Raw genomic sequence first — 140,815 nt, 5'->3', positions numbered from 1 at the left:
TGGAGATGCTGCCAGACACCAAGCGAAGATTGGTGTTGTCCCGGGAGTTACCAGCTTCACCACACAGCAGCAGAAACATGCCTAGATCTTGGTGGTTGCTCAACAGACATTTGTGGGGAGTCTCCAGGTCCCCCTCCAACGCTCATGCTGTCCTGCTGCTCTCTGCCCTGCAAGAGCAGCTTTGGGGGCCCTGCAGTAACAACAGAGCCTAAAGCATAACTGGCAGCTTCTTTGGCTTTTCTTGCAGCACCTGGAACCAGTCTGAGGGATAAGAGATCAAGCTTCAGGAGGTTAATTGCTGGGTTGTCTGCACCTACAAGTGCGCAGCAGCCCTTAGGCAGTCCTCAGGGTTGTAGCAATAATTTCTGCTTAGGTAGGTATTTATTATATTTGAATTATTCTCTGAAACCACCTGACTAGAAATTCTCCTTCCGTGACTGAGGAGTTGCATGTGACTGTAGGACTCCAGGCCCAGCAGATTTAAAAATCACGTGTGCCTGGAAAGCACGAAGGTGTGGGTTCCTCTGCAGGTTCCTCTGCACTCCCTGCAACACTGGGCAGGGTCCGTGGATCTTTGGGAGCCTTTGGAGGGTGCACAGACACCCTTGGCTTTAGGCAACAGCCCTGCATAGCTTCAGCCTTGGAGCCCTCTCCTGGGAGGCAGCTGCTGCCACAGCTCTTGGGAACGTCCCCCTGCCCCTGGGATGGCTCCAAAAGCCTGTGGGGCTGTAGAGGGCAGCTCCTGCGCTGCGCTCTGTGCCTGGGCTGGGACAAACTGAGCAAGTGCCCTGGCAAGGGAGTGGGGCCAGGAGCTCACCGCTGGCTGCGGGGCAGGGAAAGCGAGGGCCAGCAGGAGGAGGAGATGAAGCAAAGCCTCTGCCAGCCCTGGCCCGGGAGCAGCACGGTCCACGGGAACACGCAGCTCCTGTGCCCCTGACTGGGACACCCTCACTGATCCCCATTCCTTCCACTTTGTCACAGGTCCCAGTGAGGTTTCTCCCCCCAGACCTGGACTGAAATCAGGTAAGAGCCAGGCAGCAGGAAGAGCCGTCTGCCCCAGCTGCCCTGGCTGCCCTCTGCAGCCTGACCTGTAGCCTCCTCCTCGCCAGTGGCCTGGCTGCAGGTACAAGAGGCATTTGCGCCCCATTTTCCTCATAACCTGGTGGTGCAGGGCCCTGCACCCCTTTCCCCTGCAAGTTCAACAAGAGTTGCAGCCCCGCTCCTGGCTCCATCCTGCAGGGACTGGCACTGCCAGGGAGCAGAGTGACAGGGACGCTCCGGTGGTTGCTCCTGGGGAAGCCGGGGGATGGTTGTTGGCGGGGCTGTGGAGGTCACGAGTGACTCGAGCCTTACTGTCCCCAGAGAGCTGCCCTGGAGACGCGTTCACTTGCCGCAACACCCAGTGCGTGTGGAAAGAAAACCCCGAATGCGACGGCCAGAAGGACTGTGCCGATGCCTCCGACGAAAGGGGCTGTGGTGAGTCTCCCACAGCCGGTCTCCTAGGCGTGGGGTCAGGCCACAACCCACTGCTGCAGACCTTGACTGTTTTAACACCACTGGGCTTCTGGGCACTGAGGAGAGCCATGGACATGGCACAACTTGTCAGGCCAGTAGTAGAGGTCTGCATCAGGATGAGGGGAATTGTACCCTGGAAGCACCTTAGTCCCAACAACAACTGCAAAGGGTCATGATAAGACCCACCTTCCTGGTGGGCTGGGATGCTGGGCAAGGACAACATGCCTGCAGGCTGCTGGGAGCAGATCACGAGGCAGTGGCTGAGCTTGTGAAACTAGCCAAGGTATTTGTCTCTGGAATTTCTTGCTTTAGAAGAGTTTCAGGGAAGATGCTGTGAGTGGCCAGTGCTTTGCCGTGCTCTTTTCCAAGCCTGCCGGTTGAATTCTGTGCTGTGACGTCCCTGGCAGTGTCCTGCTGCTTGAGCATGTGCTGGCAGCACGCACGAAGCTGAAGCAGCTTTTCCCACTTGCCCCTGAGAGCACTTTGCTGGTGCGCAGCGGTGGGATCCTGAGGCGCTGGCTCTCTCCTCCCTTTCAGACTGCGGGAGCCGCCCTGCCATGCAGACTGCCAGCAGGATAGTCGGAGGCTCAGAAGCATCCAGAGGGGAGTTCCCGTGGCAAGTCAGCCTGCGAGAGAACAACGAGCACTTCTGTGGTGCTGCAATCCTCACAGAGAAGTGGCTGGTGTCTGCTGCTCACTGCTTTACTGAGTAAGCTCTAGCCACGCTACCTTGCCCCCCTGCCCAGTTGCCAAAAGCTGCTGTATCTTCCAGCTCAAGCTCCTGCTGTACCACAGCCCCATCACACTGGGTTTCCTTCCCCTACCAGGCGAAGCCACGGGGAGCTCTTGCCCCAGCACAGATGGCAGGATGGGCAGGAGGCAGCAGCACCTGCAGCGGGCGGCTCTGGTTTGGGGGGTGATGCTGTGGCTGCAGGCTCACACGGTCCCGGCTCTCTCTTGCAGGTTTCAGGACCCAGCCATGTGGGCAGCTTACACGGGGACCACCTCCCTGAGAGGCTCAGACAGCGGCGCAGTGAAAATGGGCATCGCCCGGATCATCCCGCACCCCTCCTACAACACTGACACAGCTGACTACGACGTGGCCGTGCTGGAGCTAAAGAGACCTGTGACCTTCACTAAGTACATCCAGCCCGTGTGCCTGCCAGACGCTGGGCATCGCTTCCCCGCCAGCAAGAAGTGCCTTATCTCTGGCTGGGGCTACCTCAAGGAGGATTTCTGTAAGCAGAGCGTGGCGGGTGGCAGAGGTGGGGTGTGAGCGGTGCAGGAGGCACCAGGGAAGGGAACTCGGGCCGTGCTCTGGTCAGCCGGGGTGGGCTGTAACATGGGCAGCTGGTCCCACGCAAGGTGCCCTGCGGTTTGCTCACGGTTGCATCTTCCTCATTTAGTTTGAGGAAGAGAAGGCTGAGGGGAGACCTCATCACTCTCTACAGCTCCCTGAAAGGACGTTGTAGAGGTTGGTGCTGGTCTCTTCTCCCAGGGAATTAGTGACAGAACAAGAGGGAACGGCTTTAAACTGCAACAGGGGAGGTTCAGACTGGACATGAGGAAAAAATGTTTCCCAGAAAGAGTGGTCAGAGAGTGGAATAGGCTGCCCAGGGAGGGGGTGGAGTCCCCATCCCTGGGTGTGTTTAAGGGTTCTTTAGATGAGATGTTGGGGGATGTGGGGTAGGGGGGAACTTTGTAGAGTCAGGCTGATGGTTGGACTCGATGATCCCGAGGGGCTTTTCCAACCTGAATGATTCTATCATTCTAGTGGTGAAACCCGAGTTCCTGCAGAAAGCAACAGTGGAGCTGCTGGACCAGACGCTGTGCTCCAGCCTCTACAGCCACGCTCTCACAGACAGGATGATGTGTGCTGGCTACCTGGAGGGGAAAGTCGACTCCTGCCAGGTAAGCTTTGCTCAGGAAGCCAGCACACCTCCCCGCGTGAGTCTCTTCCCTCCCAGTATGCCCCAAGCAGCATTTCAAGATGCAGGATCTGACACCGTGGTCACAGTTCCCCCACCAAGGTTTGTGGCCGTGCCTTGGACCCAGGCATGGATCAGGGACTGCAGAAGACAAAAGTGAGGATGTGTTCTCTAGTGCTTAGAGCAGGGCACTGGTGTTTAAGGGGCTCTTTTGGCTAGTTAACTACTTTTCTCTACATTCTGAGCTGTAATCAGGACTGATGCTACCAATGTACCTGGCAGGTCCTCAGATCAAACTCCAGATGGCAAAGGGCAGCAGTGGAAACTAAGACATACACAACAGTTTTTGGTGAACAGCTTGGTGTTCTTCCTAGTTAGCTTTTATCCAGCCTGGAATTGCAAGTGGTCAGCTGGAGAAGATCCTGCTTCTCACAATGTGTGGGGAGAGGAGGACTGTGTTGTGAGAGGAGGACTCTGATCTCCATGACTCTCCCAGTGGTTTGGCAGGGCCCTTCATACCTGAACCCACCAGCTGAGCAAAACTGTACTTCTCTGGTGGTAGCAGTTCATATTTCTGCACCAAACGCAGCACAAGCACCAGAGAAGGGGCCAGGAATGGAAGATTCGAGGCTGGATGATGAACGTAACCCATCCAGTTAGTCGTTACTCACCTAGAGCAATCCAACCCCCAGAAGACACTGCCAGCTTCACAGACACGTGTCTTACATCAGTGACATTCAGTAGCTTGACCCCACAGAATTGACCAGGGACCCATAGGCCAAATCAAGAAAACATGATGCAAAGATTAGCATGGTCTCCCGGGGTTGTGTATCATGCAATGAACGCCCATCATGTGGCTGTTGAGGGGCTACTGGGCTTAACCTGTAAGAGCAGCAGTTTAACAAATGATTAAACCAGTAGAAATGCTTACCCTAGATTTTTATGGAGGATGTCCTTGTGCTCTTCTGGCATATCAAGGGCACAAGGCTACTGCTTAATAGCAGGATAGTGTGCCCACAGAGGAGCACTCAAAGGCCAGCATGGGAGATGCTTCATTCACCACTAGGCTGGAGCAAATAAGCAGAGGTGAGCTGGGATACACGGGGACAGAGAGACCCAGTCTAGCAGAGTGGCCAGGGAGAGCTGGGAGCATCCCCAGGGAGAGCTCACTGTCTGCCTTCTCTTGCAGGGTGACTCTGGTGGGCCCCTGGTTTGCCAAGAACCATCTGGCAAGTTTTTCCTGGCGGGAATCGTGAGTTGGGGAATTGGATGTGCTGAAGCCAGGCGGCCCGGGGTTTACACCCGTATTACCAAACTCAGAGACTGGATCTTGGATGCTATTTCTGCCTTCCCCACCTCCATAGCCAACACTGTCCCTCTAATACACTCCAGCACTAATAGTAATGTGGTCAGCTCTGAAGAGCTCAACACCACCACCGGCGCAGTCCCCACCACTTCACCAGCCCCAGCTGCCAGCAAGCCAGTGACTGCATCGAGACCACAAGGTATGAGCACCTCCAGGGTGGGCACCGTGGCAGGAAGAGTGGCTGGTACAGGTCCAAATGTCAGGTTGGTTCTTTTGTTGAGCTGAAATGTCCTTGAGTAGGGTGAGCCACACAACTCTTGCCTAAGTGCTAATGGCCAAGGCACAAGTGAGACTATCTGGCTGCCCTGGCTCAGCCCAGAGCAGCCTGGCAAAGTCACTGAGTACCTGTGCAGATGAGTTCCATGGGCTCCTTTGCTTGTGCGATTGAATGTGTAATTTTGTCTGCTGGCTGTGTAATGGTCTGCTCCAGCAGGCCCAGGACAGGGTATTAAGACACAACAACATCTGACACCCGTTGACCACTCACTCCTAAGGATCTTCCAGCAGTTCAGAGTTTTCACAGCAGCCATACATCTCCCTGAAGGTAAGGGGGCAGGGGTTGATAGGATGACCTGTCAGCTCCAAGGAGCCCTCCCAGCAGCTCTGCAGGGAGATACAGGTGTAGGGTATTTTTCTAAATTTAGGATGAACTTTTTCTCTGGAATGGCAAGGCTAAGAGATACAGAGTTGCTGGTTACTCTGCCTTCCAGAAAGGCACAGGACTAAGGACTTGCCAAGAGCAAGGTGCAGAAAAGCAGTCAGGGTGAAAGCCCATGTGTGGATGTGCACGGCCGCCGTTAGGGACCACGAGCAGAAGGCAGAGCTTGGGCAGATGCCTCACACTTCAGCCCCGACCTGTCCCTGCTCAGACTTACTGGTTAGAGAGAGCAAAAGTCTCTCCTCACTTTCCTGCTAGGAGTACTCACAAGTCATGCTTTGACTCTTGTTCAGAGTGTGGAGGACGACCCGGGTTCTCTAAACCCAGCAAGATCGTGGGAGGAACAGATGCTTCCAGAGGAGAGATCCCCTGGCAAGTCAGCCTGAAAGAAGACTCAATGCATTTCTGTGGAGCCACCATAATCGGGGACCGCTGGCTGCTGTCGGCAGCTCACTGCTTCAATGAGTGAGTCCATCCCTGCCAGCACTGCTGTCCCAGCTCGCCTGCCCACTGGCACGTGGCCGTGTAGCCAGACTCACAGCTGTGGCACTGGAGTCACTGGGGAAAAACAAGAACACACATTGGACGTGAATTTTTGTTACAGCCAGAGATTCATAGTAAAAGGGGGCTTGTGGGGAGGCTGGAATGAGGCAGGGAAAGGTTAAAGTAGCCTGGGCAGGGAGCAAGGACAACACATCTAATGGGTGGAAAAGGACAGGTGCCACAAGAGACTTTCTTCAAGAAATTTAATTTTAAAAATTGGCTGTAATACAGGAAATAGTGACACGTGGTCAGCTGCTAAAGGGAAGATGGTCAGTTCAGTCCTGCACAGTTCTGTTAAACAGCAAGAGCCCAAGCCTAGATTTATTAGTAACCTAGATAAAGAAATGAGTAGCAAGAGGATAGTGTTTGTCAAAAATAAAAATTCCTGAAGGCGGAAAAGGTGGGGGACTAACTATGAAGAATTTCAAGGCAACCTTACACATTAAATAGCTGGGCAATAAAGCAGCAAGTGAAATGCAAGGTACGCAGGTGTGAAGTGAGGCGTGTGGCCGAAGAGCAACGTGATCTGTCTGGAGGTGATAGTGGGGCTCCATCAGCTTTTGCCATTCAGAAAAAGAGGTCAGAAATACCGTGGATATTGCCATGAGAACAGCAGTTCTGTGGGCAGTGGCAATTCAAGAGCAAGTGGGACAGGGAAGGGATCTTGCCCCTGTGCTCAGCACTGGTGAGGCCGCTCCTCGATGAGTGGGTTCAGTTTTGGGCCCCTCACTCCAAAAAGGCCATTGAATGACTCGAGCGTGTCCAGAGAAGGGCAACGGAGCTGGTGCAGGGTCTGGAGCACAGGTCTGATGGGGAGCGGCTGAGGGAACTGGGGGGGTTTAGTCTGGAGAAGAGGAGGCTGAGGGGAGACCTCCTGGCCCTCTCCAACTCCCTGACAGGAGGGTGCAGAGAGGGGGGATGAGTCTCTTTAATCAAGTAATAAGTGATAGGACAAGAGGGAATGGCCTCAAGTTGCACCAGGGACGGTTTAGACTGGCTCTTAGGAAGGATTTCTTTCCAGAAGGGGTTGTTGGGCGTTGGAATGGGCTGCCCAGGGCAGGGGAGGAGTCCCCATCCCTGGACGGGTTGAAGAGGCGGGTCGACATAGCACTGAGGGATCTGGTGTAGTTGGGATCTGTCAGTGCTGGGTTAACGGTTGGACTAGATGATCTTCAAGGTCTTTTCCAACCTGGATGATTCTGTGATTCTGTGATTCTATGTATTTGCAGGACAAATCCAGAAGAGATCGAAGCCTACTTGGGAACAACATCACTGAACGGAACAGATGGGAATGCAGTGAAAGTCAATATAACAAGAGTGATCCAGCATCCCCTCTTCAACCCTGTTATTCTGGATTTTGATGTGGCTGTACTTGAGCTGGCGAGACCTCTTGTCTTCAACAAGTACATCCAGCCCATCTGTCTCCCACTCGCTGTGCAGAAGTTTCCTGTTGGCAAGAAATGCATAATTTCTGGGTGGGGTGACCTCCAAGAAGGGAACGGTAAGCAGTGGTGTGTTACCAGTTGATTTGCTCCGGAGCAGTGACAGACTCAGCAGCAAAGCCTGTGCCACCACAGTTATTTAGGAGCCACCAGCAAACAAGAAAATGGAGAGAGCAGCTTGGCAGGAACCAGGAGAAACCTGCTGGGGTCCCCTCAGTAGGTTCTCCTGTGTTAAGCAAGAGCAGAGCACTGTGTCAGTGACCTGCTGTAGCTCTGGCAGGACAGCACGTCAGCCTCAGCAGCCATGCTCAGTTGTAGAGATGTTCCAAGCAATTAGAAAAGGCAAAGGTCCCACTGTAGGAAGAAGCCTGCAGGTGGCACATGTGCTACCAAAGAAGCCCTACTGTCCCTCTAACAGTTGACCAGGAGCCCACAAGCTCTCAAAAGAGAAACTTGCTGCCTGTGTGCAGCATCCTGTGTGCAGAGTTATGAAACTGCAGCCTGGGGTGAGACAGGAGCTTCAGGGCTGCTGAGAGAGTGGCTCATATAGGACACAATCCCTGTGTGGAAGTAGAGCCTGTTTTCCTGAAGTATGTGTTGGGTCACTCTAAAAGCCATTAGTTCCCACATCTCTCTGCTGCACTCACTAATCCCGTGGTTTTCATGCAGTTACCAAGCCTGAAATCTTGCAGAAAGCTTCTGTGGGCATCATAGACCAGGAGACCTGCAACTTCCTCTACAACTTCTCCCTCACTGACCGAATGATCTGTGCTGGCTTCCTGGAGGGGAAGGTTGACTCATGCCAGGTACAAGTCTGGGATTTCTCTGTTCCTCTTGTGGATTGTCCCAGAAAGCTGGGCTAATTCACAGCCTCAGCCACATCCTTGGGAAATATTTGCTGAGCTGCTGTGGCCAGGCTGTAATCCACATGTACCTTACCTCAGAAAACCCAGCCTTGGAGCCTTGGAGCTTTAGAAAAGTAAATAAAACTTTATCAAGTTGAGCATGATTTAAAGCAACATCCCACTGCTCTGTCTGGCCAGACTGGAGTCCTGGATGAAGCAGGTCTCCTCCTGTGGCAGTGAGACAGTGGTAGTCGGTGGTGGCTGTCCCTCACTCGTGGAGAGGTGCTGTCAGGAGCTATTAACTTCCATGACAAATGCCACGTGCAGCCAGGTCGAGCCATTCACCCTCATTTCAGCCTTTGCACACTCATGTCTTGCACACACTGCAAGGCAGCAGACAGCTCTGTGGGGCTGGAGAAAGAACCATTTGGGGGTTCTGAGTCCTCCCAGTGTGGCTGAGGGGCAGCTCCATGTAGGTACTCTTGGGAGTAGCCCTCTCTTGGGAGACTGGGCTGAGCAGCCATTGTTCTGCTTCTTCCTCAGGGAGATTCAGGTGGACCTTTGGCCTGTGAGGTGACCCCAGGAGTGTTTTATCTGGCTGGCATCGTGAGCTGGGGAATTGGCTGTGCCCAGGCTATGAACCCAGGTGTGTACGCCAGAATTACCAGACTCAAAGACTGGATCCTGGATACCATCTCACAGTTGCCCAGTGCTGGTGCAGGCACCCCTGCCAGTTCAGCCATCACTAGAACTACTGCAGCCATCCTCACCCTCCAGCCCAGCACAACAGCTGCGAGTCCAATCAGCAGAACCACCCTGGGGATGAAGACGACCACAGACATGAAAGAAACCTCTACAGCTCTGAAAACCACTGAGCCTGCCAAGCCCACCCAAACCCCAGGTAAAAGTGACAACAGCTTTATTGACACGTTCGTAGGAGACCCTCAGCCCCAGCACAGAGGGTACTGAGCAGGCCATGGGTTATTGCCTTCCAGTGGTGCCTTGTACCAGCTTCACCTTTAAGTGTTCCAGCAAGATCTGTATTGGAAAAGAAAATCCCGAATGTGATGGCGTTGTTGACTGCAGCAACGGCTTTGATGAGCAGAACTGTGGTGAGTACTCCCTGCTTTGCAGCCTGCGCCTGCTGCCCAGCCTTATTCTGCACTACCCAGACTCCCCAGTGCCACCCACCAACTTCCCATGGGCTGTCTGGGGCCTCATGCTGTGCACTGGGAGCCTGGGCCAGCCCTTTGGTGGTCCAGGTCCTACTTGGTCTGACAGAGCCTGTACCAAGATAAACCTGGATGAGCAGGGACCAAATTTTCTGCTAGAAAATGTGGCCTCTTCTATGCTATAAACAGAATCACAGAATCATCTCAGGTGGAAAAGATCTTGAAGATCATCTAGTCCAACCATTAACCTCACACTGACTGTTCTTAACTACACGTTGAAACATTAGAACCCGTTTCCCAGCACACAGCCCTTCTGGCCAGTCAGTCTGCCAGTACACGCTCTGCACAGCATGGCAGCCCAGACGTACGAGGAGCGGCTGAGGGAACTGGGGGGGTTTAGTCTGGAGAAGAGGAGGCTGAGGGGAGACCTCATGGCCCTCTACAACTCCCTGAAAGGAGGGTGCAGAGAGGGGGATGAGTCTCTTTAACCAAGTAACAAGCAATAGGACAAGAGGGAATGGCCTCAAGTTGTGCCAGGGAAGGTTTAGACTAGATATTAGGAAGCATTTCTTTACAGAAGGGGCTGTTGGGCGTTGGAATGGGCTGCCCAGGGCAGGGGGGGAGTCCCCATCCCTGAAGGGGTTGAAGAGTCGGGTTGACTCAGCGCTGAGGGATCTGGTGTAGTTGGGATCTGTCAGTGCTGGGTTAATGGTTGGACTGGATGATCTTCAAGGTCTTTTCCAACCTAGACGATTCTGTGATTCTGTCTTGTCACCCCCGGGGCTCCTCCTTGGACTGCACCTTCCTTGCCGTGTGACAGCTCAGCCAGTCCATCCAAACTTCCCCTCCTCACAAACCCCATCCCTGGAAGGTGTGATCTGTGATAACAAGTTCCCAAACCATCCCCTGTCTGCCAAGCCTTGCCTCAGATGGGCGATGGAAATTCATCCCATCCTACTGCCCTGTGTGTGTCCGCCCAGAAGGCTGCCCCACGGCGTGGGCTATGGAAGGAGGGCAGATGATAGCCCTTTCACTTACGGTTACTTAAAACCATGGTGCCTCTTCTTCTGTCCCAGACTGTGGCTCAACGAGTGCTCTGGCGTTCAGCAAGATCGTGGGTGGCAGCACTGCAGCTCGAGGAGAATGGCCCTGGCAAGTCAGTCTCTGGCTTCGGCGGAAGGAGCACAAGTGTGGGGCTGTCCTCATTGCCGACCGGTGGCTGCTCTCTGCAGCTCACTGCTTTGATATGTAAGTCTGAGACGGGCTAGTGAAGCCAGCTGGCTCTTGGCCTCACTCCTGTCAGCCCACCTGCCCTTCCCCTTCCTCGCAGTCCAGCCCCACGGCTGGAGGCACACGCTCCCTGGCACAGATGTGCCCCTTCAGGTAAGCGTGAAGAGGAGTGAGTGGAGCAAAGCCGGGGTGTGTCCAGAGTGTGATGGGGACGGGGGTCCTGGCCTCACCAGGTGTGGCCACGGCGCATCCCAGCCCCACGAGCGGAGGAGCAGCCCTCCTTGTGAAGCCATGCTCCTAACATCCAGGTTTGCTGTCTTTCTGCAGCTACAGTGACCCCAGAATGTGGGTGGCCTTTCTAGGAACACCCTTCCTGAGCGGCATCGATGGCAAAATGGAGAAAATATTCCGTATCTACAAGCACCCTTTTTACAACGTCTACAGCCTGGACTACGACGTGGCACTACTGGAGCTGAGTATGCCCGTCAAGTTCAGCAACACCATCAAACCTATATGTCTCCCAGACAATTCACACATCTTCCACGAAGGAGCCAGATGCTTCATCACAGGCTGGGGCTCCACGAAGGAAGGAGGTACTGACTGAGAGGGCTCCCTCACACCCACGATGGCCAAGCTAAATGCCATCTACCCCGCGAGCCCAAACGTCTACAATTTCCACTCCACTGCCCCAAGTGCTCCCTGTGCCAGGCTGGACCCTGCAGGGGATACGAACCTGGGCAAGGCCTGGTGCCACCACAGTCTCCTCCCCAGCACGGTGCTCCTCCATCCGTTACACCTCTGCCCTCTTGCAGCCTTCCCAGGCTTTCTACATGCAGCCACTGTGCTCCCCATCCCTGCAGCAGCTGCTCCAGCTGTGCTCCTGCAGTACAAGGACCACCCCGATACCATTTCTGTCTGGTCAGCTGAGATGCCTGACAAACTACACACCAAAGGGACCTTCTTGTGCTTGCTCTGCTGGGGAGGACCCAGGCCCGTTCCACTTCCCAGTGCAGGTCTCTCCCTTTGGCGAGCAAGGCCGCAGAGACCCCACTCCTACCTGTGCTGCTGCTTCTCCTAAGCTCTGCACCAAGCTAACAGTGACACTTGCTTCCTCAGGTCTCATGTCAAAGCATCTGCAAAAAGCAGCAGTGAACATGATTGGAGACCAGGCCTGCAAAAAGTTCTACCCTGTCCAGATCAGCAGCAGGATGGTGTGCGCTGGTTTCCCACAGGGCACCGTCGACAGTTGTTCAGTGAGTGCGAGAGCAGCAAACGCTGCGGCTGGGACAGAGCAAACCTGTGCAAAGTCCCCGGGCTGTATTCTCTCAGGAGGGCCTTGCCCTGCCTCCCCCAGCTCAGCTCCCCGTCCCTCCATCCCCACGGGCTGTTGCCATTGTCCAAGTCCGTTGTGCATACACCCCGCTCTGCCTGCACCAACCCGTGACAGGCCAGGGGGACATGCAGAGCGGTAATGCTGAGCAAGAGACCACGGGGACACCACGGAGCCTGTTCCATGACCCTGTTGAGCCTCTGAACACGCTCTGTCATCTTCCAGAACCCCAACCTCGACTGTGCATGCAAGTACATCAATGAGCAGTTGTGGGGAACAGGACGGGAACTGCCTCTGTGTCCCAGAGAGAAAGAACATCTCACAGCTGGGGGGGCTGGGCTGCCTCTTCGGCTTGACACAGGACCCTTTTCCTCTCTCCGCAGGGCGATGCAGGTGGGCCCCTGGCATGTAAAGAACCCTCAGGGAAGTGGTTTCTAGCAGGAATCACAAGCTGGGGCTATGGCTGTGCCAGGCCATACTTCCCTGGTGTCTACACCAAAGTCACAGCTGTCCAGGGCTGGATTGCGCAGAACCTCAAGCTCTGAAGCTGCATTTCACCACTCAGGGACGGCGACAGAGGAGTAATCTCTAGAGGATGCACTAACCCCTCAGCTACTGTACTTTTTTTTTTGGATGCTGCAAAGGGGTGAAGATGGCCTGCAGGTATTAAGCAGATGCCAGTGTTGTGTGACCCACTGCAGTTGTGACACCAGGGCATTTGGTAACTGCTTTGCATAGAAAGGTACAATTCTAGACGTTTTCTATAAATAAATGAGGCCTGTCCCATCTTAAGACCTGGCCAAACATCCTATGCATTAAAACATGGCCTTTCTAGTTGGAGGGGTGCCTGAAACATCTGCCAGATTCATCTAGTCTGGCTGACCTCTGTCTGTGAGCTGTCATCCCAAAGCCAAGCCAAGAGACAAGTGAACTTTGTTCCAGCCCAGAGTTAGCCCTTGCAGAAGCCTCAGACCTCACTGCCTTGATGGAGCTGTTACATTGTGCAATGGCTTGTGGAAAAGACACGCTAGTGTTTCCACTCAATACTGGTACTAGTAAGCTCAGTGATGATCCCTTGGCTCACCATTTGACCATAAGGCAGGACTAAAACACTTGGACTTAAGACTGCACAGGCCCTCATCTGTATTAGAGAATGAGGATAGGCTTCTCACACCCCCCCACACTCCCAGCTCCCTTTGCATAAGGGAACAGGTGATTAAATCGACAAAGACTGAGGTATAGCCACACAGATCACTGTTCCAGGATAAATTCAGAGTGCTGAGATAGTGGCCCAAGGGTACAACTCCTTCAGTGGGCAGTCAGCCAGCGTAAGGCACAGAAACACCTTCGTTCACAAGACAAAACTGCTGCAGAGCTCACGTGTCAAGTCTTAGACACGTCCTCATAGATTCAACCACCAAAACCGAACAGCAGTCAGTACCCCAAACCCCTTCCTAGTCTTTCGCACTGAAGCTCTGCATTTGGGTACAGCAGGAGGTTTCTTCTTTCCCTCCCCAGCTGGTGGTGAGATCCACCACCTTCCCGGCTGGAGCACTAGCAAGGTGGCAGACCTGGCTTCCAGGCATGGCTCAGCTTAAGATGGGTTCAGAGCCATGGCTGGAACACTTGGGGGATGCTCCCATCAGTGAAATGGGATTGCTGCACAGCCAGTACCACAAAATTCATACAGCCATAAAGAAAAGTAAAAAGGCCCATAGCAAATGTGGCTGGAAAGCACTTTATTTTCAAGTAGTGATTCTGCCCAATCTGGATGGGAAACTCCAGTTTCAATTAGTCCAAATATCCAGTTATCTCCTAATAATTTACCTTGTGTGAGAACACTTTAGTCCCTTCATAGAAGCTATCACAGTGGGAGATTAAGTGAAACCAGGTTCTCCCACATCCCTTTGAATGTCCTAGCAGACATCATCTTTCCAGTCTGTCTCCCTGTCCCAGCAAACAGGGAAATATTTTATAAAATACAGAGGAGCTTCAAAAGAAAGGATTTCAAAAATCTCACTACAGGGGCATGAGCACTTTTAATTTCCACCACTCTCCTCTTCCAGCTGCTGTGCACACTGCTGACTACACAGCATAAACCGACCTTTCCAGGAGAGGTGTGTAAACCGAGAATAATACAGAGCTCAGCCCCAAAGCAGACCCAAGTCCTCTGCTGCAGAAGTGCTCCTCCCTCAAAAAAATGACGCCTAGAAGGTAGGCTCCAAGATGGAATGTCTGTGCCAGAGCCAAACCAGACTATCACAGCCACACAACACATTTTAGTCGATAAAGAAATCAACCTAAGTACTTCCCAGCCCTTTTCATCCCCAGCTGTGCTTGTACAACTATTTGCAAGGCTGCAAACCTGGTAAGAGCACCCCTGCTCCCCAACACACTGCTTGAGCTGAGTCAAAGCCTACGAGCTCAGAAATGAGCCCCACGTACACATACAAGAGCCAAGTGGGGCATGTGGGGCATCTTACAGCAGCTTTTCCACTGGGACTGGGTAACTAACTACCTGATGGCTGGGTCCATGCTTGCTTCCTGGCCAAGGGGAGTGTGTTGCTGGCTTGGCCCCCCCTTTTCCACAGAAGGCTCTTGCCTCTCGCAGCCTTTCAGCAGGGATTTATCAGCTGCTATATGCCTTGGCCAGTCTGGACCGCTGGGAAGGGCATGAGGCAAGTCAAGCAGCTCCCGGTGGCTCTCAAGGCTGATAAATTCACTCGCTCCTGGGGCTGGTGCTAATAAAAGCCAATGGATGCAAAAGGTTCAGCGAGGGTTTATTGCTCTGCCATGGCAGGGGCTGGAAAGGCGGCAGGATTTCACCCCCAGCCTCCTGGACTGGCCACTCGTCCCTTCCCCACATGGTCCCTCCCTCGTCCAGGAGCCGGGGCATTCACATGTTGGCTCTCTCCCGCTGCAGCCGAGAGTTGTAGGCTCGCGAAACCGTGTTCCAGGAGTCCATGTACCGGTCCATGCACATGGCGATGCACTTCTGCGGGACAGAGAGCCCTCAGCGGTCGCCCCGGGGGGTGGCCCGCGGGTCCCCGCGTCTCCCCGACCGCGCTCACCTGCTCCGAGTTGTCCAGCGCGCCGCCGGGCTTCCCGATGCACTTCCGAAAGCACTTGTCCGTCATGCGCTGCGGAGAGAGCCCGTGAGAGGGGCCGCGGGCCCGGCCGGGGGCAGCCGCCGGGCCGCGCCGGGAGCACCGGCCGCTGCCGCGTCCCCCTCCCCGCCGTGCTGAGGGGCAGCGGCACGGCCCGGCTGCCCCGCGCCAGAGGGCGGCCCCCGCGGCCCGGCACAGAGCGGGGCCGGGACAGAGTGGGACCGGGACGGGCACGGAGCGGGATGGGCACAGAGCGGGACCGGGACAGCCCCCGCGGCCCCTCCTGACCTGCAAGAGCTCCTGTGCGTTGGCCACGGCGATCTGCACCTTCACCTGCTCCATGATGACCCCGGGGTCCAGCTTCCCGCCCCCGCCACCCCCGGCGCCGAAGTCAGAGCCGAAGTCGGAGCCGAAGCCGCTCTCCATGCCGCAAAGTCACCGCGGGCGGCGGCCCCCACGCTGCCGGCAAAATGGCGGCCGGCCGGGACTACGGCTCCCAGCGTGCCCCGCGCCCGCACGGCACAGCCGCTCCCAGAGTGCCCCGCGCGGCCGGGACGGGGCTCGCGTCCCCTTCCCGCCGTGCCCCGCGCGGCGCCCTGAGGGCGGAGGCCACGGGGCCTGTTGCCCGGCCGAGGACCGGTTTTGGTGTCGGCACCGGCTGTGGTGCAGGTGGCCCCGAGAAAGCTCGTAAGTCCTGGGGCTGGAAAGGCGCCGGCCGCGGCGGGACCGAGGGGAGCGTGGCCCGGGCGGCGGGGCCGCACCGTCCGCCCGCCCTGGGCCCTTTCGCAGGTGAAACACCGCACAGCCCACGAGTACCGAGCTGTGAGCGCGGCCCCACACACTGACGCAATAGGAAGGGCCTTAGAGTAGCTTTACCACAGAGAAGAACGCTGCACAGCTGCATCCCAACATGAAATAAGGGCGTTACGATCTGAGCTCACTACAGAGAGCGACTCCCTGGTGAATTTTCTCTGGCATTAATTCTTCTGACCTTTGAGAATAGGACTAGGGTTCCCTCCGCCTTAGATGACTCAGGTAAGAGGCTCATACCCTTAAAGCCTGCACTAATTCCACGCAGGTAAATCCTCCATTAACTGAGAACGCTGTGGGAGGTGGTAGAAGCAGATGAGAGACACCACCACTATGGAGCTTTTTTCAGGAGTAGATGTGATGTACAGAAAGGAGATCACTGCTTATCTCTGTGTGAGGTGACAAACAGCATTACAGGAGAGCTAAAGCCAAAACCAGTCGCCTTTACTAGCTAGAGCCCACACTTAAAAGAGAGGGTATTGTAAACCATATCCTGTCTGTGTGTCTGTCCACTTAAAACGGAAACCATTCCTACACCACACAGAAATCTCAGCGCTAAAGATGGAAAATTGTACTGTAGGCATCTACCCCAAGTACAGACTAGTGAAAAGAAGTGGACTGGAAATTGAGCAGCTCAGAGCAAAGCTTCCACCCACTTCCTAGTTCCTAAGAATCAATCACTGCCAGGGCTCGGTATCTGCTCTTGTTCTCTCAAGTCAGGATCAAGTGGGCTAAATGGAAACACCCCCCTCCAGTGCAGGGGCTGCAGAGGTCAGTGGGGTGATGAGAAAGGAAAGGGGATGTTTATCTGCTCCAGCAACTCAAGTTCTTCCCTCTGCTTTTGCTGGGAGCGGTGCCGTGGATCAAAGAGGACGGCATTTTCCACGAGCACTGCGTCTGCGTACAGTTTAAAGGAAAGTTTTCATTTGCTTCTGGAGCCCACCACACAATTCAGCTCATCTCTTTTAGGAGTGCAGATAGCTCGTTGTCCCCCATCTCTACACACAGGAAGGTCCCCTGGGATGAATTATCTCAAACAGTCCATGTGGCCTCTGTGTTGGTTAAAGAAGGAAACAAACAAAATGCAAAACATTTATTTGAGTGTGTTGTACAAAAAGTTTCCAGTCATAAAATGTATATTACAAATCATTGAAAAAGACAAGACATTTGGCATGCATATTCTAAAAAGAAAAAACCACTTTGAAATGATAAAGTCTAGATCATTATGTAGTTTTCATAAGTTCCATGTGAATATTTTCATCATTTTGCCTTTGTATTTCAATTTGCAACAATTTTCACAATTCCTGATTTTAAAAACTTGAACCTTCCAAAAACTCATCTGCAGCACCTGACCAGAGGTGGTCAGTTAAATTGACCAGTGACCTAGAACCAGAGCTATCTAAAGAAAGATTGTGTTAAAAAAAAAAATACTTAAAAAAAATCACAATTCAAGTCACAAGGCATCACTGTTATGAAGATAGAGTTCAACTGTATTTTCCACCCAAATGGAAAGCATTTTGGCCTAAACTTGTTTAAAATAGCTTATTGCTTATAATTTTAGTGTAATGATGATCTGGGTAGCTGGAATACACAATAACATCTACCTTATCAACACGGAATCATCACTTCATTAAAATCTAACTAGAAAATTTGGAAGTTCAATAAAACACATTTTATCTTCCTCAACTCTAAGTCAATTCACTGCTTGTGCTATTCTGAACCGAGTCTTTCAATATTAATAATCCTTTTCACTCTCTAGACCTTAGCATTTCAAGAAAGGCATTATGTTTACAAATAATAATTGCATGTAAATATGGTCTTGTATTAAAAAAAACCACTTTGAAATTATTTTAAACTGGTTTAAAGCTAAGCATATCGAAGGGCAAATAAAAATTCTGTTTCCCAGGCCATTTTAAGTGAGAAAAGAAACTCTCCAATATAATTTGTCTTGACATTCAGCTAAAACAATGCTTTGAAAAATGCAATCACTATCTCACCTTCCACTCACTGGTTTACAACAAGGCTTTATTTCCTGCTCACACAGGGTTTGGACCCAACAGAAGCAAAAAAATCCAGTATCAAATATGGATATACCTTTGTTTACAGGTAAGACTTTCAAAGAAGATATGGAAAGAAGAGAATGGCTTCACAGTAAGGAAGTGGAGAAGTGGCTACAAGAGATACAAAACATACAGCATGCACGTTTGCATACGGCATCAACATCTTTCTGACGCACACAAAAGAGATTCTCAAATGTGCTGGGGTATCGAGAGGGATTTCTACAAGCCTCTCCTAACTAATCTCTGTTCAGGTTGCAGTTAAAGGGCCTTTATACAGGATGAGCATTAAAAGAAAAAAGGGCGTATAAAAACCAGTAAGATCCCATAAGATCCCTGAACTGAACATGAGGTGTCCCGTTGCTCAAGGATAAACACGCACATTAAGTGATCTCCTTTCACAGTACAGTCTGCTTCACACTACAATACGATTTTCACAACTAATGCAAGCTGCAGACAAGCTTGTCTGGCTCTTACATTACAGGTCATGGGAAGCATTTGTTTATTTCCTGAGACTTTTGGTTCCTGCTACAAACACAAACTACGCCAGCCAACTCCCACCTCATGGCAAAACGGTGCTGAAGACAACTGGTCAGTGTAAACTAGTTTTTGCCATGGCATATCTAGAGTCCTGAACTAGCCTAAGTAGACACACTGGGAAATAACGCTGTGCAGCAAGAAAGGACTCACAGCCACTCTATTACTTGGAATAAGTCACTGCAACACAACAGCTGAAGAAAGAAATACAGAAGTAAGCGAGAAAAAAGTGGCGTGAAATGTCAGAGGCGCTCTGTAACCACACGTCACTCTGGAGGACGCCACGTTACCGATGGTTCTGCCGAAGGATGGACTTGGTCTGACACAAGCATTTTCACATGGTACAAAATTAGTGGTAGGTAGTATGTACTATCATGTTTTCTATGATATTCTGTTACAATCTACACAATTAAAAGATCGGCTTAACTATTCTGCTGCGGTTATGCTGTTACTCCTTCCCCCTTTTAACCAGTGAGAATCAGTTAGGAATAATTTTTACTGTTTTATCCAGAATAAAGTTGTTTGCTTATTTTTCTGGAATAAGAACACCGATAGGGGTAGTTACACTTAAGTAACTACTCTGAGAAAAGCTATACTGGTTAATTTCCATAATCAGAGAGGCCTTAAAATAATTTTTCTCCTGACAAGTCAAATCTATCTCTCCTTCAAGCTCTACACCTGATATCAGACACTGGAGTAAAAATGCTGACTATCCTCCAACTTCAAGAATACAGGATCAAATAGGAAAAGAGGGTAAAGGGACACTGGATTTTATTTGAACAAAAAACTTTTAATTATCCTGAAAATGGGGGGGGGAATCCTCAAAAGACCAAAAAAAAAAGAATGCTTTTTTGGTTTGGTAAAGCCAAAAAACCTCCCAGTATGGAGCACCTTTGAAGGGATTAGTGCCATTATACTGAAGCTCAGCATCAAAAGCAAGAGGAAAGGATGGCATCTAGAGAAGCCGCACACACAAAAAAGAAAGTACGTGGAATACAGTAGTTTTTCTGTGTCTTGTAATTTACAGCTAGGAATTATTTCTCATGTTTTTAGTAGCCTCTTAGAAAGCACTGTGGTGACAGAATCACCCACATTTAGACTGCTGGCATTCAGCTTTTCCCACAGTGTCAATCACTGTTTTACACGAACACCTGTATATACCTATACATGTACTGAAGAATATGTACTGAAGAATAAAATAAACTGTTTCCAAAGTTAAAGGACACAGTTCCAAATCTAAGGACAAATTCTGCAGACTGTTACTGAAGGGCACAGTGCTCATCACTAAAGATCTGCAAGCACCAGTCCTTAAGGCTACAAGACACATTCCCCATACAGTAGCTGTTAAGAAAACTATGGCTCAGGTAGCAAGAGGTTTTTCCTCATTCAAGCTGCCTTTCCTAGCCCATTCTTTACAGAAAAAAAAAGATAAATCACAGAAAAAAATGCAAATGAACTACACACTCATTGCTTTAGTATTTAAGATCCCAGAACAATCTTAAATTTACAAGACAATCTTAAAGAAGAATAAGCAATCTGAAAACTGGCCAATGTAAAAAAAAAATAAATACAGATATTTAGGAAAAAAAAAAGCAAAAAGCCCTCAAACATTATGTAATTATAGTATAGAAAGCTGTGGGTCAGAAAGGGAAATGTTGTCCAGTGGTTGGAAGGTGCAATGCAAAAATACTTTTACGTTGATTGCATTCATTTGCATAACAACAAATTTAGAAAAGGTAATTGATAACAGTATGTCTGAGAAACATAATTTCACTAGATACATTTTACAGAGAGATAGACAGGATTTACTACATATTTAACCTTCTACTCAAGCAGAGTGGGAAAATTACATTAGAAAAACGGCCAAGTACATCAATAAAGTTACCCAATTAGCCCAAACAGCCAAATCTTCATAGTGCTTTTTTGTAATGGATCTTCTGATAATGGATTAAAACATAATTCTAAATTTCTACTAGTTTAACTTCAGTAATTCAGTCATCCCACTGAAATAAAGAAAAGTAGCATCTTTGATTTATTTTTAAATGGCAAAATAAATCCATAAGCTGAAGAAAACCCTTTTGTTCCCACCCTGCTTGCATTACAAAGTCATCATCAGTCAAAGCCACTAAACTGACTTTCTAGGTTATATCTGTCAGTCACAATACTGTTCAGAGAACATAATGTCCAAAAGCCACCGAAAACATCCAAACCTTGTAGCTTGTTTGATGAGTCTAAACTATTTGAATGACAAGAGTTCAAGAGTGCAGGTAAAAACAGGATTCTATGCTGGCATCAAATGGTATCCAAATTTTGTATCCAAACTACTAACTAGTGGAAAAAAACATCTGCTTGTACAGGAGCCAATGCATTCTTTGGAGCAGTCAAGTATTTTTCCTAGTGCTTAAAGATGCACTACTACACAAATATTAACCCTTAAGGGAGTCAGAGTTATCTCCACAGAAATGCAGCAGAAGAAACCTTAAGCTAAAGGGACACTGTCAGATACAAAATGCATCATACTGAAATAAAAAAATCACCTGCTACTCATACAAAGCATTTTTTTTTATAAAAAACATTATTCTCCCTTCACTCATTGTTAAGACTTGACTTCGAGCATTTGAACACTGCAAAGCAATGCTTATGTCCTAAACAACAGCAGTTCCTTTTAACTTTTTTTAAAAAGTCATTAAACTATTTCTGTGCTATTTTGCAAATACTGCTCCTTAAGATATCTGACAGCGCCCCTATGAATACAAGAGAAGTATGAACAAGCTGCATCTAGCTCTGATTAAAAAAGTCAACATTTACACAGGTTAACCTTTAAAATCCCCAATATTTATCATTGCCAAAAGTAAAAGTATCTTTAACATCTAAAATCCTAATCATTCTGTTTAATGCTGAATATGTCAAAAGTATTAAATCATGATGCTTAACATCATAAACACCGTACATCACAACCTGTGTCCATGATGTAACAAGGTCTCATTTGTGAGAATGTCAAAATCCCCTGAAAATGAAACAGTTAAAACTCTGGTTTGGACACTTCCATACTTTTAAGATGGTGTCTATATTCAGTAAACAGAACCCATCATTCTCCATCTTCTGAAATAATCATATGGACCTAAGGTGTTGACAGACTCAGATGTTTTTACCACGAGGCTGTCAAACCCTGGAGTAGGACAAGATGCCACAGTCCTGAGCCAAGAATGTCTAAAATGCAGCTTCCCTTTGCTACCTCCATTGGTGGAGGAGCATTTTTAATGAACCTGGGGTCTAATTTTCCTAAGCTGGGCACTGCTGAGGATACCAGGCAAGATACTACCATTTCTTACAAGGTATGGAGGAAACACTACTGTGAACCTCTCCTGGGGCCCTGCAGATGAACATGCTTTCTGAAACTTTTTTTTTTTAAACATATCCTGGTTATATACGCAGTTATAGATTTACCATACACTCAAGGAGTCTCATCCCATCTCAGCTAAAAATTTCTTTTCTGCTGCAGGTTTGTACATAAGACTTTAAACTCTGTATGGGAAAAAATACTGTATTCCAATATAGTGTTTCAACAAAGAGGGAAAAATAAAGAAATCTCTTAAAAATTCTGGCAGTTTTGTTCAGTAAAGTTTTTTTTTTTGATTTTTTTTATAAAAATGTACCAAGGAGTAAACTTCAAAGAAATCAGATGATGCATATAAAAATAGTTTTCAGTGGCTCTGGAGGGAAAAAAATAGCAAAATAAAAGGAAATAAATGAAAGAAAATAGCAAATAATAGTTTCTTTTTTCTTTCTTCACATCACTGAGCATCCTCTAGAGGTTGTTCTGGGGTCCCCCTAAAATAAAACAGACATAGTTGAACTCAATTCTTACTAGCTTTTCATATTGTAAGCCTAGACTCTGGTTATCATCTCAGTTGTTAAAAGCTTTTTTTTTTGGTAGCTTAGTTATATTCAGGGAACATCACGACTATAGAGAAAGCACAGCACACGTCACAGTCTACTGCCAGGAGTAAGACACTGCTAGTCTGGTCTTCTCTGATGGGTTGACTGGTTAATCTCCATACTTTCTACAGTGATGCAGATGGCAAATGAGAATCAGCATGTCATTAGCTCTGCAACAGGCAGTTCCTTCCTTCATTTCCAATGATGCTTCCATCTGAGAGATCTATGCTGCATAGCTGCTTCTTTGGGTAAAAAAAGTTTCAGTTGCTTTATACTACAAATACACTGCTCAATTTCCCAGAGACCAAAAAAGCTTTCAGAACTCAAGTTCAAACCTGTACAGGATGAGTTCTTTGTGAAAAGAAGTACTAATGGCCACTGATCAGGAGAACAAATCACCTGAGTTTGAAATAAATTGAAAATATTTTCTGATATCACCTGTATGAAGTATCTTTCTCCTTTTCACGCTGCCAACTGCTGGTCAGTTATTGCACAGTACTTAACTATGGGTTATGAAAACATACAGGTGGTATTATTAAGAAAAAAACAAGTTTATTTCAGATGTGTATTATCAGAAAATAAACCAATAAGCTGAAGCTTGCAGCAACAGAAGCACTATAAAACTTCCTGGTTTTTAGTGGTTATATTTCCCAATGGTTATATTCTGCTTACAGCAAGAATGCCACAGTTTGTGGTGGTTTTTTTTTTTTTTTTTATAGAGAAGCAAATACTGGAATGGGAGGAACACTGACTGCTAAAACTAATGTTACTAACCCTAGAAACAGTCGATGTCATTGCAGTGCTGCACATCTCTGATCTGCCGCATACTTCCACAGATACCCTGGCATCCTGAACCAACATTAGCCACTGCTTGAGCTGCACCAGTATCAATTCAAGCAGCAATTCCTGGAAGAATCACTCCCATTACACTCTCTGTGCACAGCAGCAATGCTGCAGGGTTACAAGCCATTCCAAGAGCACCCTCTGCGCGCATCCGTTGGAAAAACGGACTAGGAAGCTCAGAGCTTGCAAAAGTTGAAGGGACCCCCCTAAATCTTACGCCTGATTAATTCAGCCAACGAGGCACGAGTTAAACATCTGGTCTGCATCTTATTACCTGTTGGTTGAAAAGATCTTCCTCTCCAAAGTCTGCTTCATCCTCTTCTTCTTCATTCTCTCGCACGACTACAGATTTAGTAACATTTCTCACTGCAACTTCCTACACAAAACAACAGATAAGGAGATGGCCAATAGTCTATCTATATATCTTGTTTTTGCTATAGTATCAATATAATACCCCTATTAAATTTTGGAGGGTTTAAAGAAATTGCCCTAGATTTAACATTAGGTATGCAAGCAAATACTGGTAATATCCTGGAAACCACAACATTCCTGTTTCTATCCACTAAAAGGCATGGTAATGTAATTTAGCTTCTGGAATTTTCTTTCATTACCTAGGGATTTGAGAGGAAGCAGCCACGTTTCAGAAGGTCGTTAGTCAATTTTATACAAGGTCACAGCAGACCCAGCTAGGAGCTGAAGACATACCATAATGTGAGAAACGCAGTACGATTACACAGCCTTAAGAATATTCCTAATTTCTACTAAATATTCTGTATTAATTGCATATATCAACTATGAGGACAATCTTCCAAACCAGGCACTAAAAAGAATTCTAAAACCCCAAGAAGCTTTCTTTATCACTAAATCATTTTTAACAATTCTTAGTAATAAGAAATTCTTCTGTACACTCGCACCCTTGAAATCATAGGTGCAAATTTCCACTTGAGGAAAAAGTCACCCTAAACCTACACTTCTAAACAGGGATACTAAAGGTAACCACGGTGGGAACAGACATAGATTTGAAATTTTTTCAGATACTAGTTTAACCACTTTTATTTGAATACTAAGCCAGTCAGCTTTCTATTTGTACAAATGACCTTCCCTCCTACCTTGTCCTGTGCTGCCGTTCCTGCTCAAAGTGCTTCCACAGAATTGCCAGCAAGAAAGGCAGCATGAAAACTGATACAACTGTGGTCGTTTCACTTTCCTATTTCTATCAGATCACCGGGATAATGGCACATTTATGAGTAACAGCCAAAGCACAATCCTCCCTTGCAGGAGTCTTCTGCAGGGATGGTTTTAAAAAAAATCAGTTGTGGGCAGATGCAGGACAATGCAGAATACGCAGGAACGTGTGCCAAATGAAAACTTCTGGTATACTTCCAATATTGAAAGGACAGTCATCTTCCTACAGGAACATTCACATTGCACCCCACAGTGTTGTAGGTACTATATAATGTAACTCTGAATTGCCAGCAACACTGATTTTCTTTGTCTCTTTTGAAAATACATGCTCCAATTCCAAACAAATTCTCTACTAGCAGGGTGTTTTTCTAGAACAGGAAAAAGTAATCTAAGGATGTGGTCAGGATGATTATTAGCTTTCCAAAATTTCCCCAAACTCTCAAGAGATACGAACAGACATTTAACTATTTGAGTGTTATATACCATCCTGTTTTAGAAGGCAACAGGGGAGATCTTAAAATCAGGATTTCGTTGTCATCATCGTCCCCCACCCCCCAAATTAAAGAGTTTGGGAGATGACCCAGCCCCCAGCTTTTTTCTACAGACACAGCTTACCTCCCCTTCGGAGTTCACGAGGTATGTGCGGATATTTCCTCCAGTGCCCCAGCTGCCTTGGTTCTTCCACACGAGAACAGAAGGGGGGCTATGGGATACGCCTGCATCTGCACCCCAAATCTAGCAAGAAAGACATTCTGTAATTAGCTATTTATGCACATTTTATTTTTAAATATACAGAACTCCCTAATTCTCCTACTTCTCTCTACACACCAGTTTTGTTTCTGAATTCCAATGGCAGTTTTACCCTGCTTTTACCTACACCATTACTTGTACTAAGATACTATTCTCAGTCTACAACAAAAAGTGACACTATCCATTTAGAAGAAAAAAAAAAAGAGAAAAATTATCCAATACTGCAGTCAATTCTTTTCTAAATATACATATTTCTCCTACCACTGTCTCAATGACTACACTGTATGGAGCCAAGACATAAAATGCAGCTTGTCCTGTATCAATTTAATCTTTTACATGTATCTGAGCAATTGATACTGAAGTAGAAATAACTGGAACTGATTAAAAGTAATTTTCTTCTTCTGAAAGAAATCTATTGCAGACTGAAAATAAAATGCAAAATTATAGAAAAAGCAGCTGTTCTACTATAGTTAAGGCTGAGAACATCTAGTCTTAACTAGACTGAATGAATGCTCTGAAGTGCTCCTATTTCATTAAGAGGTTGAGCAGGATTAGTGTTCCAAACCTGAGCAAAGGTGTTTGAAAACAAACAGCCATTCACCTGCCCCCCAAAACACCTTTTTCTTCAACTCTGTGCCCATAACAGTCTTAAATACTGAAGTGCTAATACAGAAATTCAATTTCTGTTCTGCATTTTTGTAACTGAAATCCTGCTCCTCTAAAGTGAGATCCATGAAACCAGAAGTTTTACATCGAATCAGGCTGTACCCAACATCACATTTACAAGTGCCCCAGCATGAACAAAATAATATGTTGTTGACATACTGTAAGTACAACTTACTGTTACAGTCTGCCCAGCTCTGAGGACATATTTAGGAGTAAATTTGTAAGCAATTTCTTCTCCATCTCCAATTTGTCTTTTCAGTCTCCAGTTACCCAAAGACTGATCCTAATGGAGAGAGTCATAAGGTTATTTAGGGTGAGCAAAACAGCGCATAGAGGCATCAGAGCTTTCTCTAGGTCTCTTTGTTATTAAAATAATGCAAACGTAAATTTATTTACATGGCTGTTAGACACCTGCATTCTAATTTGACAGTATTTTTCTATACCCACTAACAGTCTGAAGTGTAAATCCCATAAGGTCATTCAGCAAAACAAAAAAAGGTACACATTTCACACAAAAAAGTTGTGCTAGAGCCAGCAAGGCTATTCACACGAGCAAGGTACCAGCACATGTTTAGATATTTGAGAGACAAACTATGTTCTCATCCTGAAATCATTACACTCGTGCTCGCACACTTAACGGTCAACATTCAAATGCCCCTGTTAATTACTGCAGGTTGCTGCACCTTGAGATGTTGCTCCAGCTCTCCAAGCGACTCCCCCTGCTAGTGCTACAAAAGGCTGTGTACCACTTCAATTTAGCTCCCTCCCCCTCCTTGTTTTCGAGGAGCTCTGCTGACGCTCACCTTCTCCGAGTTGTTCTTCAGTTGAACGTATTTGCCCTCCAGGTCTATCTCTTCTATGCTGATACTTCCTGTAGCTGAAGCTTGCTGGGACATTTGGAAGCTACTGCTACTGCTGCTCCCACTAATACTTCCAGTGCCAATTCCACTTGTTCCGCTGCCTGAAAGCTCCTCTGCTTCAATACGTTTTCTCTTGCCTCGCGAAGAGCGAACAAGTGAAGTGCTGCTACTGCTGCTGCTGGAGGTAGCCCGAGAGACTGTAACACGGGAGGAGGGACTTGGAGAGAGCTTCAACCTTAACACAATGAAGAAAGCATTTTAATTAACTCATCCAGGGAACTACAAAGCAATAAATGCTACAACATACTCAGTAACCAGACTGTAATATGCCCCAAGGCTGAAAGCAGCCTCACTATGTGAGTCAGGAGGACTGCATATAAGAGAAGGGGGAGGCTATCCATCCCTGAGAAACGTTCTGGTAATATGATTATGTGACATGGAAAGCAGTGCTAATGAGAGCAACACAGACCACTTACCCCTCCCCTCCAGTATATCTACTACTAACACACTATTCCTGGCCCACATAATTTAAAAACAGGAAAATACAGAAATATAAGCACTTAAAAAAAGAGGAGATGAATGTTTAGGCTCAAAGTTATATATTCCACTGTGCTCTGAGACCTTAATAAAAAACAAATTAAAATAAAGACACTGTTCAGATGAGAACACTTGCAAGTGTTCCATACAACACATTGTGGTGTGAAGGCAATATGACTTCAGCGAGACAAAGTCTGGGCATTCCTGCTCAAATGGTAAAAAAATAAGCATAAGGAATGAAAACAACACCTGCTAGCTGTAAGAAAAGGATGTGGAATCTGTACATACCTTTCCTCTTCTCCTTCCAGAAGTTTTCGGTAAGCAGTGATCTCCATGTCCAGTGCTAATTTAACATCAAGCAGTTCCTGGTACTCCGTAAGCTGCTGTTGCATCTGGTCCCTCATGTCTGTCATTTCCCTCTCCTTTGCATCTATCATCTTCCTAAACTTTTCCCGCTCACCAGCCATCATTTCCTCCAATTCACGAATGCGATCTTCTGCTGCACTAGCCTAGACAGACAGCACAATGGAAAACCCAGTTGGCATCTATGTGAGTACAGTAAAAAAGTTAAAAATTCATCTCCCTCCCAAATGAACACAAAGATTTCTCTCTGTAAAATTCAGAAAATATGAAGGGACAGAAATGTTAATATATCCAAACAATACAGTGCTCTGTATTAGAGATGAAGGCAAGTTTAGTCCTTTTACCTGTTTCTGAAGGGCAGAAAGCTGGTAGCTCAGAGCTTCTATTCTCATGCGAGCCTCCTTCAACTCCTCTCGAGCTGCACCAGCAGCTTTATCATTTTGGTCAGAGGACAGTTTGGCATTCTCCAGCTGGAAGGCAAATTTTATACACATCACTTGCATTGAGTTAGATATCCTGCAAATATCCGTTCGGTAAAAAGAATAGAACCCATTTAGTCTTCAAGAATTTTAAATTGAAATTTGGTAAGTTTGATTGATAAGAATTGCATAACATTAAGGAAATGCCCTAAGGACCAGGAAAATCTATTTCGGTCCTATTCCCATAGGATTTACTTATGCTATTAAAAAAAAAAATAGTCTATTAGCCCTTCCATTATACATACAGCCTTATAGTTTCCGAAAACTGAGATTCATGTCATCACAGTATCTGCCTGTTTGTCCTAAGAACAATCACACTGGGTCAGAGAAAAAGCTACCTAGTTCACATCCTGGTCTAACAGTTCCACAGCTGCCCAGAGACTAAACTCAGTAAAATATTCCACAGGTATTATGTCTCAGCTGGCCGTTTGCAAGTCAGGGACTTCCTAAGCCAGAGACAGCATTTTGATACTTACTATCTCTCAATGGATTTTTCAGGCAGGAATTTGTCTCTGCTTTCTGAATTTATGGGGCAAGGAGTTTAGCTATATATGAATGAAGAACAACCTCCTTTTGTTTCTTCCAAATCTGCCACTGGACATTCACTGTCCCCACTTCTACTAAAAAATAATCACTCCTCATTCAACTTCTCCATGCTATTTATCCTTTTACAGACATCCACTCTATCTTCCCCTTTTCTCGACTCATCTCTTTTCCCAGGTGAAGTTTTAAACTTTCCTCAGGAAGGACCTGTTTCATACTCTTAACTATCTTTGTTAGTCTTCTCTGTATTACTCTCTACTACCTTTTCAAGAAAGACTAAAACTGCCCACAGCACTTCAGATGACATCCTCCCCAGAGGCAGAACAATGCTTTTGGTTGTATTCTTTTCCCAATAGTTGCCAACATTCAATTTGTTTTCAGTTGTTGTTAACTGCACCTAGTGAACAAGCTTCATTGCTAGTGGCTAATTTTAACCAAATCTGACAGAGTAACAATGGAGCTCAAAGCTATTACACACTAAGTTTGATAGAAGTAGATAGCTAGAAAAAGCATCCTTTTTATGCCTTGCAACTTGAGTTCAATCATTCTGCTACACACCATGGAATCCACCCAGGAACTAAACTGCTCCAGTTCTAAGAACCGTTACAGGCAGAACATGTTCTTTTTGTCACACAGCACAAAGCTCTATAAAATCAATCATCAGCTCTGCTGTTCACAAGGTTCTGACTAGGAAAGAAAACACACATAGAGCCTTCTTTAGGCTAAGGGTTTTGAAGGAACTTCAAGTCAACTATATACTCCACGTGTTGTAAAGTTTAAAATTAAAAATTATTTGAATGCTGGTAACTATTCACTTCCTTACACTCATGCTGGCATAGTGCCAAATCTGCAGATTTAGAATTTCTATTGCTTATTATCAAAGATCATGGTTAGAGCAAGAAGTGAGCTTTTGCCAAGACTCCCTCATCCTGGAGAAGCTCAGTAACTAAACAATTTACTTTGACATTATATTCCTTAACAGCTCAGGCTCTCCCTGAACAGGGACACATCTTTATCCAGAAATCCACAGAACGAAGGTCACAGCTAAGCCTGTTTTTACCTTCGCATTCCAACTTCACCCATAACAACCACCATCTTTTATGTGGGGAAAAAACAGCTTAATTTACTCATTTCCCTGTTCAAATCTTGTTATTCTTTCATTCTCCAAGTCTGTATTTTGCAGACTTTGTTGTTGTTGTTCTACTAGGCATCTTCTACCCTGGATCTTCTTTGGACTGTGACAAGGCAATCCAAATATCTCGTTGTATAAAAATATTGCATGTTCCTAACTTCTGTGAATAATGCTAAGACTGCTAACTGTACTTAATTTTGCTTTTTAGTATCTATTATCTACATTGTTGCTGCTGTAAGAAATAGTTAAATATTTGTAGATGTTTCTCAAACTGTAAATAATCAAACCAAAGAATTTAAACGGAATCTCAGTGAAGGGTGGGGGAGAATAATGTTAGAAGCACCATAATTTCTCCACTGCAAGAGAATTAGAAGTGGCTGTAATTATTGGCAAGTATTTTCAATAACCAGAAAACTGGCAGCTGCCTAATTCCTTCAGGTAGGACAATGAATATTTTTAAAAAAAACAAAAACCAAGAACAATGACACAAACCTGTAACCAGCAATTGTACCAATAACAAAGCTGCCATTCCTCCCATGTCCCCAGTGCTGGATGAACTGGGATTCACACAGGTGTGAGGGACACACTTGACTCCCAGCCGTGCTTTGGTTCAGGCTGACAAAGGAGCAACGAGTCTCACATCCTTGGGGTGAACTTGCAAGCTGGAAAGCCCCTGGCTCATGTACAGGGGAGTGAAGGTGTCTTGAAAAATATTTCGAAAGCTGGTTTCGAAACCCAAAAGTACAAGATAACTAAAGCACACAGATACCAGAGCTAAACCAAAGACATCTATCTTGTCTATACTACTGACTAGCAGCCAACTCCTTCACCCTGTAAATATTACCATCAGGATGGGCCCAATTTGAGCTCTCCCAGCTGGACTGCACGCCAGGTGACCCTACTTGAGCAGGGATGCCTCTCAAGGTTGGAGATTCCCTACCTGAGACTAAGAGACCCTTCCTTACCCAAGGCAGAGAGACCCCTTATTTGCCACAGATCTTCGGTAAATGACTGATCGCATGCTGAATTAATACTGTGAAACATTACTAATCCATGTAGCTACTCAGTATTATTATAAACATTATCTGGATAATTCTATTAGACATAAACCACTGACCAAGTCTGAAACTAAAATTGGATCCACCCACACCTAGGCTCCAAAAAGAGGTTAGAAAGCAAGAAATTCCACTCTGAACCTCATGACTCAACGGGAGGGTTCTCCTTACTCTTTGCGTCTCCAGTGTCTGTGTGAATCATTCTAACTTAATTTTTCTTTGTATATTCCTTCCATACAGTAATTAATAAGGTGAACCTTGCCATCAAACTTACTGAACCTTGTCAAACCACTGTTAAACTTTGTTAAATTCCATGAAACTTATTGGAACTCTGTCAAATTATTATTTCACCTCAATAAAACATATTGCTTCTTCTCCCTTTTGAGTGAGGTGTATTTTACTCATCCACAACAACAGGCAGGTAAACCAGAAGAGTGCAAATATTTTAAAGTTTAAGAAACACTCTCCTGGAGTTTCTTAAACACTCCTATGTTCACATTTCCCCTCTACTCCGCTCTGCTGAGACCCCACCTGGAGTACTGCATCCAGCTCTGGTGCCCTCAGCACAGGAAAGACATGGACCTGTTGGAGCAGGTGCAGAGGAGGGCCACAAAAATGCAGTGACCAATAGTTCCATGTGTTTTCTCACAAACTGGCCTTTCTTGGCTAAAGCTAGTCCTAGCTACTCCCTCAGGCTATAACCTCCCTGGGAAATGCACCTGTGCGTAAGCACCGGAGGAGGCATTTGAACACTGGGACAAAGCTTCTTCACATTATAATTACTTGTCTCCATAAAGGCAGTAGGGCTGATGGAAATGGTTTCTCTCACCAACTGGACTTCCTGTCAGACAGTGCTGTGGGCAGCAGTTACCTTAGCCTGATAGGTCTGCTCAAGCTCCATTTTGTACAGCTTGACTTGTTCATCATGTTGATTTCGCAGATCCTCCAGGGCCTGAGTCATTTTGGATTCATACTCCTGTTGGCGACTAGTGTCCACCTCGACCAAACGATGTTCATGTCGTTTTCTTGTTTCCCTTATTTCCTACACAGACACACAAAAAAAGGGGAGGACAAATTCCCACATTAGGGTAAACAGTACAAGCAATTACATTCAGACAACAATTAACTATTTCAGTACTAATTATTTAGTATATAGGAGCTACAGTACTAAAGGCACTGAAGCCTAAGAACTGCTGCATGTACTAACAGATGCAAGTTACTGTTCTTTTTTGGCAGGATATAATTGTTAAAAGTGATTACACTTCAAAACAGGTTTAAAAATAGTCGTATATGGTTTAAGTAAGGAGCTGTTTTATGCTACGAAAGTCAAAAGGGGGGGAGAAGAAAACATGAGTTTTTACACAGCAGAGAGTTTCCATGTGCTGCAGTACAAATCTTTTCAACATACATCCCTACATTACGATAGCAGTCAACAAGGAGTCAGATAAAAGTGAACACCTTTTGTAACCATTACATATTGAAAAAATAATTATAGAGAGGATCTGCATCTTCAAATCTCACTTTTAAGCATATGCAGATCTTATCTCTCTCTATATATACTGGATGACCTCTACTCATTAGATTTTGATTATGTTAGTAATAAAGCAGCAACCCAAGCAATCCTGAAGACAGAAATGTAATTTTTTCTAGTCAGAGTTTGTACTAATAAATTTTCATTTTTAGAGAAGTACGAGTTCTCTGTGGCTAGAACACTGGTCCCAAACTAGTGAGGCAAGACTTACTCATGCACTCACCCACGCTGAGCCCAGCAGAGACCTGGCCAGGCTTGAATGCACGGTATGAGAAAGAAGGGATTTCTCCCTTCAGGGCAGGACCAACAACAAGGGAGTGACTCCGAGCACTGGCAGAAGGCCTGAAGGTAGCAGCAGGGCCATGAGGAGGAATAGCAGGCAAGTGAAGCCAGGCTCACTTTGCACGCCTAAACTGGAGTCATAGCAGGCTAACACAAATTCAGAGTGATTTTACTAGTTGTTTTGCAGAAATGCTCTGCATGTGAAAATAGACTCTTAGAAACGTGCCCTTCTACTCACAGCAATATGCCCTGACGTGATCTGGAAGATGCTTTCCCTTCTGTGGTGAATTTTTACGTCAACAAAACTAGCAAGCAGCAGTCTCTCAGTAACTGTAGGCAATGACCCTTCAGAGGCCATAAAAATATCCTGGGGGACTACAAAGTGTCGGGTGAAGGGCTGAGTTGATCCCGCAGTTCAACACCTCTAGAATAAGCAGGGTTCACTTGCCACACTCCCAGTCATGATGTTCTAACTCTAACAGAGCTTTGGACCCTTCACTGAACCAAATGAATTCACTAACCTAAAGGAAACCAATTTTTTTTTTTTTTCTTTGTGTGTTGAATTGGTCCATACAAGGATCAAAGAGCTCCAGGGATGGCTAAAGGAACACCCCCACTTTGCCATAGCCAAGCCTTAAGATTAGTTCTGCTGTCTCATTTAGCTTCACCTTTAGTCAGTAGGACCACAACTCTCCTCAGGAAGCAAAGTTATTTTAAGGCCCTACAACCAAGCAAGGGTCTGTCACTGCAGATGCATACAGCAATCCAACTACTCCAGGGCTTGGAAGTGAGACAATGCTCAGTACCACTCAGGGTGATCTACCTGGCTGGTTTCTCTGCCCTGCTCCAGCCCCTGCCCCTAGCCACACAGCCCTGCCCCATCCCTGCATCCCGTCTGGGCACTCATTTGATTCCGTGGGAAGACATAACTCAGCCACTAAGCTGGCAAAAATTAAACTCAACCAAAAAAACCTTAAGTATTTTACTACTTAATCAGGCTGAAATGGTTTGGTGCACGGTGAGCTAAACATCACAACTAGCGTCGGTGAGATGAAGGGCAGAAGCACGTGGCAGCTGCTCAGCAGCCACTAACTGAATGAGCTTGCAGAAGAACCAAAGGTCAGAGCTGCTTTTCACAAGATGGAATCCACTGACGTAACACTTTGCCTCTGGCACAGAGAGGAGGTTGTGCTTCCCCTTCCCAATCCCCACCTGTGCATTCCCACTATTTACTTTACGAAAGCTCTGGTCCTCACTAGAACCACTACAAGCCAACTCAACTCACTAAAGAAGCAGAAAACTACCCTTCAGAAAACCACCACTGCAAGAAGCAGGGGCATTGCATACTGTTCTCATCAACGAAAACAGGTTATAGACAGGTCCAACAATCACCAAAGCTGGCAAAAGTAAGGCACAGGGCCATGCAACCAGGTCCAGAGAGACAGAACAAGAGCTTCCCTTTCCCAGAGCAGTCAGCTGCTACATTAGCTCACGTGCCCATGGAACGGTTCCCTTGTCACCTAGCTCTCATGCCAGCTCTGCCACTGATTTACCATGTAACTCTTGCAAAACCTTGAACTATTTTATTACTCAATCCATTTATAGCAAGGATAATACTTATTTTCCCCACCTGGACTAGTTAGCAATTGCTTATAGACAATTTGAATAAAAGCTACATAAACTTCAGACTATCATAAGATACTAGGTTGATAATACCTCCTCAAACACATTCTTCCTGAAATCCAGATCCTCTTGCAAGCTCTGGCATCGATTCTCCAGGTCCACACGCATTAGTGTCTCCTTCTCCAACTGCTTCTTAGCCACAGCATGACCATCTTCAGCCTAGTAAAGAATTTTAAAGATAATGATTTAATTGTCTGGATCCCTATTTTCCATCCGTAATCCCTCTATGGTCTTCATTTAACATCTCTGGACTAATTATTCACAACAACAAATCTAATGTCAAGCCTCTGTTTTAAAAAAAAAAAAAAAAAAACACAACAAAAAAGAAAAAAAGAGTGTGTGTGTGCTTATGAATATTTAAAACAAGCTTTCGTGTTTGTATACCAGTTATTTTAAATGTAGGATTATTTCAATACAGTATGATAATGGATTTGAGGATTATTAATTCCTCAAGTACAATATGTTGCATGGTTTTCTTTTCCTTGCTAGCGTAGTCCCACTAGGTTCTCCAGTGTAAGTTTAAAATTATGCAGGACCTTACAAAGGACAACATCTAGTAACCTGATACCTCATGAATATAGAAATGCCAGAAATCTTTAAATAAAAGCTTTTGATCAGCAAAATTTTTAAAACACCATGTTGCTTTGGTTGTTTTACAGAGGTTTCTTACAATTTAGTTTTATATCCAAGAGGGGCAGGCAAAGGTTCAGCAGTAAGCAAGCTCATCAACAACGTTCAGACTATAAACTAAGTGCAAAGAAAAGTAACAAGTTTTACAATAAATAGTCTCTCCTGTGCTAAAGCAAGTAAGCATTGCTGTACCTTAGCAAGTTGGGCACGCAAATCAGCCACCTCTGCTTCCAGACTGCGTTTCTCATTCAGGACAGTGTTGAGTTCTGCTTCGCTTCTATGGAACAGCACTTCAAGATCCTTAATGCGACCCTGAGCCACAGACAAGTCTGCCTCTTTCTTCTTGTAGCTGAAAAAACAAAAGTTAATTATGTTTATGCATGGGTGCACATACATCTTGAGCACGTCTTGGTTACAACTACAGGTATTTTGTTATTATGCACATTTTAAGATTAGTGTACCACTAGGTGGCTCCTAGAGTAACCTGCAAATGCAGCCAGTAAAAGTAATCATTAACACCTCTTAAAACTCTCAGCTTGTACCAATGTGTTATAAATGCACTGCCTAATAAAGAAGGAGGTATATCATGGGCAGATAAGGGGAAAAAAGAAGGCAGCAACTCTGACAGCTAAGAGGTAACAATAAAGCTGCTTTAATACACAAGGTGTGAAGAGTAATTTTTTAATTTAATTTAATTGCTGACATCTATCACTGTGGACTACAGCCCCTGAGAAGCAGAGCACGTGCATCTCCCAAAAAGGCCCATGAGCATCCCCCATGTTTTGTACTTGATGTGGCCAAGCCCGTTCCCTAGGATGTATTCCCATACAATGTAGTAAAGTAATCCACCATAGAAATGTCCACCTTCCAGGAATAAACCAGTGTTTCTTCAGCAGCATTCATTATGAGCAAAGCAACTCTGGTCACTTTAAATATGATTATTTGAGCTGTTATATCCAACTCACAGAAATCATCAAGGACCTCTTCCTCCTGCCCACCAAGTATTTGTCTACCTTCTCCTCTACCACACTAACTTTCTGCAGCTTCTCTAGGTACATGTTATGTAATTAAAAAACTGGTTTGTTATGTGAAGTAATCCTTCCTTGCTGCAGTTTAAGCTTGCTATTATAGTCTCACACCACTAAGAATGCAGGGAATGGCTTTCTGGTCTTTTCTTTTAAACCATCTTAGAATTCATTTTGTTCCTTCCCTTTCCTCAAACTTCTCTTCTATAGATCTGTAATTTCCAGCCTGTGGTCAGTGAGCTGCTTTTAAGGGCCCACAGAAATAATTTTGAAGAGAAGTCCTACTACCTATAGGCTTTTAAAACTCTGTATTTAGTCTGCAACTCCAAACATGGAAAAAACACTGTATTTGCAAAGGGAAAAAAAAAAAAAGCTGAAAATCACTGCTCTAGATTATACAAACCTTGCTCCCCAGGCCAAATTCTGAGTCTTGGTTCCCAAACTTCTGATCACTTGTATTGTCCTCCTGAATTTCTAACTTGCCGATAACTCTAACAAAATGTAATGCCCAGAATTATTTTACAAAAATCCTGCTTTATGGGGTATTGGTGTGCCCTACAGACATTATTTCTCTAAATGCCTCAGCATGATGTGCATCTTTTTCTAACTACAGAATAAATCAACACACTCATTTTGTGATACGCTCTAGCTACGAGGCTCATGTGCTCTCTCTGCATTCCTTGGTGCAGATCTCTGAATTTGTTTTCATTTAACTGTAACCAATTTTTCTTATGGTCCAATCTGTCACCGAGAGCCCTGTTCTGCAACATATGTGCAGTGTCTTCAAGTTCAGCAGCTCGTAGAAGACATATAGACAAAACATGACTTCCACTTAAGACAGTTATTTAGCAGCAACCAGAAAGCCTTCAAAATAAAGACTCTGCAGACACGTGCCCCTGCATCACACATGTCGCACAGCAAAACAAGCCACTGCATACGTGTCACAGACAATCAGATCTGGAAACCTTCTGTCTGTGCAGTTCCTAAAGGGCAAATGCCACCTCACACCGAGTATGAACAGCAGTGCATGCTTACACAGCCCAGAGCGTCCTCCCACCTGCAGAAGCCCGGCAGCATGCAAGTATTCCCAGGGAGATGGGAATGAATAGAAGTGTTCAACATGCAGCTCGACAAAGCACCAGAAAGAATTCCTGACAGTGATAAGTAACTTCTGCTCCTTCATGAACACTGACACTGGAAGACACTCCCAAGCTGCTTTCATATGTATTTTTATTTGCATTTATAATTTCAGCCTCATTTATTGTCTTCGTGCAAAAGATCGACAGAAGGCTTTGCAAAGGTGCAACCTGCTTTTGGGGATCTCTGAGATGACTAGAAGTTACAAACGGCAGTCTCTGCATCTGTTGAGATGTGCTAACGCTCTCTGAAGGACAGCAGGTAGGTTAGGGTAACCCTCTAGAGCTCTTTTTTCCAGAAAGCAGCCAAGTTTGCTCAAGGGAAATATTTGAGTGATCACATGGGGTAGCAGGCAGAGAAAGTTGCAGCAAGACAGTCACACAACTCAGAGCTGGAGCTTGCAGCTCAAGCAGGAATACTGCTGAAAGGAGCAGACGGCTGAGGACTCATACATCTACCTCCAGGCTTTGCTTGACCTGGGGGCTTGTGACACCAGTAAAGATATGAACAGATACTCCATGAACATCAGGACAGGAGACTTTCCTTAACCAGGCCCTTCAAGTTACCTCTGCTATACTGAATGCATCCTGATCACTACACCAGGTCTGGTTCAGCAGCCTTGTAGGAGGGTGCAGTTCCACCAATGCAAAAATGTGCATCTCACTAGTAAATTAAGTGTTCCCACCTATACCTCCTCCACTCATCCCCTCCCTCCCTCAAGCAGTCAAGTTTTGTCAAGCAGCTAAAGATGCACATAAAGTGCTGGAAGATGTTACATAACATAATAGGAAAGAACCATACTTGCTTCAGAATGGTATCAGAATATCTATTTTTACAACAATATATTGAACCTAGATTTAAAATATGTCCCTACTCCTAATAGAAACATATTTAAACTAAAAGGTTAAGCAGTTCCTTGTATCATATGAACAGTGTTAGAACATCCTAAAGATATCTGACTTCTATAAAGTGAAACTACCAACTGCTTTATGAACCTAGTTATGAACCTGGCTCAATAGAAAAAAATCTAAATTCATGAGTTGTGTTCAAGGTACTAATTGTACATGTTAAGAAATATACCGAATCACAGAATGGTTTGGGTTGGAAGGGACCTTAAAGACCATCTAGTTCCAACCCCCTTCCACTAGCCCAGTTGCCCAAAGTCCCATCCAACCTGGGCTTGAACCCTTCCAGGGAGGGGGCAGCCACAGCTTCTCTGGGAAACCTGTGCCAGGGCCTCCCCACCCTCACAGGGAAGAATTTCTTCCTTAGATCTAATCTAAGTCTCCCCTCTTTCAGTTTAAAACCATTACCCTTTGTCCTATCCCTACACTCCCTGATCAAGAGTCCCTCCCCCCTTTCCTGTAGCCCCTTTAAGTCCTGGGAGGCCACTCTAAGGTCTCCCCGGAGCCTTCTCTTCTCCAGCTGAACCCCCCAACTCTCTCAGCCTGTCCTCACAGGGGAGGTGCTCCAGCCCCTGAGCATCTTCGTGGCCTCCTCTGGCCCTGCTTGAGCAGGTCCGTGTCCTTCTGATGATGGTGTCCCCAGAGCTGGACCCAGCACTGCAGGGGGGTCTCACCAGAGTGGAGTAGAGTGGGAGAATCCTCCTCCTCACCCTGCTGCCCACACTGCTCTGGGTGCAGCCCAGCACACGGTTGGCTTTCTGGGCTGCCAGTGTACATTGCTGGCTCGCAGTCAGTTTTTCATCCACTGATACCCCCAAGTCCTTCTCCTTGGGGCTGCTCTCCATCCCCTCCTCGCCCAGTCTGGATTTGTGCTTGAGATTGCCCCGGCCCATGGGCAGGACCTTGCAATTGGCCTTGTTGAACTCCATGAGGTTTGCACAGGCTCCCAGCCTGTCCAGGTCCCTCCGGATGGCACATCCCTTCTCTCTAGAGTATCAACCATACTATGCATGTTTTGGTTGGTTGTTTTTTTCACATTAGAAAAAAAGTGCTTTTTTGTTTTTTTCCTGAAAAAGTCTCATGTTCATTTTCTTTTCAGGATGTTTCTTTCTTATTTTGCTGGCATCTTGCAACAAAACTAAAAGCTGTAAATAATACACACATACAATTCTATCTACTAGTTTTCACTGCAAAACAATTGTCCCAAGCAGTGTGAAGGCCCCTACCTCAAAGTGTTTTCTGTTTCTTAATTTACATTTGGAACCTGGTCATTGATTGTAACTTGACTGCTGATCAAAGAACATGGTAAGGACAATGACAAATATGTATATTGTGAGTAACACCAAAAAAAGCCCAAACCCCCACAAAAAACACCCACCACACAAAAACAATTAAAGAACACATGCAGTTTTATGACACCAATGAAGGTGACAGTTGGAAAATTAAGGTATTTTCCCAGAAGGCCTCCCTCACAGGAAACCCTTTTAAGTTTAGTTAAGATAGGATTTGGATGCTTCAACTTAATCCCTGGGATATCTGCGACATTCACAGCGTACGGCACACAAGCCACAAAAAAGGACCCGTGGGAGGTTTGTACCATAGCACAGGGTATCTGACAGTGTCTACAGCAAGTGTGGGAATACAAGGGAAGATTGGCGAGAAGGACTGTAAACATGCTTAAGTGACTTGCAGCTGGAGTGTCAAAAACACATATATCACACTAATTGTTGTTTAGCTTTGTGTGCTTTAACAGGTAGAACTTCTGCATTTAGATAACACAGGCCTGTGAGAGACTCAGAGGCACCTTATCGAACATCCTTGAGATTCTGGCCCTGCTGTGGGAAAGATCAAAGCACGGTGGAAAACCATGCCGGTGAAAATCACTGATATATACAGTCCAAAGCAGCAGGTTCAAGATCTTTTCTTTCTTCTCCTCTTTCTGACTAACAAGGACCGAGCTCCACAGTGCCTGCACCCCCACCTGTGTGCCTCTGTCATGAGGTAACAAGAATAAACTTACTCCTTGCATTTCATCCATGGTTTTGTGGTTGTTCCTGCGTCCTGCCTGTGTTGGCTCACACAGCAAGAGACTTTGATGTTCAGGCATTTGAATCCCACTTGCAATGTCAGGAAGTCATGTATGCCATTATTAATTTGCAAACTGAATTGAAATGTGTATGGATACTAACATCTTAACCAACAGCTCCTTCTGGTCTTCTGCAGATGAATCCATAACCTGGAACCAAAACTAGTTTCACTCTATGACAAAGCTCCTCTAAAGAAGTTAGAATTGAACAGGACTTAAACTAGACTTGAAGGGGGAGGGCGACAGCACCAGGCTTGCCCATGACAAGCGGTGGGATGACACACCACGGTTAGAGGGACAGGGTGCCTGCAAGGGCCCTCAGCCTATTGCTCTGAGACGTGCTGAGTACACTGGAGCACACTGGAAGTCTTAGGGAGATGAGCCCGGGGCTCCTGAGGTAATAGGAGCCAACAGGGTAACACCAGTGAAATACCTCAAAGGAATGAAGATGTGTTGCTCTAAGGTGGCGATATGGCCAACAGACCAGCTGAAATGCCTCTACACCGATGCATGCAGCACGGGCAACAAACGGGAGGAGTTGGAAGCCACAATGCTGCTAACAAAGCTACGACCCAGTTGCCATTACTGAAACTTGGTGGGACAAATTCCATGACTGGAGTGCAGCTGTTGATGGCTACACGCTGTTGAGAAGGGGCAGGCAAAGAAGGAGGGGCAGAGGAGTTGCCCTCTAACTCAAGAAATGGAGAGGTTGTAAAGAGCTGTTTCTGAAGCATAGCCACAAGCAGGTTGAAAGCTTATGGGTAAGAACTAGAGACCAAGGGAACAAAGGGAACCTTGTGGTTGGTGTTTCCAATCACAGGGAGCCTGCTGACAAAAGCTTTCTTACTTCAGCTACAGGAGGCATCGCGCTCACAGGCTCCTGTCCTGCTGGGGGACTTCAACCACCCCAACATCCGCTGGAAAAGCAGTGGAGAGCTGTGGGCAATCCAGGAGCCTCCCAGCATGAGCTGAGGATAACTTCTGAAGCCAGGTAATAGAGAGCCCTACAGAGGGGATGCAATTCTGGACCTGATGGTCACCAATGCAAATTGGTGACGTCAAGACTGGAGGCAGCCTGAGCTGCAGTGATCATGCACTGGTGGAGATCACAGTCCTGAGCGATGTGGGTCAGGCAAAGAATAAAGTTGGGATCCTGAAAGAAAAATTCCAGCTGTTCAAGGAGTTAGACAGGGACTGGGGGAGCAAAGTCCCTCCCACTACAAGAGAACATCAGGTTTCTGACCACCTGAGGAACCTGAACATACATAAGTCTATGGGACCTGACAAGATGCATACCAGAGTCCTGATGGAACTGGCTGATGTAGCTGCCAAGCCATTCTCCATCATATTTCAAAAGTCACGGCAGTCAGGTGAAGACCCCAGTGACTGGAAAAAGGGAAACACTGCACCCGTTTTAAAAAAAGGTAGAAAGGAGGACCCTGGGAACCACCGACTAGTCAGCCTCACCTCTGTGCCTGGGAAGATCACAGAACAGATCCTCCTAGAAGCTGCGCTAAGGGACATGGAGGACAGGGAGGTGATTCAAGACAGCCAGCAAGACTTCACCAAGGGCAAGTCTTGCCTGACCAGCCTTGTGGCTTTCTATGATGGAGTGACATCAGTGGACAAGGGAAGAGCTAGTGATGACATCCATCTGGACTTCTGTAGGCCTTTGACATGGTCCCCCACAACATCCTTCTCTTTAAACTGGAGAGAGATGGATTGGATGGATGGACTGTTCGGTGGATGAGGACTGGTTGGATGGTCACATCCAGAGGGTAGGGCTCTGTGAGGGCCTTACCTCTGCCCAAAGAGGCCATGGCAGATCTGGTTACCACACAACACTTCTAGCACCTGTGCAACTCATAGGGGTCTTGGGAGACATCCCAGTCTGATGTAAAAGCCTGTCTGGAACTTACCCTTCTTCACACATCAGCAGCTCAGGAGCACTCAAAATGCAACTGTATTTAAGAAATTACTAGTAAATAAAATACAGAACAAGACATTGAACACTGTTATGGTACAACCACATCTTGAAGTTCCAATTCTGCAGCCTTCCTCCCCAAGAAGGTACACTAAAATGGGAAAAATGACAGAGAGGGTAAAATGTTGAAGGCACTGAGCAGCTTCTTTAGAAACAGCAGCTAAGACATTTCCACTTGAAAAAGAAAGTCTTAGGAGGTATGGAGGAGAATGCAAAAATTAGTGGATAAATGAACAAATGGAGCTGGGCTGGCACACTCGAAAACATGTTTTTCTTCATATAAGATGTAGATAAGTTCAGAATCCCCTTGCTAAGTCTAAGAACACTACAAACAGATGGTCTCGCGATACTGGTCACACTGTGAAATGAAAACCCATGAAGGCTTTGCTACACAGAATCCAGCTGGACCTCAGGAAGTCCATTAGCTGAAGGGAATTGCTGAAGACTGAAGGAGTATTCTAGAGAAGCCTTGTTACACATGCTCCGTTCTTATACTCTTCTCTAGATGCCCAGGAGTGGCTTCTAGCAGAGACAGATTACCAGGCTAGATGGACCTTTGGTCGAATCCAATACAAACTGCCCTAGAAAATGCATTGGGATGCTTCTTGTTGACTTACTAGGCAACATGATGTCCAATTATCCCAAGGACAAAAAAAAAAAACCCACCACAAAAAACCCCAAAACAACCAACCCAGAAAATGTTAAAATATCAGTAATATAAGTGTAAAAAAAAAAAAATCTAAAATGACCAAAATACATGCCACGGCATCCAAACCCCAAGAGCTGAATTTGAACTCGCACAGAATACTGGGGTAGTATCATTTGTCAGTATCTGAACAAGATGCAGAAAGACATAACCATAAGTGCTTGCTCTGTACTCCAGTACACTGACAGACAAAACATGTTCTTTCCTAGACCACAGGCCCTGTCCCAGATCCTTGTGTACCGACCAAGGGTCTTGCTGCCAGACGCACAGCTGCTTCCCGGGTCCAGTGGAGCTGTGCAAGCAGACAGCCTCAGAACAAACTAAGAGCAGGGTAAGGCTCCTACGGACACAAACTACACCTGATGTCACCACAGCCAACCACACCCCATGGCCTCCCTGGAGCATCCTCAGTGCCTTCATGGCTTTCCATGTTCACAAACCCGGGCTTTAGTAGAAAAAACAAAGAGGAAGTCAGCTCTTGAAGCAGTAGGTTGGCTATATTCGGATCCTATAGCTAGAAAAGCCTCTGACTTGGCAATTAAAATTCAATTCATTCTAATGTTGAAGAAACATTTCCCAGATATCCGTTCAAGCTAATGTTTTCTCCACTCTGCCTACTCCAATTATCCCTTTTCTTCTCCCTCTCATATGGGAGACCAGAGGAGAAATGTCCCAAGGCAGTCTATTATCTCCTGTTCCAGCAACCTAACCTATTCCAAGCAATGAAGTGGCAATGCCTGGGATCCCTCCTGGCAGACTGTGCTGGCATCCTTAAGCTTCTCCTCTGTCTTGAGCTCGAGAGACTGAGGTAAGCGTAGTGAACATAAAATTACACACTAACCTACTCTTCCACTACACACAGCTCTCAAAGCACTGAAGCAAGCTTGGCCTGTGAGAAGCACCATCTGACTGTCAGCATGGGCAGGGAGGACACTGTGCAAACAGACTTTTAAAAGCTGCATTTGCAAGAATCATGTTTAAAATCTGGCCATGTCACAGATGTAACTTTCCACATGACCCAAGCCAGGCACCCCAAGAACACTCCAAGTACAGGTGTCTCAAGGGACTGGAAGCAATCTGGTAGAAGACACTTTCAAGTCAGGAAGAATTCAATTCTACTCCTATGAACTATAAGAACAAGAGAGAAAACCAGGTTTATCTCAGAAAACAAAACAAAACAATGTTTGAAATTAGTCTGGTAGAATTAACCAGTCATTGAAGTGTCTGGTAAGGGGTAACTCCATTGTCCAAACAAAGAGCAAGGGAGGTGACCCAAGGGAAAAATACCAGCTCCATCATTTTAAGTACACAACATTCTACAACAAAGTATTTGTAAAAATCTCTTAGTGCTATCGAAAGCCTAAAGAAACAGAATTGGCACTGATTCTCATTAGTTGGCAAGTGAAGATACTTCTGACTAGGATACCTTAATCAAAATATAGAAATAAGCATCTTGCAGAACAGGAGAGGTGAACCAAACTCCCAGTTACCGCTGCTGCTCACTTTTGGAGCTTGCTTTAAAAGTCAAGCAAGTGGAGTATTTGCTATCACCGAGACAAAAGAGACAACCTTGATGGCCATGTAACACTGACTGTCATGCAAAATATATTATCTGAAATAAATGCTAGGACCGCTGGCCTAAGGCTTTTAAGAGGGAGATCAGCCCCAATAGGAACATGACAGTAGGGCTGGGTGGTAATCATCTCACTTAACTTTAGGGGTTTATGTCTGACCTAGTTACTATAGCAGGGTTTTTTATGGTTAACAAAGGCCTAGGTAACAGTCTGTAAATTTTAGCACACAGATCATCTAACCACACGCAGGTATATCTTCTGGTATGATCTGTGCACCAAGTTCAATGGGCTTTACTGTGACTTACTCAACTAGAGATGCTTACACTACAGCTATTTCATACTTGGACAGTTATTTTAGGGGCAAAGTCCACAAAATATCTCCAATGGCTGACTTTAACAATAGGGCCCAGCACAGAAAATGAAGATCCAGTGATACAGCAAAGTTTACAGAGAAAACAAGATATACTTCATCATAAATCAACTAAGTCAGAAAAAACACAAGGAAGGGCAACACTTCATTCCTTCTATAACCACTTAGATGGAAATGAAGGGAGATGGGAGACTGTACTGGCACTGATAGATTAAAAGCAGTTTTATGGCCAGTGTTCATAGAAAGGTTATGTACATACTGACATGCTCAGGAAAAATGTATATCTGCTAAAACAGATATCAAAATTCAACCAGAAGCAAAAAATAGTTTTGCCACCACATACATTCATTTTAAAATGAAGTTTCAACTACTAAACAGTACTGAATTACAAAAACTTCCTAGTAGGAACAATGTAGCCAGTTTATTAGGCCAATTCTCTTTGGTACAGACTGAACAGCATTTTTTTTTTTTTAAAATGTAGTTGGTACAAGGTCTTTTTCTGACACACTTACATTGCAGCTTCATGTTTTTTCACGGCAATGCTGCTTCCATATTCCCAAATTGCTCAGGGCCACCCTTTTCCTTTATTTCTGCCATCAGTCAACACAGTGAACCGACAATAAAACTGATAATGTTTAAAAATTAGCTTTCCTTGGATGGGTCAATTTTAATCTAGATCAGTTTCTCAGACCCGTTTACCAAGCAGCTGCATATGTGCATGCTCACATAAGGAAAGGTACAACAGGACAGAAGCAGACAAAACAGATCATTTCAGCCTCTAGATGTCTGAATTGCTCAAATCACAGTATATTAAGCTTATATCTACAAATACCTTTGTTAGATTATCTGCTCTGACTAGCTGTACCAACAAGCTGAGGAATTTCCCTCTGACAAGCCAGTATCTTCTCACTGATCTGCAATGCTTCCAAACGACATTAAGAAGTATCAATAACATCATTCCCACTGCAAATATTGCTCATTCTAATTAAAAAAAAAATTAAAAGGAGTACTTTCCTTACCTTTTATTGAATTCCTCGAGTTCCGCTCTAAGTTTTCCAATTTCAATCTGTAATCTAGCCCTCTCCTTGGCAGTTTCATCCAGAACTCTTCGAGCATCAGCCAGTTCAGACTCATAGAGATTCTTGATTCCACTCACCTAAGGGGAAAAAAGTATTCAGATAAGAGAACATCCCAAAGACTATCGAAGAACAAAGCATGATTTCTGTTGTTTAAGAACATTCTATATCAAACACTTTCAATTAATACACACCTGCAATTAGATGTGATCTAGACCCGAAGATTTAATTTTTATTCCTAGTAGGACATAACAAAGTATATTGGGTTTGAAATGTGTGAGTCTTCCAAAGAGATAAGCTGAAGCAGATCAGTACACACTACAATCAGATCTTAAATTATTTGCATTCATTTCCAATACTGCTGCTTTGAGAGATGTTTTTTAAACACTTAAAAACTTATTTTGTGGCATACAGGTACACGGCACAATTTGACACTTCTGCTCTTGCACTATAAAGCTATAAAGAATCTGAAACTAGATGAACTACAGAAATGTGAACTATTCCGAGATGAGTTTCCACTCCTGTTCCTAACCTCAGAGGATAAGGATCTATAGAGGTCTCCCTGTCCCAACTCAATACATAACCAGCCATTCAGACCGCAGCAAGGCACCCCAAAGTCTTCCACACCTTTATTCTTTTTAGAATGCAAGATTATTTGAAAGGTATATCAGAGAGATAAAGCGTCAAGGCCATATAAGATTACTGCTATTGCTTCTATGAAAGGATACCAGAAGAACTTTTACTAATGTGAATTCAGAAACAGCAATCAGGGAGTGAGAAGAGCCAAAAGCAAAATGTACCAACTTTAGGAAGAGAAATTTCATAACAAAGCATAAAATATAGAAACAAGAAAGCAAACTGTGCTATTCCTAGGAGCGCCTATTTCAACATCAGAGTGACACCAATGACAGACTCAACCATCTGGTCTTCAAAAAGACTGATTAAAAGCAGTCAGGATATAATTAAGTTCCTGATAGACTATATTCTTATGAAAGTTCTGAAATTAACTAAAATATGACAGTATGAGGGCTGAGAAGCCTTAGTTTACAAGCATACCACATACCAGAAACAACTTGGCTGTCTATCCATGCAATCTTTCTTCTTTTCTTTAGAGAATTAATTCTTTCAAGCTTTATACAACTTAAAGCGCTGTTTTGTTTTTTTCTCTCCATACCTGATAGCCAGAGGCAGTCTGTGGCACAAGCCAACACAACTCTGTATTATCACTTACAAAATTTAGGAAGTTCTACAAACAAGTATGCCATGACTATGCTAAACTCTTTCATACAGCACTCCACAATGCCGAGAAAAAAAAACCCTGGAGATGTTAATGCTGTACAACCTTTCATTATGGAGGATCCTTGAGTGAAAATACAGTATTTGCAAATTGCAATACAAAATACAATTGCCCAAAGGCAGGCACTGATTCTGCACCATCAGGTAGTGCATCTACAACACTTCCTCTCTAGTGTAAGCCCTTCTTTAGACCATCTGCCTGTCAACTCTTAAATGTGCTGCCCTAGGACATCTACCAGGAACTTGGGGCTCTATTGCTGTAGGTTCAGAGAGACACACACCAAATCACAGTGCAGGACACAAGGACAAATCCCTTCCCAGTACTCCAGGGCATAAACTGGAATTGCATGTCAAGGTACAAAGGAAGAAAGCCTTTTTCCCTAAGTTTTTGTAAATACTGACACAAAAAGATGTTGCTGGTGTGATACTGACAACAGTCAGCAAATAATTTATGCTTTTGAAGTGTTACAGACAACACAGAACTTACCACCACTAAAACAACAATATTCTAAACAGAAAATACTTAATGCAATTCATGTGCAGAGAGAATATAGCCAGACAGAGCTAACAATAGCATGATGAAAGGTGTTTCAGAACCTGTTGGTGAAGAGAACCAGAGACTGTGCTGCTTAATTAAAAGGACTGATTCATTCACAGCAGAACCAGTTGTGGTAGCTTAGTATGTATTTTTCTCCTGCAGCATGTTAACCTCTTCTCTGCTCTTATTCCAGTAACAAACATGAGAAGGAAACACACAGGTCCAATTCACAGTCCAAAGTGTTAGTCAAAAAGCAACTTTCACTAGAATTTTAAGCTAATGCACTGAGCAGACAGAAATAACTGAGACATAAGGACACACTGCAGCTTCCAGCACAGGGAGGCAGCAGACAGCTGGGAGCAGTAGCACCTTCAATCACTGCAAAAAAAACCCCAATCCAAACGATACCCCGCGCCAGAACTCGAACAGGATGCAAAGAGAATATGGACTCGCGATAACACTGATAAAAGTTTTAGACGATCAAACTGAATTGGAGGACAGTTCAAGATGTCCTCCTCCTTTCTAGATCATAAAAAAATAACACCCTGATTATTTTCAGCACTGGTCAAGCAGAGCGCCAAATGCAGCAGCACGTGCAAAGGAAAGTAAGTAGTGCCAGCTCAGCTGAACTAGCCTGGGATTATGTGCTTTGACAACACTTCTAGCCCAAGACAGTTATTGATTGAAAGCACCCTTCTACCCCAGCACTGAGAGAAATTCTGGAAATGTTTCGGGGAACAGAAACTCTGATCTAGTGCAAGGAACTTAACGTAGAGTCTACTGACTCTCTGAAAATCTCCAGAGAAGTATGGTCCAAAGAGTGCCCCTGTTCAGTATTCACATAGGATTTTGCTTTGTTTTGACTCTACACTCTTCTGCTCACTCCCTTTTTTAACAGCTTTACATTTGCTACTTAGTTTGGTCTCTAGTACAGCGACACCTCCAGCCATTCATAAAAGATGCTGTTAAACCACAGCAGGACCTCCTAGGATAACCCTCACATGTCCCTCCTGGACAAAAACCAAAAGTCAATAGGAACAACACCCAGTATCCACAGCAACAAGAGAAGGAAGTTGAATAAATGTATCTGATACCTGTGATGCCCATTTCTGGTTCTTTGTCTCATCACACTTCTAAGCAGAGTGCCACCAGACAGTGTCTACCTGCCCTTAAACACTCACAAATACAATAAAGAACCTGTCTGATGACATCTTCCATTTTTTGTCATCTTCTATCAGTAGAACCTATCAATTCAAATTCCTTCCTTCATCTGTTGTTTCTCATAACTTTGCTTGGGTTACCACAACCCCACTGTCTCCTGCTCCCCACATCTGAGAAAGATCTCATCCTTGAAGCCTATGCCAATCGTTCCACTGTAAGCCAGTAAGAGCAGCAGCTGGTAGAAAACACCAAAGGGAAAAAGTATAGAGAACAAGGCAAAAATACAATGATTTTTCACTCACATATACTTCCATCTTATAAAAATTTAAAAAAACAAGAGCCAAAAATTGCTTCCAGGCACCAAAAACCAGTAGTTACCAAATACTACGTCATCTACCTGAACTTGTGCAAAGCTTTTGACACTGTCCCACATGACATCTTTGTCTCTAAACTGGAGACACAGGGGTTTGATGGATGGACCACTGGGTGGGTAAGAATTGGCTCAATGATCGCACTCAGAGTTGTGGTCAACAGTTTGATGTCCAAGCTGAGAGGAGTGACAAGTGGCATTCCTCAAGGATCGGTGTTGGGACCGGCGCTGTTTAATAGCTTTGTTGGAGATAGGGACAGTGGGATTGAGCGCACCCTCAGCAAGTTCATCGACGCACTGAGGTGGTGACATGCTGGAGGGAAGGGATGTGCCATCTGGAGGGACCTGGACAGGCTGGGAGCCTGTGCAAACCTCATGGAGTTCAACAAGGCCAAGTGCAAGGTCCTGCCCATGGGCCAGGGCAATCCCAAGCACAAATCCAGACTGGGCGAGGAGGGGATGGAGAGCAGCCCCAAGGAGAAGGACTTGGGGGTATCAGTGGATGAAAAACTGACTGCGAGCCAGCAATGTACACTGGCAGCCCAGAAAGCCAACCGTGTGCTGGGCTGCACCCAGAGCAGTGTGGGCAGCAGGGTGAGGAGGAGGATTCTCCCACTCTACTCCACTCTCGTGAGACCCCCCTGCAGTGCTGGGTCCAGCTCTGGGGGCACCAACAGCAGAAGGACACAGACCTGCTCAAGCAGGGCCGGAGGAGGCCACGAAGATGCTCAGGGGCTGGAGCACCTCCCCTGTGAGGACAGGCTGAGAGAGTTGGGGGGTTCAGCTGGAGAAGAGAAGGCTCCGGGGAGACCTTAGAGTGGCCTCCCAGGACTTAAAGGGGATACAGGAAAGGGGGGAGGGACTCTTGATCAGGGAGTGTAGAGATAGGATGAGGGGAAACAGTTTTAAATTGAAAGAGGCTAGATTTAGATTAGATCTAAGGAAGAAATTCTTCCCTGTGAGGGTGGGGAGGCCCTGGCACAGGTTGCCCAGAGAAGGTGTGGCTGCCCCCTCCCTGGAAGGGTTCAAGGCCAGGTTGGACGGGGCTTTGGGCAACCTGGGCTAGTGGAAGGTGTCCCAGCCCGTGGCAGGGGGGTGGAACTAGATGAGCTTTAAGGTCCCTTCCAACCCAAACCACTCTCTGATTCTATGACTCTTAATTTGTCTAATCCTTTTGTAAATCTCTTCAGCTTCTGGTTTCCACAACAGAGCACATCATACAAGCACAACTTGTATTAAGTTAACTTGGATTGTATTAACTTAACTTGCATTAAGACCTACTGCTTGATAATTTCATTTCATGCCTTTAGTTTTTGTGTTGTGAGAAATGCTGAATATTTGCTTCCTAGACAAATCTCTTTGTTTGGACTCATGACTTAAGAGACCTCAGGTTTCTTCTCATCTCTTTTGCAGATTTGCTCCTGGTTAGAAATTATTCTGCTGCTCTGCTTATCTTTGTCACCTTTCCTTACACACTTTTTCCAGGCTCTAGATGTTTTAAAATAGGGCAAGCAGCATTCAGAATACAGAAACAACATTGATTTACACAGTGATTATTGACCAACAGCTACAAAGGAAAACGGGGATGTTACAGGATATCAGAGGCAAAAAAATGGAGTAATTCTATCAGGTTTCAATTAGCCCAAACTGTAATCCAAGAGGTGATACCTGAGCTGTTATTTTCATACGCTAGTAGTGAGTGCCATAGAGTGGCTAATGCAGGAAGCCACAAGAGAGAAAGCAACTCTTCACCTGGTTCTCAGCACCACATAGGAGCAGATTCACCAAGATACTGTCAAGAACTTCAGATGACCTGGTTTCAGCTGAAAAAAAAAAAAAATCTACAACTGTTGCAATTGGCAACTAGGGAACACTGAGGTATTTGTTAAAACAAGTTAAAAAAGCAGTGAAAAATAAAATATTTCTAGAAAGAAAAATATTGTATAAAGAAATCATCATAGGCTAAAAAGACCACAAATACAAAATATTTTAAGATGACCAAAACAAGGAGTGTATGAGACATAGTAAAGCATTTTTCAAAAAGCTAAGGTCGTGTAGAGAGGAGAAAATAAAATTGATCACAATACAACATGGCAAGCCAAAAAATTAAGCTTGAAGAAGTCACGAATGGTGTACAAAGCAATTACTCTTGCTCTGCTCATGAAAAAGGCATCCATGACAGTCTATGGTCCAAGTCAATCAGTTTATGTAGAACCATCACCTAAAAAAACGCAGTGAAAACATACCTTTTGGGTTTTTACTTGTATTTGCGCTAGAGGAATCTTCAAGAGATTTCTGCACTTAAGCATCAGTTGAAGTATCATAGAACAGATCAACAAAACAAGCAGTAACAAACCATCACATTTAGAAAGTGTTAACGGCTTTCTAAAGTCCACTTTTTGAACTAAATCAATCAGTATGTTATTCAAGCTCTCATTCTAGAGTTCACTTTGTACTAGAGAATTAGAAGATGACTCATACCATATAAGTTTATAGAACAGAATCTACCTATCACTAAACTCTGAAGTCCATGGCAGTACAGTAGACATTAACCTGAAGAACACAATTACAGGGCACGTACTGAGGAAAAATCACTATGACTCGTGTAAAGTAAGTTTCATAACCTATTGGACTTGCTCAGTCAACCAGGTATTCACAACAGATCTGGTAAAAAAAGAAGTAGTGGGTACATGTATAAGCACAACAGAGTGGAGAAAAAAGTCACACTATGTTTTTTTAAAAGGGAAGCAGTGGACAAGGGAACAAGCACATGAACAAGGGTTTGAAAAGTCAACAAGCATTCAGAAAGTGGAGATTGAGATAAGTCAGTCTGCCAGGACCCCAAAAGGCTTGAACAACATCCCCTACCAAATACTCCTACAGAGGCCATGCAAAGTCCAAGCAGGTATGGAGATAAGAGACACAAAGACATCACCTTCCAGGAACTGAGGTGAGGTTGACTAGCCCGTAGTTCCCTGGATCTTCCTTCCTGCCCCTCCTGAAGATGACATTAGCTTTCTTCCAGTCTTCAGGAAGCTCTCCTAAGCATCATGATCTTCCAAGGATAACTGAGAATGGCCTTGCAATGATGTCGGTCAGTTCCCTCACACTCATGGGTGCAACCCATCAGATCCCATGGACTTATATCCAGTTTGTTTACATGGACTTATATCCAGTTTGTTTATATGTTCCCTATTCTGATCCTCCTCTACCAGGAGTAAATCTTCCTTGTGCCACCTTCCCTCTGGTCTCAGGAGCCTGGGATTCCTGAAAGCTGGTCTGACCACACAAAGGCATTGAGTACATCAGCCTGCCTTATGTCTGAGTTTAGTCAGGACCTCCTTGCTCATCCATACAGGTCTCCCACCACCTTTGCTCCATTTCCTGATTGTTCGGATGGACCACTCTTGAGCTTGGAGAAGGTTATCTTTAAGTATCAACCCAGCTCCCACAGATTTTTTTCTCTCCAGGGCTGTAACCCATGGGATTCTTCCAAGCAGAACCCTGAAGAGGCTAAAGTCTACCGTCCTGATATCCAGGGTTGTGGTCCTGCTTTTGTTCTGCTCTATCCTCTAAAGATCCCAAACTCCACAGTCTCCTGGTCACTGCCCTGACCTTAACATTCCTGACTAGTTCTTCCGTATTTATTAAGTATTAGGTCCAGCAGAGCATGAAGACTAGCGCATGTGAGGCTTCTTCCAGTTGACTGAAGGAGGCCTCGTTTACCTTTTATTCTTGATCAGGTCAGCAGCAGACATACCACAATGTCACCCATCTTGGTCTGCCCACTAATCCCGACCAACAAGCTCTCAACTAGCTCATAATCTGCCCCTAGGCAGAGCTCCAGGCATTCCCACTGCTCTCTCACATAAAGGGCAACTCCCCCTCCTCACCTTCCTGAGAAGCCTGTATCCATCCGTCATAGCACTCTACTCACACGAGCCATCCCGGATCCCAATGAGTTCTAGAACTGCCCACAGACTTCCCATTCCCCCGCCTGTCCCCCGTGCTGCACACAGCAGTGTTACGGGCATTGCCGAGAGGCACCCAAGCGTGAGGATTCCCCAGGAAGGGCAGGAGAGCTTTCCCCACAACGCTGTCCTGTAGGCACTTCCTTCTTTACACGTCTATGCTTGGGGTGTTTCCATTTCATCCTTTTTCTGTTGCTTTCTCTTCTGTTCACATAACTCCAGACCTTTTCCTTGCTTACCCCATCCACTTCCTCACCTGACCTTACCTGTGAGGAATCTCTCCCTCCCCCATCATTCCCAGTTCAAAGTTCTCCTCAGCAGGTTGACCAGCCTTGTTGGCAGATATATTTGCCCTACTTAGTCAGGTGGATCCTGTCTCTTTGAAGCAGTTGTCAATCCTGAAAGACGGTTCCATGGTCACAGAAACCAAATTCCCATTGCCAACAGCAGTTGTGCAATCCAGTATGGCTCTGCAAGATCTGCTCAGGCATCCTCAAACCCTTCCCCCTTCACACATCACCCAGGTCCCCATGCCATTAACAATCATCCAGAGCCACGTAGTCATGTTTGATCCTTTTCAGGTCACCCCACCAGTATCACTGGTGCCTACGTGGAAGAGCAGCAAAGGTAACAGTCATATGGCCAAGTGAGCCTCAGTAGCCTCTCTACAACATCCAGAATGGAAGCCCCTGGGAAGCAGATGACAGGGTAGGCCAGCAAATGGGTCCCTCTGCTCTGAAAATGTAGTACCACGCCTCCCACCCCACCTGAAGGTGATGTAAGAAATAAAGCCAAAAACCTCAAAACAGAGTTCAGCAGGAGCCAGAAGACAGGCTGCAGCCTAATCCACTACATGGCAGTATGTTCCCAAGCTGAACTCTTCCTGCACAGAGGCCAAGTTGGACACCCTACAAACTGCACTTATGCACATGCTTTCACTTTTTTCCTCTTTTGCTGGCAAAACCAAGGCAGTCTTCAAGTTTGTAATTGGGCAACACAGGGGACAAGGAACCAGAGATGTTTCCATAGCACAGTCTGAAAGGCAGGACTGCTGGATGCTCTTTAAAACCTACCAACCTGTCCTGAGAGCACTCAAAGCTCACTGTGCAGCAGTTCAAGGATAAAGACATGAAGACAGACCCTCCCACAGAAATCACTTGAGAAAAGCTGCAAGACATCACTCAGTGAAGACACAGGGAACGTGCCAAGAAGGCAACAAACCTATGTGCTAGGCAAGAAGCATGCCCCATCCCACAAGTGAGTCTAGACAAATTTGGCGATGAAACATTAATCTCATTAGCATGCATTAATGTGCAAAACATAAGCATATTCCCAGCAGGCGTGGCTCAGTATGTTCTTATTCACCCAGTTACAGATTCACAAAGGACTGCCAGTCAGCTATGGCTCAGACTCACCAAGAACATCAGTCAGGTTCTCAAAAACAGTGAAGATGTGTGTTGCGTATCACCACCATCACCTCCCAGATGATGTCTACAGTGCCAGAAGACCATCATCTTGGCAGCTACAACTCTCAAGTGACCCACCATCCACAGCAGCATCTGAACATGTATTTTTGCAGGTGGCAACTAGGCAACACCAGACCCACATATCCTGGTCACGACAGTAGCTCTGGTACTACACATGATGCACACAAAGGGCACAGTAGCTGCAGTACTGGCAGATAAGTGGAGATCAGGTGAGACTACAGTGAAAGTTCTGATGGCTCTGACATACAAGATTACAGCCACCTGCAACTACAGCCACAGATCTGGGAAGATACAGGTGAAGAGGGAACCCCTGCAGGTGTTGCTTTTACCACAAGGGCAATTGCTGTCAGTGGCTGAGGCTCCCAGGGATCTTCTCTTTTTTTCCTCCCTACTTCTCCTTTCTGTGGGTGAGAGGAGAGGGATGTCCTCAAAACAGTGTAGTAACCCCTCCCATGCCCATCAAAACACCTTTTCTGGAAGGCTGCAATCATAAGCACTGCAGGGGAGGGCAGGGAGTTAGCAGAAAGGGAACTGAGGAGAGCTCTAGGAGTCTTTCCCTCTTATCCCTTCCAGTATTTCCCCTCCCAGCCTCACAAATTAGGTTATTGTAACAGTGACCCCAACAGTGAGAACAGAATCAATCATATACTAGGGAGGTAGAAAAACAAGGGGATGAGTTAAATTTCTCTTCTGTCTTAGGCAGGGATTCAAGCAAGAGAGGGAACAGAGAAAGAATGAGGACAATTACAGGTTCCCCCAGCTACACAGGCAACATTTTTTTATGTTTGTCTGAGGGCTTTCTGTATACATTTTTATTTCTCTAGAGGCCTCCTGCATACAAGTAGACGTGGAACAGCATTGGACAGGGTTAGGAAAAGCAGGAAAAATAGTAGAGGACTAAAGATGAAGCTCAACTTCCGCAAAGTTCCTCTTCTCTACCGTTAAGGGGTGGCAGCCCTGTGTTCCTCAAAAAGAGCAACAGGAGTTACTTTGTTCCAAGGCCATGATGCAGCTGTGGTCTGCAAAACTAAGGAGATTGCCTAACAGAGGAGGAGAAAGTGGCTGCTTTCTTCTATCTTCTGCAGATTGGTGATTAAAACAACAAGGAAAAAGAACATCCTGATCTGCTGATGACTGAAGAGTCTCTGGCAGAACAGTGATTATGGTCCTTGCCTGAACAGCATCAGCAGAACTTCTCTCATCTAGAAGATATTCCCCTAAACCAGAGCTTTGAGAACAAGATCAGAAACGTGCCAACCCTTTGTTCCCACGCATGCAGGGGTGGGGGAGATGATGTCAGTAATGGTCTCACCCCAGCCCCTTTCTCAGACATGGTCACTGTGGGATACTGGAACGACAAGCAATGGATAAACATCTCTCTCGTGATACCATGCTCTCATCTACTGCTTGTCAAAGCAATCCTCAACTTCCCATTTGCCTTCGATTACGGACCCATCACCTGCTCTCAAGGCAAGTCTCAGGCATTAACATAAGGCCCACCAGTGAGCAGCCGCTCCTGTTGCCATCCCACAACACACATCATTCCATCTACCAGATGATGTTCCCTGCCACTACCAGAGATAAGCCAAAAATATTAAAATATTTAGACAGCTAAAAAACACAGAGTAAAATTTACATACAGTTGAGGACAACCAACGGGAATTTGCATCTTGGACACCCTGGGGAAAGAAAATATTTTAAGCATGTAGAGCTAAAGATAAAGGTACAATGATGTAGCCAGAACAGTATATCACGGGACTATGTTTAACTGTGCTTCTAGACAGAAGTTAGTTGCTTTGGGGTTTGTTTGGGTTTTGGGGTTTTTTGTGGGGTTTGGAGGGTTCATTTTTTATTAATATCTTATTTCATGCTAAGCTTAATCATTTTATGAACACATATTCTAACAGCGTAACAAGAAAACTGAATTGTCAGCAGAAAATCCAGTTTATTAGATTGATCCTGAAAGTGAAAGGACAGGATTCTCCAATTCCAGTAAACCCAATAATCTGACAGTCATCCTAAGTTTTACTGCTCCCACAGTCCTAAACCACTGTCTACCATCCTACATCAAAACAGTAAGACTACAAAGTCTCCTTTTCTGGACATATGTAAAGAATAAATAAGCTGTCCTAAAGGGATGAGGGAAACATTTAACAAACGTGGTCCAGAGACTAGCTGAAGCATCTTACATTGTCTCTGACATATCAAAGAGCAGCTTGAGGAATCCTCACAAAGTTTATTAGAATATGTCCAAGAATTAGGACTTTTTTTGAAGTTTGGAAGAAAAGTGAAGCAAGAAAGCTCAAGGGCAAACTAAGCAAGATATTTATATCAAAATCCTCAAGTTTTTTTTCTGATTACTGCATCAGAGCATTTTTCCAGAATTGGTAACACAGAATTGCTATTAGGAGTGAGTTTATGTTCATATTAAAAATATAATGAGATTGTATCTATGTTGCCTGCTTGTCCTGTTCTTACTCATTACATGTGTGCTGTCACTAGAATTACATTCTGCCTCCTACGTTTAAAATGCATGCTCCTTCTAGCCTCCAGCAATCTATAACTTACAAGCTCCCTGAACCAGACATGGTTATTTTGTTTATAGCATGATTTCACATAGGACAAGTGATGTGGCCATGCTTTGTCTAGAAATATCTAGTTATTTTGAAAACATGGAACTTATAATATATCATTAAGTGGCACACAGGGACTTTAAAGGTACTTCAATCCTGAATGTATGCTGACTGCAGGTAGGCCAACGACTCCCCAAAACAAGACACTATCATATCTGGTTTGCTTAAGCTAAATTAATTCAAACCCTCCTCCCACCAGCTCTAGCATCATCAAACCAGACCCTTAAATGGGAAAAAAAAAAACCAAAAAGCTACACAGCGGCATAGCAATCCATTGAATCACACACACAAGTTACAGTAAAGGCTTTCCACAGAAGTTTAACTTCATCTCAGAGGTGGGACACCATACCTTGCAGAGTGACTCCAATAAATGGAGTAGAGGGGGTTTGGGCTGGTACAGGATGGGTGGGACTGTCCCCAGCTGTGTCACTGACTACATCCTTCCTCCATATGGGAAGGAGAGTCCTGGGGGAAAGCAGATACAACAGAAGAGGGAAAAGCAAAACATGGCTTAGGAAAAGGGATTAGCCAGTTTTGCCTCCAAGACCACAGGAAGTAGATCAGAACAGTTCACACTACAAGGATTCAATTTCTAGCATTTCTGGGGACAAAGAAAGATTTCCTCTGGTGAGAAGCAAAGTTCGGCGAAACCCTTCCAAATTTTTCATCTCATCACATCAGCCGTCAGGACAGGGACCGTAAAGAAAAAGTAACACGCAGGTTGCTACAATTCACAGGACGCATGTGCTCAGCATGGGCTCCAGTACACCGAGAGGCTCAGCCTGCGCGGGGAACAGACGACAAACTACAGCAAAGAACCAGCCCGCGGCGGACGAGACCCACACGCAGCCTCAGAGGACCCCGAGAACGGCCCTTCTGTGCCCCAAGCCCGACCTGGCCGAAACGCGCCGGGCAGCCTGGCCGCCCGCCCGCCCGAGGAGCGCCCGCCCGGCCCGCTCCCGCCACCGCCGCCGCTCCGGATGCCGAATTTTCACTCGGTGACGATCCCGGCCTGAGCCGCCTTTATCATGGCACCAGCAGCCTCTTTGCACGACATCGCGGCCTCAGAATCCCCGGCAGCCCCCGGGGGGGGGTGGGGGGTGTCACACAGACGGGCAGGAGCTGGCTTTCCACACCGCCCCCCCCCCCCCGTCAGCTCTGCCCGGCCCCCCCAGTTCTCGCCCTCAGCCCCGAGCCCACCGGCCGGGCACAGCCAGAGCCCACCGCCCCGCCGCGACCCGAGGCCAGCGCTAGGCGGGAACGGCGCGGCGGGACGCGCATGGCGCCGCCACAGCGCGCCGGGCGGGCGGAGGCGCCGCGCGGGAACGGGTCGGTCGAGCCCCTGGGCCGCGGACCCCCTCCCCGGGACGGAGCGGGGAAAAAGCCTGCAACGGGCCGCCGCTGGTCGCCTTCCCGCCCCGGAGCCGCGGGCGAGGACCAGCAGGCCGCCTCGGGCCGTACCTCCCGGGTGGTGACCTCCTCCTTCTCGGAGATCTTCAGCAGCAGGCGGTCATTCTCCAGCTCCAGCGCCCGCACACGGTCGATGTAAACGGCCAGGCGGTCATTGAGCTGCCTCAGCTCCTCCTTCTCCTGCAGGCGAGAGATGCGAGTCGGCGACAGCGGGGTCCCGCCGGGGGTGCCGCGGCTCGGGGTGCCTGACATGGCGCTCAATTCGCGGGCAGGCGGGCAGCGGGCTCATTCAATCCAGCCGCACCGGGGGAGGAGGGAGCGGTAAGATGGCGGACATCGCCTCCCCCGCCGCCGCGCCGCCTGGGAAATGAAGTCTCGGCGCCAAGATGGCCGCGCCGCCCCGCAGGGCGCGCTGGGAGGCGCAGTCCTGGCCGCCCTCCATTTTGTGGGCTGCTGGACGCCCGGCGAGCCCCAGTCTGCTCGTCATCCAAAAGTGTAGCTTGTGCCGCGTATTAAAACACAAAATTAGGCAGTTGTGAGTGTGAGTAAAGCGCATCTTGAAGGCAAGATGCTTTTTGTAATAAAACCGGGAAGGACCGGGATTGTTCCTCACACGCTCCTCAGCTGTCGGCAGCTGCTCCCAGTCCTGCTCACAGCGGGAGCGGCCACTCGGGCGTTGGTGGCTGCGAGTCACCCCACGGGTCCCCAGCCCACAGCGCACCCCCCACCCTGCCAGGGGCTCCCATGGCTGCCCGGCTGTCCCCAAACCTCACTCCAAAAAGGCCCTTGAATGACTCGAGCGTGTCCAGAGAAGGGCAACGGAGCTGGTGCAGGGTCTGGAGCACAGGTCTGATGGGGAGCGGCTGAGGGAACTGGGGGGGTTTAGTCTGGAGAAGAGGAGGCTGAGGGGAGACCTCATGGCCCTCTACAACTCCCTGACAGGAGGGTGCAGAGAGGGGGGATGAGTCTCTTGAGCCAAGTAATAAGCGATAGGACAAGAGGTAATGGCCTCAAGTTGTGCCAGGGAAGGTTTAGACTGGATATTAGGAAGCATTTCTTTACAGAACGGGTAGTCAGGCGTTAGAATGGGCTGCCCAGGGAGGTGGTGGAGTCCCCATCCCTGGAGGGGTTCAAGAGGCGGGTTGACCGAGCGCTGAGGGATCTGGTGTAGTTGGGATCTGTCAGTGCTAGGTTAATGGTTGGACTGGATGATCTTCAAGGTCCCTTCCAACCGAGATGATTCTGTGAAACCCACCTGAACCGTCGGCCGCCATCACGCCGCGTAGAAGTGATGCCATGCTGCTCATCATCGCAATTGTATCGAAACCTCTGTAGTATCTCACTTACAGGATATATTTTCCCATGCGTTACTAAAACTTTGTTATATAACCCTGGTTTGAGCTGTTTATGAATTTGCTGTGCTTTGCTGTTAGTGCTGAAGTTTTATAGGCCAGGGACCTTCTGTTTGCTTAAATTGGGGGTGGAGAGTCTCAGAAAAAGTACTGATAAGCTGTTTGCAAGGGTGGAATTTTAGGAGTGCTGTTTTGTAGATTTTTAGAAATTTCTTCCAAAGTTTTACTGAGAGGTTGCAATGCCTCCCGGTCTCCAATCAGGCTGTTCAAGAAGAAAGCTCTCCTAAAATTCTTTCGCAGTCCCAGGGAATGCAGCCAAATTTTGTACAAACTATAATCCACTGTGAAGTTGTCCCTTCCTAAAGATTTTGAGTATTATTTTTCCCAAAAAATATTTTTACTGAATATACCCCAACTTCTGCCACTTCTTGCACATTAACTGGTATAAAGTGAATTACCGTTCCCATGAGCTAATTCCTCATGTCCCAAAACTTTGGAGGCTGAAAAGTTCTTACTGCCGTTGTGCCTTCTGGCTACCAGAGAAGGCTGAGAAAAGGGACATTTTCTGCCTGAGAAGCAGAAAAAATGATTCAAAGTCTGTCGTCCATACACATGGACAGCAAAGAAAAAAAGCAGCATGAGCATAATGCAAAGAAGTGCTGTGCATGAGAGGGAGGACGGATCTAGATAGAGAAATGGGAAACAGAGCAAGAAAATACTGCACACGGTATATGAAAAGAAACTTAGGGAGCCAGGCTGAACAAATAGGAGTGAATGGGTTTATCCTCAAAATAGGACCTAGATGATCCTCATGTTAGAGGAATGGTATCCTAATATTGAGCACACCTCAAACTGGAAAACCTCAGAATAAATCCATGAATTCTGGAAGCTCAGTACCCTTGTTGGCAAACAGCTCTAAGTCCTTCTTGCAGTCACTGTATATCTTTAGCAGCTGACCCATGTAGATAGTGTGTTTTCACCTGAATGCATTTGTTTCAAAATATGCATCTGATATGAAGAGAGTGGTCCTGGCTTCCTCTGTAGACACCAGAGAGCACATCCCACCTGGCTTGGGCATCCTCTCTCCTAGGACAGCACTGACTGCTCCTTCACCTCTATCTCCTGCAGAGAGCTGAAGGCGGGATTTCTACACGGAGTCTGTGAAGCCGTGGGTATCAGTGGGTTACCTGAAGGGGGTTTATGAATGATAAATAAAAGTAAGCCTATAGATCACTACACATGCCCCTTCTGTAGGCATTTACACAACCTCCCTATTGGAAAGTCACTATTACCAGATTTTTATCAGTGAGATGTGATAAGACGATATACAAGCCAGTGTGGAACTCGGCTTTCTGACTGAATTCGAGTTGGTTTTGACTTGAATTTATCTGGAAAAGGAAGCAGAAAGAAGAGACTACAAATCCCAGAGTGCTGTGTCGTCGTTGCTCAGCAGGGAGGTCAGATCCTGCCCCGTCTGCCTGCTCCGGGCACAGAGCTACACGAAGGACAGCCCAGCATCCCTGGAGCCGCCTCCTTCCTCATTGTTTTCATCCGCGTCTCTGGATTTGAAGTATAGTGCGTTTTTTGAATTTTGGCGCCTGTCTGCAAACTGTAAACCAACGCTCCTGAATCAGTTCCAGCCCCCAGCCCCGTGCCTCTGCCCGAGCTGCCTGTGTGCAATCTGTGTCATTTCAAACAGCGCTGCCTTCCCCCGAGCAAAGCAAAAAAAATGCCTGTGAGCATCAAGCCGTGCACTTAGAATGAACTTGTTCTCTCTCAACACGCAGTTTTCAACACCAGCAAATTTGTGAAAGACCAGTTACAAACTTTTGATACGTGAAGCCAGAAAAAAATATTTTAGGAATGCTGAAAGCCTCTGTACAAGCATTTTTGGGTTAGCTAATTTCTTCTCGTGATTTGACATGATACTACACCACATCTGACATATTTTGGAAATTCTTTTAAACCTTTTGCTTAATTTTGACTGATACTGTAATCCTGATGTAAATCCCCTTTGTTCATGAAGTTTAGCCCAAACTCCCCCATTATTTTGTCTGTCAGATTTTATAGATAATGGCTTAGAAACTTTGAATGTTTCAGGAGTTTGTGGGAGGTTTTTTTGTCTTCTAATGTTACCAGTTAGTGCTGATATCAACTGTGTTGAAGTAAAATCTTTTGTTGCTAAATATACTTCCTGAAATACGCCTCAATAATAATAATAATACCTAAGATTTTCAACATTTGTTAGAAGGTCCCTTTCTTTAGCACTAATCAGAACACTTGCATGCTTTCATTCTTGGCACTGGTCTCCCCTCCTTGTTAACTGAAGATATATGTTCACTTTTCCTATCTCCGCTAAAAAGAAAAGGACGGTTTGGGGGTGGGATGGGGAGAGGAAAGCATGAAGGAAGGAGGGGAAGTGCAAAGGCTGAGAGCCCGCTAGACAACTGTGTTTTACAGGGAGTACAATGCATGCTTCAGTTGTGGAATTAGCATCTGTTCAAATACGGGTCCTCTCAGATCATTCTGATGATACAGGTTAGTATTGAACCAGAGTCTGTGTTGTCATTAGTCTCTCCATATTTAGCAATTAGTTGTTCGTTAAGGACCTTGACAGTTCAGTGCTACTCAAAACAATTTTATAGTAAACTGCCTCTCTGCTTTGAGAAGGTAGAATTGATTTGTTAGCCCAGGACACAATCATTTAGTGTTTGACAAAGGGACTATCTAGGCATGTGTCAGCCTTACCTGGCTGGGGGGCAGAGGGCCATGGCAATCCCTGGGGCTGAGCTCCTTGGGCTTTTCAGATTGGAAACCTGTTTGGAGCCCCCCAAGGCTCCTGCCTCATCCCCTCCCCCAGGTTTACTCTTTGTGGAAAGCAGAGCACAGAAGGTTGGTGCATGTACAGGTTCCACCCTGATACAAAGTCAGGAACTTGGACGTGCCCTGGGCTCAGTACTGGAGCTCTAGCTCAAAGGTACTTGCAACATATCTGACTGTCTGGGTAGGATAAGAATAAATTTTTGGGATGTCAGCGAACACAGACAACAGTGATAGGCTCTGCCTAGCACTGGAGTGCTTCTGCCATCAGATAAATGAAGAGATTACTTACAGTACGTAATAAAGACAAAGGAAAACCTCTCATATCCTTTGATGCAGGGCATCTTCTCAGTCGTTGACCAGTTTCCTGTACAGTTGGGTGTAACAAGTTTTCTGATACTGTCTGGGATTTCATAATGACTCTGACATTTTCATGAATCTGGGGATGCAGGATTTCCACTGTAATTTCTTACCTCAACTGCTTTAGTTTCTCAGCAGCTGCTGCCATGCCCTCCCCTTTCTCATTCTACACTTATTTGTATGTCTTTAATAGCAGGATTATTTCTGTCTTTTCTTTAGTTGCCTAACTTCCCCTCTGCCTCGTGTTCCTTATCTCACTCTGAACAGCCTGTTAATGTTTAATTGATTGTCTCAGATATTTTCATTAATTTCAGGTAGGGGCAAGGATTGAACATGTAGCACAGAACATTTTCCTATCAGTCCAGATTCAATCCAGCATTAGTGCTTAAAAACCTGCTACAATGACTGCAAGTCTGGAAGAAGCACTCATACCTCACCACAGATTTCTGCTTCAGAATTTCAGCTTTCATTGAATAAAATTGCTTTCAGCAGTGTCAGCACAAAAAGCACCAAAGCAAGTAGAGAAAATTCACAGTATGCCGTGTGTCATGGATGAGATCTTCCTCATCTGCTTTAGAAAGTTTGCTAAGAGACATGTAAAAAAGAGCAGAGGAACACAGTGCACAGTTGTGGGATTAAAGCAAACAGACAGCAGACTGTATATAGAACGAGGATTTTTTTCAAGACAAGACACCACACTGTTAACGTGTAGAGGCTGTATTTATTTCTAATTCCTCTTTGGCAGGAGCCTTCAACAACAATATTCTTCTGCTACAGTATTTAACCTCCTTACTGAGGCAGAATTCAACCTGTATCACACCAGGGGAAGCGTTAACCAAACCTGGGGAGGAGAATTCAGATCTGTGCTTGGGATTGTTCACTCTTTTGTGGCAGGAAGGCGAGTCACTGTCATAATCAGGAAGGCCTGGGTGGCCCTTTAGACTCTAGTACTGGAACCAGACCCTGGTCTCGTGACCAGAAAGAAATGAGAATTTCATTTTAAAACCCTCTCAACAAAAAAGTGGCAAAGGAAGAAGCTGGTGGGGGGTCAGTGCTCAGGGTTCCTCCACTTTCCACAATTTCACTTCATCATTTTTCTACACAGTGATTTGCTTATAACACCACATGCTACAAAGAGCCCACGTCTGTGGCACAAGCGCAGTGGAGTGGCCTTCTACAGTTGTAACTTGTTCACAGCCTTTATCAGGCAAAGGAAGTGGTGTAGTGTGTGATACACCACAGCCTTCAGTGCAGCATTAGCTACTGAGTCTTCCACTCACTGGCTCCCCATACCTCAGGAACTCTTCCAAAGTAATAGGAAGACAGATTTCTTGGCAATAAAATACTGTGAAAAAACCACTGAAAACAGATGAGGTGGCCAGGTAGGAACAATATCACCATTTCCTTCTAGTCAGGCTGCCAGCAGCCCTGCAGTCTGTGGAGGTGGAGCCATGGGCGCTCGTGTGCATTACTAGCTGCCACTTATATAGGTAAATAGCAAAATTAATCTAAGATCAAGGAAAGGATTATTCATATCACCTTTAATGAAATATTGGGCCAATAATCTCTAACATTATGAATTTTGACTTTCACATACAGAGCTGAATTTCATTCTAGTTATACTTGCAGGGATTCAAAGATAAAAGACTCCTATGCAGCCTGCCAGGGTAGCCCCAGGTTCCCTCAGAACACAAGCAAGCCCCTAATCTTTGAGCCGTTTGGCAGTCTGGAACGTGTCGTGGAGGAGGGTGGGGACTGGCTCTGAAGTGCAGTTCTGAGTTCACAAAGCTTGCTTTATCAGCCAGAAGCAATCCCAGCTCTGCTCTGAGAATCACTTAGATCATTGCTACTCCAGCGGAGCTGTGGGAGGGGAGCGTGTAGTGCTCACACCCCTACGCTGTTATTATATAAAACCTGGCACTGATCTCCAAGCTAATGAAAACAAACCCAGTGTTTTTTTCAAAACAACCATTTGGCGCCTAATTTTCAAATCCGCAGACCAACTGCAGCTGGCTGGGTGCCCATCACCATAGAGCTATTTACATATTTTCCTCCAGCAGCTGCAGTAACCTGTTATGTAGCTCATGTCTGGCCAGGCTAGCTCAGCCTCTGTCATGGTCTCACTGGAGATGGGTTAAGATTTCAATTTTATTCTGTTAAACAAACAAACCCCCCAATGTGTTTTTAGCAAAGTTTAGCTTAGTTTTTAGCAAAGAGGGGTGAAAGCAGAAACCTTTGGCTCCCTTTTGAAAGATAATTAGCTCATCATGCACCGTAACATAAGAAATCCTGCGTACATCTGGGAGTGCTGAGATTCCTTAAGTAGAGTTTATAGAGTAAACATATGTGAGAGGGGAGAAGACAGGTGAATGGAGATGAAGAGGTATGTGCATGGGATCAATCTCTCTTGTGCATATTATACAATTAATAAAGGAGATGAAAGGAATGCTCTCTGCAGTTCCGAAGTGCGCCCCACCCAAGATCTCAAAGTATCTTACAAAGGATAATTTATCAAGCATTATAATGATCTTGCAATGAAATTAAGATGACCGTGAAGATTCCTCAATTAATGTCTGTATGTCTTGAGCTTCATGGAGTAGCTGGGTGGTGATACTGGCTGGATGACACCTCCTCACTCAGTGGTTCTGGTTCAGTGCCCACCCCACCCACTTTCTCAGTGGCAGGGGTTGGGTCTGCAGGACTGGCCTGAGGCCAGAGCGGAGAGAGAAAACCTCCACCCTGTATCTGTCAAGGAACTGGGAGTCCTTCCAGTGTAGCGACTGGGTGCCTCAGGTGACCAGAGGTGCTCAGCCAACCTCAGGACATCTTTAGGTGCATGACCAGAAAGCAGGACTCCCACAAGGAGAAAATCCTGTGTGAAGAATCTATACTTATATGGGCACTATGACTGCTTAGCCCTTTGCCTTTGCTCTGTCTTTACACAAATCTCTTGAATTCCATTTACTTTTTCATTCAGTTTTCTCCTCCCCACCCTGCACACCCTTTAGCGTCAACAAGAGGCAGCACCCTGGCCACACCAACCAGTTCATGACCAAGTTCATTCTTGTCAAAAATGTCTTCTTATGTAAAAGAAATAGCAACATTTGCTTTCTACAGGACTCTCCTGTTGGCATACGTACAAGGAAGGACCAACACCTCCTTGGAAGGTGGATACTGCTATTATTCCCTTCTTCTCAGGAAACAGTCTTGCAGGGTTGTCCCTGCAATCCTTGGCCTGTTGGTGGGTCTTCTCCCAAAATAACTCACTTGGGGAAAGACCCCCCCTTTGCAATCCCCTCATCCTTCTCAACCCTTGCATCATCCTTGCCGCTTTTCTGGCTTCCTTTGGCCTCTGTGACCAGTGGCTGCTCCCTGCTCTGCAGGAGGTCACAGGTATGTCCCCACCTCCAAGGATAAAGGTAATCCATCCATGCAAGCAAGGAGTGGAAATGTCAGAGCTCTAAGCCTTTGCTAAACATGCTGTGTCATGAGATTAGTCATGTAAAAACGCTTCATGGCTGTCTGGTACATACAGTGCAAGCAGAGAGCACAGCTGAGAGCTGGCTCACACGCAGCTGCTCCTCTGGAATGGTGTCACTGGAGAAATGAAGGGGAGCCTCTATGCTGGGGAGCCCTTCTTGCCTCCACTGGGACATGCTGGTCAAAGCCTTCTTGGGGTGGGTAAGAGACATGTCCTTGCTTAGTGGGACCAGGTCTGGGTAGGCAGTGTCCAACCACAGCCAGTGACAGCTTCTCTTACCAGAAGCACCAGGGTCTACTCAGGTAAATGCACAGGTCACCTCGGGGCTGCGGGAAGGCCTGTGCCAGAGTGGTGAAGGATCCTTCACACAGGGACTCTGCAGCCTGGGACATGCCTCCTTCCCTTGCAGCGCCTAAACGCACTCACCTGCACAGGGCACGCTGCTTCGTGACAGTCACCCCGTTACGGGCTGTGACTGCTGACCGTGGCTCTTGTCCGTGCCGCAGGCTGAGCACCTCACCCCACCTTCCCCTCTGACCTTCTCTTCAACATGGCACCCCAAGGGCCTCCCCGCAGGCTCCCGTGCTGGCAGCCCCTTCTCCTGTGCCCTGTTACTGCCCAGCCGGGAGCTGCACCCTGAGCCTGGAGCAGCGCTGCTCCCAGTCTGGAACGGCACGCCCAGGTAAAGGAGAGCCCTGGGGGGCCAAGCTAGAAATGAGAGCCAGCTCCGAACCTCCACCTGAACCTTGAGGTCCTCACAGGCTCCACTGAGACGCCAGTCTGGGCTTCTGCCTCCCTCCAGGAGGCTCCTCACGGCTGGGACAGCCCAAGACCCCACTGGCACAGAATGGCAATAGGGCTGAGCTCATCTGGCCTCCCAGTGCTGCCCAAAGGGACAATGCACCCACGCTGCCCCAACTGCACCACCCTGTGCCTGCGGGGACACTCCACGGGCCCACCAAGGGACTGGGGCATGGGCTCATCCCCACGGAAGCCACTCATACCTATATGGCATTCAGCCATTGCAAAACACTGGCCTCTTGTAAAAGGCATCTGTAACACAAATGGTGGTTGCGTTTGTCCAGAGTGGCTAATTCTGAGGGAAATCTGTAGGGCTGTAAATGGCCTTTCCCACCTGGTTGAGACCTTTCCATCCCCAGCAAGAGCAGCAAGTAGGAAAGGAAGGCAAGTCACTGTGGTCCTACTGAAAGGGGCACTGGCACAGGGGAGAAGCAGTGTGTGATACAGCAGTACAGCAGCTGCAGGGGAAACTGAGGCCCTCCTCTATGTGGTTCCCTACAAGAAGGAAGAAAATTTGCTTCTCAGTGACAGAAATAAAGGTTGTTTACCCAGGCATACCCTTTTTACTTGGAAGTGATGAGCAACTTCCAAGGAAGACCAAAGCTGAGGCACCTCTAATTGCAGAAGTGGATACAAAATTAAGGCATTCCATTGCATGGCAACAGAGGTGAAGTAGATCAGCCCAGACTGTAAAATCCCAGTGCAGCCCCAGAAGGGTTAAATCCTTTCCTTCAGCAGATGGAAGCAGCCTGCCTGAACTGGCAGCTGCAGATGGTTCCTCTGCTCAAGCAAAGCAGGCAGTTGGACTGGCCAGGTGGATGAAAACCATTGTTCAGCAGAAGCTCCAAGGAACAGGCAGGGGTTGTTTTCCAGTTTTTCCTGGAGCAGGTGGACTCAGGAACAGATGCCAGTCTGTGACAGCACGGGTGACAGTTTTAGCAGTGCGCCTATGCTATAAAAGAAGCCTTTGCACAAAACATAACATTAGAAATACACATAGTCTTCCCTGTTGGCGTTACACACAGCGATAGGGGAATTGCTGCAGGGTCGCCTGCCTTTCCTCTCTCAGGAGTGCAGTTTTCATGGCTTCTCTGCCCATGCACACGCGCTGCTTCAGAGGGGAAACCATGGCTTGAGCGGAGCAGCTGGTGCCCTTGCTTACGGAGTGATGTAGGAGAAGGATTTAGCCTCCTGTTTCCTCTCCCAGTTTTGGTGGTGGAGGCTGTTGGTTTCTGATTTTGCTGTGGAAAGTCTTGCAAGTTACCAGATAGCTCTGGGGGATGTTGTCCGGACCTCAGTTTACTTACCAAGACCAGAGTTTTCTTTAAAGTCAGGTTGAAACTACTTCTGCTGGAAGAACCAAGGACCAATGGGAAAATTGCCCTATGATGTGCAAAGCAGTGTTTTGTTTAAAAATATGGTTAAACCTAACTAATGAGCCACCACTAAAGAAAGTGGTTAGAGTCTCTGACTGTCTCAAAGCAGGGCTTTAAAACTTTGTGAGAGAGACAGTGAGCAACAGGGTAACTGTCTGGCAGAAGGCAGCCAGAGGTTAGCTGGGCTGGGCTGGGCCTGATGCACATTCCCTGTGCTGAGGCTTCCTTGGCAAACACGACATAGGAGAGAGACAAAGCGTCCGAAGGCAGCAGAGTCACTCCAGCGGGAGAGGCTGTTTTCATTAAAAGAGGTAGCAGTGGAGACTCTGCAGCGATCTTCACTTCCCTCCCAAGATGCTTCAGCAAGGAAGGACCACCTTGGTCTGGCTCTGGTCGCTCCCTGGACAGCCCCATTACACACCAGGAACTCCTCTACCTCCTGCATCCCACAGAGGCGGGATGAACCCCTTCCCTAGCTCTCTCCTGCCCTCACAAAGGAGCACAGTGGAGCATTAGTGGCAACTCCTACCAAGTGCCAAGCAGTGCCAGCACAGCATTGCACGCCTGGACGAGGGGCCTTGCTCATAATCACAAGTTTCTGTGTCTGACAGCCACAGCCACTTCTGAGCTGGCAGAGTTATCACTTCTGTTATCACTTTTGCTGTCCCCACATCCTCTTTTCAGAGCCCCATTCTATCTTGGTGCATGGGGGTATTTCCATCCTTGACTGTGAGGGCCTCAGCTGCAGAAATACTGCGTATGATGAACCCTGTGCAGGGATTTTTGCTGGTTGGTGTTGTGAGTAATTATTTCCTGGAAGACAGTGAGTCTCCATCACTTGGGGAAACATATGAAGATGAGCTAAGGAAGCACAGAGTGGACCTCAGTGCAGAACCAACCTTGCAGAAGTGAGCGGGGCTTTCAGGTGTTTGAGGCCCAGAAGCCTCCAGCAGGACAGCCAGGATGCACTGGGGAAGGGGCATTTCCAGAAGAAACCAGTGCACTGAGAGCAACAAGGTCTCAGCTCAAATAGGAGGCCTCGGGAATGGTGCTGAAGTGCTTGCACACTGGTTGTTATGCATATTTTTGTTAATTAACATAAGTCAGTAGCCTCTGAATTTAAAGTAGCTTGGATCTTTAGGCATGAGGCTGAGCCTGTCTCCTGTTTGCCTTCTCGGTGCCCGGCCCTACCGGCCTCCCTGGCTCTGCTGGCTCACAGGGTGACCTGTGCTGATGCTAGAAGACACCTGGCAGAAAACCATGGCTGGATCTTGTTAAATGCAAACATCTGCATCTTACAAGGCCTTTGCCAAGGAGCGGTAAGACAGGAAGGTGAAGTGCTGCAGGACAGCAGCAGGCTACAGCTTCCTGACTCTCCCCCTCACTTCTGGGGAGGTGATTAAGTTCACGCTTGGAATTACTGGGTAAAAGGCCTCCACGGTTGTGCCAGCTGTGGGAGCACGTCCTGGGAGAGCATCTTTAATCCAGTGTTACACACCAGCTTGTTGGTTGGTGTAGGCTCCACAGCAAGGCTCTGGGAATTCCAGCTCCACAGGCAGGAGGGAAGGGAGCTCTGCCTTTCCATGGGTGCAAGTGGTGGATCTCAGGAAGTGTGTGTGGCTTTGGCCATGAGAGCATGCAGGGGGCTGGCTGAAAGAGGGATGCAGTGAAATGAGTAGTGGAGATGAGTTTGGACCTGAGGCTGCCTGCCTCACCTCTGCAGTGAGCAGGATGAGCTTCAGGTTCAGAAGACAATGGGGTCCAAGGCATCATCATTCAGCTGTGCATCCTGTGCCTCTGTGAGGCGGACCATGGATTGTGCCAATGCTATATTTGGAAAAGAGGAGGAACACTAAGATAAACCTCACCTGTCTTGTGGCAGAGAATGGCTCTCTATAAACCTGGAGCAGATGGGAGAAGGACAAGGTGTTCACATGCTGAACTCTTCCTTCTTCCCTTGGTCTTCAGCCAAGTCCAGCTGAACTCTGGCTTTTCCAGTTCTGTCCCTGCATGTCCATGCAATGCTTGTGTATGTCTCTTGAGTAGCTTGGTGCTGCTTCCATCTTCCATGCTCTTCATTTTTGCATTTAAACTCAATCCAGAATTCCCCATTCAGTCTGGCCTCCTGCTGTACTTGCTTGACTTCTGGCACATTGGGATGGATCGTTCTTATACTCATTCTTCTCCATTAGTTAATCAGAAATTCACGTGGCTGCTTCACATCTACCTCAGCTCACTTCTGCTTCTCCTCCAGGCTGAAAAAGCCTCATTCCTTCCAGCACCCCTCACAGGACATATGCTCCAGGCCACAAACATCTTCATGGCCCTCCTCTGAACTTATTCATTTATTGATGTTTTTCTTGCACTGCAAGGCCCAAACCTAGACTGGAGTACTGACTCCAGATGTGATCTAACGAGTGCTGAGTAAAGGGAGCGATCACTTCCAGGAACCTACTAGGTGCACTTCTGTTAATACAGCCCAGTATGTTCACCATAGCCAGGACACACTGCAGACGTTCAGCCTATTGCCCACCAGGACCCCCATGTCCTTCTCAGCAGAGCCAGTCACGCCCAACCTGGGGTTTCTGATTCAGCCCCAGTCACGTGGCTTCTTTTACCTTATCTCCCTTTTTTCTTTCGCCCATGCTCACCTGACGGGGTCTTTGCTCATAAGGGCTCTGGGAAAGTAATAAGGCAAAGGGCATGGGGACTTAATGCAGAATTCAAAGAAAGGGAGAAATTGAGCTGAGATGCAAACCACCTGCAAATGCTGGGAATGTGGGAGAAGGCATTTACCACTGCTGGAATGGCAAAACCTTCTCGAAACTGAAAAACTGGATTTTCTAGTAGGGACTTGTAAAGGTGATGATGGGAGGTAAAGGGTCTGAAAGAACCTTTTCTTGGGGGAAAGGCAGTGTTTTGGGGGGCATTCAGTGAAGAATAGGAAGGTAAAATGAGGAGAAACCCAAGGAGAGTTTGGGGACTCTACGTCTACGTTTGCACATTGAGTGCAAAAGAAGGTGCCATGACTGGAACACAGCAATAGCCGGGGTGAGTGGGGGAAGAGCCCGTGTCTGCAGCGTCCTGCTGGGTGTCGGGGCTGGCAGACCAGGCAGCAGAAAGCACCAGCCTCCTCCTGCGGGCAAGTGTTTCTTTCAGAGCCACTGTGCCTGATGGGTCACAGAGACGAAGCGGGAGGATCCCCTTCTTCTGCACACCCAGAGCTGATGTCAGCACCCACCTTGAGATAGCTCCAGGCACAACGGCCGTGGCAGGAGAGGTGACACCTCCTTCTCCAACCCGGGGTGTGTGGCAGCTCCTCCTGCAAGAAAACCAGAGCTTGTGGGTGGGTGGACCTTTAGCTGCGCCATATGATAGTTCTCATTAGTAAAGATTATATCAAACTTGGGTTGATTTTAGAGGTGTAGATAGCAAGTTTGGCCTTCCTATTTTTTTTTTCTTCACTTTCAGAAATGCTGGAATGAAGCAGATTGGGCGTTCCTTTTGTCCATAGTCATATAGTCATATAGTCATATATGTCACCTTCACCCTGCAAATGTCTGTCCATATTCTGCCCTCCTGTGGAGGAAAGCGTTAGAGCTAGGCCTGTTTCACAATCTAAGATGAATATTCCTTACTGCTTGAATTTGTGCCATGAGCTGGGTGACAAAGAGTCCAACGAGACTGCGTGTGTTAGGACAGCTGCCCTGGTATGGTCCTGCAAAGACTCGTTCGATAGTGTGTCTAACAGCAAGATGTAAAATTCTGTTTAAAAATTCAAGATTTTCAATTTCTCAATTAAATTTGTATTTTCAAGAAATTAAATGGACTTGATTTTGAAAGCAGAAACAGTTCATTGGGTCGAACCACATGTTCGCCTCAGTTCTTTTTCAGAGGTAAGGATTTGTCCAGGCAGGAAAACCCAATCTCTTTCATTTCAACAAAACCGTTTAGCCCGTTTCTTTTGATTTGTCTATCAAACGTGGCCAAATCGTGGCCAAGCAATACTAAAGTTTTAATTTGTGGGAGAAAAATCTGTTTGAGCTTGGCTTAGCCACAGAGCGGGGTCTGACCTACGGCCCACGGTGGTGGTGACTCCCCTCAGCAGTTTTGGTGTCCAGCCGCGGGGTAGGTTTAACGTCTGGATTCACACGTTCTTCACGGCCATGGGCCTGCAAAAATCTAATTCTTAATTTACTTATTTTGTATTCTTGCCCTCACAAATCACCGCTGGTAAAGGATCGGGCCCTCCCGAGGATGGCGGGCTCCGAGGGCCCTGCCCGGGGGCGCGTCAAGGCCCCCCCGCTCCTGCCAGCCCTGGCTTTGGCCTGATCTGTCCCACCTGATCCTACCCCCGAGGCTCCGCCGGGCCCTCCCCGGGGGCTCTGAGGTCGCCACAGCCCGGGGACGCCGCGGCCCTTCGCCCCCTCCGCCGGCAGCGCCGAAGGCCCCGCCCGGCCCTGGGCCTCCGGTGCGCGCGGGCCGGAAGCGGCGCCGTCCCAGCGTCCCCCGCGCTGCCTCCTTCTGCTGCGGCGCCATCGGCGGGACAGGGCGGGCGCCGGCATCCGTGTCCATCGGCAGCCATGGCGATCCGCTACCCCATGGCCGTGGGCCTCAACAAGGGCTACAAGGTGACCAAGAACGTCTCCAAGCCCAGGCAGTGCCGCCGCCGCGGGGTGAGTATGGGGCGGGCGAGGGCCGGGCCCCGGGAGAGGCGCTGCCGGCAGCCGCCGTTCTGCGGCCCCTGGGGAGCCCGCCGGGGGCCTGTCGCTCCCCGCCGTTCCGCGGCCCCTCCGGAGCCCGCCGGGGGTGCCGGGCGGGGGCCTGTCGCTCCTGGGGCGCGCACCGCGTTCTGCGGTCGTGTGCCCGGCGCCGCCGCCGTCCCGCGGGGTGGAGGGAGGGCGGCTGGGAGGGATGGGCCGCGGTTGGCACCGGCTCAGGACCGTGTTAGGGGCGTGCGGTGCCGCAGCTCGGTTTCTTCCCCGGCTGCCGAGGAGAGACGGGAAGGCGCTGACTCCGCGCACCGCCTGGGGATGGCGTGGCGGGGGTGGCTTGGCGGTGGGGGGCACTTGCAGGCTGCTGCTTTGCCGCCAAACCCGAATCACTGAATCATTCAGGTTGGACAAGACCCTTGGGATCATCGAGTCCAACCATCAGCCCGACTCTACAAAGTTCTCCCCTACCCCACATCCCCCAACAGCTCATCCAAACGACCCTTAAACACACCCAGGGATGGGGACTCCACCCCCTCCCTGAGCAGCCTATTCCACTCTCTGACCACTCTTGCTGGGAAACATTTTTTCCTCCTGTCCAGTCTGAACCTCCCCTGTTGCAGTTTAAAGCCGTTCCCTCTTGTTCTGTCACTAATTCCCTGGGAGAAGAGACCAGCACCAACCTCTCTACAACGTCCTTTCAGGGAGCTGTAGAGTGATGAGTCTCCCCTCAGCCTTCTCCTCCTCACACTGAACAGTCCCAGCTCCTTCAATCTCTCCTCACAGGATTTATTCTCCATGCCCTTCCCCAGAAGGCTTAACTGGAGGTGTAAGACTGGCTAAATCCGAGATGGGTGACTGTGTGCAGCAGCAGTTGTGTAGGGGTTGAATGTTACCTTTCTGGTTTGCAGAACTGTGTCCTTCATGGGTCTCCTCCACTCCTGGTCTCAGGGGTGCAAAGTGCTGTTTGGCCCCGAACTGCACTGACTGGGACCCACAGAAAACCTGCAGGAAAGCAGTTTTAAGGGTTGAGAAAGCTGGTGATGTTACATATGGAGTGGGGGCTTAGATCATGGAAAGTTACTAAACTTGTGAAGGTGGCTGTGGAGTGAACTAGCTGGTTATAGGAGAATTGGTATCTGTAATGGAAGAATAAAATGCATTTCAACTGCAGCTTAAATTCATTTATCAGCGTGTCGTGGTTTAACTGGCAACTAAGCCCCACCCAGCTGCTTGCTCACTTCCCCTGCGTCGGGATGGGCGAGCGATTTGGAAGAGCAGAAGTGAGAAAACTCATGGGTCGAGATAAAGATGGTTTAATAGGTAAAGCAAAAGCCGTGCATGCAAGCCAAGCAAAACAGGGAATTTATTCACCACGTCCCCGGTGGGTGTTCAGCCATCTCCAGGAAAGCCAGGCTCCATCACGCGGAATGGTGACTTGGGAAGACAAATGCCATCACTCGGAATGTCCCACCCCCATTCCGCCCCCCTCCTTCCCCAGCGTGAGGTGCTGAGCACGATGTCATATGGTCTGGGACATCCCCGGGGTCAGCTGTCCTGGCTGTGTCCCCTCCCGAATTGTGCACCCCCAGCCTGCTCACTGGTGGGGCGAGAAGCAGAAAAGGCCTCGACTCTGTGTAAGCAGCGCTCAGTGGTGACAAAAACATTCCTGTATTCTCAACACTGTTTCCAGCACAAATCCAAACCAAAGACCCGTACCAGCTACTATGAAGAAAATTAACTCTATCCCAGGCAAAACCAGCACACAGTGACATAGAAGATAGGCTGGGTGACTTCTGAAGTCCCTTCTACTCTGCTTCTCTTAGTAACAGCTACAGCTGTCCCCCCCCAAACTTCCCAATAATGACAAATATTGGGAGTTACCCAGGTGCAATGAATGTGTGTGTTAACACGAGAGGTTAATGCATATTGCATCTTTTATCCCACTTTGATTAAATGCTGTGTTTCGATGTGGTGGTTGAGATGTGTAGCAATGCAAACCCGGCTATCTAATGGTCCTGCTTTTTTTAGAAAACGTTGGTGCATGCAAATGTGCAAAATAGCCAATACTGTGGCTAAAAGGAAAAGCAAGTAGCGTGTCTCCTGGAGATCACTGTGCTGCACAGCACCTCCCGGGGATCGGACTTCCTTGGGACGCGCCGATAGCATAAGCATTAGCCCAGTTTGCCACAACCCTCTGCAGTCCGTGGGTAAATCAGCACCTACATTCAATGTGATTCATATATTTTTCTTCTTCCCACCCCCCCTTCCTATAGCGCCTGACCAAACACACGAAGTTTGTGCGAGACATGATCAGGGAAGTCTGTGGCTTTGCGCCCTATGAGAGACGTGCTATGGAGTTGCTGAAAGTTTCCAAAGATAAACGTGCTCTGAAGTTCATAAAGAAACGGGTAGGTCAATCCAACATCTTGGTGAGGATGCCAAAAACTCGGCTGTAGTTAACTTTGTTTTCTGCCCTTCCCTAGAGACACTTTGGTTTTTAATTAATTCTCTTTTTGCAGTTTGGGAAGTTACTGGTCTAATCTGTGGGAGTGGAGGGAAATGCTTCTTGGGTTGGGTGGGAGAGGGATGTGAAGGAAATTTGCTAAAAGCCCTGAGCTACAGGAATCCAGGCTTGCCTTGCTATTTTTGCATTATTTGCATATCTGGTGTGGGGAGGAGGAGAGTGATACTGATGGAGGTTGGGTACCTGTAACCAGGTGACTTGAAACGGGGTTTATTGAGAGCAGCTGTGTCAGCTGAAAGCAGCTTCCACCTTGCCCCAAGTACTACTGGGATGTGATGGCAAGTAGCTCCTGGCTGGCCAGTCGAGGTGGATGGGGTTCAAGTCCATGTTTAGCAGGACTCTGCCTTCTGAGTAAAGCAGTCTCCTGCCTGAAGCAGCGGGGAAGGGATGACTGCCCTGCTCTCTCCCCTGCAGGTGGGCACTCACATCCGGGCCAAGCGAAAGCGGGAAGAACTCAGTAACGTCCTGGCAGCCATGAGGAAAGCTGCTGCAAAGAAGGATTGAGTCGTACAGTGTGTAACTCAATAAAGTCCTTTCTCACAAAAACAGTGTCGTGACTGTTGATGGAACATCTGCTTCAGCCGGTAGGAATGGGGTGCTCCTGGGGGTGCTGAGGGGGCCCTGAACTGCACTAATCCAGAAACTCCATCACTATTTTCTTTTACCTGAAGCTGGAGATGCTGATACTGGAGTTGCTGGTACTGGCCTGTGATAAATTCTAGAGGGGAATCCTCTTCCTCCTCCAGACCTCACGGAACTAGCCTTTCTCAGGATGGGGAAGCCTCTGCAGCAGCTAAGGCTGTGATACCTTCCACCTCCCAGCCTGTCTCCAGCCCTAGATGGTGGTAGAAGTCAGCGGACAAAAATTGCTGTTGAAATAGTAACAACTCTGCACTCCTTCCCCATGGCACATGTTCCTTGTGCAGCTTTTCCTGCTGGTATCCCCCTTGCACCCTCCATTCACACCCTACTTTCTGCAGTGCATTATCAAATTATGTGAGAATTGCAGTCGTTTAGAGCTCCCTGAATTTCAGCAGGATTATTTACTCTCCACTAAGGGCTGCCTTGCTGTGAGACAGGACAAGGCCTGTTCTTCCTGCAAAAGGAAAGAATTTCAACTAGACTTTATGTAACTACAATTCCCTATTTCAATCTGTTTTTTCTAGCATTTGCCACAAGATGAAGTACTCAAGTTCTCTGGCCCAAGCCTGTGTTTATTGATGTACAACAGTGATGCTAAGATACTGAATTCCGTACTCAGTGAACATAACACAGCTGCTGCGGTAGCACCGCCAGTCTCTGGTGGAATGCAGTGCTAACTGCTGATACGAGCACACTGCTCTTCTGTCCAGGCCTGCTCTCTCTTTAAGCCTGGCCTTGTTTCTGATGGTATTGACCTGTGGTTTAATATGGAGAACCGTGTCCATGGTGGCTGATAACATTCACATTCTTTAAGTAAAATTTCACGATTTTATTGTAAATACTTAACATGGATCATAATTCAGTATTAAAGAGTGAGAAATACTTTATTCTAGCCAAGCCATAATTCATTTCAGCAGCTGCGCAGCAGCAATAGCTCCGTTGTCCCCAGGTCACCCCAGTTCCGGGTGGTGGCTGGGCATTAAGGGACAGATCACCTTCCAGTCATCAGGTTGTTGAACATCATCCTCCAGCAGAATCCAGCTTTGAAAATGCTATATCAAATACCTCTTTGTAGTGCTCGACAAAATGCACTTCCAGTCCTTCTGTAATGAATCCAGCAAGGTCGTAATAATCCTTTTTATTCTCTGATGGCAGAATGATGCAGGTAACACCCGCCCTCTTCGCCTGTGGGGAAAAAAAAGTTACGCAGTCTGTTGAGTCCTAGAAATCCAATCTACTGGAAACACACTCTCCCATTTTAGAAAGGAAGAACAAGAACAGTTATTTAGGAGCATGATCTGGCTTTACTCTGGAGAGCAGCAAGGGCATTACAGAGGCCACTAAGGATGGATCATGTTCTAGACCTCCCTAAGTCCCCAAAACACGCTCTCCAGTCCCACCTTCTCAGCTGAAGTGGGAGGTATTTTAGTAGGACCCTGTCAGCATATTGGGGGATTGTTAAGAATTTGTACTATTTTACAGTTTTAAAAGTCTGTTCCAACTTGGGTGAGGATAAACCCTAAAATCAAAGGAAGAATTAGGAACAGCTTACCAGACCAACCCATCACATCAATACATGTGACCCACAGCACCACTGTACAGAACCTTCTGAGAGGACGTTGTGCCAGGAGGAGCACAGAAAGCGGGGCCCCCTCATCGAGTGGCAGGTTTGTACCCGCTCACTTCGTGGGTGATCCTGCATTTATCCCTGTGTGGCCACTCCCAGACATCTCTCTATCATACGTTAGTCCTCCTGAAGTGACTACCACAAAACAAAATGCAAAATTACCCATTTTAAAGCCACACAAAGAAAAGGAATCACACTGCACAAGACTGTAGCCCAAACAGATTTGGGGAAGAACACTGATGTGAAGCTCCAGCTCAACAGGCTGCCAAAAGAGCTTTTCTTGAAGACAGAAAAATGGGGATGATGCAGGGCTGATGTAGGCAGGAGCTGTACAGAGGAAAGTACGGAGAGATTCAAATGGTTGAAAAAAATTCTGAAAACTGCGAAGGGTTGAAACCAAAAGAGCAAGCACCACTATAAATCCAGTGCTTGCAAGAGTGCTTCAGAGAACTCAGTTTATACAGCTTACTTAAAAAAAAAATAAAAATGAAGTAGCTTGAACAGGGGAAAATGCAACACACTAGAAGTTCTTTCCATATAAAACACAAAACCATAGGGCTGTCTGAAATTTTAAGTCAGACAAATTCGAACTGGAACTGGGTGTGCTGGGTTTGTGTGGCAGGGTTTTTGGTAGCAGGGGAGGGGGCTACAGCAGTGGCCCCCTCTAAGAAGCTTCTGGAAAGTTCCTCCCCTCTCCTGGCTCCAAGCTGGACCCACCTGTGGCCAAGGCTGAGCCAGCTGGGCGATGGTGGCTGCACCTCTGCCATAATGTATTTAAGAAGGGAAACCTGAGAGGGGGTGGGGACTTTGAGGACAAGAGGAGGACACCGGTGCAAACACCGAGGTCAGTGGAAGGAAGGAGGAGGAAGGGGGGAAGGTATGCTGGAGCTGAGAGCCCCCCTGTATCCCGTAGTGAGAGGGCAGGGCCGCCCCCTGACACCCGTGGGGGTCACGGGAGGAGCAGAGATCTGCCTGTGGAGGCGCCCGCAGCGGAGCAGGCAGCTGCGCTAGGCCAGGACTATGTGGGAAGGAGCAGCCCCCCCCCCCCGGTTGTAGTTCAGCACAGGGAGGTGCAACGCGTGGGGATGACCCATGCCAGAGCATCTCGAAAAGAATGCATCCCATGGGGAGGACTCAGCAGAGAGAGTCTCTGGAGGAGTGTCTGCCATGAGAGGGGAACACGCGGAGCTGGGGGGAAAATGCAGAATAGTGCTTCCCCCCGCCTGGAGGAAGAGGCAGCAGAGTGACTGCACCCCCCATCCCCTGCCCCTGTGCCACTGGGGGAGGAGGTAGAAATATCGGGAACAAAACTGAGCCTGGGAAGAAGGGAGGGGTGGGGGGAGCTTCTTAGTGTCCCATTCTGTCTGTTAAGTGTCGTTATCATTAGTGTTTTGAATTGAAGCGACATCCTTTGTCTTCCCCCAATGAGCCGGGTTTTTGCCTGTGACCCTTAAAGGTGAGCAACCCCTCCCTGTCCTTATCTTGATTCCAGAGTCTTTTGTTTCATTCTTCCTCCCTCCCAGCGCTGGGTGGGGTGGAGGGGGTGGGAAAGGAGTGAGTAAACAGCTGCATGGTGCTCAGTTGCCCTCCGGGCTCAAACCCCACATTAGGGAACAGAGCCTTAATGCTAACGACGACATTTTACGGATACATTAAATCTCACTGGATGCCCTCCTTGAACAGGCACTTCAACCCAGCACAGATTATTGGCCCATCCCAGTCTGTGGTAGGTAAAACAGCTTTAATAGCCAGATGATACCTTCCACCCCTAATTCCACCAGTCTAGTAAGTAACTAGATCAACACAGATGCCCTGGCACAAAGCCTGGGGTCCCATCTCCTTCCTCACAGGCAGAGACACAGGCAAGATTCCCACGTTCCCCCACAGGGAATGTTGAATCGTTGCCTCTCCTGCTACAGGAGCAATCACTCTGGCTGTCCCAGTCCCTGCTGAGCCCAAAGCAGGGCTCTCTCCCACAGATGATACATGGAGACAAGGGAAGAGCTCTTACCGCAATAGTCTTCTCCTTGATTCCACCAACAGGAAGAATTTTTCCAGTTAATGACACCTCCCCAGTCATGGCCACATTCTGTCTCACAGGGCAATTCATGGCCAGCGATAGCAAAGCTGTCACTATCGTACACCCTGCACTTGGTCCGTCCTTTGGTGTTGCTCCCTGTTAAAAAAAAGCACAACCCCCCTGCCTTTAGCTCAAAGAGTAGCAAAGCTAGGCATCACTTTTGTTGTTGCTGTTTTAACGTGGCCCCAGTTTCACAGAGTCTCACTCAGGTTTTTGTGAAAGTGTCACTGATGGAATCCTGCTATTTGAACTGGCTGATCTATTAACAACCAGGTCAGTCCTCACCTTATTCAGGAAGAATAATCCATGAGTCTACAAGTTGGTTTCTGGCCTGATGCCACTGTAATACTCATCAGGCTCAGGACTTTGAATAAGTAACATGAGCAAAAACCAGAGCACAAGTGCTTTGAAGGTTTTTGTTGACCTAAGCCAACCATGGAAACAAGTATCAGTGGTCAGCATCACAAGGGAAGAGAGCATCAAGAGACACAAAATAGTGGAGGACAATACTGAAAATCATTCAAGGCAGAGAAGATCATTCGGTTTAGAAAGCCCAACAAAATCCAGGCCTAAACTAGTGACAGTCTGGATTTATTGGAGATCAAACAGATCCCTGAGGTAAGAGCAGAAGAAATGCATGTTTGAGAGGGAGTAGAGACAATGTCTGCTGTTTTCTGATCCTCCAGGAAACAACCACACAAGTTACAGCCAAGTACCTGGACAGACAGAGCAAGCTGCAACAAGGACTGTAGACCAGGTTAAAGCATGCAATAGTTCAGAAGCAAAGCTTGGACACAGAGCACAAAATTTGTCTTTAGTAAAGCACCTGCCCAAGCCTGTTACACAGTGTATGAGCCCCTCTGAGCACTGTGTGCATTTATTTCCAGTCCCAGACACTAGAAAAGTGCAGTCACTGCCATTGTATGGACTAGGAACCGTGGCACAGAGACCAAGAGTAATATTTTCAATTATGTGTAAAGGATCTGAGGCCTTCATGAAGGCCTGGTAACACAGAGACCCAACTTTTGGTTTCCTTGTAGCCGCATACAAGCTTTTATCCAAAATACTTATCTCTGTGCCACAGTTTCCCCACCTGCACAACAGGGCCAACAGCTACACTGGGATTCCTTACAGCATTATCCAAGCCCCTGTATTCTCACCACATGCTTGCTGCAGAAAGGAATGGAAACGTAGCTAAGAATGCTTTCACAGGATCCTGAGGAAAATGTCTTCTTTTCAAGGTTTTACTGCTAAAAAGTGGCATTCTGCACAACACGGGGACAAACGAAATGCTTTCCAGCCTCATGTCTAGGGGAGCAAACCAGCCCAGCTGCTGTGCATGCCCTGTGAATTCTGCATCAATTTACCTCTGGCACATGCAAGTGGATATGGGAAGACACAAGAAAGTCATTGTTGGGGTCCTTCTGCATCAGAAAGGCTCTTGCAAACGTGTAAGCTATTTTAGCACTCTCTTTCATTACATCTCCCAGTTGCCCTGTTACTTCAAGGGACCCATCCTTGTTCTCCTTGTCTTTGGGTCGCTTCAGAGATGTTTCAACAAACAGAGTGGACCCTCCTAAGAAAGAAAAGAAAAACAACATCCTGAGAAAATGTAAAGGAAAATCAATCCAGGTTTAGGTGATGCAGAAGCAATGTCAGGAACTTGGAACTGGGGCTGTGTATCAGAGACACTAGTTCTTGGGTAAAGAGCAGTTGAAACCTGCTCTCCAGATCCCTTCAGGAAGGCTGGCTAGAAAGCTCAACAGCGCTGCACTGACAGTCTCCACCCACTGCTTCTTTGGACTTCACACTCCACCAATACAGATGCAACCCCTAGTTAGTGGAAATAACCAGTTCTTATAATGGTTTCAGGCTCTTTTTAGCCAAAAAGATGAGCCCATACCATAACACACCTCTAGCCAGTTCAGCTTCCCTGTATCAGGCATCTACTTACCTTCTCCACTGTACTGATCTTTTCCCTCTTAACTACTTCAGCAGTATGCAGAGGTCATATCCTTTGCTGTGTGCTCTATTTCCATACTGTGGTGCACATAAGCCCCTGAATTACTAGGAGAGTAATCCACTGAATGGTAACTAGCCCAACAGAGTGGTGGAATACCTGTATCTGCCCTTGACATCAAAAGCCAGGTCAGTGGTGCAACATCACTGGAGAGATGCAGCACGAAGAGAGAGGGATGCAGCACGAAGAGAGAGGGATGCAGCACGAAGAGAGAGGGATGCAGCACGAAGAGAGAGGGATGCAGCACGAAGAGAGAGGGATGCAGCACGAAGAGAGAGGGGTATGGTGTAGTTGGGAACTGTCAATGTTATGTTAATGGTTGGACTGGATGATCTTCAAGGTCTTTTCCAACCTAGATGATTCTGTGATTCTGTGGATGCAGCATGCCTCACCTGGGCTGCAAGTCGGAATGGCACCTCCTGCTTTTAGGGAAGCAGACAAGGTCTTGTCCTCTCTGAAAAGGCTTGTGCTTTTAGTCACTGCTGTTCCTAATGTATGTGGTTCATATGGGATATGGAGCATAAAGAGAAAACATGCTGGCCTGAAGCTAAAATGAGCTTGGGTAAGGGAATAAGAAAGGGTCCCTTCTTCATGGAAGTAGTGAGGATCTAGAAGGCCACAGAAGTTGATTTTACTGGTGCCAGTAGAACAACTTCACCAGTGAAGGCATCTCAGTAGGGAAAATTCAGTCTGACTATCACTTTGAATTTCTGAAAGCTATACAGAAACGTAGACATTAAGCCAAAAGGAATTTTGTCTCACCCATAGCTGTCCAGGCCAGACCCATCACCACTCCCGGAGGAGTGGTTTCATACATGCGATCCACAGTGAAGATGGGCTTTCCTACGAAGTCCTGCAGGTTTCCAGGTGTTACTTGGACCGTCTCTGCTTCTCCACTCACAATTTTATAGGCAGATTTCCTCAATACCTGAGTGAGACAGTAATTTGTTTCTGTAGAAAAAGCTGAGAAGGCTGAAGCACCGTAACAACAGTTACAAACCTTTCCCTCACCTTTTCTACTTGTTTCTGCAGATTCCTCACCCCACTCTCTCTGCAGTACTGCTTGATGAGAACAGTCAGGACATCTGATGTGATTTTGGCTTTGTTTTCATCCAAGCCACACAGAATTCGTGCCTGAGGGACCAAGTACCTCTGAAAGAAATAATCCCCCACATCCTTCTGTTAGGATTTGTGACAAAAGCCTGGTGCTTCCAATTCACTCAACTTCATCCTGCTATTAGCTCAGTGCCATTTTTTGGAGTCCACAGCCTATGGAGTTACTTTAATTGGGTGTTCAATTCAGAGAAACTCTGTCCAAAATGCCATGTAACCTAATTTTTTTGGACACAGTTGGATGTAAATACGTAAGCCTGAATCTGCCAAAAACATTTTATCAGACATAAATCACAGCACAGTGGTTTCTCTTACCTCTGCAATTGCAAGTTTCTCTTCTGCTACGTATCCTGACACATTGATCACTTCCATTCTATCCCGCAGTGGCTCTGGAATGGTTTCTGTGACATTGGCAGTACAAATAAAAAGTACCTGGAAGTATTACAAGATCCTATTAAGCATTTTCATTATCCTGCTGCTTTACTCCAAGCAATAGTTCCTCAGTTCTGTGTTTCTCTGTCTGAAAGGCTGGAGCAAGATCATTTCTGTGGAATCCAGTTTTCATTACAGAAAAAGTTTTGGATTTTAGAACTGTGTAGTAGGATGTTCCCTACCCCCAAAATAAATGTTTAGAAAATGTTTAGAAACACACCCAGCACAAACTGGGAAATCAGAATGGTCCGATATGGACCAGGAAACCATTTGCCTGGGGAGATCTAGCTCTCACTTCTAAGTTTTTTCTACCTTCTATGAAGTTAGCACAGAAGTGAACAAATTATGTGTATATATATATATATTTCTAATCCACCAATTCTGCAATTAACGTAAGCTGCACAAAAAGTGCAACACTGTGTAAACACAACCAATTTCAAAAGCTTGACAGCAGCACGAGGCCACCTCACTTAATAGCAACTCTGCCAATCACTGCATAGAAGAAAGACTCCTGCCTTTTCTAGCTGAGACCACGCATCTTTGTGTCCCTAGCTCTACGGGGAGTTCGGGCTACAGGACATATGCTGGTGATCGTGTTCTCTTAAGTATGTACAGACACTTTGGTTAAAGTCAGCTCCTTCAGAGACAGCCCTGTACCACTTGTGTCTCAATCCCATCTGTCTGACTTTCCAACCAATTAAAACGTCAGCATCTTTTCATGGACACCTCTGCATTCATACATTCCAGCTCCACCACCTCTGCAGAAGAGAGAAATACCTTTGATAAATCCACAGGAACATCAAGGTAATGATCCAAGAAGTTAGAGTTCTGTTCTGGGTCCAACAGCTCCAGAAGGGCTGAGGATGGATCCCCCTGATATCCTCTTCCTATTTTATCCACCTATGGGAGAAAAACTTTAAATGCTCCAAGAACTTTCCCACCACAATAAATTCTCACACAAAGATTCATTCAAGGCTCCATCTGAAAATCTTCATGTCTTCGTTCATGAACAGCCACTACCAGTCTATCAGTTTTCTGTGCATTCACCCAAGTCCCCACTATCCTACTGCAGGAACACATGACACATCTGAAAAGACACGGGGCTTTTACAGTGTTGTAGAGAAGCACTATGAAGTCTCAGGGAGCGTGCATACAATCAAAAGTGAGTTATTGAAGATTAGTGGGCTACTACTCGTTAAGCTAAGCTATAGTCACAGACCAGAATACTTATTCTAGAGTGGGAGGACTACAGGGTGCTGCTGCCTTTTATACCATTTCACTAATATGTAAGCTAAGAGGCTCTCCTTACTCTGCCCAAGGTTCAAAGTACCTACACACAGCCACTCATCGCAGCTCTGCTAGAGACTCTCTGCTGCTTGCACAGAATCATCAGCTGATTGAGGCTGGTAGGGCCTTCTCGAGGTCATCTTGTCCAACCCCCCTGCTCAAGCAGGGCCCCCTAGAGCCAGCTGCCCAGGACCACATCCATGGTTGTCACCTCTTTCAGCATTGTTCATGTCCTCGGGAGGAGAGGTCACAAGAGGGCTCCTCTCCACTGCTTTTTCTCCCTAAAGAGTAGCATTAACTAGATGGACATAATGCGGTTTGTTACTGTGGCTCTTCACCACCACCACCACTTAAGTGCCATGACCCACAGGTTTAAAAACCTTTCAAATCAAGATACTCATTGGTTACGTTATACGGGGTTACACTACCCAGTTTCTTGGTCCCCCACACCATTCCCAAGACATCTGCTGTTGGTCTTCCCCAGGCATGGCACACAAGGAGGCCAGCAAGGCCTTTAGTCTATTCTGAACACCTGCCACCATATCCTGTCCTTATTTGCTCTTCCACAAGGCAGCAGGCTGGTAGCCCTGACTCATTCTCAGATCAGATCTCAAATTGACTACAAGCATCCTACTCCTTATAGTCTTGCTTTAGACCTGCTGAGAGAGTGACTAATAATCCCGTGGGCAATAGTGGTTCATGCACAGTGAGGTACCCACACCCAGGCAGGGAACACATGAGCTACTGAAGCCTCTGAATATCCAGCCAGCTCCATTAGGATCCTCATGATCCAAACAGCTGCAATTTAATGAGAAGGTCACAACTGAAATATTAAAGTTGAAGTCTGTTACAGGAAGAGAAAAACAAAGGTATCCCTGTCACCCAAAGAACTTGAGTGCCCAGCCTCATTTCAATAAAAAAACCTGGGATTTTTTAGGAGAGTTACTGCTTCACCTTTCCTGTTGGGGTCAAGAATTGATACATGTTTTTAAGAGCAAAAACTAGAAGAAAGACCAGATACATCACCTCATCGATCAGTATAAGTGGATTCTCTGTCTTGGTCTTTTTCAGACACTGGATGATTTTTCCTGGCATTGCTCCAACGTACGTCCTCCTGTTTTACCAGAGACTGTATTTAGGGAACCATTGTAAAGTACAGCACACCTCACACAACACAGCGTGCCACTGATGAACAGGTATATCCTGCTGGAAAACAAGTCTGTATTTCTTTCACATCTATCAAAAGCATTCTCCATCACCATGCCAAGCACCAAGACCCACCTAGTCTGTTTCTAATAGAGATCAGACATGAATTTTGTCAGAATACTCCCAGACTGCAGTTTTTATCTTTAATTTTAACCACTTTTAATTTAAGAAGGAAGCAAAGAGATAAGGCTGAGAACAGAGATGTTTTAATAGTAACTTCTTGGTTTTTGGGTAAAGGAATATTTTTTGTCCCTATCGAGGGAGGGAGTAAAAGAAAGATCAGTGTCAGTCAAAAGGTACACTTGAAGGAACGAACTTCAAACAGCAAAACACAATCTTTCTCCTAGAGGGAACTGGCATCCAGGAACACACAGAAGCAGAGCAAGAGGGTAACAGAGTGAATCCCAAGAGGCACAAAGCAGAGAACATCCTGAAAAGTTTATGAAACATTTCTCTCTGCTTTAGTATGATACAGGGCAGCACCTCACAGGTTCAATTCACACTGCAGAACAGCTACTCTTCCTAGTTTGAAAACACTGTTTGTTTTCAGATGTACGGGGAAGGAATAAACCCATGGCAGGGTCGGATCTGCTGATTTTTGTATTCAGGTCTTCTTGTTCTCTCCATGAATATTCTTGTTCCCAAGTTTTCCTCACGCAGCACCTCCCTCCTGGTTATTCAGAAGTCTCAACCACACCTGAACACATGAATGACCCTGTTCAAACCGGTCACTACTCTCCAGTGCTGGCATTTATAGACAGACACAAATCAGCATTTGGCATCAGTCCAATGCTTTTGGGTAGCTCACGCAGCTTTTCAAAGATCTCCCATGAGCCTACACAAGAAGCAGAGAGCGACTGAACTTAGAGACACAAATACAACTATGTTCCAAACTCCACCCTTTGCTATCCTGTTCACCTCTTCCTCTATCCCAACTCCTGGCAGCCAGGGTTGGCAGAACAGAGATGAAAAATCACACACATTGTCCAACTCCAGTTAGGTTCCTATTTTGACAACATGAGTAAAAATTGCTGGATTGATAAACTGCTCAAGTTACACTGACCTGTGTCCTTTTATTTCTGCTACATCAGTCATCCCTCCAACACTGAAGCGGAAGTACTCTCTGTTTAGGGCTCTGGCAATGGAGCGGGCAATGCTGGTTTTGCCAACCCCAGGGGGGCCATAAAAACACAGAATTTTTCCCTGGGTGGATCCTCGCAGCTGGCTGACTGCTATAAATTCCTGCAGAACAGACGAACCACCAGTAGTGAACAGAAGGCAACTGCAGCAACACCAAAACGTATTTGTTATCAGGTCAAGCAATGACTAGAAAATGAGCATCATACACAAAACTGGTCATCAGAGGAGCTGGGGAGGGCAAGGGGAGAAGCTAAGCAAGGGTACTGGTGCATCTCTTTTCTCTCTGGTTATTCACACACTTCATTGTCCCTGGGTTTCGTGCTCTGTACTTATCTCCCCAGAAGCAGTCTCCACTGTCTTGGAGTGGGAAGACAGACTTCTAGTTCTTCTCCCAGCTTCTCTAGTTCTCACTCGAGTCTCTCAAGCTACATGGGAGCATCTCCTACTGTACCACTTCTTTGCTAAGTTAAACTTGCATCTTTTCACACTCCTATGCTAGGCAACCCTTAAGTAACACTCAGCAGTTGAGAAATCAAAAGATCATGGTTCAGAACTAAAGTCTCAACTGCTCACATGCTTATGGTGGAGAAATCACTGTGCAAGTGGGCAGAGAGAGGTGATTCCCCTGTAATCAGCCAGTTATTTAGCAAAGATGAGCCTTGATCTCTTCCCCCTACAGCACTGAACTCCACAGCAGTACTATGCAAAGACAATAGCACCAATCTAATTAAGGCTCAAACCTGCGTAGGTATTTCTCAGTACCTTAAAATCATCAGCTTTGCTTGCATTGCTACACCTGAGGAATCTCCTCTGTGCGGAATTAATCACATCAGTAATCAAAGCCTTAACCTATTTCTGTATAAAGGCTGGGCCTAGTCAGCATGAATAGTGCTGACAAGCAACAGAAGAGACTAATACTCAAAAGGGGTTATCTGCTTGCAAGTGTGCAACAACAGGCTGACCATAAATCATTAGAAATAATAAATCTGATAGCAGGATTTAGTCACAAGTCTTGGGCATTACTAGGAAAAGCCCCCTTTGGCTGTCAGCAATTGAGATACATCACAACCTTTATCTTTTTCTAGAAGAAACTGGAACAAAGCAATTTAATCAAAGCAAAATCCCAGGATGTCTAAGAATTTACTATTCATTACATATAACGACATTGTACTGTTAGCTTAGGAGATGCCTATATAGCTTCTGTGCACAACAGTTACTGAGGTGGCTGAAGTACCATCCGGGCTGTCCCCAAGGTAACACAAAGCTCTGCTACAAACAGCATGTGGGAACAGTAAGAGAAACTGCTTTGCTACCCTCCTTGGAAGGAAATGGCCGAGTTGAAGGCTAGCTACACTCAACAGCTTCACCAACTCTGCTAAGCTCTCACCACGATTTGTTAATGCAAAGTCAGGATCTGCACCTGTCTCCCCTCTGCTGGGCACCTTCCTGCACTTGCTCAGTACGATACAAATCCTGCCAGCACTGGGATTATCTTTCACAGCTTTTATGTGTTGGCTGGCTACAAGGAGGAGCCTATTCCCGCCCCCTGGAAAGGAAGGCAGTTCTTACAGCAAGTTGTTGAAGTTGTTGCAACCTGCTGCAGGTATCTACTCTTATATAAAAGAGCTTCCCTAACCACAGCAAGTGCAGGCAGGACATCCCCAGGCAAAAGTGACGGAAGCTGTGATACAACACAACACTGAGAACTACCCTGCCTGCTTACGAGGGCTGCATTGCAGACTATAAACCCTTCAGCATCCAACACAACTCTGGGGGTAGGTAAAGGTTGTGAGGCAAACGTGCATCTTAGCTAGCTTCCCCCCTCAATTTCAGAGTTATGAGCAGAGGTTCAGCGTGTTTTGGAAAGACAGTAGGTTTGCCAGTCAAGCAGAACCATTTTAATAGTCTCTGAACAAACTGATTAAAATCCAGAGACTTATTCACTTGCTAGCATTAAGAAGCAGAACAGTGTATTGTGGTTTGAAATCAAAATATGACCTTCATTGCCACAAGTAATTAAACACATTAACTGATCACCAGAACATTCTGTTATTTCATGGAGCATTCTGTCTGATCCACGACCTGAAATCTGAAACACATCCAAAATGCCTGATGCTAAGCAGAGTGTGAAACGGGACACACTGCCTATTCCTGCCTTACCAGAATTCGCTTCTTGACGTCATCCATTCCATAATGATCCTCCTCCAGAACGGCTTGGGCTCTGGTCAGCTCCAGGTTCTCCTCACTACACTTACCCCATGGGATGGATGTCAGCCAGTCCAAGTAGTTCCGTGTAACACTGACAGAAACACACAAATGCGGGTGATTCGACAACAACCAGCTCATGTCCTCCTGCACTGCCTTCCAAAATAACCTCATCCAGAACAAGTGGGATTTAAACTACTCAGAGAAAGGAGACTATGAAAAGAACATCCTTATCTGGGCAGTCATTGCTAAACTTTTGTTATGGTCTTCATTCCCTTGTCAAAGACAAGGAACCTCCAACACACCATGCAAAGGTGTAGATTTTTGCACACAAATTCCCTGTGTGCTGGTTCCTGCCTGAAGACAAGAGGATTGTCTGTAAGCTCTGCACTACTGTCAAATGTTTGAATCAGGTCATGAGACTTAAAAAGATAGAAAACCAGTTTTCTGTTCCCCCAGTGAACCAAGACAATGTAAAGAAGAAAGACTCCTGGTTCAGAAGCAAGGAAAAACAGCTGGATGTACAACATGACAGAGAAAGACTTAAGACTGGAAGATAAGGATGTTAGTGCCAAAGCTAACAGTAGAGATAATCAGTTTAAACAGACTGCTACTGAGGAGAATGCAAGTGCATAAAAGCAGCACTCATCTGTTCTAAAACTCTGTACTCAGATCAGGGATTCAAATGTACAGGGAGGACTGCAAGATGCAGTAAACAGTAAATTGTGTGTAATCGTGACCACGAGCAGCACAGCCTCCGTGCTTGGCTGCTTGGTCCCAGGATTCACTCTACAGCAACTCCTGCACCAACAGATCTTTGGCCGTTTCCCCCCAAGTACTTCCTCTGCAAACTTGCTACCGCTGTTACTACTCTGACAGAAAAGGAAAGGTACCATCTTGGCTGTGAAGCCCAGTGTGTCTTTCCTAACTTCCTCCCTCCTCCTAGTATATAATTATCAAGATGTTTCTCATCCAAATGACATGCCTGCCTTCAAACACTGTCTTTTACTCCATAAAAGATATTTTGGTTTAGAAGTGAAGATCCAGGACATTAAAGTGCTTAAGAGTACACTGAGGGCTGCACTGTACAGCACACACTGCCTTGACAGACAAGAAATGTTCACAACAGGCTCAGTTTCTGACAATCCACGTCACAGATTATTCACAAACTATTCACTCCTTTGCAATTCCAACCCTGCCCCAACACTTCAGGGACCACCTCAGGTAGCTTAGCCAAGGTCATGACTTAGCAACTAGCTTCTCTTCTCTAATGAAAACACCTAAGTACAAGAGAGAAGAGCCAAAATCAAGGGCTGAAGGAATCACTGCACATTTCCTGAGGGGGAATGAACTGCACAGTTCTTATCCACAGCATTAGGCTGCAAGAGAAGACCTAAACCGATCAAAATAGGTAAACTACAGTAAAACATAGGAGATTGGGATAACAATCCTATAGCCAGGATGTGATCACATGCTACATTCAGGGAAAACAACTATGACAAAAAGAGAAAAGAAACACTTAAGGTAAGAGCTTCACAGAATTGTATTGATTTCTCTCATTCTCTCAACGAGCCCTGACAGCAGAGGACACAGCCGTGCACTCACTTGAATTCTGAGGAGTGATTATCCAGCAAGCCCAACTTGTTTAACTCTTCATCAATCACATCCATGACATGTTTTGGCACTACCAGCTCCTTTAGACGCTCACGGAACTTCTCTTCTATAGCATCCTTGTCCTCTTTTTCCAGACCTAGCTCTTTCTTAATGATCTTCAATTGCTCTTGGAGAAGGTATTTGCGATGTGTTTGCTTGATCTTCTCCTCAACCTAGACAAAGCAACAAATGCAGTAACTATTCTGGTCCTGGTACAACCCATCAAACGTCAAATGATTCCACATACTTCTCAGTTACGACCTTCTCAGCAACTGAAAATACTACTCAGAAATCATTTGCAGCATGTTCTAATATAAAAAGCGACTGCGCCAGCTCCCTCCACATCTCGGTGGCCTCCACTGGCCACGATTCAGTGCTCCAACGTTTTCTTTATGCTGGGGAGACCAAAAGCTGGTCAGAGTAAGCCAGATGTGATCTCCACAGTGCCAAATAGAAGGGAATAACCACTTCTCTCAATCTGCTGTCTACACAACTGAAAATAGAGCCCAGTATGCAGCTGGCCTTCCTTGCCACAAGGACAGACTGCTAATTTATGGTCAGCTCATCAGGGCCTCAAAGTCCTTTCCTGCAAAGCTAGTTTATATCCAGTTGGCACCCAGCCTGTCCTGTTGCACAGGATTATTCCAACCCAGGTGTGGGACTATGAATTTCTCCATGGTAAACTTGAGGAGGCTCTTACTGACTCCCTGAGGGACATCACTAGTAGCGAGCTGCCACTTAGACTTTATAGTGTTGATCACAATCTTTTCTGCCCATTAGTCTAGCCAATTTTTTCACCCACCCTGTACTACATCCTTCCAGTCTGTAACATCCCAATTTGGTCATAAGAATACTATGGCTGGCCACAACAAAGCCTTGTTAATGTCAAGGTATACCATAGACATTGTTCTCCCTTTGTGCTCTAGGCCTTCTTATCAGAGAAGACAATCAGGTTGATGCTGCACAGTTCGCTCTTGGACAATCCCTTCTGGCTCTTCTATATCATGTCCTCCTTCATTTGCCTGTACAGGGCTTCCAGGAGGATTTTCCCCATAATCTTCCCAGGGGTTGAGGGCAGGCTGACACGTCTGTAGTCTCCCTGATTCTCTTTCTTGAAGATGGGTATGGCATTTACTTTCTCCCACTTACCAGGAACCTCCCCAGTCACCACAGTGTTTTAAAGATGATTGAGACAACAAAATAATGACACTGATAAGCCCTCTCAGCATCCTTGGGTGCATCCCATCTGGTCCCACAGTCCGCACGCATCCAATTTACTCAAGAAGTCTGCAACAATTCCCACCCTGGTCCAAAAGCATTTTGCACTTAATATGAATTTTAAAAGCCCCAATTATTGGGAGCTAATAAACCCAGGAACTTTTGACTCAGTAGACACAAATCTTTGTACTTCATGTACTAAGTTACCATTTTGATGCAGTTATTGTTTTCTGATTAAAACATCTAACAGCCAGGAACTACTGCAGTTCACAGTGGTTAGCAGAGGGTCTTTTAAAATAACATTGTGCTATTTACACCCTTACATGCTACATACACCATTACGTGCTGTATTTTTGCACAGATGCTTGGTAAACTGCAGTTCCCTAGGATTTACCTGTTTGCACGAAATTACAACTTGGACACAACTGAACAGCAGATGCTGTAGCCTCACATCTTGTTATTTTTACATTGAGCATGAAAAGTCACATTTCTAACAGAAGAATGTTAAATCTTAACTCTAAAATAACCTCCATTTAGAGTGCGTACCATTGTCTTCCTTTAAAATTCTTCACTGGCCGTGCTAAGCATCACAGTGGTGGATGTGATATAAATACATACAAGATATCTGTTACTTGAAAAACTTACTTCCCTTCCAAGACGCTGCTGAAGTTTGCTCAGCTCATATTCCTTCTTTAGAAGAGAAAGGGCTTTGTAAAGGCGCTTGGGAATCTGGAAAAGTAGACACAAAATGAATTTTCAGACATGATACTCTTGTCAACTCCCAGTGAGAAAGGGAGAATAAAAGCCTCCAACAGGTTGTCTGGGAGAACTCTCCAGCACCCTCAGACGTGGAAAGATGAACTGTGTAGCAATTCCACAGCACGCAACCAATGCGTGAAAGAAATTATTTGCCACCAAAAATGCAGAGCATCCAGCCTTTCCCTTAAGGCAAGTTATTAATGACTTAATATATCCTTCAACAGGAACCTAGTCACTGATGTTAATCTATCAAACATAGCACTCGAGTCCCCTCAGTACAAGGCTGGTAAAAAAATCATGACATACAACAGATGTATTTTTGATTCAGTTAGCATAGCTTTAGTTAAAAGCTTCATCTTACACTGGTTTCTTCCAAGATGTCTTGAAGTTCCTGCGACTCTGCCCCTGTTAGTGCTGCACCCATGTCACTCAGATAGATGGGGTTATCTACCACACGTTGCCCAGCCTGCATCATCTGAAGTACGGACTCTCTGAAAAAATGGTAATAAAGCCCAAAATGTAAACTTTCACATTCATAAGGGAGTATCCTTATAGAGTTATTTACTTGTTATGACAGAGCAAAGAAATGAAACACAGTTCAGTTTCAGAGCAAAACAATTATTTTTTCTGAATTTGACTAAGCCAATACTCAGTAACAAACACATAAATCACTTGATATCAGATGATCGCTGATAAATAAAACCAAATATATAAAATGCTCTCTGAACAGTTATGTAAAATTTCTGTGTGCCAGTATCCTAAGACTCTTATTATGCCCATATTCCATACATCAGACCGTGACACTTATTGCAGTGAGCTTCACTTAGACCCAGATCACCTACCATAGGACTTATCGTCCTACCTTGTATCTAAGTTTCACATCAGGTTTCCAAAACTTCCCCTCTGTTTCCAACAAAGGATGATAAAGCTTACATCCCAAACCAAAATTCCAGATGACGATTCAGCAAATATCTCTTCTTTATTACAGGAAAAGGACAAGTGGAACAGAAACTCTCAGTGTGCTCCAGCCTGAGAACACCCTGTTCCCAAAGTGGGGCAGCACGGGAAACACGTACCTGTACAAGGGGTTCAAGGCAATGATGTCCCGAATGGTTTTGACAATTTCTGCAGTAAGTGCCTATAAACACAACAAAAATTTAATCAACAAAAAGACTGGGAAAGAACAGACAAGGCCTCAGTACAAACACGGCATTCCCCAACCTCTCCAGCACAGGAGCATAGGAATGCAGCCCTGGCCACCCCCGTGCAGCAGTGTGCTGTCATGGTACCCGGTGGGGGGGCCGTTACTCCTCCTGGGAGGCAAGGACAGGCAAGAAGGGCTGTAGGCCGGCTCCCTGCACACGGAAAACTCAACTGGTTCTTGGCCAGAAGATATGATCAGGTTGACCACTCAAGTCACATTGGAGCAAAGACTCAGTTTGATAGAGAATATTACACAGATTTAAGCACAGCCCAACCTCTTCATGCAGCAGCTTTTTGAAGTGACCAGTTCTAAGGAATTGAGCTGTTGTAATGAAAAAATCATTATTTTCATATAATCTCCTCACGCAGCGACTGTGAGGAGGAGGAACTGGTTTCTGAAGCCTGAAATTACAGCCCCATTTTAGAACTCTTCCTTTAAAGCAAGAAATATAGGTACAACTCTCTACAGGACAAGTCCAGCCTTGTACAATTAATTCACTCACTTTAACCTCTTCTGTGATCTGAAAATCTTCATGAACCACGTTCTCTACTTCTACCATGAGAACTTCCTGGGAGGAAGCAGCTACAGGATCTAGTACCACTTCGACAGCTTGGTCCTTTGCACCAGGCTCCTCTTCAGCCTCTTTCTTAGAGCGCTTCTGTTTCCTTCTAATCTTCTGTTTGTTCTCAGGCTCCTCGGGCTCCACCTCTAGTTGCTTGTTTATACGAATCCTGAAAGCCAAAAGAAACCAGCTACAATCAATTCCCCTCTGTTATATGTTATTTCAGCTCTTCAGTGTGAAAAGAGACTAAGTCGCATCTTGAATAAACTAAAATTTCAAACTTTGACATTGTACGTGTTTTGTTTTTTTTAAAAGCAAAAATACCAGCTTGAATTAGTTCGAGAGATTTTCTTTTCACCATTACTAAACTTCACTGTACTTGTCAAAGCAACTGCTAAACTTCAGCTTAATGAATGTTTGCTTGCATCACATTACAATTTACATGAGCACGACATGCATTGGCTCTTCCTTTTTGCAGCTAAGCTGTCACATCTGCAATAGTACACAGAATATTGGGGCTGGACACCAGAGCATTATCAGGATACGTTGTGGTAACAAAGCAAAAGCTTGCCGTACACGCTTTGTGTATAAGAATGCATATGCGTGGTGAAAACAATAAAGGGATATATCTGCTATAAAGAAGTCTGGTGAGATGCAGTGGAAGTACAAGTAATTACCGTCGGTGTCCCATGACTATCATACGCAACTTGTCTCCAAGGTCCTGCATTTCATGAATCTGTACAAAAGTTCCCATCTGGTAGATCTCATTCAGATCCTCCACCACATCAGACTCATTGCTATTGAGGAAAAAAATTGAAGTAGATATTCAGAATCTTGAGAAAGCAGGTAAGATTAAAAAAGAAAGAAACAATCACGGTTGCAGAACTTTAAACTGGGCTCAGGAGCAAAGACACTTCACTTTATCCCCACTGTTACCACCATGCAGCCCCTTTCCAAATCGCTCAGCCACCTGGATGCTTCATCTCCCTCCCAAATAATAACTTGCTAAAGCAAGACTCCAGCTCCTAGCAGAGCTGTGGTGGCAGTGAAAACTGTCATAGTAAGATGATGGTCCAAGCCTATACATAATTTCTATAATACTACCCAAGGCAGGTAATTTCAGATTACAGCTTTTAGTGTAAATGCAGCCTAGTCATGGAAATAGCTTGTTTTTAAATTTTTAAAAAGATCAAGAGAAACGACTTACTTATCATCCTTTTTAAGAAAAACACCAGCATAAGGCTGGGCAAGACGAACTTTCCTCCTCAGCAGCTCAACCAGCTTCTTATTTTTTACCTATGAGAGCAATAGGTAAGAAGTCAGAGGTGGATTTTCTGTGAGCTTTGCACCCTCTGTGTGTAAGGCCAGGCATGGTGAAACCCTACGACTGCATTATGAAGCCTTATCTCGGATTTTTCTAGTCTGCCCTCATTAGGGAACAGTAATATAAAAGTGGAAGAATATGAGAGAAACATGAAATTTGAGTATTTAAAACAAGTCATTGAGCACGTAAGACAAGTTTGAAGGCAGGGGGAGAAACCAGGCCTAATCTATGAGTCTTATGAGCAAGAAACCTCTCAGTCACTTGAACAACACCTGTAAGAGTTTCTGTTGCTATCGCTGTCCCCTTCCCCTTCCACACCAGTACATCCCAGCTCTCCACTCCTACTGGGAGCTAGTCCAACCTTCCCCATCAATTGTCTGAACCCTGCTCACCCACCTTAGTTTAAATCCTCTTCTCCAAAGCCCCCTCTGTTGCTCTCCTACACCCACCAGCCTACTTGAGTCCCTGCCAGTATTTCTTTCTGGTTCACTTTTACTCCCCTCTGCTCTCTGGATGCCACACAGCTGTCCCTGGCAGATCTCCCAGCACCACTGTAACTGTTATCACAGCAGGCTGAACCGAGCGACAGAGAAAATACCTCCTTGTGAATTCTGCCTTTGCATGAAGTCACACTGCTGACCCCTGAGTGTTCTTTCAAAGACGGCTGTAAGCAGCGCTGCTCAACGCTTCTGACAATAAACAGCGTGGTCTTGAAAGAGGAGTGTGAGCAATACCACCATTGTTGGCCTATTCTAATCTTGGCATACCTATTTTAATTTTGCACAATGTCTAGCAACATTATGCTTGCCAGTGTCACAGTCATTGACAGAAAGAAGAAAATTAAGAATTACAGAAAGAAGAAAATTGAGAATTCCACATTCACTGTAGAGACCTTCACACTGTCAGGAAATAAAAGTATTAAATGGCAGCTCAATTAATTCATAGAATAAGAGAGCATTTAACAATTATCTTTATGTAAGACACTGTTGACCTATGCATTAAAATTAATGATTTACACATAAAAGTGTCATATGGTTACACACCTAAAGATCGTAATAATATATAATCTTCTCCTTCCCCCAACACACCTATAGAGACACTAAAAATTGCACATATTAGATCAGGACATGCAGAAAAATACTATAGTAGAAATAATATTTTAAGTAAGACATATAATAATGTTATTATTATTATAATAATATGTTATAAGTAGGACTACAGGAACAGGAGAGTATTGATTCAGTGCTTGTTACATTTACTCCAAAATCAGACTGGTGTAATACTAGTGCCTTTCAGGAGGATAAAGTATTTCTGGCCTGTGAACTCAAGTCACATATCAAAGATCAAATTTATGGCTCTTAAAAAATACATATAGGGGTGCAGAGGGGCAGGATCACACTCTGAAATTTTAAGACTACCATCCCCACCTCTCAGCACTCTCTCCCACCACAGCACTGTTGCTCTATATGGAATTTATGCTTTCTTCTTGCAGCTCACAGCTTGCTGCCTTCACAAATATTGTTGGTGGTGCTATGACACAAACCCCCAAAGCTAAACCAAGGACACATTTGCTCAACCTTCAGCAAAAGAACACGGAGAAGACAGCAAACTCTGGAAGACTTTCTGTGTGAACCACTGACCTTCCCCCTTCAGAGCAGCGTCACTGACTGATGCAATATCTATGAAACCCAGAGCCTGTGACCATCCCCAAAGAATCCACTATTCACAGAATCACAGAATCATCTAGGTTGGAAAAGACCTTGAAGGTCACCTAGTCCAACCATTAACCTAACACTGACAGTTCCCAACTACCTCATGTCCCTAAGTGCTATGTCGACCCGACTCTCCCTGGGCTCCATCCAGTCTTTGGACACACTCAAGTAATTCAATGTCCTTTTTGTAGTGAGAGGCTCAAAACTGAACACAGTAATCGAGGTGCGGCCTCACCAGTGCATTATTTCCTTTTAGCTAATCTGAATCTCTTATTTCAATTTATGCTCATTGTCTCTTCTTCTCCTGCTGTGCACCACTATGAAGAGCCTAGCTTCATCTTCTTGCTGACCTCCCCATAGGTACTGGGGAGCTGCTGTTGGTTCCCCCCCAAGCTGTCTCTTCTCCAGGCTGAAGAAGCCCAGTTCCTTCAGCCTCTCCTCAAACAGCAAGGGCTCCAGTCCCCAAATAGCTTGAAGGCCCTTCCCTGAACCTGCTCCAGTTTTTTGATTTCTTTCTTCTGCTGGGGATCAAAACTGGACATAGAAGTTAAATGTGGTCCAACAAGTGCTGAAAAATGAGACATAATCCCTTCCCTTGATCCACTGGCTGTGTCCCTGCTAACACATCCCAGGAGGCTGCTGGTCATGCCTGCTGCCACGGCACACGGCTGGCCCATGTTCAGCTTCCCACCAGGTCCACAGGGCCATTCCTGCAGAGCTGCTCCCCAGCCTGGGCAGCTGCAGGGGTGCTTCCTTCCCAGAGGTAGCACTTTGCGTTTGTCCTTGTTGAATGCCATAAGGTTCCTGTTGGCCTGTTCTTCCAGCATGTCTAGGTTGCCCTGAATGGCAGCCTGATCTTCCAGAATATCCATTTGTTCCCTTAATTTGGTGTCATCTGCAGGTTTGATGAGGGTGAACTCCATCCCCTCCTCCAGGTCACTGACAAAGACATTAAACATTGGAGAGCTGCCAGTCAGAGAGGGACCTGGGGGTGTTGACTGACAGCTGGCTAAACATGAGCCAGCAGTGTGCCCAGGTGGCCAAGAAGGCCAATGGCATCCTGGCTTGTATCAGCCACAGCGTGGCCAGCAGGGACAGGGAAGGGATCTGACCCCTGTGCTCGGCACTGGTAAGGCTGCCCCTCGATGAGTGGGTTCAGTTTTGGGCCCCTCACTCCAAAAAGGCCATTGAATGACTCGAGCGTGTCCAGAGAAGGGCAATGGAGCTGGTGCAGGGTCTGGAGCACAGGTCTGATGGGGAGCGGCTGAGGGAACTGGGGGGGTTTAGTGTGGAGAAGAGGAGGCTGAGGGGAGACCTCATGGCCCTCTCCAACTCCCTGACAGGAGGGTGCAGAGAGGGGGGATGAGTCTCTTGAGCCAAGTAATGAGAGATAAGACAAGAGGTAATGGCCTCAAGTTGCGCCAGGGAAGGTTTAGACTGGATATTAGGAAGCATTTCTTTACAGAACGGGTAGTCAGGCGTTGGAATGGGCTGCCCAGGGAGGTGGTGGAGTCCCCATCCCTGGAGGTGTTCAAGAGGCGGGTTGACATAGCACTGAGGGATCTGGTGGAGTTGGGATCTGTCAATGCTGGGTTAACGGTTGGACTAGATGATCTTCAAGGTCCCTTCCAACCGAGATGATTCTGTGATTCTGTGAAACAGGATGGAGCCCAGGAGAGACCCCAGTGGTACTCACTCCAGGTAGGGTATGACCCAACATGATTCCAACATGGCCAGACTATGCGGTTAGAACCAAACATTAAGAAGCAGAGGGCCACAGAGCATTACATACCTTGCCACCCTCCCCAGTACTGTACGATTAAAAGAAATCTGTAAAGAGACAGAGTACGGCTTTGGGGACAAAAGCACCCCTGGCATTACCAGAGGCTGGGAGCCAGCCTGGGGCCTGTGCGTGCGGCCGAGGCCGGTTCTGCCGCCCGCCGGGGTCTGGTCGACAGACCGCCGTGCCCCCCCCCGCTGAGGGCTCTCGGCCACGGCCAGGAGATGGGCAACCAGCTGCAAACACGGGGCAACGGGCTGCAAACCCGCCCCGGGGCCATCGCCCGCCCCACGGCCCCGGGAAAGCCCCGCGCGCGGGCCGGCCTCGGCGGCCCCTCACCTCGATGATCTTGATGAAGCGCGGGAAGACGGGGTTGCGCGTCACGGCGATGAGAGGGACGTTGGGGAAATGCTCCGGGACGAGCAGCGGCGTCAGCGCCGTCATGACCGGCCCAGCCCCGCCAGCGTCCGCCCCGCCGCCGCTCCCGTCCTCGCCGCCGCCGCCGCCCTCCAGCGCGTCGCCCCCCGCCAGACCTCCGGGGCTCCGCTGGTGCCATCGCGGGCCGGTGCTGAAGGCGACGCGGGTCGGCGGCGCGGAGCCCGGGGGGGGCGCGGAGCCCGGGGGGAGCGCGGAGGAGGCGGCCGCCAAGAGACGGCGCCGCGCGGGCCCCAGCAGCGCCGGCCGCCAGCGCCCGCACAGCCGCAAGCAGCGGGCGGCCGCCATGCTGCCGGCGCGCGCCCCACGACACTTCCGCCCCCCGCCCCGCCCCGCCCGCCGCGACGCGCATGCGCGGGGAGCGCCGGGCCCGCGTGGCCCAGGGGCGCGTGGAGCCGCGCACGTCCGAGCCCACCTTGGGGTGGCGGGTTCGCGCCCCGGCCCCGGCCCCGCGCCCCTTCCGTGCGGGAGCGCCGCGGGGGCTGGGGGGGGTCAGGAGAAGGGCGGCGGCCGGCACCCGCGCTCTCCTGGCAGCAAGCTGCGCCAGGGCAGGGTCAGACTGGCTCTTAGGAAGGATTTCTTTGCAGAAGGGGCTGTTGGGCGTTGGAATGGGCTGCCCAGGGCAGGGGGGGAGTCCCCATCCCTGGAGGGGTTGAAGAGTCGGGTTGACCCAGCGCTGAGGGATCTGGTGGAGTTGGGAACGGTCAGGGTGAGGTTCATGGTTGGACTGGAGGAGCTTCAAGGGCTTTTCCAACCTCGATGATCCTGTGATTCTGTGACTCCTCACTGCCACCGTTGCATCAGCCCAGCCACTGCTGAGCCTCACCACTCCCCGGCTGGGAATAGTGGGTGTGCAGAAGCCAAACCATCCCGGGTGAAAACAGTGGAGAGGCGTGGAGGGAAAGAAGGGGGTGTGCAGCCAAAAATGAAAGCAACTCCCACTGGAGAAAGGGCCCTGCTCAGGGGATCTCACGGATGTGTCTTTGGCCGCTGCCTCAACCTTCTCTGCAATAGGCCAAGACCATGTCACCTAGCCCTGGTTGCCCCGGACCATGTCCAGACAGCTTTTCAGTAACTCCATGAATGGAGACCCCCACAAGCTTTCTGGGCAACTTGCGCTGGTGCTCAGTCACCCTCACAGTAGCAAAGTGTTTCCTTGTGTTAAGAGGGAACTGCCTGTGTTCATGCCCACTGCTTCTTGTCCTGTTGCTGGGCTCTACTGAGAAAAGCCTGGCTCCACCTTCTTCACACCCTTCCTTCAGGTATTTAGATACATTGATAAAACCCCCTTTCCCTTCTCCAGACTGAACAGCCCCAGCTCTCTCATCCTTTCCTCATGGGAGATGCTCCAGTCCCTTCATCATCTTGATGGCCCTTCCTTGGACTCCCCAGTGTGTCCATCCCCAGTGTTCATCTTGGGTTGGCATGTGACCCAAGGGGGAGAAAACTGCACTAAGCACCTGGCCTAAGAAAGGGGGGGTTGAACCACCACACCTGTCAGCCCATTTCTTCAGCCTGTTGAAAGATGAAATTTAAAGATTCCAGGGAGCCTTGAGACTTGTCTCAGTGGTATGAAAGGACAAGAGGCAATGGGCACAAATTGAAATACAAGAAATTCTATTTAAACAAAGAAAAGATTTTTTACTATGAAGGTGATTGAACACTGGAACAGGTTGCCCAAAAAGGTTGTGGGACCTGCATCCTTGGAGATGTTTAAAATCCAACTGGACAAAGTGCTGAGCGACCTGTTCTAGTTGACGCTGCTTTGAGCAGAGGCGTTTGACTAGATGATCTGCAGAGATCCCTCAACCAAACTACCTGTACCACACAGGAGAGTGCATAGCTGGGAGGGCAGGAGGTGTGGAGTTGATTGGATATGCACGCCAAGTGCACTAATAGGCCTTAATGGCCTCGGTCATCCTCACTTAGGGCCCCTACCTCAGACCTGCTTCATCACCACACTGTTGTCTTATGGTCTGGACTCTTGGCTGGACCTGGCCATCATCTCAGAGTCTGTGCTGCTTGTCTTTCTTGAGTACTGTGGGACTGGGCCCTGACTGGTGATGCCCTTGCCCCATCAGCCGTATTATTCACCTTGGCTCCTGTCCCTTAGGGAACAGAAGACAAGAAAAAGGGATATCCAGGGGAGAAGAACTAACAGCTTTCACTTTGCTCAAATACCATGTCATTAATGCAACATTTCAGTGAGTAATGTAAACTCATTATTGTTTAAGCCTCAGAGACCTCTTCCACATAGCTTTTGCTTGGGGTGGATTTCCTAGGTGGAAGTATGTGCTTGTGTGCTGTGTGCTGCATGTGAAGTAAGCCTTGTGCAGCTGTGCCAGTTTATGGACATATGCAAAAGATGGCATCAAAGAAAAAGCTTTAGGGAAAGACCTTGTAAAAGTCTGAATTTAGTACTTGACCCATGACATAGGCACATGGAGATAAGGAATGCTAAAAGTAACGTCCCTAAATTTGTAAGGTCATGGTCCTGAGGAAAAATAGTAGAAAAAAAGCACCAGGGAAAAGCATTGTGGAAAAAATTCCCTTTATTTTTCAAATTGCAAACTATCTTTATTAACACTGAAACTCACAGCATGAAGAAAAAGCCCTCGGGAATTAACATAGTCAAACTGCCAGAATGCCACGCACACGCTCTACAGCACTGATTTCCAGTTATCTCTTTCTTCCTTGGGCACAGCAAACGACGGACATAGAATTTCAGGGCAGTTTTATTGGGCAGATCTGACTCCTGAAACAATGTGCACGTATCACATACTTAATGTCACACACGGCCTATCACCATCTTAAAATAATTTTGAAGAGATGTGTCCTAATCCAAGAGCTCCTCACGTATGTATGCGTTGGGATAGCTCTGTTTCATCCCGAATGTTGCCCAACTAATCATTAGGAATAAATCTGTTTGCAAATAGGAGAAACTCAGACAGTTTCTGCAAGTAGAAGCAGCAGGACTGCAGTAAAAACTGCATAAACTCTCAAATATCTCATAATTTAAAAAGACAGTTGATAAAATGGTTTAGTACTTTCAGCTACCCAGTTTTGAAGGCTGAATTAGTACAAGGTCAGTGTTGGGTTTGGAAGGAGTACAAACACTTTTGTATTCTTGGCTGAGCTCTCAAAGCCTGTCTCCTTGCCAAGTCCGATGCAGTGGGGATGTGGGTCCTTGGGATATGTGCAGGGAGGTCAAAGATGAAGTAGAGAATTTTCCCTATACATTGAGAAGTTCTCATTATGTCACCAGCAGGTACGACTCAAAATCAGCATGTGTTGAGCTCCTTTCTGGTAAACCTTGCTTTGGAAGACTCATTACGGGAAGGAAGTAAAACAGGCTCTGTTGTTTTAAGGATGGGATTAGTTGGGTAAATCAAGGTGGGCATCAAAGTGAATCAAATGCAGCTTTACAGAGTGAGAGTTTAGTATTGCTTTTCCTTCTTGGATTAGCAACAAAAAAAATAACTCTGAGTATATGTATGTTTGTGCACGTGCCCCTTACACATAGAGAGGCATATATACATATTTATGCACAAATTCCTGACAATGCTTTACTGTTCAGGTATTGTAAACAGATAGATAATCCCAATTATAAACTGGTTAACAACATGGGCAAACACCAGAGCTAAAATCTATCAGCTGAATTCTGAAATTCCCCATGGGAGACTGGTTTGCAGTATTTGAAAATGAGGCTTCTGCTTGCTTGTGCTCCATTAATCTCGTGTTGAAAGCAGCAAATCACAAATGGCAAGGCTTGGAGTGTACTACTTTGTGGGAACATCCGAGATCATGTTGATGCAATGTGGTATGGAGAGCCCCTTTTGTGAGATGTTTACATGTCTGCTAACAGCAACTGAAAACAGGTTAGACTCTTGCTGAGCTTTATTAAAGTATCATTAGGATCCTTCCAGATAGCTTTTAAAAATGACTGTGCTGGAAGCACCCCTTACAATATCTCTAAACCAGAAAGCACGTGCATATATTATAAAGCCAGAAGGGACCCTTATGATCATCTGGTTTGACTGTCTGTATAACCCAAGCCATAGGACTTCCCAAAATTAATTCCCATTTGAGCTGGAGTCCAATCCAACAATCTTTTCTTCCAATCCATCCATCAGTTTGCCCTTTATATACAGGAAGTCTCTTCAGGATTAGAATTCAATGCTTTCTTGAAAAGTTTGACAAATAGTCTGGAAAAAAGAAAAAAAAAGAAAAACAAGATGCTGTTCAATATGGACAAATATAAATTACTATAGGTAGGTAACAATAATCAACTGCACAAACACAGGCTGGGAAATTAGTAGCTAGGCAGCAGTTCCACTTAAAACGATGCAGGAATTATCATGTATTACCACTGGAGTGGAGTCAATGCTACCATGCTTTTATGAAAAAATAAAGCACTTTATTGGGTTTTATAAGCAGGTCTATTCTTTAGACTCATGTCAGCTGAGCTGTGTCAGTGGTAAGCTAGTGCTGTCTTAGCCCACTATAGATACAAGCTAATGCAGTGTATCTTAATACTCTTTGATTAAGATCCAGTCTTTAGATACAGTGATCTCATCAAAGTAAGAGTCTAACCTCACTAAGATTTGAGAGAAGATGAACAGACTTGAATTTGCTGTATGTAAGCATCATGGAAAGTTATCCTGATCAGCTGATGCATAGCATGCTGTTAAACTATGGTAACTTGGGTCTAAGATCTAAATTTTAATGTACATGAAATATTCTTTCCTCAGTGCTCAGCACTAATAAATCTTTAGCTGGATTGTCGTGTCAAATTTTAGTTATTCCACTTTAAGAAAGATGTAGAACAGCAAGGAAAAAGTCCAGAGGAGAGGAACATGAATGATTATTACCTGTGAGGGCATACGGGGTCTGTTTAGTCTAGAAAGGAGAAGAGCAGACATTATAATAGTATTCATACAAGATCAAAAAATGCTGCAAAGAGGAGGATAATCATTTGTTAACCTGCTCATTTGCCCCCTGCTAGAGCGGATCTCAGAATAAGCAACCTGCCTCCCACAGTCAGGAAACAGCCTTAGGGTCTGGCTAAATGGAGCTACTAGACACTTCTATTTACCCTGCCCTGTTATTCACTTCTATGTAAAAGAGATGCATTTGTCCATTTATCTCAGATTCCCAACAATTGTCCAGCCCGTAAAATAGAATACTCTGCCTACAAGATGTGGAGTATGGCAGCACCAATATATAATCCTGCAATTTCTGAGGGACCAAAAAGAGCCTCAGGATCTGGCTTTGGACATCTCAAGAAATGTGTTTTAGGAAGCTTTGTTAGTGCTGGGGAGCTAAGCAGGGGCAGTTGTGCGGTTGTGGTTGGCAAAGTTGCCTCCAGCTGATGCCTCTGAGCTCTTCCTTCCTGAGGTCCACTTAGGTGCACCTCTGAGTGTATGGCTAGGGCTTCTGGATGAAAAGGATCAGTGTGGAAAGCCAGCGTGGAGGGATTTAAGTGATATACTGGGCTTGGAATAATGAGCAGACCTCAAGTAAAAGCTGCCCAGTTCACATAATTTGGCTGTGCAACAGGAGCCTGCTTGCTGCTGTTTCTGACCTTCACCATTTCTAAAGCTACACTGAAGTAGCCCCAAAACTGTGGATTCTTTACATCTTCCTGGTTATGGAGCAAGCCCTGCTGGTGCTGTTCACTGGAGTGAGATACTGGCTGGGTTCCTGGCCATGCCAGGGAAGGGTGAGAGAGCATGGATGAAGCAGGTGCCTACTTCTTGCTTGAGCCTCAGAGATGTTTCGGATGTTGTGTGGGCTTATGTCCAAGTGTGTTAAACAGAAGCTGAGCTCCATTTGGTAGTGACTGAGAAATTTATCCTGAATTTATAAGTTGGGGGTCTGGTAAACTTGTACAAGTGCTAAGAAGTGATTTGGTACTGCCTATAAAAGATAAAAGGAGCTGCAGAAAGACAGAGATATTTGGAAGCACATTCTGGAGCAATGTGACTGAAGGGAAGTCACTTCTGAAAACAGCCAAAGATGAGCAAAGTAACAGGTTCCTTAGGAGTCTTATAATGAGGAGTGAAACTCTTTCTGAGCAAATCTGGGGTGGCAGGGATGGAGGTACCACCCAGCTGCTCAGGTGAGCAAACTGTTCTTAAACTTCGCATTTCCCCTTCTGGTTTCCCCAGGAGGAGAACAGCTTGCTAAAGAGAAATGAAGTTAACTGGTGTTTGGCAGAGCTTGGTAGAATGAAAATCTGTTTCAGAGGCTGAATGATGGATAAATTATTTAATTGTTTGCTGCTTCCACAGTCCTTTAGCAGCTTCCACTAACGGAAAGCCTGTCGACCCCTATTTGTGCTGCCAGCCAGCACAGTAAGCCCTGTCCCTGCTGTATGGTCCCACATTCCTTCAGGAGCTGGTGACTCTAGTTTCTGCAGCCAGAAGGGTTGCCGGAGGAGTAAGAAGCTCTCAGGAAGCATCATCTGCATATCTGTGCAAACACCAGGACTGTGATCAAGGAGGACACTGTGCTTCTCATAAACACTTGCCAGTGAAGAGCCAAACAGGAGTGCTGGGGCTCTCCAAAGATCTCCAAATGGCCAATGCTAAAAGCTTTATGTGCCTGGGGGAAGCCACCGGCCAAGTGAAGGCTTTGCAGCTGTATCCTGCAGGGTGGAGTCATCATGGCAACATTTTGGTGCCAGTCCACAAGTGGTGGTGCCCCCAACCTACCTTGCCACTTGGCTGTGCTCATACTTTAGCTCAGAACCGAAGGAGTTCCTAGTCCAGCTCATTCACTGAAACTTCTTTACTCGGGTCTAACTCTTGGACCCCATAAGAATGACTAAATCAGGCTTTTGTGGAATAAAACTTTCTTTGGAGTTTAATTTTCTCCTCTTTAATGCCACTCAGAAAGAGATAGGGGAGAAATGGGATCAGGGAAGACTGCATGTGGCAGAGGGGGGAGAAGAGTGTGCATCTTGACTGAGCGGCTGAAGGAACTGGGGTTGTTTAGTTTGGAGAAGAGGAGGCTGAGGGGGGAACTCATGGCCCTCTACAACTACCTGAAAGGAGGTTACAGAGAGCTAGGGATGAGCCTCTTTAGCCAAGTAATGAGTGATAAGACAAGAGGTAATGCCCTCAAGTTGCAAGGGAAGGTTTAGACTGGATATTAGGAAGCATTTCTTTACGGAACGGGTAGTCAGGCGTTGGAATGGGCTGCCCAGGGAGGTGGTGGAGTCCCCATCCCTGGAGGGGTTTAAGAGTCGGGTCAACATAGCACTGAGGGATCTGGTGTAGTTGGGATCTGTCAGTGCTGGGTTAACGGTTGGACTAGATGATCTTCAAGGTCCTTTCCAACCTAGATGATTCTGTGATTCTGTGATCTTGGAGAGTGGATCTTTCTCTGTCCTCCACTATGGACTTCTGTTTCCAGTCTTGGCTTTTTACAGCATTAATCTGCACTCTGCTGCCCGATTTCACAGTGCTGTCTCACTCCTGGGGTGCCTGTGGGTGTCGTTCTGTGGGCAAACCAGGTGGGAGAGCTGCTCTTTCTCCTCTACCACAGAATTACCAAGTTCGCAGTCCTGCGCATCCAGCTCATGCCGGGAGAGGTGCTCCACAATGCCAGCCCCCAGAGAATCCCCCAGGACGTTGGTGGTCGTTCTAAGGCGGTCCCTGAAAAATCAGAGAGAAAAATGAAATACAGCTTCTTAGTAACAGCTAAGGGGATGAAGACTATTTCAAGAAACATCTTCAGTGAAACTTTTTCTACTTTTCAAGTCACTAATAATTGACACTTCAACATTGTCAGGAGAATGACTCCCAGAGAGCCTTCCTTGGTTGATAGCCCTGAGCACAGGCTTCACATTTATTCCTGCTCTATTGTGTTCCCAGTTTCTCACTGAAAAGTTTTAGACTTGCCACAAAACAAGAGAAATGTTATTGTAGTTCTACATGGACAGTTTATTTTCCAGAGGGCTGCCAAGGCCTTTCTGCAGACTCAGATGAGCCTCCCCACATCTGTTACACTTGAATAGCATTTTGTTTTACAAAAAGTACAGAAATTCTGGTGCAAACCTATGACTTAGTGTTGCTGTTGGGCCAGATTTCCTCAGCATAGACAGTGTACACTAAGACAAGGCACCAGATTCTTTGTGCAAAATAACAAATCTAAAACACCTTTTGCAATGAGATACTCTCCACAACCACATCTGTATGTAAGAGCTGAAGCTATCACCAGTCCAGCAACCCATCATATCCTTGAACAACAGATAAGACTTTTGGTACCTGATTGAAACCAACCTTTCTGGGTAAGTACAAGAGGTAACCTGGCGTCTTAGGAGGCGGGGCTTTTTCCAGCCAGGTCTGTTCTTATGCACAGTTCACAGGAGAAGTGGAGGTGTTGGGCAAGACTCTGTTTCCAACTGCTCAGCCATGGCTGGGAGCAGACTTTGGCTGCTTTGGCTACAAATCAGCAATACAAGATACAGAAGAACAGAGGAAACACTGACAGTGTATCCCTGAGTCAGGATTTTGTTGTGTTTGAGAAGACTAAGAGAGTGAGGACTGTGCACAAATGCATTCTTCAATCTAGTTCCTAAGAGCACTCCTGTGAAATCTCTCGTCCCAAGGTTTAAAAGGGAAAGAAAGCTGAAATGGAGCAATGTAGCTGACTAGCTGCACCCATCTAAACACTCCTCAACTTTGAACAGCCCCGTTTCAATCCACTTCCCATGTTTGGTAGCGCAGAACCACTACTCTGCAGTGTGAATTTGCTTATTATCGGCACAACCTGTCCCTGTCAGTCTGGAGATAGTTTCTGGTCGTTTTTAAGATAAAGCAAACGTTCTGCTTGGTGACCAGGTTTATCTGCAAGTGACCTCTGGTGCCTTGGGTCACTGACGTACACGGTGAAGACTCCAGCGTGGGCAGAGAGGGCTACTGTCCAAAGGTCTCATGGATAAAGGTGTGTTTTAAGCTTAATGATAGAGATTACTGAGACTGTTCTTAGCAGAGACATTTGGGAATAGAAACAAACTCTGTAAGCACTGGCAGGGAGCGCACAGCAGTGCATGCTGCTGAGCAGAGAACTTACAGAAACCAGTCCACAGCGATGATCAGCGTAATGTCTTCAGTAGGCAGCCCCACTGATGTCAACACTATAACCATTGTCACCAGTCCTGCCTGGGGAATACCTGCAGCTCCAATGCTGGCTGCCGTGGCAGTGATGCTGGAAGGAACAGGAAAGCAACAGCTATCAGCAAAGGAAGAAAAGAGGTAGTCGCATTTGCAAAAATCACAGAATCATCTAGGCTGGAAAAGACCTTGAAGATCATGTAGTCCAACCATAAAATGTCAGGAAGCCGCTCAAACTCATCACCTACAAAACACCTTGGCCGCCTTTCTGCCCTGGTTATCGAGCAGGATGGTGACACGTGGGACATCAACACAGCACCCAGGCACCCGTCCATAACAGGCTGCACACTGCAGCTCTAGCTAAGGGTGGCCCAGACCTGGAAATGCAATAAGGGCTCAAGTGGAGCCTCAGAGACGTGGTGCCCAAATCATATGTGCCTCTACACCTGAAGGTATAGTACACCCTTCTTTTCCATACTTTTTTTCCTCATTGTATCTTGTGTTGGGTTTGTGTGTGTGGTGGTGGTTTTGATAGAGGGGGAGGGGCTACTGCAGTGGCCCCTGTGAGAAGCTTCTTGAGCTCCCACCCGGCTCCAAGTCAGACCCACCTCTGGCCAAGGCTGAGCTAAGTAGTGACGGTGGCTGCACCTCTGTGATAACGTATTTATGAAGGGAAATCTGGGAGGAGGAGTGGGAATTGCGAGGAGGAGTTGTGAGGGAGACACCTCTGCAGCCACCGAGGTCAGTGGAAGGAAGGAGGAGGTGGCGGGGGGGAGGTGGGCTGGAGCAGAGACCCCCCTCAGCCCGTGGGGAGAGGACAGGCTGTCCCTGCGCCCATGAAGGGCACCGGGGGAGCAGATGCCGACCTGCAGCCCGGGGAGGACCCCACGGCGGAGCAGGGGCTGTGCCTGGAGGAGGCCGGGACGCTGAGAGCAGCCCCCGCTGTTGTAGTTCAGCACGGGCAGGACTGCGACACATGGGAGGGACCCACGCTGGAGCAGTTTGGGAAGAGCTGCACCCCATGGGAAGGTCTCATGTCAGAGAAAGTTCCTGGAGGACTGTTTCCCGTGAGAGGGGCCCCACGCTGGCACAGGGGAAGAGTGCGAGGAGTCCTGCCCCTGAGGAGGAAGGAGCAGCAGAAACAAGGGGTGATGAACTGACCACAACCCCCATCCCCATCCCCATCCCCCTGCGCTGCTGCAGGTGAGGAGGGAGAGAAATCGGCAGCAAAGCTGAGCCCAGGAAGAAGGGAGGGGTGGGAGAAGGTGTTTTGAAGATGTGGTTGTATTTCTCACTGTCCTACTCTGATTGACTGTAGAATTAAGTGGTGGTGGTGTTTAAATTAAACTGACGTTCTTTTTCTTCCCTTAACGAATCTGTCTTTTGCCCATAACCATAATGGGCGGAGTAATCCCTCCCAATCCTTGTCTCGATTCCTGAGCCTTGTGTTGTATTTTCTCCTCCCCATTCCTGAGGGGGAAGGAGTGAGTGAGCAGCTGCGTGGTGCTCAGTTGCCCACAACAATCTCCTGAGCAAAAGAGGAACCTGACCACACATCAGATAAGCCAACAGAACTGAAGCCCTTCCTGTAGTCCCAAAACGCTTTCAAAAGTCACCTTATTGTGATGATCTGCCCGAAGTCAAGTTCATAGTTGTTGACTTGTGCAATGAAGATGGCTGCAAGGGCCTCGTACAGCGCAGTGCCATCCATGTTAATTGTAGCTCCCACAGGCAGAACAAACCTCGTGATGCGCCTGTCCACACCATTGTTTTCTTCCAGGCACCTGAAGGTGATGGGCAGAGTCGCTGAGCTGAAAGGAATTTACAAAACAACATGAATTGGGTATATGCTGACTATGGAAGAGGGACTAAGCCTCTGCCTGGTTGATGACCTTACCCACCTGCTTTTTCACCCTGCCATGTGAGCCAGAGGCCAGAAGCTGCTAGGAGAAAGAACAGTCTAAGCAAGGCTTCCTCAGATATGGTGCACGCTGCAGTTGCACATTCAGACATGGCTTTCCTCAGGGGCTGGGACAAAGGCTGTGTAACCCTGAGGCTGGTGATGCTGGTATAACACCAAAAGAAGGTGATGCTGGAGGATTCAGGGTACATCAAAACTCCTTTCCCAGCTATTAAAAAAAATGTAGCCCTTTGTCATCCCCCTCAGCACATAAGACAAGAATGACCCATGTGTGAGAATATATCTTGCAGAGATGGCTGAGAATTGTTTCTGAAAGAGAACATGAGCAGGAATAATGCTGTGTGTTTCAGAGTGAGGATGCATGTGGGAGAGACTGTTATGTGCTTGCCAGGAAAGGCATATAGCAAGAAACACAGCACTTGTGAAACAACAGCTACCTACAGTCCCTTGCTTTGGCTCTGTTGCATGGCAGTGTGAGTCACTGAACATTCAGGTGTTGATGCCTCTGGCTGGGCCTCCAGTGAGTTTAATGCCAGCTGCATACAGTATGTGTGCCCAGGAGAGAGAAATGTGCAAACGTGTGCGAGTACATGCGTGTGAGAGGTGTGTGCACGGGGAATAATGCTGCTGTTCCATGGGATTTGATATTTGTCCTGGTTAGGGCTCCTGAGCAGGGGAGCGGGAATCTTTCCACTCTCAAATGAGCTTGGCTGGACCAGTGTAAAAAGCGGCTACTGCTAGAAATTGTGAGACCACAGTGCTGCACTGAGGGCAATGGAGTGCTGAGAAGCAGCCCCGGAGTATCCACACCAGCCCCAACCCTACTCCTACGTAGCCATCGTACCTTGAGGAGGTGCCCAGGGCTGTGATGAGGGCCTGCAGAAGCCCTGCAATGAATACCCAGGGGTTTCTGTGAGTGACGATGAAGTAGAGCAGTGGCAGGATGCAGAGGGCATGAATGAGGAGTCCAACGATGACGGTGAGCGTGTACATCCCCAGCTGGCCTCCCATCACTGCTAGGTCATCCATCTCCAGGATTTTGCCAGCAATTAAAAACATGATCCCAACTGGAGCATACCTGTGGCAGAAACACAAGGCTGATGCTCAGAACTGGCACCCACACTTTCACACCAGCTTTTATGCATGCTGTCTGGACAAATCCCCAATAAGCCAGCACACCAGAAGTGCTCATTGAGTCTAATCTTTGGATGATACTGCTGGCTTATTTTCTGGAAACCTGGAGAGAGCTGGGACTTGTTCACCACATGGTCAAGAAACAGCTCTTGTTGCACTGTCGGGGACTCCAGCACTCTGTTGTGTGCACAGCTTGGGTACTGGTGGAGGTTTCTTCCTCCTTCTGAGTTCCCTATATGTTTCCACAACACCCCTTGTAGAATTGATAGGGGAGGTTGTGAAGGGGAATCTTTGGGGTCCCTCCCTTTCCTAACGGAGCTTGGGCTGAGAGTATATTTTTTTTACTGAGAGGCACAGGGAAGTACAGAAGAAACAGGGAATGAGGGTGTAAAAGCAATAGTGTCCTATAGGCTCTGGGATATCAGCCTTGCTATCTTCAGACATTTAGGGAATAGAAGATACAGGGAATCCATATCTGGTGTAGCAAGGACTGGGCACACCAACACCTGTGAAAGCAGCCATGGTTTATATAAAAACCCATTTTGAGGGACACTGCTATCGTTTCTTTATGGCTTTTTTCCCCCTCTATAACAATGCATCTCATGAGCCGCAGTGAGGCTCCACAGGATGGAAGCCATAACACAGACATGGAAAATATTATGGGCACTGAACTAAACATGGACAAATAACTGGAGCAAAGAAAATCCCAGCTCCACGGCCACACCTCTAAGGGCTGGCCCTCTACAGCTCAAGAGCTTACATGCAGTTCATGCACAAGGCTCAGAGGTCCACATGCCAAACTCCAACTTAGCCTGGGAGGTTTGGAAAAGTTTCAGGAAAGGATTTCACAAATATTTCATTTCCTCTGACCTTCCTCTTAGAAGACATCCTTGGCTGCAGCTAGTGACCAGATCTCCCCAGGAAAAACAAGCTCCTGGGAGATGCTCTGCAGACTGTGGCTTCAGGAAGGAGTGCTGGGCTGCAGCTGGCAGTCCTGCCTCCTATACCAGCAGGATTTTGTAAGTCAGGAGGTCTCTGCAGACACTACCTACTGCATGTGCACAGGCACTTTCTGAGTGTAACCAGTGTTCCACACATCAACACCCTGCCTTCTTCCACTCTAAGGGGGACCTGAAGGAGGGGGTGTTGAAAGCACCTTGAAATTGTCTCTGGGAGTAGTGTGCAGGTCTACTTGTTCCACTGTGCTCGTGCTCTCCCTTCTGTGCCCTCGGGCAACTCTTACCTCTTCTTAGGAAAGCAAAGCCCCAAGTTCTGGCTCATCTGTGGAGAAAAAGATCCTAGAGGGGCTGGGGCTCCCCAATGCTCTGCTATGAGCTGAGGGTTGTTCTTCCCCTTTGTGTCTTTCTGTGTAAGGCCTGTCCCCCTGTGCTCAGGATATTGCTCTGAGATACAAGACTGTGACTAGAAGACCAGGGAAAGGAAGCAGGAGTGATCTGAAATGGGAGAGTGTGTGGGACTGACAGACCCCTTCCCTGTCGGACATTTCCATGTATTCTGCCAGCCCCGCATCTCTCCTGACTCACGGTACCTACCACAAACTGCTATTTAGACCTTGAGCCCTAGATGGGTAAAGAGCTTAAAGTAACAAGATTTGGTAAAATGCTGCCTTCTGGAGAATCACCTCAGCAATGCCTTGCTTATCTGGACCATGTAGCACAGGCAGCCTTACACAGAAGGCAACAAGCTGCTGAGCTCTAGAGGAGTCAGGATCTGGGAGACCTCAAACTGAAAGGCAGTAACATTGAGTTGACCTTGTCAACCAAGCTCAGCTCTCAGAGCTAACGCATACAGGTGCCACCCTGGGTAGCAGGAAAGTGGCAATAGGTTATTGTGATTCATAGCTAAGTCAGACTTCTGGAACATAGCTGGAAGGAAAGCTTTTGGTGGGAAAGCCTCACACCCTACCCCTGTTGGTAAGGCTAAGAGATCTTCCACTCCAGCTCTCTGGTCTTCCAAGGATGTTTCCAGCAGCCTCAAGGAAAGCAAGTCGTGGTGTACCTGATATTTCTAAGGTAAAAACAAAAAACAGGAAATGAAATGTGAACAAATATCCCATCCAGACTTTTCCCTTCAGCCTGATGGAGCCAAAGGAGAGCTATGCCCATCTGCTTTTCCTGTGCATGTCATCCTTAAAGCTACCCCACTTCTCGTCAGGTCAGCGGAAACTGCACCTGCAGACCTCCTGCTCCAACCGGCCGTGCTCCTCACCAGATGATAATGGCCACCAGCCTCATGATGGCTTCGTTGAGGCAGTTAAAGAACTCCCGCAGGGCCCGTCCCTTCTGCTTCATGCTGCCGATCACCAAACCGAAGCACATGGAGAACACTACCAGCCCCAGCGCGTTCACCCCATTGGCTGAGCCCGGGATGGGAATGACTTCTTCAAAGGTCAGCACCTCGGAGACGGTCCCCAGGGCATGAGTGATGTTCTCCAGGATGCCAGTGAAGTTCTCAGGCACAGGGATCTGAGTGGTGGTCACACCTGCTGTGACATTGCTGCTGTGGAGGATGGTTCTGGTGAAGACCCTGGTGCTGTACTGCGTCTTGTACTGAAAAGACACAGATTATCAGATGCACTCACAGACCCTGGTTCAGGAGCTCAGGACAACATGCTAGGCTCTTGCATCCCTTCCTACAGAGAGTACTGCAAGTTCCTGATGACCGATGTGGGAAACTTTGCCTGTTCTCAAGCTCCCTAGCTTAGTGATTTCATCAAAAAGTTCATAGAGATGAAGGTCAAAAGAGACCACTGAAGCATCTCATATCCCTAGGACCTAGATATTCTGGCTTCTCTGATAACCCTTCATGCTGCTTCCAAGGGCACTTAGCCCCACAGAAGAGACAAATTCTTGGTGAATTTCACTGCCAGTCCAAGCCTGCTACCTGAGATCACACAAACCCTTCCTGACTCTGAGTGTGGGATGGGACAGAGGTCGAAGTCCCCATCTACAGACAGCTTGAAAAGCTTGCATGGGGGGATGCTATAACGCAGGCTAATGACTGAAAATCCTCCTGGAGCAGTCAGACTTGGGGAAGTGTGAGGGCAGTATAAAGAAATTGCTATTCCATCCCTCAGAGAAGTAGGTTGGACAATGGTCTGGGGCACAGGGCACAAAGGGAAGTGATAGGCCAGGTGGGATTTCATACCTGTTTGAAGCAGGCTTCTACCAGGTTGGGCGGGAACATATTTCTGCAGTAGATAAAACAAGGAAAGAGTTATTGTCCTGTTTGACTAGCAAGAAAACATGGGCTTCTCGGCCAACGCCTCTGTCCTGGAGCAGTGTCAGGTCACAACTCTCACAATGCCAGGTAAGGCTACAGAGCAGATGGGCCCTTTCTGATCGACAGAAGATGGGAATATGCTGATCCAGAGCCAGGCACACTCCTGCATCTTTTCAGAAATCTGCTGCATCTTTTCAGACTCCGGAAGGTTGTATTTCAGGTATGTGGAAAGAGACTACAGACATATAGTGCTGGGATATGGGTCCATTGTAAAAGCATCATCAAACCCAACTGAACCTTGAAACAAGACCATATTACAATTTTTAATATTCTGCCTTGCTCTCAGCCTCATCTCTACATCTGTCATTTGAGCTCTGTTATATTGTACCTCAGAAACATAGCTTCATACCACGAGATAGTACAGCTTTGCAAATCACTGTGTAAGGTCACAGCAAGGGAGGGAAAGACAATATCTTGGGAACCACCTCCTCAATTTCCTTAGCTCAGGGAAGACAGATATTTGGAGAAGCCTTTGCTGGGTGAATTTCTGAAGGGCATGCAGTCAATTATAGTTTTTATTACTTGTTTTGCTGAGCATGCCTTGGCCTCTTGCATTAATACCTCTAACAGAAGGGCTGGACTCCAGAGCTCCAAGACAAGCACTTGATCTCAGAGTGGCAAAGGCAGTTAGCTAGACTGAGCTAGAAGTAGTAGGCTTGGCAAGTGTGTATACCTAAAGCTGTGACACTTCAAAAGGACTTTCCATGGAGGAATGTAATCTCACTGATATGGTCTCAACATGACACTGTCTTGCTCACCTACCTCACCAAGTCCATGAAGGCATCTGTGGTCTGCACCTGCTCAATTCTGCCTTCCCGGTGAAGCTTGTCCTTAGATCCTTTTCCTGGGTGGATGATGATCACCATGAGTATGCCAATGAAGACTGCTATGATTGTGGTCACCATGTAGTAGACGACAGCCCGCATCCCCATCTTCCCTGAGGCTCTACCATCCAGTGAGGCCATTCCTGGGGAGAGAGAGACAAGGTGAAAATGTTTATTGTCTTAGAGGGAAGGGGGAAATCCGAGGAAGATTCAAAGTGTGGAGGGCACATGTGTGAGTTGGATGGGGAGCTGGGGTCTCTAGGAAGCACAGTATACAAGGGGCAGACTTTGGAACTCCAGGGTGATGTTGATATGGGAGAATGTGGCTTGTGGTTATGAAGAAGCATAGCACTGGTGGGTCTTAGGCTGTATTTGGGAATACAGCAATTTCCTCCTAAAGCTCTCAGAAGGGAAATAATTCCCTCCCAGTACGCTGGGCCTTTAAGTCCCTAATGATGGGATGTTTCAGCAGGTGGAATGCCTTGCAGTCCCTTCTGCTGCCTGGAAGCTTGGCTGGCTGGCATGTCTTCTATGAGGACCTGAATGAAGGAAGCTCTCCAGCCAGTGATCAACTCCAGCTCTTTCAGACTGACATGAATGAACCTTCCCTGGGCTGGAGGAAACCTGACGCTGACTTGGGCAAAAAACTTGTTGATGTTTGAGGTTATGTAGGATGAAATCCTTGTTAGTGCTCAAGTGTTGGGCCTTGGAAACACGACATTGTGTCCTCCCCAGTCTTCTGAGAGAGCACAAGGCCTTCTGCTTCTCTTTCCCGCTACTGAGCAAGCAGGGGTATGAGTGTGAATCGTGTTCACTACAGCTGTAGGTTCAGGCTTGTCACTATTAGCCAAGCTAATCCAAGCACCTCCAGCTGGGGCAAAAAAGGGTACTCCAACAACAGCTAGCATCTGTCTGCTGGTTATTGCCTTGGCTGAAAGCAGCAGAAAGCACTTCTCACCTGTAATCAAGCTAGAGACAATGAGAGGAAGAACCAACATCTGGAGCATACGCATCAGCAGCTCGCCGGGGAAGGAGAAATACTTGATCTGGCGATAGGTCAGCTGGTAGGGCCGGAGGGAAAACGCCAGGATGATCCCTGTGGACCAGCAAGGGATGAGAATGGAAATGGGACAATGTGATCCAGTGGTCTGTCCCTCAGTCCTACAGCGTGGCTTTTCTCTTTCTGATCTCCTTTCACCTCCTTCTCTCCCCAGAGGAGCAAATGCTCTTTCTGTTTCTAAAAGGCTGTGATCCAGTTTTTACTGCATGCTCTCTCTCTCCCTCTGACATATTTATATGCACAGGAGCCTTGTGCTAAACCACAGGTCTCCTTGTTGCTGTCTGCTGCTCCTCTGGGGTTCTGTTCCCAGGAAGGTCATGAACACAAAAATGCTGTGACCAGGGAGATGATCTCCCAGCCTAACCTAAGTGTGACTACACAGTTCAGAGACTTTGTCCACCCACCTCTTGAAGCTGAGTTCAGCCATTGAGTTAGAGACATATGATCTGGATCAAAAGCTAGGGACAATCGACTGTCTGCTGGGCAGATTTAGTGTCACAGCCCTTCACATCAGTTCCCCTTTCTGGTCCTGGCTAAAGCCATGGGATGAATCTGAAGAGCCCCTGTGCCTGTAGCTGCACTCACAAGAAGCCTCTGAACAAATCTGGATGATTTTTTATGAGCATTGGTAGAGCTGAATCATCAAACCCCTTCTGTTGTAGACTGTTCCTAAGCTGCAGCCAGAAAGGATCAACAAGGGCTCCCTCACACACACTCTCTGCAAGGTCTGTTCTTGCACACAAAGGTACTCCTGATGTGGACGGCAGTTCGAGCTGTCAGCTCATCAGCTTCACCTCCACAGACAAATTGTTATGATAAAATAAAACCTTTGTAGAATAAACAAACTTTTCCCCGCATTTATAAATGGTTCCCAGTGTTGCCACCAGCTCCATACCTAGCAAGACTGCAGCGATGGTGAAGAGGACGAAGGCATTTCTCCTGAAGAAGCTTTTCGCGCTGTCAGCAGTGATGCTGTTCATCCGCTTCTTGGCCCGCGCCGCCCGCTTCTGCACCGCCTGCCGCAAGCGCTGGACCCGGCCCTCGGCGCTGAGCCGCTTGGCTGCGTCCTCGTTGAGGAACAGGCTGTTGACGTGGCTCTGCTCGCCCATGGTCAGCACGGCTGCTCAGTCCCGAGGCACGGCTCTGCCTACGCTGGGCAGGGAGAAGCACAGGTGGGAAGGCGTAAGCTGCCGCACCCGACACCTTGCCTTCGCTTTTAGGTCATTTCCCTGGAGCCCTGAGCAGGTTTATTTAGAGTTGATTAATGAGCTCCTCTGCAAGGAGCAGACCCCGGGACAAAGCATCTGAAGTGCTACCAGGGTCTTGTCGCGACTGCTCTGGTGTCTCTGGAGAAGCTCTGGCCTCGGTAGCACCCAGCCTGCACTGAGTGGTGACTTGGGCAGCCAGAAAGGGCTCCACAGCCACCCAGGCTTGTGCTCAGGAGTTTTATCAGTTTGGACAGGAATGAATTTTTATCACCTCTCAATAAAATCAGTTCCTTTATACAAATTGTTCCAAATAAGACCAAGCAGCCAACAACATTTCTGACATACGTCCTAGATGGACAGACCCTGAACAAAACAGCTTTCCCCATGACATTGAGTGTCACCAGCTGTTTCCATAGAAAGGAACATAATCCCTTTGCCTTTGTGGAGCCTGAGGATGATGCTTTAATGACTTTTGTTTGAAGCACAACAGGATTTTCAAGTAACATCTCTCATCAGACTCCACTGATGGGTTTAACCTGCTGTCCTGTCTTTACAAATACTAAGATCAAGATCAAGCCTACTCCAAAGAGGTAAATAAAGAACCAGTTCTCCCCCATTGCCTACTGACTGCTACAGCAGCCTACTGTTCTTCAACTGTTTATTTTTTACGATTATTCCCATATTCCTCTGAACAAAGAACAAGGGGGCTACACAAGCATACCAGCCCACTCCGGAGCGCTAGAAGGCACCAGCAAACCAACAGTTCTTATCATGAGGAAGATCATTGTCTGACCATGCAGGTGCCATTTTCTTACTGTCACTGTGCCTTGACAGATACAAGGTCTGAAAATGATTCTTTGTCCCAGGAGTTTGCAAAGATGAAACCAAAGAAGAACAAAGTCACTTTAGCACAGCAGCAGGTGCTGAAAGACCTTTCTTTGGTGTTGCAAGTGAAATAAGAGCTACTCCCTTTGCAATCCTAAATTGAAGTCAAAAAACCCGTCACAACTGGGATGACATTCTCTATAAAATACACATCCAGTGTCTGCCATTCAGACCCAGATAAATGCCTCTCATGAATTGGAGGTATCGTCTTAAAGAGGAGCTGGTTCAGGGGACAGCACTGCAAGGTCATTTCCAACAGGCAGATGAAGGAAAACCTCCATTCTGATAGAAGATTCATCCTCACAGGTGCTAAAGCCTTCATGAGGTTCAGAGCAGTGGAGAGACACCTGAGGTGGCCATGCCAAGTCAATCTAAGCCCTCCCAAGGCTCTGCTGTGTGAAGGCCACTGGGCTTTTGCTGCAGGAGCCTTGCTGTGCTGCTGTGGCTACCCAAGCTTTTGGATCAGCAAACAGCATTCTGTGGATTCCAGCTTGATCCCACTTTCCCTTTCTTATTACACCACCCTGCTTTTACCTGCTGATGGAACAAATATACATCAGACTGGGTGAAAACTTTGCCTATCTTCCTCCTTTTTACTGCCAGCCCTCCTACTTCTCACAGCTACACATGAAGGAAAGAAACTGCCAAGTATGTGTTCCTTCAGCTCACTGACACTGTGCCTCTTGAACTCCGCAGTAGGTTAAGAAACTATGGATTCAATCCCCTGTGCCCCAGAATAGACTTGTATTATTGATTTAGTAGCCTCCTAGATAGAGGGTTGGGCAAACAAAATTATTAGCTGTCAGGTTCCAGTGAGCCAGGACTTTCACACATCTTGTATCCTCCTGTCTTGCCGGTTACTGGCATCACTGGCCAGTACAGGACACTACAAGGAAGAGGACACCTCTCAGATCTCACCCTTTTCTATCACAGATTCACTGAATTATCCCTTTTGTGGTCCATTTAATCTTCTTCTGTCTGCAGGATTTCCAGAAGTCTGTCCCAGAGCTTACTGTCCTTATGGTGGGAAAAGTAATTGCCTGCACTGTCAGCAACTGAAGGGATAGAATAGAACAGGCTCTTTCAGTTGGAAGGGACGTACAACAATCATCTAGTCCAATGGCCTGACCACTTAAGGGCTGATGAAGTTAAAGCATTAAGGGCATTGTCCAAATGCCTCTTAAATCCTGACAGGCCTGGGGCATCGACCACCCCTCTAGGAAGCCTGTTTCAGTGTTTGACCACCCTCTCGGTAAAGAAATGCTCCCTGATGTCAAATCTGAACCTCCCCTGGTGCAGCTTTGAACATTCCCATGCATCCTATCACTAAACCCCAGGAAGAAGAGGTCAGCACCTCTCTCTTCACATCGCCTCAGGAAGCTGCAGAGAGCAATGAGTTCGCCCCTCAGCCTCCTTTTCTCCAAACAAGACAAGCCCCAAGTCCTTAGCCGCTTCTCATAGGACATTCATTCCAGCCCTGTCTCCAGCTTGGTTGCCCTCCTCTGGACACATTCAAGAACCTTCACATCCTTCTTAAATTGTGGGGCCCAGAACTGCACACAGCGCCCCTGGCGATGCCACGCCAACACTAAATACAGCAGGGCAATCCCCTCTCTTGTCTGGCTGGTCATGCTGTGTTTGATGTACCCTGGGATGTGTTTTGCCCTCTTGGCTGCCAGGGCACGCAGCTGGCTCCTACTGAGCTGCTGCCCACCAGTAACCCCAAACCCCTTGCTGCAGGGCTGCTCTCCAGCCACTCCTCTCCCAGTTTAGACTTGTGCCCAGCATTACTCCGTGCTAGGTTCAGAATCCAGCATTTGTTCTTGTTAAATTTCATCCCATTAGTCATTGCTCAATGCTCCAATCTATCTAGATCCCTCTGCAAGGCCTTTTGTCCCTCAAGAGAGTCAGCAGCACCTCCCAGTTTGGTATCATCGACACACTTGCTAACGGCACATTCAACTCCTGCATCCAGATTGTTGATAAATATATCCATCAGGACTGGCCCTAGAATTGCACCCTGCGGAACGCCGCTGGTGACCGGTCACCAGCCAGGTGTAGCCCCATTCACTACAACCCTTTGAGCTCTGCCCTGCAGCCCATTCTTCACCCAGGGCTCATGAACCTGCTCACCCCACGGTTGGACAAATCATCTGGAAGAATGCTGTGAGGGACAGTATTGAAAGCTTTACTAAAATCCAGAAAAACTACATCCACTGCTTCATCCACTGGGTGGGTGACCTTATCACAGAAGGATATCAGATTAGTTAAACAGACTTTCCCTTTGACGATTGCATTATTATTTAAATGTCTTTCAATAGTAACCGGTATAATCTTCTCCATAATTTTTGCAGGAACTGAGGTCAGACCCAGAGGTCTGTAGTCCCCTGGGTCTTCTCTCGCGCCCTTTTATAAGATTGGAATAACATTGGCTAGCTTCTAGTCAGCAGGGATGCAGTGCAACTTCCTGCAGCAGAACGGATCACCACCGAAGGCAATCGCTTCGAAAATCAGAACCACCAAAGAAAGTTTCAAACCCCAAAGATTCTCTTTCTTACTCCCAATCGCTCTTGATTGAACAACCCAACACACCTTGGTAAGGTGACGTGCTACCTCACGTTGGCATGCAAAGCTCCCATCTCTTTAGTGCAGTGAAACCAATCACCCTGACGCTCTGAAATCACCCAGCACAGGTTTGCTACACACAAACCAGGCTTCCCATTTGCTGTGGTGACCTGAGGAGACCCATGTTGAACCAGGAGTATGGAAACGCAGACTCACCTCTCCTCCAAACCTTGCCTTTCTTAGGACCATACCCCAGCAATGGCGTGGATTCCTGTACAGGGAGGGTGGGAGCAGAACCCACACATATAAAGGGACTCACCTGCTCTTTCCTCCGGATGTCTCCCCATCCACGTGCACTGGAAAATGTATTTTTGTGCAAACAAAATGAAGTTTCTATTTTGATACAGGAAAGTTCAGGATTAGTCATTAGATCCCATATTCCACCATATGCTCAGCAGCCTTCTCAGAGCAAAACTTACTGCACAGAAGGAACTCACCAGCAGAACTTGCTGCTGTGATGTCCCCACCCTCTTGCTGACTTGCTCCCTTTCTCCATCTGCATATTTTGCAATACAGCAGCTCCCTCCATAGCACATTCCCTCCATATCACTGGCCTGAAATTGTGTAAATATTCTCTATTGCATCAGCTGAAAGTTCTCAGACTGCTGCAGTAAGTCATCAAAATACTCTTGCAGATTAATGGTCTGTCAATGGCTTGGATTTTCCTTCTCATGAGGAAGAAGGTGGATTTGCTCTCTTGGGGAAGGTTCTCCTATTCATGGCTGCTTCTCCAGGCTCCACTCTGCCAGAAACACTGAGATATTTGAGAGAGCATTTTTGTAGGTAATTTCGAGGCTAGACCAGGATGCACAGGATATTTTGCAAGAAAGTTCAGTGTTGCGAAACTAATGCCTAGTTCCTAGCAATGAGTGGAATTTTGGCTATTTTAGGGACATCAGTCAGAAGATGGTGAAAGTAAAAATGGGGAAGGAAGACTTCTGCACTGTGTTTTTTCATGCTCTTTGCAGAGTTTTGTGTGGTTATCTTCCCATCTACCCAGGGAGAAGATTTCCAGCAGTGGGGGAGGAGGGGAATAGTCCTTAAGGACCTATAAAGAGCTAGAAAATAGGAAATCTCTGAATCAGCTGAGATGCACTGTACGTTGAGGAGCACCCCTCCTCTTTATGCTTTGTCTCTGCTAAAGCAGCCAACATCAGAAAAGCTGAAACCATCCACTGCGCAGCACCTTCCCATGAGCATGTTTTAAAGGTAATAAAATCCTGGCTGAAGGGAAAGAGGAGCTAGACATTGCACTTTCTCTGGAGTGCTAAACTGGTAGCACCAGGGCAGATTCGCACCTCCTTGTCACAAATTGAATACTTTTGGCCCCCATGTGCACTCTTGACATTAAATACTGCTAGGCATGAATTATGCTTGAGGGGAATAACATTAAACGCTCAAAATGGGTTTTTTTTAAGCACTCAGAAATCCACATGCACGTCTTAGATATTACTGTGTCACAACAACAGAAAAAATGAAATTGTTGGGGCAAATTTTAAGCTGTTTGCTGAAGGAATTTTTGCTCCAGGGGGAGCTGGAGGAGATGGGCTGCATGTGCGTGTGCAGAGGTAGCTAAGAAAGGGCCCTGTTCCGCGTGGAAAACAGCTCCCAAGAGGTCAGGGCAGGGGTGCTGGCCGGAGGAGGTCAGTTCTGAGTAACAGTGATGCATTGAGTTTCTGCCAGGGAGAAGAGAGTTTGTGCTGCCCACAGAGAACCCATCTCACTGTTATGTTTGTAACCAGCGGGAGAAACTCCCTGTCCAAACAGAGCTTTGCATGCCTTAGCACTCCTTCACAACAGGAACAGAAACTACATTTAGGACCACAGGGAATAAATCTACTCCATGCCTGCACACAGCTCTGCCCTCACCCCAGTCACATGCAGCAGCCTCTGGGGTCATGGGGCTCTGAGCTTTCTGAGCATGAGGGGAAACTGCAGAAGATCTTTGGTCTGGTTTTGACCAGGCAACAGTCAGAGTTCGGCTGTGCTGGGTGAAGAGGAAATGCATTTGACTACATGATCCAGATGAAACAAAAGACTTGCAAACCATGAACAGCGCAGCCTTCTCTTGGGGCCTCCGTACAGTACCTCACCCCTGGGACCCTGGAGGTCCCGGGTGACACCAGCACCAGGGTCCAGAAACTCTGCTGTGTTTGTGCCAGAGGGAGGTGATCCCTCCTTCCCCTCTGCTCAGCGCTGGTGAGGCCACACCTGGAGTGTTGTGTCCAGTTCTGGGCTCCTCGGTACAAGAGAGACATGGACACACTGGGGAGAATCCAGTGAAGGGCTGCAAAGATGAAGGGACTGGAGTATCTCTCATGAGGAAAGGCTGAGAGAGCTGGGACTGTTCAGCCTGCAGGAGATCTCAGGGGGATGTTATCAAGGTATACCTGAAGGGAGACTGTAAAGAAGACAGTGCCAGACCCTTCTCAGTGTTGCCCAGTGACCAGCTGAGGGGTGGTGGACACAAACTGAAGTAGCAGAAAATTATTCTTAAGCATAAGGAAAGGCTTTTTAACTGTAAGGCAGACTGAACACTGGAGCAGCTTGCCCAGAGAGGTTGTGGGGTCTCCATCCCTGGAGATATTCAAAAGCTGACTGGACACAGTCCTGAGCAACCAGCTGTGGTTGACCTGCTTTGAGCAGGGCGGGTTGGACTAGATGACCTCCAGAGGTCCCTGCCAGCCTCATCCATGCTGTGATCCCCCCATCTTCTGCTGATGTGCTGTGAGACAAGGCTTGACAGGAGTTTTCAGACAGCACTGACACACCCCATCCCTGGCAGTGTCTTGGAGCTGACTTACACATAGTACAGGGCCATGGTTCCCCACTCTTCTCTCACCCTCTAACTCCTGCCCAGCACTCTTGCACCACACAGAAAGATAATCAGAAAAATGCTACTTCATGGAAATGGCCAAGTGCCGTTTGTGGTTATTGGACAGATCATCAGGACCCCAGGGGTGTCTCAGCAGAGGGGGAGCTGTTGGTCAAGTGGATCCTCTGTGAGACACTCCTCTGGGCCAAGGAAGGTCCTGGCCACTGGCAGCATATGGCATTACAGGGCACTCTTGCCATGGTGTGTGGGGTAGGAGAAAGTAAACAAAAGGTTCAAGCAAAGACTTTATCTGCATTCTTGCCCTGCACTTTGTTCTCTCATCAGCAGCCAGCCCGTGCCCCAGTCCCTCTGTATGTATAGTGCACTGGCATGGCTTTCTGCTTGCTAACCTGTCCAAGAGATGTCAGCTGATTATCACATAACCCACCCCAAAACTGTGTGGCCAACACAGCAGAGAGCTCCAGTCTTCAGAGGGTTCAGGCTCTCAGCTGGGACAAACCCAGTTGTCACTGCTCGGAGCAAATGGATGGGAGACAATGATTGAAATGCTGGTGCTTTACATCGGTGTCCCACTATTGCTAATGTCTGCGTAGAAGAACACAAAGGGGTTAATCTAATTAGTCAGGTTTACTCCCGGGACTGACAGAAGTCAGCCAAATTAGAAATGCCCACTGCAAAGTCTCTCCCAGGTTTCCCAGCCTCCAGGGACTGGGGGAAGAGTTGCAATACAATCCCAAAGCAGAGGTGTTTAGTACAGCGGGTACGGTCACACCACTGCCACGGGCACAAAGTGTGGCACCTGGGCAAGCCTCGCTGCTGAAGGGATGGCGCATGGCAGAGTCAGGCATCCCCCCCTCGACACTGGCCACCCCAGGCTCCCTCTTCCCTCTGCTGATGCAACTATTTTTTTTTTTTTTCTGAAAGCCAGGCAGACACTATGAAATAATCAGTACTTTTCAGCCCACTGTTTCTCTTGTCTCCAAGGAAACTCTGCTATTATGCTTAACGTCAAAACCAGCAGGATTTTCAAGGCGGGAAGCCTCCACAGGTAGCAGCAGGGAAGCACCAAGGGAGAGAAGAGGGAGGAATCTCTGCAGGAGGAAAGGGGTTGGGAAGAGCTTTGCACAAGCGAGGCAGATACGGAGGGGCGAGGCAAGGGATCACTGAGGAAGCTGTACTAGTCTTTTCAAAGTGGACAGCTCTGGTGCTGGGTCACCTAGTGAGAGGGCAGAAGTTAAATAGCCCATCCCTGTGTGGCGGGAGGGAAGGCTCAGTGCTTGCGAGGAAGGGCTGTTCCAGGCTGTTCAAGGGCCATGCTTTGCCCTCAGGACTCTGCTCAGTGGCCTGAAAATTGCAGTTAGCAGCTATCAAGCCCTACTTGCTTTTAGGTAGATCATTGGCACTCCAGAGTCTACAGCCCCTCCACCGCCAGCTGGGTAAAATAGGTGCTTTGCAAGGGACTGTCTTTGCAAGGATGGCAAAGGAGGAGTGGATGTCTCCACTCCCATCTCACTTTCCCCCTTCAGTAGCTCAGTGCCTGTGACCAGGAGCATTGAATCCAGACACTGTGCTATTAGCTGGTTTTTTTCAGTCCTGAGGACCAGGATAGAGAGGGCTCACAGACGCCCTGGCTAGAGGCATCCTCACCCCTCATGCTGTTGGATCCTTTGCAGCCTGACCCATTGCTTGTCCTTGGGAAGGGCAGTACAAGCCAAAAGCAATGTAGCCAAAGTGCCTGTGCTGAAAATTTCCGTTCACAAGCCCAACTGGGGTGAACTCAGACATCTTTGTGTTGCTATAGCAGCCCCTGGCAGGGCTTTCTGTTCAGTGAAGTGCTAGGGCATCTCCATTTTCCACTCACTACCTGGCAGTCAGCTCCCTCCCAGCCAACTCCTACCGTGACAGTGGACCCAGGAGAAGAACGAATCTGCCCAGGGCCCAGCCACTGACCCATCTCTGTGAGAGAGCACCAGCTAAGGGCAGAGGAATCTGCAACGGGCAGGAATTTCAGCCCAGCTAAGCTCTACAGTGACAAAGTGATCAGCAGGTTTGGGGCCTAAGTCCGATACTGGGAGGACAAGTGCCGCTCTCCCCATTGCTCTCTACTCATGCTAAGGTCCTGTGATAAGGTTGTCTCTCTCTAGCTGCCCACGAGGCATTTCACTCCAGCTCAGAACATATTTCCCACTTGTAAAGCACTTCCCTCTGGGCAGTCCCCTGTCCTGAAGCAGGGTGAGAGCTATCCCTGCTGCTCTCTCATGCATATGCCCAAGGAAATCTCCTGCCATCCTCCTGTCCTGCTTCAGCCCCTGCACCTGGCACGGCTCGTATTCATGCATTCAGATTTGCTGACAAAACCACTCACCTGGAGAAAGTGCCGGTCGTCAAGCAGGAACGGCAGTGGGTCTTTTTCGTCTTGGGGGATTATTCTGAGTTGTTTTGTTCTTTAATTCTTTAAGCTCAAAAGCAGGATGCAGGATTTTCTCCTTAGAAAGGTACAGCGTTAGCAGAGAGCTCTGAGCAGTACCTCCTGAGAGAGGAAAGGAAGACTGTAATATGCTCAGGATACATGGCAGTAGGGGGTGGGGGAGTGGCATGTAGGAGGAGACTGAAAAAATCTTCGATGATTGCAGGAGACCAGAGGACAGAAAGCACCTGTCACCATGATGTTGCATATAGCCCATACTGGATTTAACACTGCCAGTGTTTTTGCACTTTCTTCTGCCTCCTCACACCAGCTGCAAAGAGCGTTAGCAGTAACAGAGAGCAGGGCAAGCTGTGAAATGAGAAGCAGATCTCATCCCCATCCCACCCCTGCCCCTCAGTCTGTTCCTTCCCCGAGGGTGGCTGCCTGCAGAAATCCATCCAGCAGCAACAGCTGGATGCCCTGAACGGGCAGGTCCTTCACCAGCCCAGCCTGTGTAAGCACGACCTCAGAGACCCTGTGTTTGTCCAGACCAGCCGAGGGGATGGACAAGTTCCTGTGCTTCAGCCGAATCGCTGTGATTTCCCATTGGTGTATTGGGCAAGTCACAAGGAGGAATCAATTCACTGATTGTGCAAAGGAAATGCGTTAGCAATACAGTCTGTCAGGGAGCCAGATTCTGCTTTCAAGGAAGCAGATGAAAATTCCGCTGTCTTAAATATTGATTCCTGCTGCAGTTTCTTTGATAGAAGTCCTGCATTTCAAAATTTCCGTTAACGCACTATGCCAAAAACACAAGTCGGGTTGCAGGTGTGAGCACCACACAGCCTGTGCTGGCCTCTGAACGGGGCAGAGTGAAAAATTATGTCCGAAAACCAAACCCCAGCACCAGGGTTACAACCTCTGTTTCTATTCCTACCAGATACGTGACCCACAGGGGACATATCACTTGTTTCCTGACAGTAGCCTTCTCCTTAATTCAGGTGGCACCAGTGCAGGGCTTCAGCTTCAGCACACCAACAGCAATGTGTTGTGTCTGCAGCTAGAACTCGCCAGTGTTTGAACTCATCCAGCAAAGGGTAGGTAGGTCACAGCCAAAGTCAGGCTCATCTGACAGAGCCCTAGAACTGAAATGCCCCTGAGCTCTATGTCTCCATCAGACTCTGTGGGAAGAGGAGAGCTAGACCTCCTCAGCCCAGGTTACAGCGAGCAGCTCCCAAAACCAACTGGCTTTTTGCAGACATTAATCATAGAATCATTTAAGATCATCGAGTCCAACTGTAAATCAGGATGGTGATTAGATGGGACTTCACTGGACAGGCCATTTGGAGCCCGGGGTCTTGACTATCTCTGTCGTTCTCCCTTGTTTTAACCAGATCAGCACGGACACAGGCCATTGCTGAATCAGGAGACAAGGACACACAGTCTGCACCTGACAAAGTGCTTGGTCTTCACACAACTCGGTTGCTCAGATGTAAATGGAGGAGATGGCACTAATCTTCCTACTGAAGGCTGCACAAGTTCAGTGAGGTCTTAGGTCATGCAAGTATCAGCTGGGGACTGGAAACCCAAGCCCTGTACCCTGCAAAGTTTCAGTCATCTTTCCAGCAAAGCATATATTGGAATGGGCTACACAAGAAGATAATTTTATTCCAAAATGAATGTCTCTGGTTATGGGGACTAGACTCCAGTGCTCTGCCTGCACCACACACCCAAAACACTCCCGCAGAAATGTGGCTGGGAGATAGTCCAGCCACAGAGGGAAAAGGAGGCGGATGGTGGCAGCGCAGCCTGGTACACGGCGGATCTCCTTTGCCTCTTCTGCTGGGTCCACAACGCCGGCTGCCACTGGGGCAGTCCTAGAGAAAGGACATCTCCTGCTCCTCCTGCCCCCGCTTCTCCCAGTGGCTTAGCCAGCAGCTTTTCTTCCAGAAGGGTACGTACCCGACTTCACTGTTAGTCTGCTGGAGGCTCAGGTGGCCAGCAGCACAGAGCGCTCTTTGCCTGGACAAGTGCATTTCTGACACTACCCAGAGAGGGGCAGAGCTGCCACGCGCTTGGCCATCCCTCAACCGCTGCGCATTTCTCCCTGAATCTACCTCGGGGAGGAAGGGTTGGCTAACAGTGAGTAATTGTCCTTTTCCACTTCTTACGCCTGAAGTTCAGCTTGGCTGCTAGAACCTGTACTAATTCCTACCCAGTTTTTTAATCCCCAGGTTAATAATACCTTGAGGCCTTTTTTAGCCAGAAACTCACAGTGACAAATGCCTTAAACCTTCTCCTTCAGCAACCGTTTCCATGTTTCATTTCAACTTGCACCTGTGGCAATTTCCAGTGATTAAATAAGACACAGAGGAGCAGTCTGAAGCTATGGAGGAGGTGAAGAGCTCTTCTCCCTTGGGATGGAGGTGCCTGATGCCCAGGTGGTCTTTCCAGGGTGGAGCAATCCTTGGTGAACAAACACCACCATAAGTGAACTCCTCCAAGTCTCTCCTTTTTCTACACGTGCCCCAGGCACACTTGATCATCCACATCGCACAGAGGCGACATGATACTGTAAGTTATCAACAACGGGTAAAAAGGAAACGCACAGTGTCACCCTTGTGAATGACAATGAGAAAAGACACGACAACCGCCCCTCATTTCACTTAGCCACCTTGTAAAGGGTCTTCTGCTGCTATCCTTGCGCAGCCATTTGAAGATAAAGGAAGGGCTTGTTGGGAAACAGCCTGGAACAGCTTTCCCATACCAGCTCCCTCGTGATTTTCTCCACAAAGCACCTTTCAAAATGGTTTAGGCTAATCTCACAAGTAGACTAAAAATGTTACATAGGGACAGGGCGGTTTGTTTTGCACCTACTCTCTCTTTAAACATGCCCTCAGTCTGTATCGCTGCCCAACTTGGAAAGACCTCAGTCCTAAACAAGTGAAGGTGTGAGCAAACACTCTTGAGACAGATTTTTACAGGGTTTTTTTTTGTCTAAAAGAGAGGTTTGCAGGTCCAGTAGAATAAATACTTCTTTATCATCTCTTTGTTTTTTAGGAAAGATATTGATTTTCTATTGGATCTTTAAAAAGCAAAACACCTAAAGATGGGCTAAGTGTTGATTTCTAATATGATGATAAGGAAAAAACCCACATGTGAATCTCTGCTAGCACGCAGCTATGGCAAATTGAGTTTGCTGCACACAACGTGGATGAGGCATTGAGGCTGCAGGGCTGGGTTAGAAAAACCCAAGCAGACAGCTGTGTCCACCGTCCCACGGTTTCACTGTCTTCCAAGAAACACTTACTCTATTGGCCTTTTGAAAGGGCTCAATTTGTCTGAACTGCTGAAAAAACCCAAAACATTAAAGAGCAAGCTGTCATGCAAGGGGAGACCTCATGGCCCTCTGCAACTCCCTGAAAGGAGGGTGCAGAGAGGGGGGATGAGTCTCTTGAGCCAAGGAACCAGCGCCAGGCCAAGAGGGAATGGCCTCAAGCTGCGCCAGGGCAGGGTCAGACTGGCTCTTAGGAAGGATTTCTTTGCAGAAGGGGCTGTTGGGCGTTGGAATGGGCTGCCCAGGGCAGGGGGGGAGTCCCCATCCCTGGAGGGGTTGAAGAGTCGGGTTGACCCAGCGCTGAGGGATCTGGTGGAGTTGGGAACGGTCAGGGTGAGGTTCATGGTGGGGCTGGAGGAGCTTCAAGGTCCTTTCCAACCTCGATGATCCTGTGATCCTGTGAATTGCAGGGGTAAGTGTGTGCAGCCCTGTCACCTGGACACGCGGTGACCAGGAGGATGCACGTGAACCATCCTTACCCAGACGTGTCATAGGAACGTGGGTGCTTTCTGCTGGAGCGAAGAAAGCCACTGGGATATTCCCACTTGCTAATCATCGTGGGGAAGGATGTGATTTTCTTGTTAAACAGTCCTTCAGCCCTTCCTTCCCTGGATTTTGCAATTCTGTAGTCTTGTTCTCCTTGTTACAGTAACCTTAATTTGGGGGTTGGGATTAATTTTGTATCCTGCACTGCTTGCTTGGCCCAGGGAGCAGAGTCCAATTATGCAGCTGTGACCTTCATTCCAAGTTAGCAGAGTTTCTGCAAATGAATCTCCTTCGTGTTTCACAGAGCTGCTCAAATAATGGAATTTCCTTCCTATGGGAAATGCCGCTATTTCAACACTTATTTTTGCCCTATTTTGGAACAAAAAGCCAAAATTTCAACTCTTGCAACACACGAACTTCAGGAAAATTCAGAAATGTAAAGAAATGTTTTGGTTTGGATCCGACTGAGCTGTAATATTTCATCATGTGAGTGCCTTGCATAATTTTTTTACTTCTTTGCATAGACTGCAACTCTCAGGATACTCTGCAGTGTCCCCCTGTAGCCGAGCTGATATGGTGCAAGATTCTTGATGCAGCCTGGAGGGAGAGCAAAGGCCAAGGACAACAGGGCCAGGAGGGCTAAAAGAGATAGAGCATGTGATGCAGTTCTCACTGACAGCACCTGCCAGGCCATTTTGGTTAGAATTTCTGATGGGATGACGAAACTAAGAAAGTGGTAGTTAAAAAAATGGTATATCCAATGACAAAAATTATTACCCCAAATTTTTGACTAAGTAGTCTCAACTGATGCGTGAGACAAACTTTTGCGAGCTCCTGAAGTTTCTGTTGTTCAAAAGTGCCCTCATTTTCTCCTTGGTTCTGCTGAGAGTGTATGTGATTGAGACGTTTCAGCTATTTCGAATCCCAGCTCACGCTCTCTGCTTCTCCCAGGTGCCCAGGGAACTTGTGCTGCACACTTCTAGGAGGAGTTCTGCTTTGGGAGTTTGTGTCGTTTGTATTGTACCTTTTTTTTTAGAAATCTCTGTATATCACTATGCAGGCCCAGCCCGTGAGAACTGCAGATGCCTACGGTGGTTGCTCTGTGATGCCTAAAGGCTTAAAACCAGCATTTTGTCAACCTGTTTAACAAACTTTACTGACACTTCCACTGGAGAATGAATCCCCTGTCCCTCCCTGAGAGGTTCCCTGGTGGAAACTCACCTGGATTCCCCTGGCATGACAATAGGTGCGAGGGATCATTTAGGTTTTTCTCCCTGCCCTAACCCCCCTCTGACTCTTCCTTCCAGCCCCACGCTTTTCTACTGGGTCTACAAACTGCCTGAGCAGTTGTTCAGCCCGATGTATTTTAAGGAGGCTTGATTTAGTTTCCATGTCATAAACTAGTTCTTTCTAAAGACCTTTTTTTTGGCTTGTGTTATTGTATTTGTACATTTAACTCTACCCTTATTTACCCATGACTTGAGAACGCAGCTTTCTTCCATGGCTTGTGCAGCAGAGACAGTTCTAATGCCACTGTGGCACTCTTTTCCTTTCTTTTCTTCACTGCATCTATCCTTCCTTCCTTCCCATGACTGCTCTGCCTCCTGTGGTCCGTGCTTGGCTGTGCTTTGTACAGCACAAACAGCTTCCCCAGTTCTCATGTTCCCAGGTTTTGCAGCTCTCTCTTTGTCCACTGTTGCAGTTTCTGTGTGCCGTAGAGTTCCAGCACGGATGCTATCAACCACCAGCTGCCTGGTTGTGTATTAGCACAGACTTTTTGTTCTTTGTTGAGGTGGCTGGAATATCACTCTCGGCTTCTGCAGTAGGTCAGTCATAAAAGCAAAGTGCCAGAGCTGTTTCTTCTATGCTCTATTGGCATTTTAACTATTAACCAACTCTTTACACATACTATGAGATACTTCTTTTTGCACTAGGAAGTTCTCTCACATAACACTCAGAATCACAGAATCATCTCGGTTGGAAAGGACCTTGAAGATCATCTAGTCCAACCGTTAACCCAGCACTGACAGATCCCAACTCCACCAGATCCCTCAGTGCTATGTCAGCCCGCCTCTTGAACACCTCCAGGGATGGGGACTCCACCACCTCCGTGGGCAGCCCATTTCAATGCCTGACTACTCGTTCTGTAAAGAAATACTTCCTAATATCTAGTCTAAACCTTCCCTGGAGCAACTTGAGGCCATTCCCTCTTGTCCTATTGCTTATTACTTGATTAAAGAGGCTCATCCCCAGCGTTCTGCACCCTCCTGTCAGGGAGTTGGAGAGGGCCATGAGGTCTCCCCTCAGCCTCCTCTTCTCCAGACTAAACCCCTCCAGTTCCCTCAGCCGCTCCCCATCAGACCTGTGCTCCAGACCCTGCACCAGCTCCGTTGCCCGTCTCTGGACACGCTCGAGTCATTTAATGGCCTTTTTGGAGTGAGGGGCCCAAAACTGAACCCACTCATTGAGGGGTGGCCTCACCAGTGCTGAGCACAGGGGTCAGATCCCTTCCCTGTCCCTGCTGGCCACGCTATGGCTGATACAAGCCAGGATGCCATTGGCCTTCTTGGCCACCTGAGCACACTGCTGGTTCCTGTTCAGCCGACTGTCAACCAACACCCCCAGGTCCTTTTCTGCCGGGCATCTTTCCAGCCACTCTGCCCCAAGCCTGTAGCGTTGTGTGGGGTTGTTGTGACCCAGGTGCAGGACCCAGCACTGAGCCTTGTTGAACCTCATACAATTGGCCTCGGCCCATGTGTTGTATTTCCAGCAGACATCTGCTAAGTTGAAGTCCCCCATGAGAACAAGGGCTAGCAATGGTGAGACTTCTCCCAGCTGCTTATAGAATAGTTTGTCTGCCTCTTCATCCTGGTTGGGTGGTCTGTAACAGACTCCCCCCGTGATATCTGCCTTGTTGGCCTTCCCCCTGATTCTTACCCATAAACACTCAACCTTACTGTCACCATCATTAAGCTCTAGACGATCAAAACACTCCCTAACACACAGGGCTACCCCATCACCTCTCTTTCCTTGCCCATCATAGAATGGTTTGGGTTGGAAGGGACACTAAATATCAATCCCTTCTCAAGAGTTTATAGCCATCCATTGCAGCTCTCCAGCTGTGCGAGTCATCCCAGCATGTTTCCATGATGGCAACTATATCATAGTTTTCCTGCTGCACAATGGTTTCCATCTCCTCCTGTCTGTTGCCCACGCTGTGTGCATTGGTGTAGATGCACTTCAGTTGGGCTATTGAACCTGCCACCTTTCTGGAGGAGAAGTCCTAAGTCCTACATGACCATTCTCAGGCTCTTCCATGGTTTCTAACACATCAATAACTCTTGTGCGTTTGCTGCTGCATGGATCTCCATCCCCTACCTCCACTGAGACGGCAGATCAAAGGACCTTGCTAGCACACCATCCCTCAAACATTGGCATGCTGCCCCCAGGCTTATCTCTAGTGAGCCTGTGATATTCACCTTTACAGAGTTTTTCCTACTTTGACCTTTCTCTGCGCTGTTCCCTCCCCAGCAGCTCTTTCCTGCTGCTCTTTCCCAGCTTCCCACACAGCTGGGTGGTGATGGGGCAATGAAGAATGGTTGGAGAGAAGGGAATCCCACCCAATTACAGAATAAGAGTTGAGCTCTCAGGAAACACAGGTTATTAGGTTGGAAGCAATTACTCTGGAATAGCTTGAGTGATGTTGGCAGGTCCCTGAGAAGCCATGGAGGGGGAAATCTTATCTTCAGTGCGGGGTGATGGCATCCTGTAGGACAGCCATGGTAGCAGGAAGGCCAAGACTGAAAGAGCAGCTGTGTTGAGAGGAAGCTGCAGAGCTGCATGCAGGGCATACTATATTGTTTGACTGCAATTTTTATGTAGCCATGCAATACAAAAATAGTAAACAATATTTCCTGGCCACGGGCTCTAAACTCTAGGGAACACAATAATTCTTTGTTCTGAGCATGGTTTGTTTCTGTGGATGAGACGCTGCAATCCAGCACCTTCATGTACACCCTGCTTCATATTAATAACCTGAAATGTCTGGCCTGGCAATTAATTACTTCAAGGGAATGGCTGGCATGCCTTTCCAACAACAGCATGTGACTTTCTTCTGGGCATCCTGCATTAGTGAGTTGTACAAACTGGAGGAAGTCAGAAAGCCTTACTGTTGTTTCAAGTTAGCTTGGTTTGATACTACTGCAGGCTAAGTCTGCCTTCTCTGAGCTGGGAAAACAGGATGGCTATGCTTCACTTCTGCTGCTCTGATGATATATTTGTCCAAATTTAACTTGGCCCATTTTCTTTGGCATTCTCCACATGGTATTACCATCGGCATTGTGCTCTTCTCCAACCGCTCCCAACGCTGTATATGTGTATATGTATTACAAGGACAAAAGGGACCAATTGTGATCATCTAGTCTGACCTCCTTTTTCAGGACAGGAATAGCCCTGTGTTAATTAATTTTCTTTTAAGTAGAATATACTATTTAGAAAAATTTCTGAACCTGCATTACTCTCTTCTGGTGGTGATGAATTCACCACAATTCCAGGCAAATTATATAAGCCTGGGTCTACCTGACCCTGGAAATGATGCGTGATGATTAGGAAGAAGCAGTCAGCTGCTGCTGTAGAGGAGCTGAACAGAACTTACTGATGTTAGTGGCAATACTGACACTGATACACCAAGAGGCTGTAGCTTAATCAATGTAGATGTGCAAACACTCATCCATACAGCACTTGCAGTCACAGCCTTAGAGGCTAAAATGCAAATGAAATCTGGCGTATGAAAAGCTTAGTCAAGGTGGATGATCCTTCAGCAGTCAGTAGGACAGCATCACCTCCAAGTTTCCTGCAGATGCCCCCTCAAATCATCACCTCCCTCAGCATAGATTCATGTGGTTCCTCCCCTTCTCCTCCCAAGTGAGATCTTAGTCTACAGACTCAAGTGTTGTGTTGACTTCAGGGGTTTGATTTTGCAATTTGCTTTCCCTTGGGAGTCTGTGCAGTTATTCAATGGTTTTCTGGAAGGAGAAGAATTCAAGACTACAGGTCTTCAGAGAAAGCAGATCTCTAGAGGAAATCTACACCCTTGGCTTTCTTTCACTGAATTGCAGAATTCCCCACTTTCAGCCACTCCTGATGGACTTTGTCTTTCATTCTCTCAAGTTTTCTCTAGGAAAAGCATGTTCCACCTCTCTCTTCTTGAGAGACTTTCTTTCACTGTTTTTATAACACCCTCCTGTCATGTTTCTTAGGCTCCTAATTTTGACAAACATCTGTTCACCTTGGGGTAGAGCCTTGCCATAAGACCCCCAGCTGGAGAACTCAGAGGTTCCCAGATCCAGCAGGAATCTTCTCATCTTCCCTGCTGTAGAGCATCTCCTGAAAACTGTATCAGAAAGATACAGAATCTCCTCTTAAGGACTGCAGGTGATCTTAAATGCATCTCCTTGCCTATCAGCCTTTGTCATCAGAGAGTGGTATCTTATATAAGAGTCGTATTTAACTATCTGCCTATCTCTGGATCTTGTCCAGTCAGCAAGATCTCTGCCAGATCACTCTTTTATAGGTGTAAATACATTAATGCAGTCTTAAGTCAATAAACCAGCTTTCATATTAACAGCTGAATAGGTTGAGCTTTATGAGCTTCATGAGCTTCCCCTCCTGTTACATCTTTGATCACTTTGAAGTATTTCAGGGGGAAGTATGACCTTCCCTTCAAACAGCTCTCCAGAGCTGGTGTTTCAGTGATAGTTTTGCCCCATTCAGTGCTACAGAGGGGTCTGCTGGGCACCCTTCACCCACCGAGACTGCAGGGATTTAGTGCCTGGGTCTCCCTGACACAAGCAGGCGGCGTGCTCACACAGCACTGGGCTGTGATTCAGAAGGTCTTTGTACCTGTGGAGGGTGCTCCAAGCTGGCTGTTCCCTGCCAGCATGCAGCACAGCCGGGTAAGGGCAACCACACCGTATGGGATCCCTTCTGCCACTACCCAGCATCCTTCATGAATTCCCAGTTTTCTCCCCATCCCCAACCATGGATCGTAAAGCAGATGGGTGAAGTGGTGGCCCCACACGCCTGGGGGTGTCAGGCTGAGCTCAGGCAGGCATGCAGGGCCCAAGTCCTTGCACGGAGAAGCTTGGAGTGGTGCTGGCTGCACGCTGTCAACAGAGGCAACGCAAACTGTCTCACAGCTCATTACAGAAACTGAGCCAAAGGGAAGGCACGTTCCCCGCTTATCAGGCCACCTCCTCTGTGAGCTCTCTGATCTACTTTTCCAGTGATTGTTCCTGACCTAGGAGAAGCCCCTGAGAAATCTCACAGTTCATAGCCTGCAGCTAAACGGGCATCTGCAAGCAGCCACGGTGGGGAGCTGGGAGTGTGGCACATGCAGTCTGACTAACCAGCTGGAAAATTCCACTCTTCTTCTTCACAGCAGACCATGCTGAAGTGCCTGGGAAGCAAACCTTGCCAGCGGTGTGTTTATCTGCTCGCCAGGCTGCTGCTCTGCTTTGCTCCCGTGAATTGTGTCACATTTGCCAGGATACCTGCACTATCTTCTCAGCCTTCTTTTAGCACTGTGATAAGAAGTAGCTCTGGAACAGGGTCCTGCCTACTTTGCTCTGCTTTATAATATTTTTTTTTAGCACTGCTGACAGTCAATAGAGTGACATGAAGGGTGAGGCTCCAGAATGGGGACGCCAGCAGAACTGACCTCTCCAGCTCTGCCAAGCTGAGCCCAAGAAACGGGTTCCTCTGATGCTTTCACTCCTTGCATGTCTGCTAAGTGATCAGCTCTAGACAACCTCTCCTCACCCCAGACTAACTCAAAACCTGCTAACTTGCGTAAAACTGGTCAAGCAACATACAATGGTCTCTTCTTACTTAAAGACTATCAAACCATGAATGGTAAAGTAATACCGATAACCGTTAGCCTTTCAACACGGCAGGAATCCTGACTGGCTGAGGATCTGAAAGCTTTCATGTGCTCCCAGCCCCCATCTCTCCCTCTGCCTTATTTGCTCACATTTTTCCCTCTTCTTGGTGTATTTCCACCCACCCACACGCTCTTACCTTCTGAATTTGCAGCTGTGCTCGCTGTAGGTTTGTTTAATCCCCTGTTAGGAGGTGAGAAAAGCCTGTGGCGAGTGTCTGGGCAGAAAGACTCGTGCTACAATGTCACTCAGGTCACCAGCACACACCCAGTGCTAACCAATGGGAATAAATCCCATGGGAATTACGCAGCTGTAAATCCTGGAAACTATGCTCCACACTTTGAATGTACTATTGCTGGTTTCCTTGCGATACGATGCCATGAAATAATACAGAAAGCTTTGGATTTAAGCAGCAAATCAAGAAACAAACATTATTCAGACTTCTCCCCCTAAAACTCCTAGAACGTGGAGTGCCTCACTTGTTACTGGCCACAAGGCACCCCGCTGCTTCTGATCATGGGGGGCACAAGGAAATGCAGAGCAAGTGGCTCCACAGTTATCCAAGGGACCAAATGTCCACCCTGCAGCGATAACGTGCTCCTGGCACTGACAAGAAGGGGAGAGGGGCACCAGCAAGAAGCATTCTCTGGAGGATTTTACTTAGGTACTCAGTAACAAGGTTGTTTAATACGGCTTCAATTCCATGATACACTTCCCTTACACAGGTTTTTAGATGCACACAGAAGTTTCATCCACATGTTTAAAACATTGCCTCAAAACAGAGTTGATGGGGGAGGGCCGTTAGCATTTTCCAGGTCAGCTAATTTAAAATACAGTATCAGAATAGAGACTGAAATTTAAAGAAGTGATGCTTGCTCAGTCTAACCAACATTTCCAGGCATCTAGCACAAAAATTAACTCTTGAGTACTGGTTAAAATACGTATCTTGCATAGCTGTGGTAGAAAATGTGAAAGACTAGACTGAGTGAAGTGACACAGTCAGTATCCTGCTTTTATTTACATGAAGCCCAAAAGTAAAGCTGCTTCTCAAAGGTCCAAAGTGTGTGAGCTTCTGTTCACAAAACCTGGATTTGCATAAACTTTGTAAGAACTATATTACAGATATCCCATACCCTCATCACCTGTTTCTGTGACAATGGGAAATGGCACAAAATCTCTGAAAACCAGAAATAAGAAAGAGTATTTCCTGGTCTTTCTAGTGGACTTTAATGCTTCCCTGGATCAGGAGTCCTGCCCACATTTGGCATCTCCTGTACATATCACAAAGCCTTCATGCAAAGTTGAGCAGCAATTGAGTATTACCTTTACAGGGTTCTCACCACACCTTCACGCTGCAGACCTGGAGTAAAGCCTGTGGAGGGCTTGGGAGGCAGCGGCGAGCCCAGGTTGGCTCAGGAACCAACCTCTGCCTGCTCCGGTTGAACGACAGCATATGCAAACTCCCAACTGCATGCACAAACCTTTTGAAGAGGGAAAGAAATCATTTGGAGAGGAGCAGTTAGCCACAAGCATCACATCCACAGCTTGCTCCTTATTTCTTCTTGTGCCTGTGACTTCTGCTGGCTGCTGTGTGTGAGGCCTTGCTGCCACCCCCCCAGAGCCTGGCCACTGCCTGGGGCTGGGGCCAGGACAAGCTGCAGTGGTACGTGGGTGTCTCCTGGCTGAGCACGGAGCGCAGAGAGCAGCACAGCAAGAGCAGGTGCTGGCCGGGCTCAGTCTTTCTTCACTAGCTGCTAGGAGATGCTGGAGGGGAAAAGCAGAAAAGAGCCAGAAGGCCTGAAGTCAGGTCTTACAATGCTGAGAGCTGAGGGAGACAGAGCTTGTCCTGGGGATAAAAGTGACTACAACTGATAAATAATGCTGTCTGCTATTAAAAATGAACCATTTGCAAAGTCAAAACACAGGAGGGCCTTCTCAGAGTGCACAATCATGCACTGGGAAAGGCCAAACGAGCTCGTCCCAAGCCCTGAATATTACAGTTGTGACTTGTAACACGGGGATAGTGCTGAAGCCGTGCTTGCTACCGTGTGCTGGCCCAGGCTGACCCTCCTGCAGAGCTGCTCACAGAATCACAGAATCATTCAGATTGGAAAAGCCCCTTGGGATCATCGAGTCCAACCATCAGCCCGACTC

The 140,815-nt window shown here is 47.1% G+C and overlaps 6 protein-coding genes across 11 annotated transcripts in view; 2 read left to right on the top strand and 4 right to left on the bottom strand.

Annotated features, from left to right (window-relative positions):
* TMPRSS9 (transmembrane serine protease 9) overlaps positions 1-12,838 on the top strand; it is a 15,225-nt gene extending 2,387 nt beyond the window's left edge. The window contains exons 5-19 of the mRNA XM_074851454.1: positions 982-1,023; positions 1,363-1,476; positions 2,053-2,224; positions 2,479-2,753; positions 3,290-3,426; positions 4,633-4,948; positions 5,761-5,932; positions 7,240-7,511; positions 8,122-8,258; positions 8,841-9,198; positions 9,293-9,409; positions 10,546-10,717; positions 11,027-11,292; positions 11,816-11,952; positions 12,413-12,838. Of these exons, the coding sequence (XP_074707555.1) occupies positions 982-1,023; positions 1,363-1,476; positions 2,053-2,224; positions 2,479-2,753; positions 3,290-3,426; positions 4,633-4,948; positions 5,761-5,932; positions 7,240-7,511; positions 8,122-8,258; positions 8,841-9,198; positions 9,293-9,409; positions 10,546-10,717; positions 11,027-11,292; positions 11,816-11,952; positions 12,413-12,574 (2,849 nt within the window). The 3' untranslated portion in view covers positions 12,575-12,838. The remainder of the gene's footprint in view (positions 1-981; positions 1,024-1,362; positions 1,477-2,052; positions 2,225-2,478; positions 2,754-3,289; positions 3,427-4,632; positions 4,949-5,760; positions 5,933-7,239; positions 7,512-8,121; positions 8,259-8,840; positions 9,199-9,292; positions 9,410-10,545; positions 10,718-11,026; positions 11,293-11,815; positions 11,953-12,412) is intronic.
* A 1,950-nt stretch (positions 12,839-14,788) lies between these two features.
* On the bottom strand, positions 14,789-15,616 carry TIMM13 (translocase of inner mitochondrial membrane 13). The gene is made up of 3 exons (XM_074851710.1): positions 15,425-15,616; positions 15,101-15,169; positions 14,789-15,024 (listed from the first exon to the last, which is right to left on the bottom strand). Exons 1-3 carry the CDS (start codon positions 15,560-15,562, stop codon positions 14,926-14,928), a joined length of 306 nt encoding a protein of 101 aa, XP_074707811.1. The 5' UTR covers positions 15,563-15,616; the 3' UTR covers positions 14,789-14,925.
* A 1,408-nt stretch (positions 15,617-17,024) lies between these two features.
* LMNB2 (lamin B2) lies at positions 17,025-59,099 on the bottom strand. Of its 2 annotated transcripts, XM_074851292.1 has the most exons (13): positions 51,372-51,429; positions 50,915-51,069; positions 45,825-45,961; positions 35,211-35,367; positions 34,422-34,547; positions 31,764-31,934; positions 28,028-28,153; positions 27,609-27,829; positions 26,727-27,018; positions 26,099-26,206; positions 25,123-25,242; positions 23,597-23,698; positions 17,025-22,371 (listed from the first exon to the last, which is right to left on the bottom strand). In XM_074851292.1, exons 2-13 carry the CDS (start codon positions 50,930-50,932, stop codon positions 22,330-22,332), a joined length of 1,620 nt encoding a protein of 539 aa, XP_074707393.1. In that variant the 5' UTR covers positions 50,933-51,069; positions 51,372-51,429; the 3' UTR covers positions 17,025-22,329. The 2 variants fall into 2 exon arrangements, with proteins under 2 accessions (XP_074707393.1, XP_074707392.1); XM_074851291.1 differs by lacking the exons at positions 50,915-51,069; positions 51,372-51,429 and adding an exon at positions 58,799-59,099.
* A 14,342-nt stretch (positions 59,100-73,441) lies between these two features.
* RPL36 (ribosomal protein L36) lies at positions 73,442-76,722 on the top strand. The gene is made up of 3 exons (XM_074851350.1): positions 73,442-73,613; positions 75,926-76,060; positions 76,591-76,722. Exons 1-3 carry the CDS (start codon positions 73,521-73,523, stop codon positions 76,678-76,680), a joined length of 318 nt encoding a protein of 105 aa, XP_074707451.1. The 5' UTR covers positions 73,442-73,520; the 3' UTR covers positions 76,681-76,722.
* Positions 76,723-77,632: 910 nt separating this feature from the next.
* On the bottom strand, positions 77,633-100,791 carry LONP1 (lon peptidase 1, mitochondrial). Its single transcript, XM_074851293.1, has 18 exons — positions 100,480-100,791; positions 96,532-96,620; positions 96,002-96,121; positions 95,265-95,493; positions 94,635-94,696; positions 93,920-94,049; positions 93,445-93,528; positions 91,534-91,754; positions 89,884-90,022; positions 87,647-87,825; positions 86,404-86,491; positions 84,868-84,990; positions 83,974-84,090; positions 83,557-83,697; positions 83,308-83,473; positions 81,893-82,101; positions 80,457-80,621; positions 77,633-78,003 (listed from the first exon to the last, which is right to left on the bottom strand). Exons 1-18 carry the CDS (start codon positions 100,582-100,584, stop codon positions 77,839-77,841), a joined length of 2,532 nt encoding a protein of 843 aa, XP_074707394.1. The 5' UTR covers positions 100,585-100,791; the 3' UTR covers positions 77,633-77,838.
* Positions 100,792-103,109: 2,318 nt separating this feature from the next.
* Positions 103,110-138,924, bottom strand: SLC1A6 (solute carrier family 1 member 6). 5 transcript variants are annotated; one of them, XM_074851478.1, is made up of 13 exons: positions 138,801-138,924; positions 127,859-128,023; positions 118,835-119,091; positions 117,838-117,975; positions 116,818-117,022; positions 115,921-115,963; positions 114,982-115,322; positions 112,463-112,696; positions 111,314-111,508; positions 109,657-109,791; positions 108,133-108,236; positions 105,447-105,474; positions 103,110-104,780 (listed from the first exon to the last, which is right to left on the bottom strand). In XM_074851478.1, the coding sequence occupies exons 3-12, from the start codon at positions 119,046-119,048 to the stop codon at positions 105,470-105,472; spliced, it is 1,614 nt and encodes a 537-aa protein (XP_074707579.1). In that variant the 5' UTR covers positions 119,049-119,091; positions 127,859-128,023; positions 138,801-138,924; the 3' UTR covers positions 103,110-104,780; positions 105,447-105,469. The 5 variants fall into 5 exon arrangements, with proteins under 5 accessions (XP_074707579.1, XP_074707578.1, XP_074707576.1 ...); XM_074851477.1 differs by lacking the exon at positions 105,447-105,474; XM_074851475.1 differs by lacking the exons at positions 103,110-104,780; positions 105,447-105,474 and having other exon boundaries at positions 107,250-108,236; positions 118,835-119,086.
* Between the last annotated feature and the right edge of the window lie 1,891 nt (positions 138,925-140,815).

The sequence above is a fragment of the Strix uralensis genome, chromosome 27, assembly GCF_047716275.1.
Source record: "Strix uralensis isolate ZFMK-TIS-50842 chromosome 27, bStrUra1, whole genome shotgun sequence".
NCBI lineage: Eukaryota > Metazoa > Chordata > Aves > Strigiformes > Strigidae > Strix > Strix uralensis.
This window is presented reverse-complemented; position numbering and strand designations above follow the sequence as displayed.

What these genes read in the sequence shown, in the direction of transcription:
- LONP1 (XM_074851293.1), bottom strand. Translation starts at nt 100,584, where the DNA reads ATGACGGCGCTGACGCCGCTGCTCGTCCCGGAGCATTTCCCCAACGTC. An exon ending in TTTCTTAAAAAGGATGATAA is followed by an intron (nt 96,122 to 96,531) that starts GTAAGTCGTTTC and finishes TTTCCTCAATAG; the next exon opens with CAATGAGTCTGATGTGGTGG. An exon ending in ACATCTTGGAAGAAACCAGT is followed by an intron (nt 93,529 to 93,919) that starts GTAAGATGAAGC and finishes CTACTTTTCCAG; the next exon opens with ATTCCCAAGCGCCTTTACAA.
- RPL36 (XM_074851350.1), top strand. Translation starts at nt 73,521, where the DNA reads ATGGCGATCCGCTACCCCATGGCCGTGGGCCTCAACAAGGGCTACAAG. An exon ending in GGCAGTGCCGCCGCCGCGGG is followed by an intron (nt 73,614 to 75,925) that starts GTGAGTATGGGG and finishes CCCTTCCTATAG; the next exon opens with CGCCTGACCAAACACACGAA. An exon ending in TGAAGTTCATAAAGAAACGG is followed by an intron (nt 76,061 to 76,590) that starts GTAGGTCAATCC and finishes TCTCCCCTGCAG; the next exon opens with GTGGGCACTCACATCCGGGC.
- SLC1A6 (XM_074851475.1), bottom strand. Translation starts at nt 119,048, where the DNA reads ATGGGCGAGCAGAGCCACGTCAACAGCCTGTTCCTCAACGAGGACGCA. An exon ending in CATCGCTGCAGTCTTGCTAG is followed by an intron (nt 117,976 to 118,834) that starts GTATGGAGCTGG and finishes GCTGGTCCACAG; the next exon opens with GGATCATCCTGGCGTTTTCC. An exon ending in GGGCAGATCATCACAATAAG is followed by an intron (nt 109,792 to 111,313) that starts GTGACTTTTGAA and finishes TGTTCCTTCCAG; the next exon opens with CATCACTGCCACGGCAGCCA.
- LMNB2 (XM_074851291.1), bottom strand. Translation starts at nt 58,999, where the DNA reads ATGTCAGGCACCCCGAGCCGCGGCACCCCCGGCGGGACCCCGCTGTCG. An exon ending in CTCGAGGAATTCAATAAAAG is followed by an intron (nt 35,368 to 45,824) that starts GTAAGGAAAGTA and finishes TTGTTTTTTCAG; the next exon opens with CTACAAGAAGAAAGAGGCAG. An exon ending in TCGTGAACTCCGAAGGGGAG is followed by an intron (nt 23,699 to 25,122) that starts GTAAGCTGTGTC and finishes TGTTTTGTGTAG; the next exon opens with GAAGTTGCAGTGAGAAATGT.
- TIMM13 (XM_074851710.1), bottom strand. Translation starts at nt 15,562, where the DNA reads ATGGAGAGCGGCTTCGGCTCCGACTTCGGCTCTGACTTCGGCGCCGGG. An exon ending in ACGCACAGGAGCTCTTGCAG is followed by an intron (nt 15,170 to 15,424) that starts GTCAGGAGGGGC and finishes CTCTCTCCGCAG; the next exon opens with CGCATGACGGACAAGTGCTT. An exon ending in CGCTGGACAACTCGGAGCAG is followed by an intron (nt 15,025 to 15,100) that starts GTGAGCGCGGTC and finishes TCTGTCCCGCAG; the next exon opens with AAGTGCATCGCCATGTGCAT.